The sequence below is a fragment of the Diospyros lotus genome, chromosome 10 (genome assembly GCF_014633365.1).
Source record: "Diospyros lotus cultivar Yz01 chromosome 10, ASM1463336v1, whole genome shotgun sequence".
NCBI classification, from domain to species: Eukaryota; Viridiplantae; Streptophyta; class Magnoliopsida; order Ericales; family Ebenaceae; genus Diospyros; species Diospyros lotus.
The window spans coordinates 15277253-15421431 of NC_068347.1; the positions used below are offsets into that span (position 1 = coordinate 15277253).

The 144179-nt window shown below is 38.0% G+C and overlaps 2 protein-coding genes across 8 annotated transcripts; one reads left to right on the plus strand and one right to left on the minus strand.

Moving 5' to 3' along the window:
* The first annotated feature begins 19515 nt into the window (after positions 1 to 19515).
* Positions 19516 to 86780, plus strand: LOC127811310 (transcriptional adapter ADA2-like). 7 transcript variants are annotated; one of them, XM_052351052.1, is made up of 13 exons: positions 19516 to 19859; positions 57988 to 58046; positions 60179 to 60357; positions 72331 to 72396; positions 72511 to 72636; positions 72735 to 72810; positions 73144 to 73204; positions 73287 to 73345; positions 73465 to 73560; positions 78701 to 78923; positions 79031 to 79241; positions 85617 to 85934; positions 86210 to 86780. In XM_052351052.1, the coding sequence occupies exons 1-13, from the start codon at positions 19807 to 19809 to the stop codon at positions 86402 to 86404; spliced, it is 1722 nt and encodes a 573-aa protein (XP_052207012.1). In that variant the 5' UTR covers positions 19516 to 19806; the 3' UTR covers positions 86405 to 86780. The 7 variants fall into 7 exon arrangements, with proteins under 7 accessions (XP_052207012.1, XP_052207008.1, XP_052207007.1 ...); XM_052351048.1 differs by lacking the exons at positions 85617 to 85934; positions 86210 to 86780 and adding an exon at positions 82576 to 83307 and having other exon boundaries at positions 73471 to 73560; XM_052351047.1 differs by lacking the exons at positions 85617 to 85934; positions 86210 to 86780 and adding an exon at positions 82576 to 83231.
* Positions 86781 to 89533: 2753 nt separating this feature from the next.
* Positions 89534 to 90148, minus strand: LOC127811133 (anther-specific protein LAT52-like). The gene is made up of 2 exons (XM_052350844.1): positions 89965 to 90148; positions 89534 to 89865 (listed from the first exon to the last, which is right to left on the minus strand). Exons 1-2 carry the CDS (start codon positions 90125 to 90127, stop codon positions 89534 to 89536), a joined length of 495 nt encoding a protein of 164 aa, XP_052206804.1. The 5' UTR covers positions 90128 to 90148.
* Between the last annotated feature and the right edge of the window lie 54031 nt (positions 90149 to 144179).

The following is a 144179-nucleotide window of genomic DNA, read 5'->3' on the forward strand; positions in this document are numbered from 1 at the left end:
AATCATCAGTCTTTTGTCATATCATGTCTCTCAACATTTTGGACATCATGAGTGTTATTGGAACCATTATAAAAGGAGGACTTGGTTGTGACTTGATTTATTTTATCACATTCCTCTCCAACTTTCGGAGTCTTTCTAGCTTGTACGCACCTAGTCATCTATTGTTCGTTTTGGTGTACACATAATCCCTTGGTTGGCATATACCTACTTGAACATTCATTTATTCTCAAGGTTCACCCGAGGCTTCACTTGATTAATTTACTCCAAAGCTTTGCCTGTGTTTTGCTAATCTTTTAGTCAAAAAGTCATTCACTCAATCATTATTTAGCCATGCCTTGCTTAACGAGATACTCTTTCAGTCATTGTTTATCCCTTGGCTCATCACAAGACCTTTTGGTCATCACGCGACGATCAGTTAATCACGTGGTAGTCTAGCTTTGCTTTAGGTCCAATTTCTATCATCCATATCCCTCTTTGACCAAGATACCTCATTGACACTAGGAGGCCTCATTGAAACCAAGAGAGCTTCACTTGGGACACTTGTCCAAGTCTTATTCTCATGTTTTTTCCTTATTGGATGGTACTTTGCTCCTAGTTATTTGAGATGACATCGCTCTATTGAAGGATTCTTGAATTTTATATCTTTAGAGGGTTTTCATTTTATATAACCCATTGCCCCTTTTGACTTCCCTTTGCCTTATTCATGTATTCATGTAGTAGTTACCTAGAACCCATTGTAATCTAGGTGTGTATCTAGTTTCCAAGGTGAGCTAGTGTGAAAACCTTGGTGATTTTGATTTAGTGGAACCCCAAAGGTGGTTAGACCTTGAGAGAGTAGATTAGGTGTGTGTGAAGACACCGAATCACTATAAATTGTGTTGTGCCTTATTGTATTTATTTTTATTATATCTTGTGGCTTACATTTATTATTAATCTCAAATATAATTTATTATATTTATCAAATATATATTTTTCAATAAAATCATTAATCAAGAATATTTATTAAAATTGAAAAAAAATTAATCACTCAATTCACCCCCCTTCTTGAGTGACCATACCCTAAGGGACTAACAGGTTTTATTTTTTAGTATGATTAATGTTCTCATATGTGTTGCACTTGTTTTAGCCATATGCTTTATTGATATATTTTCTATGCTTCACTTTAGGAATACATGAGTGCTTTGTGGAGACTCATGACGTATGTGGCAACATTACTCAAGTTTTAGAGTAATGTATTCTATAGATGTTGTCTAATGATTAAATGTTAAACATCAAGTCAGCATCATATCTTTTGTGTAAAAGATCATATACTCAAGGAAGGATGCTTGAGCTTTGTTTCATAGGATTAATATAATCTTATTCTTCATATCAAGGTTGTGTCAACAACCTTAATATATTTGTGATTAATCCTATTTTCATATGCTTGATATATTAATTAGTTGCTCTAAGGATATCTTATGTATCCATATTGCATGAGTGTCATGTGGACCCCGTGGTGTTTAGAGTAAGCTTAAGGTTGAAAAATATCTTAAGCACTCAAATTTTGTGGTAGCTTCTCTCAAGTCTAAGAGTAGTGTGCTTTCAATTGATACTTAAGTATCAATCATCTTAGCTCTTCAGAAAATGCGTATGTATGTTTAGACAGTGATTCTAAAGCTCTAATTCATAAAGCATAATTTCCTAAAGTTCTCAAAATCTTAGAAAGATCTCTTGAAGAACTTTTTATATTGAATGCATGTTGCTTGATAAGCAAATCGTTTAAGTGTTTATAGGATTGTTGTCTTCAAGCAGCTTTTTGTCGAGTCATTTCTCAGGTTGATAATCGAGCGATGGAGTAATTACTCGAATAAGAAAATAGATGCATTTAAGTGGTATTGTTTCAAAGTATCTAGACATAGTCAAAATGTTTTATGTGTTCTAAGCAATGCTTCCTAGTGCTGCTCGTGTCAAGGTTCAATGCATTTGAGTAATAATATTCTAAAGTTTCTATTTTTCTAGAATTACTCAAAGTATGCATTAGTAGTTTATCTGGGTTAGAGCTAGTAGAATAGAAATCATGTATGCCTTATGTAGTATATATGTGTTCTTGTGTTTATAAGAATGATTGAAACATCATGATGCTAGAGTTAGAGCATTTTGATGTTATATGATGTGTTTTGTCTTATGTGTGTTTTTGTCTTAATATATAGATGAGTTATCAGATACGATAAAACTGAGAACTCATTCGGATACCTCAAAACTCATTCGAATGACACAAGACTCATTCGAATGTCTGAAATCACATACGAAATAAGGCTTATGGCAACATGAACTATATCTTGCATCAAAACTTAACATTACTACACCATTCCGAAAGGAATCTTGGGAGAATAATCCCAATCAATATAGAATAACATCAAGATGGATCAATCAATCATTTCTGAAAGAAAACCTTGAAAGAATTATGCATTGTTTATCTTCACTCACTAGATACTGATATAACTATGAATATACACATGCATGTAAACTGATAAAGATCTGGGAACAAGAACGAAATGTCTCGTTAAATCTTAAAACGTATGCTAACATGATTTAAAGATCATATTTATAAGAATCGCTATAAAGAATTATGCATATCTTCTTCATGCACTCACTGTTCTACGCATATATATATTTATGTATCTACTGTCTGTTACATAAATCTGAGGACTCAATCAAAGAGACTTGAATGAATTGAAAACGAATGCTAAATGAACTCCCGCAAGAAAGGATTACGGGGAGAAGAACTTGCCTTATAAAACTCTGATCGAATCGCACAATTGCAATTAACTTCTCCTATGCAAGGCTCACTGTTGAAACTTCTTTAATCATCTGCTTCTTCACAGATCTTCCTTTCTACAGCGTGAGAGAAAACTAAGGCTTTATGGATAATATATATAGGGAGCCCTAGAAGCCATCTCAATCTCCTATTAAAACTTGGAGACGCTTCCTAATCAAACTCCCGCACGGAAACATTAATCTCCTAATATCACATGATATTAATAATTAATAATTCTAATAATAAGGAATTATTACTTGAATAAATATCCTTAAATTCCTCAATTACCTTCATGCTTTTGCATTTATTTCCTCTTAAATAAATGCCATCTAAATGCTAATTCTCACTCAAGAAATCCTTAGATTGCCACATTAAACTATTAATTGGAAAAATCTCTTAAATAAAATAAATAAGAAATTAAATAATGTCTAAATAAAATCTAGACCCTTTAATGGGTTGTTACAAAGGATCTCTAGCCATATCTCAACAACTCTAGTTCCTTCGACTCTATAACTCTCCTGACTCGCGGATTGAGCCTCTTCCGACCTAGTGGACTGAGTCCACCCCAAATGACTTCCTTATCTCATAGGTTCAGCGACTAGGGTAGAAAGGACAAGGGGCACCTTGGGTTCTTCTGGCTGCTCGCTGAGTTTCCTCACAATAAACAAATTTTAATTGTTATATCTCGACAACAATAATTTGGCATTATTTGTGAGAAAGGTTCAAAAAGTCAAAGACGAGGTCCCCTCAAAGCTCTTCAAAAGCTGTCCCACCTGTCGTTGGATTCATACAAGAAAGCTCTAGTAGCTAGAACCAGTTCCTTTGAGTCAACCTTAGCCTTTGTAGGTCAATGTCATGAGAGGTCTCCGGAACCACTTTTGATGGGGCTACATTCTCAAGCCTCCTAAACCAACCCTAGGGAGGAGAAGGTAGCATGCATACCTTCTTTGAAAGGCTCCCCAGCTTCTGAAGGAAGAAGACACCCCATAGCTTCTCCTAGAATGCTCCCTCTTCATGTTTCACAAACTAACCTAAGGGCTACTAGAGGATGCATAATGGAACATCAGGATCTACCAGAGTGGGAGACTGTAACACTCTGCTTTTCCAAGGCATTAGATAACGTAAGATTTCGGGGATATATATTTTTTTCCATCATAAACTTAACACATAAATCGTTCCCCGACAATCTCGTTACACCTTCTCAGTATATCAAACTTAATAATGAATAAACTAAGACAAATAACTCATCATAAATGCAGAAGCTAGATCGAAATCTCAAATGATACATAACCGTAATTCCTTTATTCATAATATTGAAACGGTATCATCGCTTAACATGACATCATCAAAACGTAATACATAGGTACACATCTATTAACCATAACAATGGAAACATGCTAAAGATCAACTATGTAAATAATAGCTACATCTCAATAACCTCTTTCCCTTTGACGCCACTGCTTTCACCTAGAACGTTTTAATATTCCAGGGACATAGTCCAAATTAGATACTAAAATATTTAAGTGAGAGTTAAAAAATATTTTCATGAATGTATACAAGACATGAAACAAACTGACACATCCCAACTAGCCCCTACCTAAGAGAATCCCACACAATGCTTAACCTCTACCATAGGAAGAAAACAATCTCTCTAGAGGCAACATAACCCCATTAACACATTAGCATAACACCATCCTAGCTTAAGAAGGGCAACATTAATGCATGAACCCGAGAATCACCCCATCATCATTATGTTCCCACTTAGAAGTATTCTGGACCACGTCAACACAAACCCTGGCCACAAGATGATCAACATTATCCCTGGAAATCCACGTCCACTTTGGAAATAATGCTACCGCTCAAAGGCCCTGAGGTGGTGTCCACTCGCAGCCCTGCCACTTAAGCCGATTTGGGATGGTGTACACTCTCAGCCCCGCCACTTGTCGACTCGCAAGGGTGGTGTCCACTCTCAGCCTCGTCATAAGTGGGCATTAATTCTTGGCACGCTTCCCTAGTGTTATTACTCAAGTACCACATCACAGGTTGACATCCCACATTGACAAACACAAAAACATGCCAATGCCATATACCATGATTCGATGCATCATTTAAAACAACATTTCATGTACATAATTTATAGCACAAAATTCAATGCACATGCATAAAACATTTAGGGATGAACCTCCCTCATAAAAATAACCATCACAGGTTAACCCATTCACATGCAACAAAACCCCTTTTGCATGTAATCAAATTAAGTTTAGGTAGAAACAAAATTAAGTTTTAGGATAGAACTACTCACCTTGAACAAAACTCAGAACACCTCGAATCTTGTGCCCTACCTTGATTCTCGTGCTAGGCTTCTAACTATTCCCAAACCCGAGTCTCAACGTACACTGGCCATCGTATATATTCAAGGAATTCAACATTCAATCTCTTATTTCTCTAATTCTTCTCCAACTTCTCCAAATGGTGTCTCCTATTTATAGGACTTGAAACTTAGCCACCAAGTAAGACATGTTATATTATACTATTCCTTAATCATTTCAAATCTTCCAAAATCTTCTCAAATCATTTCAAATCTTCTAAGATCTTTTGTAATCATTCTAAATCTTCTAAGATTTTCTATAATCATTCCAAATCTTCTAAGATCTTCTGCAATCATTCTAAATCTTCTAAGATCTTTTAGAATTATTCCAAATCTTTTAAGATCTTCTGCAATCATTCCAAATCTTCTATTCTACAATCACTCTAAATCTTCTAAGATTTTATATAATCATTCCAAATCTTCTAAGATCTTCTCCAATCATTCTAAATCTTTTAAGATCTTCTGCAATCATTCCCAAATCTTCTAAAATTTTCTGTAATCATTTCAAATCTTATCCTTAAAATCATCATGAGACTTCATCCTTATCTCTAAAGTCATCATGAGACTTTATCTTATCTCTAAAGTCATCATGAGGTTTCATCCTTATCTCTAAAGTCACCATGAGCCTTTTCCTAAATCTCCCACATGCCCCAAGGAAAAAGGTTTTAAGAATTATACTTTGGCCCAAACTTTTTGGGTAATTGTACTTAAACCCCTTACAACTTGGTCCCTGACCCATTTTTTAATTACACTTATGTCACTGGAGAAAGGATTTATTACACTAATACCCTAAAGTTTTAGGTAAATTACATTTTTACCTGAACTTAAATATTTACAATTTTTCCCCTGGCTCAGAAACTGAATTTTTATTTTTAGACTTTCATAATCCTTTGAAATGTCATATTTTCTCAAATATTTGAATCTAAAAGTTACATCCTTTATAATCATTCGATTTTTTAGGCTTGAAATTAGTTGTACCGAAAAATTGTCTATATTCTGATTGCTTTCAGTGTCATAAATGTTGTGTCAAGACACTCATCAATGACATACCTTTTTCCATAGATACTTACATTTCGGGGTACTCCCTTCCATTGATTCGGCAATTTATTTAACTAAATTCTCAAATTGATTTTCAGTTCCTTGAACTTACTTAACACTACGCAATATGGGGTATTACAAAGACAAAGCTCAAAGGTGGCCCCACGATGCCTGACGACCCTTCTTAGGGTTAGTTTTTCCCATCGCAAAGGCACTTAGCCATTGTTATCAAGCTTGGTACTTCATATCCATCCTCTCTCAAGAGTACCCTTATAGACCACATGTGGAAAGAGGGAAAAAGTGGTGGAAAAGGCTAAGAAGGCCCCCAACAGCCCTTAGATTGCTAGGAAAGGGGTTGCTTATTTTCAACCATTTTGCAAAAGCTTATACTCCTTATGGTCTCCCACAACCATTTTTCCTTCGTATCCTGAGTTGTGATAGAGATAGTGCATTAACGTCCAACAAGTCATTGCACTTCAACGAAGGAACGATATCTACCACGATGAGGCCCTAACCAACATTCTATCTGCCTTATCTAGTTGGTAGAGATCAAGTAGAAGACATCTGTCGAACCCAACTCCCTAAGTGAGCATATCTCCTCCTCCTACTCCTCATCCTCCTCATCATCATCATTATCATTAGCATGGTCAGTATCTGCATCACTACATTGGGTTCCCATGCCCTACAGACCAAGTTGCGAAAACATCTTGTATCGTGGACATAGGCATAACACCAAACCACCAATCAAAATCTTGCAGGCCAGGCTACCTAAATAATCACGTTTCATAGATGTAGGCACAATGCCAAATCACCAATCAAAATCCTTCTCTATAAACGTAGGTTGGCTTGCACCAAACACTAAACCATGTTACCAAAATCTCACACAGACATAGGCTGACTTTCTACTAAATCTCAACAAACAAAAAGCCAAATCTATAGACGTAAGGTAATCCGAACCTTGATAACAAAATCTCGGGACTTTGGCACCTCACGGAGATATCCTAACCATGATAACAATATGGAACTTGGGGCTTTCGTCCACCTTGCTAGTGCCCTGCGGGGATATAGGCCGGTTTGTATTGAACCACAACATCAAAACCTTACTATAGATGTAGGCTGAGGGAGTCGAACTGCATACTGAAATTTCACTCCACATCGAGATAAGCCTCCCTACAGATGTAGGTAACCCCAAATTGTGCCACCAAAAGCACAGACATAGGCTAGTTTTCGTCGAACCGTGTTGATAAAATCCCACCTGTAGATGTAGGTTTCATTCAAACCGCGTTACCTAAAAGGTGCCTCTAGCCACGGATATAGGGTTTTTCCAAACTGTGATAACAAAATCGCAGAGTAAATCTAGGGATATGAATTGCATCACCAAAAATTAGTCCCTCACAGATGTAGTCTTTGTTCAAACTACATCACCTAAAATCTCTCGGATTGCAGAAGTAGGCATTATATGCCGAACCTTTTAAACAAAATCATGGTTACAGAAATAGGTATCACACATTGAGCCACCTGAACAAAATCTTGATATTCTGGTTGTAGAGACATGCACCGCGTGCTGAATCGCCTTAATAAAATTTCTCTTAGAATTCTATAGTGGAAGTAGGCATCACATGCAAAATCACCAAAACAAAATATATGGCATTCTCCTTGAGGATGTAGATTGAATCGAACCACAAAAACAAAAGTCTCCTTACGGAATTCTGGTTGCGAAAGTAGGCATCACATGTTGAATCACTTAAACAAAAACCTTGGTACTCTGGTTGTGAAGGTAGGCATCACGTGCTAAACCACCTTAACAAAACTTCTCCTGGAACTCTTTTGCGAATGTAGGGCAACCTGAACCGCAAAAACAAAATCCCAAAGCTCTCGCGGCATTCACCTTAAAGGTTTTGGATATTTCATTATAGGTTTTGTCATCATCAAAAACAGGGAGAATGTTGTTTTGCTTATTTTGTTATGGTTTTGATGATGAAACAAAAATATTGATTTTATGTTGAAATTTGTTTGGTGCATCTAATTTTTCTTTTCAAGCACCAATTATGAAAATTAATTTCATCCTATGCAAAAAATCTTGTGTTCTATATTCTTGATCACATTAGGAAAATCAAAGTAAAATGTTTTACCAAAAATGGTTATGAACAGCTTGAAAATTTGAAGCTATGTTTTTAAATGTCAAACCAAGTTGTCGACCTTTTTTCATGAATTGTCAACTGTTGGGTCGTTTTGTCAAAACTATCGATCGATATAATGCATGCTCTTGGTTGTTCATCTTTGCTTTAGTACCTGTCGAACATTTTGATCTTCTTGTTGACTGTTTCTTTGTTTTTAATCTAACCAGTTGATTGTTTTTGTCATAGGTCTCTCTAACAACTAGTTTTGTAGACTCCAATGGCTGTATAATGGTTAGTTTCTTTTAATGGATTGGGATGCCTATAAATACAACCAAAGGGAGAGCTTAAGAAGGCTAATGGATGGGAATGAAGTGAAGTGATCTTACAATTTATTTTCATATTTCTCAATTGTATTTGTGCTTTCATACTTTTCTCTCAAAGGTTTTGATTATCATTTGTATTATTTTGAGAGATCTTGTAACTAAGAGATTCATCTCTTAGATTGTTTCCATTTGTATCATTCTTGTATTTTCTTATCTTGTTGTTAGAGGGCCTACTTATCTAAGTAAGAAGTTGTATTTTCCTAACTTGTTGCTAGAGGGCATATTTGTCTAATTATGACGTTTGTATTTCCTAACGGTTAATGCTAGAGGGCCTACCAATTTTGGTAGGAGGATTAGTGTATTTAGAAATTATTAGTGGGAAGGTAAGGTAGTGGATTGGACTTGGTTGAGTTGAATCACTATAAATCTTTGTATCCCTCTTGCATTTTATTTTGATTGCATTTCATTGTTTTCATACTTTGTTTCAAAACCTCCTAAAAGCTTTTTAATTTGTTAATCACCCAATTCATCCCCCCTCTTGAGTGTGTGGTGCCATTGCTATACAACATTTCAACAAAAGGTATGCCCATAAGGCATAATATATGCTTTTTGCTTTTCCTTTTATCATGACAACTAATCTTCCTCTTTGCAAAGCAACCACTTGTCTCCCCCAACTTAGGGCATAGGAATGGAACCGCGATATTTCTATTTGTTGTCGTTGTCATGATAGAGGACCGATAGCAGATGCGCCTTATGGTGAATCATTCCCTACTTCGAGGTAAAGCATTATTTAAACTAGATTCTTCCATCATCTTTTCTTAAACCTCTATGGTTTGACAGAGTTTGGATGAATCAGATAGTTAAGTGCTAGGTACTCCTAATCTTGCCGCTTATATTCTGAATAAATGCATACATCAACTACATACTAGGAAGCTGTGAGAAATAGTACATACCCAAGATGGAGGGTGAATTGGGTTTTCAAAGATTTTTCTAGATTTTAAAGAATCTTTGAATAAAACAATTTGGACTTTTTCCAAACTAATGATTAAAATATTTCCTTAACAAAAAATGATAAGAATAAAATAAATTAAACGCAAAAAGATTGATTCTTTAAGTTTTAGAAAGCTTTTGTTGAAGTATTAAAACTAATTTCTAACTTTGCAGAAAAATAACTTTTCCTGAAATTAAAATGAAAAGTGCATAAGTAAAAGAAAGTAAGAGACAATTCAGCACACAAAGAATTTTATAGTGGTTCAGCTCATCTAGCATACTTCACTGCCTTGAGTCCTCTCCAAGGATTTAATAAACTACTATAGCTTTTACAGATTCAGTTATAACCTCAGCTTTTCACAGGTGAAGCTATAAACTTTACTTTTCACAGGCTCAACAATAACCAAATACACAGCTTTTGCAAGGATTAGTTGAAATCTCTTTACACTATGCTTTTTACGGGCTTAAATGCTAACCCGATAAAAGGATAAGAGAGGTTTACAATTTAAACACTTTGAGAAGTTTTTACAAGATTTATAACAAATAACAAGATTAGCTTCTTACAAAGAAAAGAGAGATAGAAAAAATGTAAATAATATAAAGAATATAAGTATGCCTCCTCTCTTTTTCTAATTGAAGATGAAAGCATGAGGTATCACCTTAGCTCAAAATAGCATGAGGAAGTATTAGAACAACATCCTTGTTCTTTATCTTAAACTCTTTTTATAGTTATTGTCAAAATAATGATATCTGTAATCACTATCTTCTTTTTTTCATAAAATAATCATTAGAATATTAAAAAATCAAGATAATTGATTGAGGTAAAATTTAGAGCTATTTTGAAGTTTTAATGATAAATCTGTGCATTAAAAGCAGTTACAAGGGTTAGTTCAACAGCGAGTTTAGTGGCTCTATTTTTCAACTTTAACACAAAATTAATTGACTAACTTTGGTCCTTACTCGAGTAAAGATGCTCATTAGTCGACTATCAGAGATCATTATATCGACTAACTTTTGACTGCACTCGAGTAGACTCAGCAAATACTCAAGTAGATAGAGATGCATAACATACTCGATTATTTCTAGGGGTGAGCAATCGGTTATAACCGAACCGAACCGGCCAAAAATTGTGAACCAAACCGAACCGAACCAAAAGCAATAACCGAACTGAACTGACTGACTAATCTCAACAAACCGAACTAACCGAAACCGAATTAACCGAAATCTAAACCGTGCTACCCGAACCGAACCGAATACCCGAACTAAAACACAAAATAACCAAGAAAACAGCCTTGCTGTTGCTACCAGCGATTCCGATGATCAGAACCGATCATCGAATTCCCCTAACCACGATGACCCACATACCCAAAAATTAAAAGCATCTAATGGTTGGATTTTAGTAGATCTAAGTTTCAAAGTTTCAATGTAAAAGAGAAGCAGTCGGAAAACTTACCGAAAAATCATCGGCGTCGTCTTCGTCTTCATCTCCGGACTTCATCTTCTTCTTCGCCATTGGTGACGGCGACAGATGGTGGAGGGAGAGAGAAGAGATGAAGACGAAGAGCCTACGGCCAGTGCTGATCTATGAAACAACGAAGAGCCTTCGTCTTCACCATTGCAAGATCTGTGGGCGGCCAGTGCTGATCTACGAAGCATCAAAGAGGCAAGAGCCTTCGTCTTCGCCATCGCCAAATCTGTGAAGACTCGAACTCGAAGAGAGTCTTCGTCTTTGCCATTGCCAGAACTCGAAGACTCGAACTCGAAGAGAATCTTCATCTTCGCTAATTGCCATCGCCAGAACTCAAAGAGAAGAGAAGATGTGAGAGAGAGAAGAACGAAGAGAAGACCAAATGGGGTGTCGCGCCTACGTGCATGAGAGGGGGGGCGGTCAGTTTGATCCGCGGGGGGGGGGGGGGTTCAGTTCGCCTATTTTCTACATATAACCGAACCGCTTTTTATGAAAAATCGAACCGAACCGACCGAACTTTTCGGTTCGGTTCGGTTTAACCGAACTTTTGCTCACCCCTAATTATCTCTCAATATTAGTCAATTGACCATCAACTTAAACTCGATTGCTCATGAAAAATACTCGATTAAAACCTGATATCATTGTTCAAATACAATTTCTCAACTATGGAATCGACATACGTGACTAGTACAAGCATTTACTTGATTATGCTTAATTCTTAATCGATTAAAAAAGGTACAACGCTCGACTATGACCTTGATCACTTGATTGCTTTTGATATAGTCGAAACTTACAATAAATACTCGATTACTAAGATCATTTATTCGAGTGATATTCAAACATACTCAATTTATTCTATACCTTACTCAACTATCATTCGATTAACATATATAATGTTTTGAATATCATAAAAACAATATATGAGATATCATAAACATTAAGCTTGACTATAAAACTCAATTTTCTCATCAACATCTAAATAATATAAACCTTAAACTCAAACAAACACAAGTGTTATTTGTGAAAGTTAGTTAAAACTAACTGTATAAATATATTCACTTGGATATATAGAAAGGCTTAGAAGATAAATGAAATATTCTTAAGGCACATGACTTTGATAGCAAGTTGAGAACAATATATGTTACTCAACTAAAAGGTTTCTCTTTTCTAGATTCAAATGAAAATCATTCTATTAGGCTATTTACTACAGATGCATCGATATAACTTTATGAAATATACTCACATGAAATATTCATAAGTCAAATAACTCACCATTACTTAACTGAAATAAAACACATAAAACATTGCAAATATGTTAAGTATAAAATATGTTACTTAACAACAAAACACAACATATAACACAAAGATACTCTAACTTGAGCATCATGATGACTCATTTATATTTATCCAAACAAGAACACAAATAAGTTTAACAAAACATATATGACTTCTATCATATGAGCTCTTAGCCATCATACATAAACATTACTAATACATACTTTGAGTAATTCTTGAAAGATAGCTATTTCAGAATTCTATTACTCAAATGCATCGAACCTAAACATGAGTAACACTAGAGAGTATTGTTTGGAAAACATACAACATTTAAGTTATTTCAAGAATTGTTCTAACTATATCTAAATGCTTTAGATAATACCACTTAATTGCATCTACATTCTTACTTAATGACTAACCATTACTCGAATATCAGTCTGAGAAGATGGATTTTTAGCAGTTTAACCAAATACTGCTTGAAATCAACAATCCTATATTCAACTAATAAAATCTCAATTGTTCTTGCATTAAATTTTTAGAACATTGAGAACCTTAAGAATACGATATCAAATATCAAATAGATAACTTAAGCTTTAGCAAAGATGTCGGATAGTTATGCAACAATTAAAGCACATTGCTCTTTGAGTTTAGCAATGCTTCAACATATTTTGAATACTTAAGATATTTTTCAACCTTAAGTTTACTCAAGCATCATGAGGTCCACATGACACCCATGTAATATAGATACTTAAGATATTTAAGCATATTGACAAATAAGAAACAAAACAAACTTGATCACAAATAAATATATTAAGATTTTTAACACAATCTTAACATAAAGGATAAGGCAACTCAAATTCTGTATATCAAAAACTCAAGTACTATCACTTGAGTATATGATCATTTACTAAAAAAACTTGATGCTTAACCCCAAAACATTTGATATGAAATATAGAATACATTATTCTTATACTTTGAGCAATGTTGCCACATAGAACACTTATATTATGAGCACCACAAAATACTCATGCAATATCTTTAGGATGCCCACAAAGAGAACATAGTAAAAGATATATCAATAAAGTATATGGCTAAAACAAGTTTAACTCATACAAGAAGATTAATAGAGAAATCATACTAAAGGATAAAACCTATCAAGGTTCATTGACCTTAAATATTCTCAAGGCAACCTCAACATATATTCTATAAATATAGACTTACCATATTCTTAACCAATATTCTAAATAAGAATAAAATAATTTCTATATATACAAGAATGCCTTATGTCAACCTAGAAGGTCACCGAAGACTTAACCGAATACGTGCGTGAATGCTTGGAAGGCCCATCCATGAATACCTGTTGATAGGAGGCTCAAGGATCAATGTGGGGCGCATATGGGAGCAAGCTGACACGCTGGGTGTAGCATGGGCTGCGTGTGGGCAAGCTGGAGTGTGCATGGGAGCAATATGGTTGTGCTTGGGGCACGACATAGATGTGGCTGGCGTGCTGAGAGGCGTGTGCGGCCGCATATAGGCACGACATGCACGTGTGTGGGGCGCATTAGGCGCAATTGTGTGGGGTGTTGGGCTTTGCTTTCTCTTTCCTCCTTTCTTATATTATATATTTGATATTTTTGATATATTTGACTTTTTTTTCTTGACTTCAAAAATTTTTAATGAATATTAAAAATATTATTTTATTAAAATTTTTAAAAATAATATTTTTTATGAAAATTAAAAATTATCAAATTTTAAATATTATTTTACAATATTTCTAATTAATATTGACACCAAAAGTTTGGCACCAATATTTTATAACAAAATATCTTAATATTAAATAAAAGTCAAATTTCTTAAGTTTTTGTTGTTAAATAGGAAACTTAACTTTTTGGGTGAAATCAAAATAACAAAAGCAGAATAAATTTTTTTAAGGAAGGAGTTGATGGAGGGAAATTTTTAAAAAAAATTATAAATCGTTAAAATTTAAATTTTATTTTATTAATTTTCAAGATATCTAATTAATATTGGCACAAAAAAATTGACGTCAATATTTTATGACAAAATATTATAACAAAAGTCAAATTTCTTAGGTTTTATTTTTAAATAGGAAACTTAATATTTTGTGTCAAATCAAAACAACAAAGGTGAAATAAAATTTTTAAAAAAGGGAAAGGATGGAAGGAAATTTTTAAGGAAAATTAAATTATCCAAAAGCTAAATATTATTTTATTTTTTAATTTTTTAGTGTTTCTTTTATAATTTATTAATATGTTTGTCAAGATATCTAATTAATATTGGGGTTAAATATTTTATGACAAAATATTATAACAAAATATTTTTATCACTACATGTCTTTTGTTTTTTTTTTATTTTGAAAAAATATTTTTAATTTTTTTGTCACTAGATTATTATTTTTTATGCCTAATATGAAGTATTTTTATGAAAAAAAATTAAATTCAATAAAATTATTTTTGTCACAAAATACTGAATTTCTTGTGACATATATATATTTTTTATAATACTATGTTGTGATAAACTATTTTTGTTATAAAAATTATTACATATTGTGACTGAAATTTTATAATTACATCCTATATGATTAAATACTATGACCAAATTTTTTGTGACAAAATTATTTTGTCATATTATGTAAGTGGAATTGGTGCCAAAAATTTGGTGTCAACTTGATGTGACAAAATTTTGTAACAAAAATTATTTTGTCATTATAAATTAATACTTCACTATATTATGACAAAATATTATTTGTCACAACTTACTCACTTTTTGAATTTTGCATGAGAAAATTTTATTTTGTCACAAAAAGGATACTTTTCGTGACAAATTTTAATCTATCACAATTATTTTGTCACAATATACTAAAATTCTTGTAATAGAAAAGATCTATCACCCTCATCATCACTGATGAGGTGAATGTCCCATGTGGTTTATTATTTGTGCGACGGGAAAGTCCTTGGCCAAAACAATATGATTAATCAAGAAAGTGTTTCCTGAGGTATCCTCTAATCATGTTGATAAGATCGGACATAATTGCTGAGTTTGTGAATTTATTATTCCATGACTCTCGCTCGATCTGGACGTTAGGTGACAAAATGATTGTATTACACGATAATCATAAACTATAATTGGCTCACTTAAAGTTAGACTTCATTGCCTTCTATATTGTGTTGGATTGTTGCTAGGCGCTTTCCAGGACCTTTCAGATCGACACCAGAATATGGAGAGATTCTTGTGATGCGTTAAGGTGTTTCGATTGGTGCTAAACATATTTTGGTGCTATCTGTTTATTAGCGAGCAGTGAACCTAGAAAGTCCCACACCATATAACATGGCATCTGGTATCGATATTGTGCATTTGTTGTGTCTTAATTATCATCAATAGTTTTGGATATATCAATAAGAGTTAATGTTGGGATTCATTAAAAGGCAATGAATCAATTGTGATTTCTTCAAAAATAACACTGAGAGTCGATTGCCTCAACAAACAGGTAATCGACTAGCTTAGAGATGGGAGTTGACTCCCAGTGTCGCCTTAGCCAAGGTTAGTGCCTTACACATGGCACAAAATTAGAAGGAATGGTGGAGACAAATGGTGAAGTGAAATTGGAGGGGAGAAATTGATAGAAAAGGTTGTACGCTTAGCTTCTGCTTTTTTGTAATTTCTAGTTCTGCTACTAGAAATTTAAAAAGTGTAAAAGTTACGTGTGTGGAAAATTTTGAAAAGTCTGAGGAGACACACAGGTGCTGGCGAACCAACGTCATCATGCTAGTATGAGATGAGGACCGCAACGTGGTACCAGGTAGCTTTCTAAATGTGGACAGACTAGGGCCACCTTGACTTGAGGTGGAATCAGTCTCAGTGTAGAAACAATTTCTGCACCCACCTGACATTGGGTTACAAGTATGTGATTTATTGTAATTCATATGATAAAATATCATGTTATTTTAAATACCCAAACTATATATGGTGTGTATATTTATGGCTTCTATTGTGTATGTCTAATGTGCAAAATTTTTAAATTTACCTACACTACTATACAAGTATTCCAACATCCTTATCCCCCATTGATGCTTATAAATAGCCTCAAACTCTTCAGTTTTGGGGACACACAAGTCCAGATGAGTAATGCACGCCTAGGTCAAACAACAATCGTAAAGCAATACTCCTCTCATCAAATTTTCCCTGCATGGCATTTCTACATCTTATATTGCATGACCACTTCATCTAACTTAAGTACCTAAGGACCCACACGTAAGAAATCCCCATTTGCCTTTGTCTGCTTTTTGTTTTGCAGACCCACTTGTAAGATGAAAGCTCTCCCGCCATTTCTCAACAACTCTAATTCTCCAGCAAATCAAGCATCTTCCAAGCTAGTGGACGAGGTCTATGTAACATATCGTTATTTTAGAAAATAATAGTAATTAATTTATGTATTTGAGATCATTTATTTATGATTTATTGAAAATTTGTAACATTTTGGAATTTAATGGGGGACATTAAATTTTGAATAGGAAGTGATTGAAAGTTTTTGAAAATTTTGAGATTTAAGTATAAGGTTGGAATTTGGGAGTTTCTTTAATATAAAATTAATTGTTGCAAAAAATATAATTAAAGGGTCTTATAGCTTAGTGGTTATTTATATACAAAAAAGCTGATAGGTTAGGGTTTGATCCTCCATGGGAGCAAGGATGGATTTTGCCTTGAACAAGGCTCCCACTTAATGCATTATTATATTCTTTATCTACAAACACATCTCCTTAAAGGCTACCACCCAATGCATTATTTTATTCCTTTGTTACACATCTCCTTAATTCATGACATTGCTACTCTACTTTTGCAAGATTCCCACTTTAAATCAAGGGTAGAAAATTAAAGAAAGTTTATAAATTAAAAGTAAGGCCACGATTTTTAGGAGGAAGATATGGGACATATGACATTTTAATTATGGCTAAAATGTGTGTAAAATTTGCTATAAATGGTGAAGAACAAGTAGAGGAGAAATTAGCAAGGAGAAAACGAGTGTGAATTTAAGAAGAAATTAAAAGAAAGAAAGCAGTTAAAGTTAATGAGCAAAGTAAGTAAGATATGTATGGTATTAAATAAATTTGGGTTTAGTGGTACTTATTTAAATAGTTCTTTTTACTTATTGTGTTTAATTTTGTTAGAGAAATTTTGAGGCCCGACGTTGGTGATTCTAATGGCTTAGAGGAATTTGTCAAGAAAGGTCATAGACATTGTTGTGGTTAAGATTAATATGTTATTTGTGCAAATTGCATTGTCATGACTTGCATATGATGATAGATGAGTGCCTAGACATGAGACTATGGATTTTGAGGACGAAACAGAATTTGTGTTAGGGTCTATAGAAATTCATATGGAGCCACCAAGAGTCTTGGATGGATAAGGTGGACGGGTCTTAGATATTGTCATGAGTTACAATTTGTTATTTTTACTGGGTTTTAAGACTTACCTCTTATCACTAACCACATAGGTGGCTCAGACCTTAGTAAAGGAAAAATGGTGGTAGTGGACAGTTCTTCGGTGGACGTGGTTAACTAGTTGTAAAAAGATTTTTATTATACTACGAGTATTACAAGTATTTTATTTTCCTAGTTTTGTATTAAATATGTGCGTGACAAACGAGATTTTAAGATTGGAAACAAGACTTAGAGTAATTTTATGAAAATTAATTTTTATTGAAATTCCATTCCCAAGTCCTTGTAAAATGTGTAGCCCGATCGAGAATTGAGAGCTCTTTGCTACCTATTTTTCTTTTGGAACCCAAGTTCTCGATGGGTGAAAATGGCGAAACCTGGTTCTCACCTAAGACTTCCTAACTTGTTGGGGGTATAACTGACCTTCAAATTTAACCAATGGCCGAGATTGTAACCATGGATTATAGTGACACCCCGAATGTGGGACCGAGGGTGTCACAGTCTATCCTGGACAACTTTCTTTTCTCCCAAGTCCAACAACTAAGGTTGGAAAGCTAATGGGTGACTCAGATTCTTCCTACTACTCACTAAGATTTTTCATAACAAACAAATTTTAATTGTTGTATCTCGACAACAACAATCTTTAATGTGGTCGTTGAATAACATAAACAAAATTGCTTCTATCTTTAATATAGTCACAAAATATAAATGTGTTTCTAATATTTATTCCAATATTGTGAAACGATCCCAAAACATTTCTAAAATTACAAAAATGGCTAAGAAACGAATTTTAAAAGTTTCTTGGTGTTTCGAGGTATGAAATGTCTCGAAATGTCAAAATGACATCATTTTGGTGTTTTCGTGCATTAGAAAATCTGGCTACATGTTTGAAATTTAGGCCTGTAAAAGGATGACATGTGTCCTCTATTTCGAACTAGATTTAGATTTAAAGGACTAACTTGGATTTAACTCACATATCTTAATCCAAAAAGACCGAAGTTAGATTTTAATAGATTTCTCCCCCATTTAAATTAAAATTAAAATTTTCATTATCTATTAATGGTGAAACTTAGGAATCCCAAAGCAAATATAAAAAATTTCAACCATTCCGAGAATAATTTAGAATATCTTGCTTCATTTAGTTTATACAAAGAAATAACTTCTACAAGTAAGAACACCTAATAGCTAATCATTACTTTTTTCTAAATTACATTATTGATTTAAGTATTAGAGACTATATCAAGAGACCTAATCGATCCTCATAAGATGCAATATTCAAGGAATTAGGAATTAATCTTGTAGGTGTAAATCTTAAGGTTCAACTTTTGAAACAAGGCATGGTGACCAGTTATTCCCTACACTAGGAAATGTTAGGTTTGCACACAATATATTTAATTATTTAATTATATATACATATTATATTATATAAATACATAATATTTTTGGTATTATGAAATTTGTGAATTAAATGAATTCTTAAAATACTTTCCATACGTTTTATTTAAAAATAAAAATTAATTTTATTAATAATATTTAAATTAATTATCTTCAAATAAAAATAAAAATAATTTTACGACTGTACTAAAATTTATTTTTATTTAAAAAATAAAAAAATAAACAGGGCAAGTATACTTCCCTAGTTAGAAATAATTAAAAAATGAATATGCGGATAAATATTTCCAGTTTCTACTCCGTTAATTCATGGCGCCCTTCTCCTTCGTCGGTTACCGGAGACATGCGACCTTCGTGTAGCAACAGCTTCGGAATCTCATCCCTCCGATGCTTCAGTGCGACTGTCTCGTTCTTCTCTGAACAAAAACTCAGTAATTTTGACGAGCTTGTCCTGAAATTAGCGAGAAGAGGCTTAGACAGTTGCTGTTCTTGGTGCAAAGGAGCCCCTGCAGAGTTTTCTAAAACCCTAGCCCCTAAATTGAACCAAATTAGGGGTTTGCGTAAAACGTTCCGTACAATTCGATGGGTCGTTCTCGTGCAGTCCCTCAGCCCGCCGACGAAGATCCTACCCAAAGGTTTGGATTTCAAATCACTTTGTACTGGTAGTTTAGATATGGCTTCCAATTTGAGAAGTTATGACGATGTAAAAAGAAGTAGTTGCTTGAAAGTTGATTCCAAGGATTGATCCCTTTTTCTGCCGCTTTGGTTTCTCAATCTACACAAACAGAGCGACATTTTTCATGCATGTACTTCTTTCGAGCTCACGTGCTATTTTCTTGCGGTATTCTTTCTTGAGTTTATCTTTCTGCTATTTATTCATGGTTTATTTTTTTTTTTTAATATGGGAAACTCAAACTTCTTGTTAGCGTTTCGCACTCTGAGCTGCTGGTTCCTAATTCCTGTATCGTGGTTGACCATAACAATAACACATCAAGCCTGAATCTCATTAGGTGGGGCCAGTTGCATGAATTCTAGCTAGGTCTAATCATCTTTATTTAGAGCCATATGTTCCTTAAGGCCCTTTTCCATATGAAGATGATGTTGGAACTTTATCTCATATCTCTTACTAGAGGGTTGTGTCAAGAAGGGCATCTGACATAAAATTTTGCCGCATTTTTCTTTTCCATGGATTTGTATTGTCAATGTGACTTTTAAAGGTCAATTGATATTATGAATGCCATGCCACTGAACAGAATTTGGTTAGGATAAGGTGTAGTTGATGATGATGATAATGATGTTCTATAAGACCCTTATAGCTCACATGATGCTTAAGAGTTTCTCACCAAGTTTTTTTTAGTCTACCACTTTTACTAAAAACTTCTATTCCATGCACCCCCATCACAGCAGCCGTTACCAGTCTTCTTCCCATAAGACCAAATCCTATTAGTTGTGTCTTACTGACCAAGATATTTTTGACATGCTCGGTGGTGGTCTTGAGGGAGAACGAACTTCGCTCTTGAGAAGATTAAAACCCCTTTCATGAAGCTGGAACTGCAGATTTCATGGCATGAGGCAGTTTGGAAGAGCAGTTGTTATGTGAACGTGATTTTTTGGGTGGTGGAATCAAAGTAAGCATTGCTGATTTCTAAATAAGGATGGATGTTGAGGACTATTTGAATTGCGAAGTGAGCTCATATAATTACTTTGAGTGGAAAACTATGGCCAAAGACAGGAAGGTGCTTTTTGTAAAGTTGAAATTCAGAGGCATTGCCCTTCAATGGTGGAAGAGAGTTGTAGAGTAGTGCACTCACCAAGGGAAGATAAGAACTTAAACTTGTGAACATATGAAGGGTAAGGTGTGTCAGTAATTTTTGTCTATTGATTATACAATGGAGTTGTATGAGAGATTTCATTCCTTAGATCATGGAGGTGTACACAACTGAGTTCAACAATCTTTGAATACTTGTTGCATTAAATGAAGCCAATGAGGATATGACTTCATGAAATTTGGCCAGTGTGAGCTGATCCATAAGAGGTGAGATGGGAGTTGTGCGCTTGTTTAACCTTGAAGATGCTCGATAATATGCTTTGATGGCCGAAAAGAGAGTATGACATTATGGTGTGTCACTGCTAAACCTTGACAATGGCTACCCTCCTAACTTGGTGTGAATTAGGAAGTGCAAAATGAAGAAACAGAGAAAAATAGAGAAGAAAGAAAGAGAGAGAATTAGAGAGATGAGAGAATTTGAGGAAGAGTTTAGAATTCTTTTTTAGATAATCGATAACCTCCCTAAGAGAGCCTTGGTGAGTGTATACACTCTATCAAGGAATGCTGCCACAACAAATCATTCTCTTCCTTGCGGTTGTAACAAACTCTCTTGTCCTATTCTAGCCCTTACACGTGGGCAACCTCTAGGCTAACAAACTTACTAACAGAATTACAACAGTAAAGGAATAACAAGAATTACAATAGTAAAAGAAACATTAAAAGTTATAACAGTAAAAATCAAAATTTCTGTAATTGGTTAGCTAATTGTGACAATGCCCCCTCCCTTAACAATTTTTTTGTCCTCAAGAAATGCTAAGGAGGCTAGCAGCTCTCGGATGCTGCTGAAGTAAATGGGGCAAGTACTCCTAGGTGCTACTATCGGTTGGTCCATTTTGCCATTTTACTAACACTTGGATAAGAGGGACTCCCTAGTTGTAAACCGCCCTTCTGTCTAATATGGCCTCTGGCTCTTCCACCCTATTTTTTTCCTTAGGTAGTGAGGGCAGCGATGGGTTCACCTGTTCTGGGCCTACTAACCTCTTCAAGAGAGATACTTGGAACACCGGGTGAATGTGTGACTTCTCAGGAAGTTGCAAGCGGTACACCACCTTCCTAACCTTGGCCATTATGGGAAATGGTCCAAAGTATTTGGGGCTGAGTTTGGACACTGGCCCTTGGGTGATCGATTTCAAGTGGGGATACCTCAGCCTTAGATAGACCTTTTCCCCTACCTCAAACTCCCTGGCACTCCTCCTCCGATCATCATATTGCTTCATCCTATTCTGGGCGGATGCCAACTCCTGCTTAAGCTGTTGCAGGACCGTTCTTCTCTGCTGCAAATACTCCTTAGCAGAGGCTGCAGTAGTATGTTCTCCCATGGATGGCAAAAGGGGGGTCTTATACCCAAATAACGCCTCGAATGGGGACATCTTTAGGGAGGTGTGGTAGTTAGAGTTATACCACCATTGGGCCAAGGAAAGCCACCTATGCCAACCTTTGGGTTGCATGATACGAACACACCTCAGGTAGGTTTCTAGACTCTGATTTACCCTTTTGGTTTGCCCATCCAATTGAGGGTGATAGGCCGTAAACATATTAAGCTTGGTCCCCAATGCCTTCATTAGTTCCTGCCATAAGAGGCTTGTGAAGATCTTGTCATGGTCTAAAATTATAGACTTAGGAACTCCATGCAGTGCCACCACTCGATCAAGAAACACCCTAGCTTGGGTTGTATAAGGCTCTGGGTTGTATAAGGATGAGCCAACCCTATGAAATGGGCGAATTTGGTTAGTCTATCAACCACAACCAGTATGTTGTCATTCCCTTTTGATCTAGGCAACCCTTCAACAAAGTCCATAAACATACTAATCCAAACTTGGTCAGGTATTTGTAAGGGCTGTAAGAGGCCAGGATAGGCTATATTTTCATGTTTACACCTCTTGCAGGTATCACAAATCAGGACAAGCTCCTTCACTTCTGCCTTGAGCCTGGGCTAATGGAATGGTTGTTTCACCCTAAGGTAAGTATTCTGAATTCTAGTGTGTCCCCCCAAAGGGGACTCATGTAGGGATTGCAAAATCTTTTTCTTAAGGCCTTTACTGTCTCCAATAACAATTTTGCCATTATACCTCAACATCCCCTCCACTAAGGCATAACCCTCAACATTCTTAGGTTCCACAGCTAATCTCTCAAAGATTTTCTTCACATGTTCATCCTCTTCATAGCTGCCTATGACTTCTTGGCACCACTTCGGAATCACAGTGGTGATGGCTGCAACACTCCCTTCCTCATGGCACCTTGAGAGTGCATCCACTGCCACATTCTCCTTGCCCTTCCGATATTGTATCGAGTAGTCTAGCCCCATCAGCTTAGCCATTCCTTTCTTTTGCAGTTGAGTTTGTAACTTTTGCTATAACAAAAATTTCAAACTCTGATGATCCTTCTTAATTATAAATCTCCCTCCTTCTAAGTAGTATCGCCATTTTTCAACGGCTACCAATATGGCCAAGAACTCCTCATATATGCTCAGCCCCAGGTGCCTTCGGCTTAAGGCTTGGCTTAGGAACGCTAATGGCCTTCCCCTCTGCATCAGCACAGCCCCAATCCCTGTCTCACATGCATCCGTCTCCAAATCAAAGGGCTTGCCGAAATTTGGCAACCCTAAGACAAGCACTCGACTCATTGCTTCCTTCAATTTCTTAAAGGCTTCCTCTGCCTCTTACCCTTACCTGGAATTTCCCTTCCTTAGGAGATTTGATAGGGGTTTACTAATGACTCCATACCCCTTAACAAACCGATGATGGTATCTGGTCAGGCCTAAGAACCTTCTCAAAGCTCTCACAGTAGTGGGTTTGGGCCAAGCTAACATGGCTTCCACTTTCCTTGGATCAGTGCTTACTCTTGCCCCTAAAATCAAATGACCCAAGTACTCCACCTGATCTTGACTAAAGGCACATTTAGACCTTTTGATGAAAAGCTGGTTGGCTCTAAGGACCTCAAAAGTGGCTCTTAGGTGAGTCAAGTGTTGGTCCTAGTTAGGGCTATATACAAGGATGTTATCAAAGAATACAAGTATAAATTTTCTTAGATAGGGCTAAAAAATTTGGTTCATGAGGGACTGAAAGGTGGCAAGGGCATTGGTGAGCTCGAAGGGCATCACGAAGAATTCAAAGTGCCCATGGTGTGTTCTAAAAGCAGTTTTATGAACATCCTCAGGCTTCATCTTGATGATAGCCCGAACGGAGGTCAAGTTTTGAAAAGAACTTGGTAGTGTGTAATTCGTCCATTAGGTCTTCCATAAGGGGTATGGGAAACTTGTCCTTGATGGTCAAGGCGTTAAGTTGGCGGTAATCCACACAAAAACGCCATGATCCATATTTCTTTTTGACTAAGAGAACTGGTGAAGCAAAAGGGCTTTTGCTAGATCTTATGAAGGATTGGTTTAACATTTCCTTCACCATCTTTTCAATTTCTGATTTTTGGACTGGGGAATAATAGTAAGATCTAATGTTTATGGGTTCTGAATTAGATTTAAGGTTAGTAGAATGGTCTAAGGCTCGGGTAGGGGGTAAGGTGGTAGGTTTAGTAAAGAGGTCCTTAAACTCTACCAGCAGATAATCAATAAGGTGTTGAGAATGTACTTGATCAAGCTTTCCTTGCTGGGAGCTGACTATCAGGTATAGTTCTCCATACATCCCCTTTTCGGGTCCTTCCTCTACTGCCATAATTGAGAACAATTGAGTTAGCTGGCACCATTTGTTCTTGAACACCCGGTGTAATCTCTTCTCAGTAATCATCTCGTAGGTCCTGGTTTCCCTGCCCCTTGCGAGAGTCATCTTCCTTCCTCCTTTATCAAAAGACATTTCCATTCTATTAAAATCAAAGCTTATGGGACTCACCCCCTTCATCCAGTCAACCCCTAATACCACATTGCAACCCCTCAATTGTAGCAGCCTGAGGTCTCGTTCAAACGCCTCCCCTTGCATCTCCCAACAAAATCCATGGCATGCTGACTTACTTAGCACCCTACTCCTATTAGCCATTGTCACACTCAAGGGTTGAGTTCCCGTGAGTGGACACTTCAACCTCTTAGCAGTGCCTTCATCTAGGAAGCTATGAGTACTCCCACTATCAATTAAAATTAGTAAGCTACTATCCTTCGCCTTTCCCTCCACCTTGATTATCTTGTTGTTAACTAGCCCCTTTAGAGCATAAATTGAGATCTCACCATTATCTTCCTCTCCATCTTCTTCCTCGGTTTCCCCTTGAACCTCCTCTTCCTCTCCTTCTAGTAGCATAATTTGTCTTTTACATTGATGCCCGAGGTGGTACTTGTCACCACATCGAAAGCAAAGGCTAGCCAATTTCCTTTGCTCCCGTAATTGCTCCCCATATGGGATTGAGCTCGAGCCTAATATATTCTTTACTCCCTGATTCCCCTTCACCATATCCTTATTATAGTTCTTTCTCCCCAACAATGGGTGTCCGCATACTTACTCCTTTCTGTTGCTGCCTTTGTTTTTTCATTAATGCCTCAACCGTCATTTCTTGTAATCGGGCATTTTCAGAGGCTTGCTCCACTATCCTTGGCCTCATCATTTTCACCATTGGCCGTAACTCTTCACTTAGGTCACTCATGAAGTTTGACACAAAGTAAGCTTCGAAAAGGTAGGGATTGTGACAGATCATGAATGATCTTAACTCCCCAAACCTTTGCAAATAAGCCCTAACACTCCCTGTTTGTTTAAGCTTATTAAATTCCTCTATAGTATCCACCATACTCCTCTCCCCAAAACACTCACATAATTTTTCAGAAAACTCCTCCCACGTGTAGTCTTCCCTCACACTAAGGCACCCTTGAAACCAAGCATCAACTTCTTCATTGAAGTAAGTAGTGGCTAACGACACCCTCTGCCCCCTGGGTATGTTATGCCAATTGAATAACCCCTCACATTTCCTCAACCACCATGGGGGATTAGCTTCTTCAAATACCGGTATCTTCATCTGGGGCATGGGAATCCCCAGAGGATGGGCATGAGGCTGCTCGTTCCTTCCCCTACCCATAACTCCCCCCAATCCTTCCTCAAGATCTACCTTAATCTCTGAGGTTCCTTCCATCCTATTCATTCCATTTCTCGATAATATTAGTTCACCCCTTTCACGCAGAGGAAAGTCAGGAGCTGCTCTTACCATGTTTTGGCGAGCAAACATGATCATAAATTGCTGCATTTGCACCCCCATGTTTCTTGCAGCCTCGCCATGGACCCTTCTAGCCTCTGTTCCATTCCTTCCAACGAACTCTCCAGCTTGCGATCCATCGCCATGATCGCCTCATGGTTTCATACACCCCCAATCTCTAGTTGGTTAATCCTATTCTAGAATTTCGACGTAGTTGAGCTAACTTGCTGCAATTGTGTCTCGAAGTTCTTCATGCGGGTTCCTTTTGCCATTGCACCAACCTAGCAGCTGTCAAGCTTGGGATCTGTTGAAGGGCTTCCTTCCGTAATTCCGGGAGGAACGGTTTAGGCGGGAAGAATTTAGAAGGAGAATGGAGAGAGAGAGAAGGAGGGGGGGCGAGAGAAACGTGAATGAGAATGAGAGGGAAAGGAATATGTGGAATAATCCTCACATGCATTCCCCATCCTCAGCTTATCTTCATTTATAAGAGAGCTACACAGCTAGGCGCGGCAGTTAGGAACTGCCCATGCGCGCGCCCTTTGAATTACAGATATCAGCTATAGGGTTATTATAATACTGCCATTACCCTTCTAATTACAGTGTTACCCTTGGTCTATGACAATTCCCGCCCCTTAAAATATTTCTTGTCCCCAAGAAATTACAGTAGACTTGTAATTTGAGGAAAACGCTGCAACAGGTCAGGGAGATATTCCCATGAGGCGTTATCCGGGTGGAGATTGGACCATTGCACTAAAACTTGCGTCAGGGGAGCCTGATCCTGGTAAATCACGTGTCTGTCCAAAACTGCTACTGGCTCGGCGGCGGTCTCGCTGGCTTCCAATGGAGTGGGCAGTGTAGTGCTGGAACTATTAGCTGGGCCAATTGATCTTTTTAGTAGGGAGACGTGAAACACTGGATGGAGGCCCACTCCCTCAGGCAATTGGAGGCGATAGGCAACCGGTCCTACCTTTGCGACGATCTTAAAAGGCCCATAGAATTTAGGACTGAGCTTAGAGATTGGTCATTTGTGAAAAAGGTGTTGTTGGAACCGTTTCACCTTTAAGTATACCTCAGTTCCTTCCTCAAACTGTCTCTCTGTGCGATGCTTATCTGCCAATTGCTTCATCCGCTGACTGGCGAGGACCAATTCTTGCTTAATGGCTAGTAAGGCGTCTTGTCTGTCCTTTAGGTATTGATCGATTGATGTTTCCTGAGGGGAATAGTGCATTACAGCTGGGATGATGGGTGGCAGGTACCCAAACAGAGCTTCGAAAGGAGTTCTCTTGTGTACGGTATGGTAGTTGGTGTTATAACACCATTGGGCCAGAGCTACCCAACGACTCTAGCTTCTGGGTTTGGACACACACAAGCATCTAAGGTAAGTCTCGAGGCATTGGTTGACCCTTTTAGTCTGCCCGTTAGTTTCTGGATGGTAGGCCAAAGAAAGATGCAGCTCAGTGCCTAGTCCTTGGAATAGGGACTTCCAAAACTGGCTGGTAAATACTTTATCACGATCAGAAATTATTGCCTTAGGCAGCCCATGGACTTTGAATACTGAGTCCATTAGTTTGCGTGCTACTTCCGTGGCTGTGAACGGGTGGGCCAACGTGAGGAAGTAGCTGAATTTAGTTAGCTTGTCTACTACCACCAAAAGAGTGTCAGCACCTTCAGATTTTGGTAAGCCTTCGATAAAGTCCATTGAGATTATTTCCCAGGCTTGTGAAGGTATTTCCAAGGGTTGAAGGAGGCCGGGATAAGGAATTTGCTCATGTTTGCACCGTTGACAAGTGGTGCATGCTGTAACAAATCTAGTGACATCTTTTTTAAGGCCCTTCTAGTAAAAAAGTTGCCTTACCCGCCGGTAAGTGACGTTGAGCCCAGAATGTCCCCCTATGGGGGAGTCATGCAAGCTCTGAAGTATCTTCTTCTTCAACAATTCGTCTTCTCCAATCACCACTCTGTTCTGGAACCGCAATGGTCCCCCTTTTAATTGGTAGTTAGGATCATTAGTGGCCTGTGTGGAAAGCCTGATAAGTAGTTCTTGGATCCAGGGGGTCTGATCATAACTATGGGTAATGTCCTGCACCCAATCTGCTACCACCGCCGAGATGGCCTGACAAGCGGCTGGCTCCTCTCTTCGGGACAGAGCATCGGCTACTTTGTTTTCCTTCCCTTTTTGGTATAGGATGGTGAAGTCAAAGCCCAAGAGCTTGGTTATGCCCTTCCTCTATAACTGGTTGTGTACCCGTTGTTGAGCTAAGAATTTGAGGCTCTCGTGGTCTGTCTTAATGGTGAATCTTCTGCTCTCCAAGTAATATCTCCATTTCTCCACTGCCATTAGAACGGCCAACAACTCCTTGTCATATATACTTAAGCCCTGATGTCTAGGGGCCAATGTGTGACTTAAATAAGCCACTAGTCGCCCTCCCTGGCTTAGCATCGCCCCTAAACTTGTGTCACACGCATCCGTTTCTAAAATAAACTCCTTGGAGAAATCGGGTAGAGCTAGTGTTAGGGCTTGCGACATTGCCACTTTGAGGGATTCAAAGGCATCCTCTGCTTCCATTCCCCAACCAAAATTATTCTTCTTAAGCAGCGTGGTCAGGGGTTTGCTAATTATTCCATACCCTTTGATGAAACGCCTGTAATAACCTGTTAGGCCGAGGAAGCCTCTTAATTCCTTCAGGGTTCTTGGCCGGGGCCAGGCCTTCGTAGCTTCAATTTTGTTAGGATTAGTACTAACTCCTTGGCCAGATATAATATGGCCCAAGTATTCAACCTGCCTTTCTGCAAATGAGCATTTAGACATTTTTACATACAGCTGATGGAATCTAAGGACCTGAAATGCCAGCTTGAGGTGGGATAGATGTTGGTCTAGGGTAGTGCTGTATATGAGGATGTCATAAAAAAAAACCAACACGAATTTGCGTAAATAGGGAGCAAAAATGTGGTTCATCAATGCTTGGAAGGTTACGGGTGCATTGGTGAGGCCCAAAGGCATTACCAAGAATTCATAATGCCCTTGATGGGTTCTAAAGGCTGTCTTAGGACAATCGGCTAAGTTCATTCGGATTTGGTGGTATCTGGAAGTCAAGTCAAGCTTAGAAAAAATGGATGCGCCTGTTAATTCGTTTAGGAGGTCTTCAAAAATAGGTATAGGGAATTGGTTCTTGACGGTTAGTGAGTTGAGTTGCCTATAATCCACACAAAACCTCCAAGTGCCATCTTTCTTTTTTACTAGGAGGACTGGTGAGGCATATGGACTTTGGCTAGGTTGGATCAAATTTCTGGACAACATTTCTCTTATAAGTTTTTCTATTTTAGCCTTTTGTATTGGAGAATATCAATAGGCCTTTAGATTGACTGGTTCATTGTTGGGTTTAAGGTGAATGGAATGTTCAATGACTCGATGGGGTGGCAAGGTTTGGGGAGTGACAAACAGATCCTTAAATTCCATTAGCAATTTATGAATTGGTAGAGGGAAGTATACCTTACTGTCCTCTGTTGCCAAGGCTGATTCCCTTGGTGCAGAAAACTTCGGTTCTTCCACTGACCTTAACCCCACGTCCACTGCATAGATGGAATGCAGTTGTCCCACAGTGGTACTCCCTTGTTCCAACAATTTTTGAATTCATTTCCCTGAAATGACCCTACACTCCCCTGGTTCTTGACTCCCATGTAAGGTAACCTGCTGGCCCTCCAAGTTAAAGGTTACTTCCAGGGTGTTGAAATCGAATATTAAGGGACTCACTGTCTTCATCCAGTCTGCCCCTAATACAACATGGCACCCACCCAATTTGAGTATTCTCAGATCTGCCGAGAATTCTCTCCCACTCATTAGCCACTTGAAACCCCTGCATCTGAGTTGGCTGACCATCCTGGTCCCGTCAGCTATTAGTACTGACAGTGGGGGAGTCTCCTGGAGGTTGCACTGTAGGTTGTGGGCTGTAATCTCATCTAAGAAACTATGTGTGCTGCCACTGTCTATCAACACGACTATCTTCCTTTTCCGGGCCACCCCTGTCACCTTCACAACCTTGCCAGCTGCTTGACCCTGCAAGGCGTGCATTGAGATCTCCCCACCTTCTTTTTCATCAGGCATTCCCTCATTTCCGTCCGTATCCGTTTACTCCTCCTCAACTTCCTCCAGACCTTCCATGGTAAGTAAGAGTTTCTTACACTGGTGGCCTTGTCCATACTTTTCACCACAACGGAAACATAGGCCCAATTGTCTCTTTTGGTCCACCGTGAGATTTCTTGGTTGGATCACAGGGTGGGGAACCTTACTAGTAGGTCCTCCTCGCGGACTTTGGAAATTACCTCCCCTGTGATATCCCCCATAGGTATGATCCTCCCTGCTATTTTTAGACGACAATTTATGTCTCCTTGCAAACGTTTCCATCGAAAGCTCGTGCAGTCGAGCTTGTTCCGTTGCTTGTGCCACTGTGGTGGGGTATAACATCTTAACCGTCGGTCTAATTAACTCATCCAGCCCGCTGATAAAACTCGAAACAAAGTACTCCTCATCCAGGTAAGGCTGTGACAATGATAACAAGGACCTTAATTCTTCAAATCTGGTTTGGTACTCCTCCACTGTTCCATTTTGTTTTAATTTGTTAAATTCCTCAATTACATCCGATCTGGTCTTCTCTCCAAACCTTCTGCACAATTGGTTAACAAACTCTGGCCAACTTAAATCCAATCTACCATGACTCCAATTTTGGAACCAAGCATCCGCCACATCGTCTAAGTAGGAGGCAGCCATACATACCTTATCACCTTCCGCGATTCGATGTTGATAAAACATGCGTTCACATCTGCAGATCCACCACCTTGGCCTGTCCCGATCGAAGGTCGGAATCTCCATCCTCAGCGCCGATTGAGTGGAATTAATACTCCCATAATTCCTCTGATGTGCTCCCTCCCCTACTTACGTTGGCTCTTGAGGACGCAGCCTATTCACCGGTGCAGTCAATATTGGTGCCGATGTTGATCGTGGGGGAAAATCTGTTGGCAAACTGACATTCGGTTGCCGAGCAAACATGCTTAGAGCTGCCGTCAGCTGCTGGCTGAGACTCGAGAATTCTTCTCGTAGTCCGGTCACGGCCCTATCTAACGCAACTGTGTAATCTGATCTACTTCGGTGGATTTCTTCCTGTGTATTCCGGATTCCTAACTCCAGCGTTTCCAATCTATCGTCCACCTGTTCCTGGTGTTGTCGCAATCCCAACTCGTTCGCGTCCAATCTGACCTCCATCTGCTTCGCTTGCGTTCCGTCGGCCATCCTATTTGCTAGGTCGCGGGCTTTGATACCAATTTGTCAAGCTCGGGATCTTTTGAAGGGCTTCCTTCCGTAATTCCAGGAGGAACGGTTTAGGCGGGAAGAATTTAGAAGGAGAATGGAGAGAGAGAGAAGGAGGGGGGGGGGGGGGGGAGAGAAACGTGAATGAGAATGAGAGGGAAAGGAATCTATGGAATAATCCTCACATGCATTCCCCATCCTCAGCTTATCTTCATTTATAAGAGAGCTACACAGCTAGGCGCGGCAGTTAGGAACTGCCTATGCGCGCGCCCTTTGAATTACAGATATCAGCTATAGGGTTATTACAATACTGCCATTACCCTTCTAATTACAATGTTACCCTTGGTCTATGACAGCAGCTTCGGCCAAGAACCGATGCTCTGATACCGAAATGTCATTGCTAAACCGTGACAATGGCTACCCTCCTAACTCGGTGTGAATTAGGAAGTGCAAAATGAAGAAACAGAGGAAAATAGAGAAGAAAGAAAGAGAGAGAGAAAGAGAGAGAGTTAGAGGGATGAGAATTTGAGGAAGAGTTTAGAATTCTTTCTTAGATAATCGATAACCTCCCCAAGAGAGCCTTGGTGAGTATATACACTATCAAGGAATGTTGCCAAAGCAGATCATTATCTCCCTTGTGGTTGTAACAAACTCTTTGGTCCTATTCTAGCACTTACACGTGGGCAACCTCTAGGCTAACAAACTTACTAACAGAATTACAGCAGTAAAGGAATAACAAGAATTACAATAGTAAAAGAAACATTAAAAGTTACAACAATAAAAATCAAAATTTTTATAACTGGTTAGCTAATCGTGACATGGTGCTGGAAGACCAATATATCAAAAAGGTTGAAGGTTTTGGGCAGCTCATTATAATCACAAATAAGGCCGTGCAAACTGATCAAATAGGCCTAAAAAAAGACATGGAGTTGTTGTAGATAACAAGTCAACTCTTAAGAATGCTTCCATGTTGAGAGGAGCAGAAATAGCAAAGATTATAGGAGATATTGGGCACAACACAAAATATTTCAGGTTCCAGTTCTTTTTAGCCCAGCAACAATAGATAAGGCCGTTGTTTCACTTGTGGTGAGAGGGGAGACAACTCTTATGCATAATGTCAAGTCGCTAGTGAACTTGATGGAGTGAAGGAGACCAAAAGGGGCTTGCAGAACAATTTTATTTTAATTATGAGGAAGAGGAATATCTTGAAATTTATCCAATGCAAGGGGAGTCCTTAATTGTACAATGGGTGGTGGTGGCATCTTGTATAGAAGAAAGCATTGGTATTACCTAGTTAAAGGAGAGTCATTGATGTTATTGCAATTTCTTGCAATAAGTTTTGAGGTTTCTCCCAAATAAGGAGTCGTCGGTGGTACAATGGGTTATGATTGCTTGAAATATTGAAGAATAATGGAGGCATAATATCTTAAGAACTCATATTTTCTACTTTGGGAAAGTTTTTGATATTGTGGTTGTGGGGAAGTTGTGAAAACTGTCACGACCCCATCGGTAAATCGTAAATGTACCGGTAGAACCAATTGTATTAACCGTTAGTGGTTAACTAGCTTGGGGGGTTAAGTGGTTAGGGGGTTAGGCTAACTGTACAACAGCTTGCTCCTTGATGTTGCGTTAGTTAGTGTTGCTGTTATACTGTTAGAAGTACTGTTATAGGCTCTATAAGAGACTTGCTACTGTGAGAAGGGAGATCATCGAATAACAGAAGTTTACCCTTTTGTCGCTCGTCTACCTCTCTCTCTCTCTCGTCTCTCTCTTTCCCATTCTATTATGTTCTAATGACCAAATTCCATATCTGTCCAAGCCCAATTCTTGGGGCTTGACAAGTGGTATCAGAGCCGGATGAATTGGCTATGGGGTTATTGGCAGGGATCATCACAGTGGGGAAGGCGTCGGAAGTGGCTTGAGGCAGCTGTTTCGGTGCGATTAGGGAATGGCAGCAAACCACGGGGTATAGCGTGATTGTGGACCAAGGTGATTTAGTGTTGTAAATTCCGAAAAGCATTGGACGGTGATTGGTGTGTGATTATTCTAGGCGATTAAAGTGAGGCAGTTGTCACTTGTGAATTTTGGCACTTCCTGTTCGTCGCTTGAAGGAGAAGCAGAGAACAGGGCCGGTTGAGCGGGAATTCCAGCGATTGCACTGGGATCTCAGCAAGAAGGAAGGTGTGAAGGGGCGTAGGTTCAAGATTCAATCTTGATTGAAGCTGGGAATGGTTATTGAACCTCTGTTTTTGGGTTGTTGCATGGTGAGATTCAACATATAGGAGGGCGAAGGAGATTATTGATGACTGTCGATCCTTGTAAGAAGATCAGAAAATGATTCTTGAAAGAAGTAAGATGGTGGAAGGCATAAGAATGAAACAACTGGAGTCAAGGATGGAAGCATTTGAAACTGGGATGATACGGACTTAAGAGGCCTTGAACCGCAACAGGGAGGACATGTCGGCCCTAAGGGAGAGCGTGTGGGGGTATCTCGCTGCATCTCAAGAAGGTATGCAGAGGATTGAAGAAGCACCGGGAGATGATGGATCAATTGGGGCAAAGAATAGACGACATGTTGAAGAAGCACCGGGAGATGATGGATCAATTTGGGCGGAGAATAGACAGCATGTTCAACATGTTGTGGACAATCTTGCCTCAAATCCATTTGCCAGCAGATTTCCCACCAAGAACCATTTCCGATCCAATCTTGCCGAGTGACGAAATTCTCCCTTGAGTGTTTGGATTAGAATCTCCGCCAAGATTTGTTCACGATCCAATTCTGCCCAGCGATGGTAATTCCCTTAGAATTTCTGGAGTGTAGTAGGCTAAGGAGGGTCTAAATTTCGTCCCAGCTGTTTCGGTAAAGGGCAATTCTCACACCTCTACTTACACTTCGATACTAAGATTAGAAATATTGGTTTCCGATGGAGTAAAACCGAGGTGGTGGATTCATAGATGTGAGAGATTTTTTTCAGTTTTACAATGTAGCAGAAGGGCAGAAAATCAATTTGGCATCAGCCTATCTTAATGACACGGCTGATTCATGGTATCAAGGCTGGTTTCACACAAGGGAAGTTGAGGTTAGTTGGGCTGAGTTTGCTGAAGACTCGTGCGAACGTTTTGAGGAAAATTCTATGATAGATGTGATTGAAGAATTTAATAAGTTGAGACAAGATAGATCAATGGTTGACTATCAAAAGCGATTTGAGGAGTTAAGATCTTTGATGTGGAGTTCATAGCTAGCACTAACAGAGCATTAAGGAGGAGCTGAGGCCGATGGTCAAGATGATGCAGCCGATGACGGTGAAACAGGTTGCTTAGACAACAAAGTTACAGGAGATTGCATTAGAAGCAATTTTCAGTAAGAACACGATCATGATCGCAACAGTAACTCAGCCTATGTTCTATCAACCTTTGGAGGGAAACCAAGTAAGTGTGAATTCTAAAGTTTACCCAAGCCATAATGCAGCTAAATCAATTGCTATAGAGCAGAGAAGGAAGTTAGGATTTGTCACAACCCAAGGGGAATTATAGGGGCAATACTGTAATTGGTTACAATTATTTGTTAGGAGATGTGTTGAAGTGCACATGGGTGCTGATTCTAGAATACGCTTTCAGATTAGTTGTTAGTTGATGCCTATAAAAGGCTACTTGTAGGAGGATGGATGTTATGTTGATGAATGAATTGAATTTAGCTTTCTCTCTTAATTCTCCTATCTCTCCCTTGGTTCTTCCTCTTTTCTCCCTCAATTCTCTGTTTCAGTTCTGTCTTTCCCTCCCTTTCTACTTTCTCTTTCCCGTATTCTTACAAATTCCTTCTTAAACCCTAGCCAAACCCTAGGGTTGTGACATTTGGTATCAGAGTGAGGCTTATCTCGGAAATTGATTGAAGTTGATTTCAAGAAGCTACAACAGAGGCGATAGTCTCTTGCGAATTGAAAGCTGCAATAGATCCAGTAGATCCTTGGATCCAATTAATTCTTGAGGCTACTGAATTGTGTATTAGGTGAAGTCTGACGGTGATTGGGTGAGAAAGAGGAGTTGGTAGGGAGGCGATTGTTGAATCCGCAGTAATTGCGAGCAGAGTTGATCTCGGCCATCCAGGTGAACTTAAGGAGCGACATTGGAGCCGGTGATCCTTCGATCATTGGATGGTGTTGGATAGTGATTGGGTGAGAAACGAAGACACCAATTCCGGCGGGAAAGAAAGTTGTGATTGAAGCAGCAGTTCGTCGACGGTCGTTTGCGAGAAGTGGTAGGGTGAAACACATTCGGAGTTCATTGGAGGGTGAAGAGTGAAATGGAGGCTCTGTTGAAGTTGGCGACGTGGGCGAGGAAAGGAGTTATGACCAACATTGAATGGTGATTAGTTGTTGGTATTAGGATTCAGTGAAACTGAGAGTAGGCGGCTCGAAGATGGAAGCCGATGAAGAGTCGGTGAATCTCGATTGATAATCGAGGTTCGGAATTGAAGGCAACGTGGGGTGAACCAGATGGAATCTCGATTGGATGCTATTGAAATTGGGATACACCAGAACCAAGAATAGGTGGATGACCGCTTGGAGACCTTGGAGATGGGGATCTAACAAGCTTAAAAAGAGATTAGCCGGAGCTGATCAGAGACTGCGGCCAATTTGGATCAGGGCGATGAACGAAATCAGGGAAGAATTTGCGGGATTGAGCCAGCAGTTGAATGTTGCCTTGAGCATGTTAGCTCGGCAACCCCACGCTAGCCTTCCAATGGATTTTCCTCCCAGAGCTTCAACAACACCAATTCTAAAGACGTCAAGGGATGGACAGAGGGCCAATGATCAGCGGAGAGGTTGGAGGCAGAGGAGGGAAATGTGGTTAGAGGAGTTGGAGGAAACCCTTCCACATCCCCAGCACCACAGATGGATATTCCAACGTTTGAAAGAGATAGGCCTAGATGGTGGATTAGGAGGTGCGAGTGGGTGTTCTATTAATACTGGGTGGCAGAAAGAGAGAAGGTTAATATTGCTGTAGCTTATTTAGATGATGTAACTGATGATTAGTTCCAGAATTGGTGTAGAGGGAGGGTGGAATGGAGTTGGCTAGAGTTCGTAAGTGACTTGTGTAACCAGTTTGGAGAAAGGACCAAAACAGATGTTATCAAAGAATTCAATAAATTGAAGCTGAAGGGAAACAAAGAGAAGAATTCTTATGGTAATAGTGGGGTAATGACTAAGGGAAACAATCGGTCATGGCAGAGGAGTGGTCTAACAGTGAGAAGTTTGCCTGCCCTAACTCCAGCTAAGGCCCTAAATATGGACCAGAAGAGGCAATTGGGGCTCTGTTTTCTGCAAAAAGTTTATGAACTTCCTGCAATGGATGAGAAAATTCAGGAAGTAAAAGTGTTGGAGATCCGGGTAAAAAGGATTAAGAAAAGGAGGAGGAATAATTGAATGAAAATCAGAAAGCGAGCAAGTCGCTACTCAATTTGACGCCGAGAAAGGAGGAAAAGCTGATAAGTTCTATCTAAGAGATTAAGATTAATCTTGTTTGTATTCTAGATTATCTGTAAATTATTTCTAATATATCTTGTATCATATATCTCTTAGAATTAAGAGTAGAAGTCAGTGTGTCGTGTATATATATAGATTATTCTCTCAATACAAAACTTAGTCTTGATTGATCTCTCTCTCTTTTGTACCTAAGATTGTTAAACTTAGGTTTTATCTATTTTGTTCATGGTATCAGAGCTCGGTTCCTATTAACCTAGAAACGACATCATGACTTCTTCCAATCTAGAGGAAGCAGTCCATACCACTGTAGAATCCTCTTATATCCCAACCCCTCAAGCAGCCATTCCAGCTGCAACAATTTCTGCTGTTCCATTGGGATGCGATAGTCATTCATTGCAAATCACACAGCACAGATTGAATGGCAGAAACTTTTGCGAGTGGTTTCAATCTGTTATGCTGGTAATCAAAGACAAAGGTAAATTTGGTTATTTATCTAGAGCAGTTTCTTCACCAGCAAAGGATACAACTGAGTATCATAGATGGGAGGCGGAAAATTCGATAATCATGGCTTGGCTTATAAACTCTATGGAACCTAAAATTAGACGCACGTATTTGTTCTACAAGACTGCTAAAGAGAAATGGGATGCTGCCCAAGAAATCTATTATGATCTTGAAAACACAGCCCAGTGTTTTGAGATTGGATCAACAATAAGAACTACCAAACAAGGTATGCTTGGGGTAACTGAATATTACAATACATTGGTGGAATTATGGAAGGAGATGGATCTGTTTTATGATCCAAATTGGGAATGTGCTGCTGATAACCTGAAGTACAACAAGATGCTAGAAAAGGAACGAATTTTTGATTTCTTCCAAGGTCTTAATGCAAACCTAGATGAGGTTCGAGGCAGGCTACTAGGCACTAAACCACTTCCATCTCTAAGGGTTAGAAGGGAGGAAACCAGGAAGCGGGTAATGCTCCAGCCATCAGGAGAACCGATGGCAAGTCCTGCATTGATCTTAACTAAGCGAGAAGATAATTCTAGGGAAAAACAGTGGTGTGAATATCAGCCTGGTTGAGATCAATGCAGGACTTGCCATCCTTATACACCATCCAAACCTTTCTATTTGATTCATAGTGACATATGGGGACCAACAAGAGTTTCAAGCTTGTCTAGTGCCCGATGGTTCGTCACTTTTATTGACGACCACACGAGGGTTTGCTGGGTATATTTAATGAAGGATAAATCTGAGGTGTGTGCTGTGTTTTAGAGCTTCCACAAGCTGATTCTTAATGTGTTTCAGTCCTCTATTTGTATCCTTACGACTGACAATGACCGAGAATATTTCTCTCTCATTCACCCAATACCTCATTTCTCATGGAATTTTTCATCAAAACACTTGTCCTTATACTCCCCAACAAAATGGGGTGGCAAAAAGAAAAAACTGCCACCTATTGGAGGTAGCTTGGGCTTTGGTGTTCACTAAATCTCTTCCAAATAGGTATTGGGAGAGGCTATTCTAACAGCCTCTTATTTGATTAATTGATTGTTATCTAAAGTGCTCAAGCTTCAAACTCCATTACAAAGCCTATTGAGCATCTTTCCTCCAGCTCGATTCCTAATCTCTCTTCCTCCAAGGGTATTCAGTTGCATTGTATACGTTCATCATATTAGACCTAACCATCATGAACTCGAACCAAAAGCTATTAAATGCATCTTCCTTGGGTATTCTCCAACTCAAAAGGGATACAACTGCTACTATCTCCCAACACAAAAGTTCTTTATCTCATGTGATGTCACCTTTGTTGAGCATGAATCCTATTACCTAGGTTCTTCTATTCAAGGAGAAACCACAAGAGAAGAAAGCCATTGGGACCCCATTGTTTCTTTACCTATATCCCTCTCTTCTCCAATTACTGATTTAACACAATCAAATGTAGCTAAATGCTCCCAATTAGCTACAGCTAAATAGTTAGTATCAGCAAATTCAGAACCTACATCCCAATTTGACTACCCCCAACAAATGGATTGTGTGGAACCAAATTCAAAGAAGGAAGCACCTTCTAGTAACCCTTTAAAGGTCTATTCTAGAAGGAAAAAAGGCCCTACTCATCTCAGCCAATTACTAGAACTTAAGGACGGTCTAGAAAATGAGCCAGATACTAAAGCTGACAGTGACTTGCTGCTAGACATTCCTATTACTATTCGGAAAGGGGTGAGATCTTGTGTTAAGTATCCAATCTCTAACTACTTAACTTACTCCAAATTGTCACCCCAATTCAGGGCATTCACTACAACAGTTGATGAAGTGGTAGTCCCACGAAGTATTAATGAAGCCTTGAGAGATCCTAAATGGATGGAAGCAATAATGGAAGAAATGAAGGCCCTAGTCGGTAACAAGACATGGGAAATGGTTGAAACCCCAAAGGATAAGAAGATTGTTGGATGCAAATGGGTATTCTCGGTCAAATACAAGTCAGATGGCAGCATAAACAGGTATAAAGTAAGGCTGGTGGCATAGGGTTTCTCTCAAACTTATGGAATAGACTATGAGGAGACATTTGCTCCCGTGGCTAAGCTGAGTTCCATAAGGGTATTGCTATCACTGGCTATTAATCTTGATGGGAACTGTTTTAGTTAGACATAAAAAATGCCTCCCTAAATGGAGAGCTAGAAGAAGAGATCTACATGAAGGCTCCACCCGGATTTGAGGAAGAAAATATGGGCAAAGGTTGCAAATTATACAGATCACTCTATGGGTTAAAATAATCCCCAAGAGCATGGTTTAAGGAATTCAGCTCTACTCTAATCAACTTTTGGTACAAGCAAGGGGAAGCCGACCATACATTATCTACCATACATGGAGAAAATGGAAAGAAGGCTATTCTGATTGTGTATGTAGATGACATCATAATTACTAGAGATGACATCCAAGAAATTTCTGCTCCTAAACACAGGTTGAGGGAAGAATTTGAAGTCAAAGATCTAGGGGCAATGAAGTACTTTCTCGGCATGGAAGTAGCACGGAGCAAACAAGGCATTCTGATTTCTCAAAGAAAATATACCCTTGACCTTCTCAAGGATACAGGTATGTTGGGAAGTAAACCTACTCCTACATCGCTTGAAAGAAACTGGAAGTGTTCAATAATAGATTAGGATCCTCTTGCTAATAAGGAAAGATATCAAAAGCTAGTTGGAAGACTAATATACCTATCCCTTGGCCGCCGCGATTTTGGCCTAATCGGTCACAACGACCGCCTAGCCCCATGAACCGCCTCAGCTGCTTGCTCTCTTTGTTGCGGCGCTTAAGTTGATTTAGGGTTTTTTCCGCCTTACCCATTCTCTCTCTCGTCCCATCATCGTTGCTTGCTCTCTCTATTGTTGTCGCCGTCGACCGTCTCTCGTCACTTTCTCTTTCTGTCTCAGCCTCTCTCGTCGCACGCTTTCGTCGCCTCTTGTGGACAGTGAACTCGCCATCGCCGCTTACTCCCTCTAGTTGCAGCCGCCATCGACTTTGCCATCGCCGCTTGCAGAAGATTTGCTCTCTCTCTGAGTCTCAACCTCTGCTCTTTCTAGTTGTTGTCTCTCGCCCTTTGGTTTATATATGCACAATATTATATATATAATATAATAATTCTATTAATATATAGGTATATCATATATATATATATATGATGTGTTTATAAATTTATATATATATAATTTGTTTATATATATATGAATATATATGTATGTATGTGTATTTGGGATAATATAAATGTTATTTAAATAATTTTTTTATGCATCGCCTAGGCCCCAGCCTAGCGCTCGACTAGCACCTAGCGCGTTTTAGAACATTGCATATGCAATAAGTATTGTGATCCAATTTATGCACTCACCTACTCAACAACATATGAATGCAGTGTATCATATCTTGAGATATCTAAAGAGGACACCGGGAAAGGGTTTGTTATTCTAAAAGAATGAGAATAGGGGAACTGAAGGATTTGCTGATGCTGATTGGGCAAGATCTATAGTGGACAGTAGATCAACCTCAGGTTTTTGCACTAAACTTTGGGGAAATCTAGTCACATGGAGGAGCAAAAAACAATTAGTAGTGGTAAGGAGTAGTGTTAAGGCTGAATTTAGAGCAATTGCACAAGGTATTTGTGAATTGATTTGGCTAACCAAATTGATGGAAAACTTACAAATGCCTCTAACCCTACCAATAAAATTATATAGTGACGGGAAGTCTGCTATCAGTATTATGGGTAACATGATCGAATGAAGCATGTTAGGATTGATTGAAGTTTTATTCAACGAGAGATTGAGCAAGGAGGAAAAAAACTAACCTATTTACCTATAGCCAGCTAAGAAGTAGATATATTCACAAAAGTCATGTCAAGACCCAGTTTTGAAATATTAATTGGCAAGCTAGGAATGAGGGATATCTATTCCTTAGTTTAAGGGGGGGGGGGGGGGTGTTGGAGATCTGGGTAAAAAGGATTAAGAAAAGGAGGAATAATTGAATGAAAATCAGAAAGCGAGCAAATCGCTACTCAATCTGAAGCCGAGAAAGGAGGAAAAGCTGATAAGTTCTATCTAAGAGATTAAGATTAATCTTGTTTGTATTCTAGATTATTTGTAATTTTTTTCTAATATATCTTGTATCATATATCTCTTAAAATTAGGAGTAGAAGTCGGAGTGTCGTGTATATATATAGATTATTCTCTCAATACAAAACTTAAGAGTCTTGATTGATCTCTCTCTCTTTTGTACCTAAGGCCGTTGAACTTAGATTTTATCTATTTTGTTCAAAATGATACTCTAATTGTTGAGATCTCTAAGGTAGATGAGGAAGTAAAAGATGCTAATAACTTGAGAAAGGATATGATCACAATAACTCTAGATTTTGAAGACTTCAAGTCTATTTCTCTTGGAAAAAAAGGTATTCCTCCAATACCTGATGACAGTACACAGCTAATTTTTGAGGATCTACAGAATAGTGCCAGTGAGGAAGAGGAAAAAGAAGTTAAGAAATGTCAAAGTGTGGCAAAAGATTTTGTTGTTCTTTTAGGCACCACCAAGGAAATCACAACAGATAATTGTGTTGGATATTTCTTAGCCACTAAACATGTAGAGGAGTTGGTGCTGATTTTAACAGAGGAAAATAAAGGAGGTACTTCAAGAGAGTTCGAAATACCTACTAAACAAAGAGATGTTGGTTCCTCTTTCATTCATCAGATAAAGCCAAGAAGGAGAAAGAAAAAGAGGCCAAAGCAAGTAGGAGAAAAGAACAAGAAAAGGCAAAGAAGAAATTAGATTGTGAAGGCTAAAATTGGATGAAGAACAGGGTCAGCAGCTGTAAGTTTCTTGGGGACAAAAAACTTTTCAAGGAGGGGGAATTGTCACGACCCAAGGGGAATTATAGGGGCAATACTGTAATTTGTTACAATTGTTTGTTAGGAGATTCTATTAATTCTGTTGAAGTGCACATGGGCGCTGATTCTAGAATATGCTTTCAGATTAGTTAGTTGATGCCTATAAAAGGTTACTTGTAGGAGAATGGATGTTATGTTGATAAATGAATTGAATTCAGCTCTCTCTCTTAATTCTCCTATCTCTCCCTCAGTTCTTCCTCTCTTCTCCCTCAATTCTCTCTGTTTCAGTTCTGTCTTTCCCTCCCTTTATACTTTCTCTTTCCCATATTCTTACCAAATTCCTTCTCAAACCCTAGCTAAACCCTATGACAAGATTATGTAACAAGTGTGGAGACAAATTCAGCCCTAGCCACTGATGCCAAAAGTAATTACTGCACATGGAAGGAATAGAGGATGAAATTGAAGAAGAAGCATTGACGGGAATTAGGTGGCGAAGAAGGCATAGCTGTTCTAAATTCTTTGGGTCAAGAATTGTTTGAAGGGAAGGGGATTGTCACGATCCAAGGGTAAATTAGTAAATGTACTGGTAGAACCAATTGTATTAACCATTAGTGGTTAACTAGCTTGGGAAGGTTAAGTGGTTAGGGGTTAGGCTAACTGTACAATAGCCTACTCCTTCTTGTTACGTTAGTTAGTGTTGCTGTTAATACTGTTAGAAGTACTGACGCAGCGTGTAGCGCGAGTGTGAAGAAAACACACCAAAATAAACCCTTGAAAGAACAAACTTCAATGGCCGAAGCTTGACTTTCAAGAAGACGCAAAAACAAGACTGTTTTGCTAAGAAAACCCAAATAGGTTGCTGAAATTTGATTGATTAAAATTTGATTACAAACTCTAGATTCTAGGCATATTTATAGTATTTGGCTAATCCAAATCCATCTAATATTTGGAAAACAAAATCCAACTAAAATCCTAATAGAAATAAATCATAAATAAAAGTTAATTGGAATCTTAAAAAATAAAACTCTAATCAAACATGAAGTAGAATCCTAAATCAAGTATAAACATGAAATAGAATCCTAAATCAAGTAGAAATATAAAGTAGAATCCTAAATCAAGTAGAATTCTAAAACTTAAGAAGTATTAAAATAACATTATAGCACTACTATTTTGGTGATATTGTTCCAGTTTGGCTGGGTCGGCCTTGGGCTGAGTCTTGATTGGTGACCGCATCATTCACCTTCATTTGAGAAAAAATTCGACCTCGAATTTTGATCTTGTTTGAACAAATCCATATCCGGTAAGTACGAAGAGAGATTAGCCACATTGAATGTTTGGAAATACCCATCTAATTAGGCAAATCCACAACATAAGCATTATTATTTATCTTCTTTGTAATCTTGTAAGGATCATACTTCTTTGGCTTGAGCTTGTTTTGTTGTCCTGCTGGAATCCGCTCATTCTTCAAGAATATCATGACTTTATCTTCAATCTCAAATACCTTGTGTTTTCTATGCTTGTCAGTTGTCGCCTTGTACTTCTTATTTGTGCAACTTTTGTTTGACATCTTCTTGAACTGCTTGAACTTTTCCGCTAAGGGAACATGAGTAAAGACATTCCTCATTTTCTTAGCCATATCTGTGTTGGCATGGGTCTAGTCATTGCCATGTTTGTTGACCTCTGCCTCCACTGTATTATTAATAGACTTACTGTATATCAAAATACACCACAACGAATTTACCAATGAAAGGGCGTAATACTTGGTTCATTAATCTCATGAAAATGCTTGGTGCATTGGTTAGTCCAAAGGACATGACTAACCACTCAAACAACCCATCTCTCGTCTTAAAAACTGTCTTCCACTCATCTCCAGGTCGAATTCTGATTTGATGATAACCACTTCTAAGATCAATTTTGGTAAAAATCACAGCCCCATCATGTTGATCAAGCATGTCGTTGAGCCTAGGAATTGGAAATTTGTACCCAATAGTAATTTTGTTGATGGCTCTACTGTCAACACACATCCTCCAACTCCTATCTTTCTTTGGTATCAATAATGCTGGCACTGCACATGGACTCATGTTAGTCTGAATGTGCCCTTTTCTCAACAATTCCTCTACCTGTTCACGCAAAATCTCATTCTCCCTAGGACTCATCCTGTAGTGTGGCAGGTTAGGCAAGCTAGCACCAGGAACCAAGTCAATGTGGTGTTGAATATCTCTCATAGGAGGTAGCTCATTAGGCAACTCCTTAGGAACCACATCATGAAATTCCTCCAACAATCCCTGCACCTCCACTGGAATTTGATTCACCTTCAGTGGCTCACTCACATTCTCTCCCTTGATAACCAATAAGTGAACCTCTCGAGTATCCTTACACTCCCTCACAAACTCAGTGTGTTTATGTGTAATGGTAAGAAAATTTCGCCCCTCCACTTTAGAAGCTTTGGTTTGATTCTTTTCCACTATGGGTAACAAAGTATAACGCACACCTTCTTTCTCAAGCTGATATGTGTTCTTCCTACCTGAGTGCTTAGCATCCACATCAAATTGCCAAGGCCTCCCAAATAAAATATGGCAAGTATCCATATCAACAATATCACAATAGACTTCGTCGGGGTATTTACCAATAGAGAAAGGAACCCTACAACGTTCATCCACATGTATGCCACCAACTTCTTTGATCCATCCAATCATGTAAGGGCTTGGATGTTTTTCAGGAGTTAACTGCATCTTGGCCACCACGTCTCTTCCTATGATGTTCTCCTGACTTCCACTATCAATAATTAACTCAAAGATTTTTCCTTTCACCGTACACCTCGTGCGAAAAAGCTTATGCCTTTAAGTAGTATCTTCATTCTTTTGAGATAGCATTAACTTCCTCACTACACAGGTATATTCCCCATGTCCATAATCTTCTTCGTCATCCTCCCCATCAAGCCCGCAATATACTTCTTCTTCAGCAACATCTTCCTCTTCCTTTTCTACAATGTTAACTGTTTTCCTCCTTGGACAATCACTAGATCGATGCCCAACCTCATTACACTTGAAACATTTTAAAAGAATAGGCTTTGCATAAGGATTAGGGGATTTTGGAAGATTAGAAGTAGTGCCTCGAAGGTTTCCCCCCGTTGTAACCTTATTAGGGTTGACTGTATGGGGTCGATTGGAGGGTTGAGCTCCTTGAACTGACTTGCCTTTATCAAAAGCTGCTTGTTTATTTTTATTCCCACTATACCGACGATAGTTGTCATTACGAGATCTCTCACTCAACATTAACTCACCCTTTAAAGCTAAGTTCCTTACTTCTTGCACACTCAGAACCATCTGAACCCCAATTTTATCACTGATGCGGTCACCAATCAAGACTCGGCCCAAGGCCAACCCAACCAAACCGAAACAATATCACCAAAATGGTAGTGCTATAATGTTATTTTAATACTTCTTAAGTTTTAGAATTCTAAATCAAGTAGAAATATAAAGTAGAATCCTAAATCAAGTAGAATTCTAAAACTCAAGAATTATTAAAATAACATTATAGCACTACTATTTTCGTGATATTGTTCTGGTTTGGTTGGGTCGGCCTTGGGCCGAGTCTTGATTGGTGACCGCATCAAGTATTGTTATAGGCTCTATAAGAGACTTGCTGCTGTGAGAAGGGAGATCATCGAATAGCAAAAGTTTACCCTCTTGTCTCTCGTCTACGTCTCTCTCTCTCTCTCTCACATTCTCTCTTTCCCATTCTATTATGTTCTAACGACCAAATTCCATATCTTTCCAAGCCCAATTCTTGGGGCTTGACAAGAACATTGTGTCAAATGATGTTATTGAGAAGCTTGATTTGCAAGTTGAGAGGCATCCCCAACCGCATAAAATTGTGTATAAGGATAATGAGGTGTTGGACGCTATATGTTGTTTTGTTAAATTTACCTTTAGTAAGATTGTTGAAAGTGAGGCTATGTGTGAATAGTGCCAAAGGATGTGTGCCACATATTACTTGGAAGGCCCTAGTTGTATGATAATGGCATGATCCATCACACTAGCCCTGATTGCACTTCTTGGAGGGGCAGTAAGAAGTATATCTTGCAACCCCTTTGTGAAGAGGTAAAAAATTTCTCTACGGACAGCAAGATCAACATTATTAGAAGTGGTGAAAAGGTTGAGAATGAAAGCACTATATGCATTAGCTTGCAGGCTAGCTGAAGATGAGACGGAGAAGTCCCGAGATTTGCTAAATATTCACTTGAAATCAAGCAATTATTGGGAGGATTTGAAGAGTTAGTTGGTGAAACACAAGGCTTGCCCCCCATGAGAAGAATTTGACATGTTATTGGTTTCATACTAGGGGATTATTAACCAATTTGTCAGCTTATAGATTACAATGCATTAGATACAAAGACAAGTTGGGGAATTACTCACCAGGGGCTGGGTGTGTGAGAGCAAAAGCTCATGTGCTGTTCCAGCTTTGCTAGCACCTATTAAAGATTGCCCTTGGAGGTTATGTGTGGACTGTGGCGCCATTAACAAGATTACAATTAAATACTGATTTCCTATACTGCGATTAGAAGATATGATTGATGAACTAGCTAGGGCTGGTAGCGTTATTTAAAATTGATTTGAGGAGTGGCTACCACTAGAATAGAATGTGTAGGGATCACTTTTATGCAAGCCATGACTGAGATACTTAAACCCTTCTTGAGTTATTTGTAAGTATTTTTGACAGTATATTGGTATTTAGTAGATCATATGAAGAGTATTTAACATATTTATGTTAAGAGAAAGTTGTTTTTCTTGGCTATACTTTTTTAACTAATGGCTTGCAAGATCTAGAGAAGGTAAAAGCCATTACGGATTGGCTCATAATTACCGGGGTTCCCTCCTACCCCTTGGAACCACGATGCAGTTCTCATGTTTCAAATTGTGGTTCTTTTGCATCCTACAATCACTAGGAATGCAATCTGGATCCTCATTCTCCCAAGTAGTGCATTAGTTTAGTTAAAACAATTGAAAACTAGGGAAGAAATTTGAAGTCAGAATAGTTTTCAAAGGAAATCAAAGAAGAAACTTGCCTACCTCACTTTCTTGTACATTTTATTGCCTTATGAGTTATGAATTATATTCAAACTTAACTTTGTTTGCATAATTCTTCATTCCATAAATTGTACAAGACCATAGAGAAGAATTCAAAAACAAAACAACTTACTATAAAAGTGAAGTATCAATCTACCTAATTTCAACTAGAGTAGAACTATAAAACATACCATGAGCCGAAATAACAAGCCAATTAATCCTACCCTCTCTATATCACAAAATTAGGATCTAACATACTTTGTACCTGTTCTTTTACCACAGCCTAAAATGTACTGTGTTCCTAGTAATTATGGATTGGCTTGTATCACAATCAATAGGAGAAATCCATATTGTTCATGGGGTAGCCTCATCTATCAGAGGTTTATTAAGAACTTTAGCTCTATTATGAGCCACGTAGCTGACTTTGAGGAAGAGCAGCCTTGAATGGTCTAAATCTACCTAAAAGGCTTTTGAAGAAATCAAAAAGTTGACTATCATGCTAGTTCTCATGGTACTATACTTTGATGAGTTATATGTTAAGTGTGGCGTGCCTCATGTGGGGATTAGGGCTGTCCTTCGCCAAGAAGGGAGGCCAGTGGAATTTTTCAGTGAAAAGTTATTTGATTCCAAGCACCGTTATTCCACCTACAACTTGGAATTTTATGCTTTGGTAAGGGTTGTTTGCGATTGCATTATTTAGCCTACAAGAAATTTGTTGTCTATTCAGACCACGAAGAATTGAGGTATTTGAACCCTCAAAAGAAATTGAAATAATGGACGTGCTAGGTGGAGTTCTTTTCTGAGTGAGTTCAAATTTTCACTAAAGTGCAAATCTGGTCAATCTAATAATGTTGCAATTGAATTATCAATATAAATAAAAACTAAATAAAGTTGCAAATGCTATATGTAGGTCTTTGCTCTTGACCGTATTGAGAATAAAAATTAAGGTCTGAAGAGCTGAAAAGCCAATATGAAATTGATCCATGTTTCTGCCTGATATTTGCAGAACTAAGTGTCAACAAGGCCACAAAAATTGCCCTACGGGTTGTATGCTAGCTGTATATTCATGGAAAAGGAACTGTGCATTCCAAAAGTGTCTTTGTGTGAACAAATAGTACTGGAGTGCATTGTAACGGGTTTGGTGGACATATTGGCAAAGACAAAAACCACGGCAATGGTTGCAGATTGTTATTTCTGGCTGAAGATGGATAAGGATGTAGACAAAATTGTGAGGAGAGGCCATGCTTGCTAACTTAGCAACGAGAATTTGCAAAATATAGGTTTGTGTACAGCTTTTCCCCAACCAAAAGCTCCTAAGGTATTTGAGCATGGATTTTTGTTACGGGACTTCCAAGGACTGCTAAGGGAGATGACTCTTTTTCTGGTGGTGGATTGATTTTCTAAAATGACTTACTTTTTTCCTTGTTCATAGACTTTGAATGCCACTCATATTGTTGATTTGTTTTTCATGGAAGTGGTGAGGCTTCATGGAGTTCCTAGCTTGATTGTTAGTGGTAGGGATGTTAAATTGAGATACACTTTGCGAGGACATTGTGGAGAAAGTTTGGAACTCTGTTGAAGTATGCTAGCACATGCCATCCACAAACTGATGGCTAGACAGAGTTGATAAATCAACGTTTGGGGAATATGTTGAGGTGCCTTGTTAGAAGTCATGCTAAAAATGGGAATTTGCTATACCACAAACTTAATTTTCCTACAACAATTAAGTGAACAGGAAAATAATGAAGACTCCTTTTGAATAGTCTATGGCATTAGACCACGACATATCCTTGACTTGGTGCCTTCACCTCAAGAAGGAAAAGGTGAGTGATGAACATATTCAACATGTTTGTGAGGAGGTGAGGGTGCCTTAAAAGCCAACAACATTCTTATGGTGGTGTAGTAAACTTACATCGCGCTCCAAGGAGTTTGAAAAGGGTGATATGTACTTGTACATTTGAGGCGAGAAAGGTTTTCCTAAGATACTTACCACAAATTGAAGTCCAAGAAGTTTGGACCATGCAACATTCTTAAGAAATTAGCTTAAATCCCTATATCATTGAGTTGCTAGTAGAATTATAGACAAGTCTTGTTCTGAATTGTCGATATATATCCATTTCAAGGTTTTGACAAAGATACAATAGTGATGGTTGAGCAACTAGAACTAGAGATGGGCATAGATTGATCAATCACAGTTTTTGGGGATAATACAAACAACTTAAACAGATAAATAATACATTCAAGCAAAAAACAATGAATAATTAAACTTATCCAATCAAAAATCTAAATTCTACAATTTAAACAATGCAAGTTCCATAAGGTGTTTATATAAATAAATAAAATTACAAGAAGAAAAACAACAATTCCATAAGGTGTATATATAATGAATGGTAATTTCATAAATAATCAAACCTCTATGGATATTTTAATAACTAATAGTTACGGTTATGGTTATGGTATGGTTAGGGTTATAGTTATGAATAAAATTTGCATAACCGTAAACTATAACCGTAGTTGCCAAGACCAAGGTTTGATAGGGGTCGTGGTACGGGTAAGGGAGGGGGTACGTAACTTAGTATGGTATGCAATATGTGGGGGGTGGACTTAGTCACTTCACTATTTGGGGTTGTGGTATGTTTTAAATATTTAGTCGTGCTGATATTAAATTTATATTAACCAAACTTTATATCTTGTTTTCTTAATAAAAATTGATACTTTTATTGATGTTTTAAACAATGTTTTAGAAACCCAACATTTTTTTAAATAAATAACTACATAATAATTAAGATTATACTTCAAAAAATAAAAAATAAAATTCATTACATAATTCTAATGGAAACTTGATTAATACTTTATTATTTAATGTGCCCAAATGAATTTTAAATTTTCGAATTACAACTGATTATAAACCTTACTCTTCCCAATGCAGGCAACTATGCATTTGGAAATTGGAATTGGAATTGATATCATGTACTCTCTCCTCTTTTAATGTTCTCTAGGATGTAGAACCATTTAAGGGAATGGTTAATGCCAATTAACAAAATATTATATCCAATACTAAACATCTCAACTATTTCATTCTATGTAATTTGTTGCTCACCAGCAACAAACAAAACAAAGAAGAAAGAGAGTGGCGGCAACACTGACGACCCACACCAGCCCAAACTCCAAAGGGAGACCAAAAGAGGGTTGGCCATTGGAAGGTCACTTGTCACAAGAGAGCCTATCGATGACGAGAAGTTGTCGAAAGAGTGAGCCACACGTGTCATAGGCCGAGGATTCTAGTCGCGTGATGGCTTCAATTGACCTTTGACGATTGCTCTTCAACTTGCCTCCCTCAAATCTATCAGATGGTGGTCAGTTAGAACTATAGAAAAGTAAAAAATATGGGAGAAATCGAAAGAAACTTGCAATGGTTGCATTAGTGAAGTGTAGCAATAGAAGAACAACAAGGTTGAGCTTTCTTTCCTCTATTTGATTTCTCATTTTCCTATTCTTTGAAAATTTGGATTTGTGACGATAAGCGACTTGGCTCGTTTTCAACCTGCAATTTGGACGTTTGATCTAATTCACAGTTCTAGGGGTGGTACTATGACCCTAGTATCTATGATTTGAATCGCCGTTTTTTTCCAATTTTGTAATTATAACCATTTCTGTACCAATTCCTCTTGGTTTGTAATCATGTCTGTTGGATGTGTCTGGAATTTTAACTGCACCCATCTCTAGCTTGAACAATTGCTAAGAGCACGACCAGATATCCTTGAGTAAGCTTTGGATGTTATGGAAGCTATCTCTAGAAATGGAAATCAATATCTGTGATTCCTGGTGAAATGGTTGGGTAAACTAGCAAGTGAAAGCAGTTTGATTGTAGGGGAAGAGCTTGAAAGGATTAATCCAAAGATGCATGCTGAGGTGATAAATGTTTTCTTATCAAAATCGAGTACCTCAGCATCCAAGGAGATTGACAAAGAGCATATTCTCGATTTAATAATGTTTTTATTTTCTTATTTGTTTTGATGGAAGGATTTAAAAGGTGAAAAAACAAACTGTTTTCAACTAAAAAGTGTATGGCAGAAGAGATTGGACTGTAGAAGGAGAGGCAAACCAAACATGGATTGAAATGGGTATTGATACTAGAAATATGACAAACAAGGTTCTAGGAGAGTGGAAGGGAAAAGTTCCAAATCAAAAAGAGTTACTACTGGACTGAAAAAGTAAAAGAGAAAATTATAACTAAGAGAGCTTTCTACAACAACAACAACAACAACATATCCAGCCTTTATCCCACTATGTGGGGTCGGCTACATGAATTCTAGACTTCCATGTATTTCTGTCTTTTGTCATATCTTCATTTAGATCCATACACTTCATATCAAACTTTAATATCTCTCTCAAAGTCTTCTTGGGTCTGCCTCTACCTCTTTTTTTGACTAATTGTTTCATTTCATCAACTCTCCTCACAGAGGTGTCTCTTGGTCTCCTTCTCACATGACCAAACCATCTTAGTCTAGTCTCTCTCATCTTCTCCTCGTTTGGCACAACTCCTACCTTATTATGAATAACTTCATTTCTAATTTTATCTTTTCTTGTATGGCCGCACATCCATCTTAACATCCTCATCTCCGCTACACTCGTTTTTTGCTCAGGCTGGTATTTGACTGCCCAACATTCTGAGCCATATAGCAAGATTGGTCTTATAGCTGTCCTATAGAATTTTCCTTTCAGTTTTAATGGGATTTTACCATCACATAACACCCCCGATGCATTTTTCCATTTTAGCCAACCTGCCTTAATTCTATATGCGACATCCTCGTGAATTTCTCCATCTTTTTGAATCATTGATCCCAAATATCGAAAATGGTCTTTTCTTTGTAAGATTTGGTCTTCCAATTTTATTATAACATCATCCACTATTGCATTCTTACTAAATTTACATTCCATATATTCTGTTTTCTTTCTACTTAATTTAAATTCCTTAGATTCTAAATTGTTTCTCCACAACTCAAGCTTAGTGTTCACTCCTTCTTTTGTTTCATCCACCAACACTATGTCGTCTGCAAATAGCATACACTATGGCACCTCTGTCTGAATATCTTTAGTGAGTTCATCCATTACTAGAGCAAATAAGTATGGACTTAGTGTAGAACCTTGATGTAGTCCTATTGTAGTTGTAAACGGTTCAGTATCTCCTCCGCATTTTCTGACCCTTGTCTCTGCACCGTGATACATGTCTTTAAGGGCTTGTATATAGGCTATTCTGACTCATTTCTTCTCTAAAACCCTCCATAATACTTCTCTAGGGACCCTATCATAGGCCTTTTCTAGATCTATAAACACCATATGTAGGTTCTTCTGATAATCCTGGTACCTTTCCATTAGGCGCCTTAGTACGTATATAGCTTCCATTATTGATCTATCAGGCATGAAACCAAACTGGTTTTCCGAGACCTTTGTTTCTTTTCTGAGCCTCTGCTCTATTACTCTCTCCCAAAGTTTCATGGTATGGCTCATTAATTTAATTCCTCTGTAATTTTCACAGTTTTGAACATCTCATTTGTTCTTGTATATAGGAACCAAAGTACTCTTCCTCTACTTATCTGGCATCTTTTTTGATTTAAGGATCGCGTTAAATAATTGCGTTAGCCAGGAGATGCCCTTTTCTCTCATGCATTTCAATGCTTCTATTGGTATATTATCTGGTCCCACCGCCTTATGATTTTTCATCTTTTTTAATGCTTGCCTTATTTCATTTGAACTTATGCGTCGATAAAATGTATAGCTCACGTTCCCTTCAGAGTTACTAAGATGTTCCAACCTAACTCTTGTGTCGCCACCATCATTGAATAATTTTGTGAAATACTCCTTCCATCTTTCCTTAATTGCTCCTTCATTCACCAATACATTTTGATTTTCATCTTTTATGCATTTCATTTGATTTAAATCCCGTGTTTTTCTTTCTCTTGCTTTAGCTAATTTATATATATCCCTTTCTCCATCTTTTGTATCAAGTCGTTTATATAGATTCTCATATGCTTTTGACCTTGCTTCACTAACAGCTCTTCTTGCTGCCTTTTTTGCTTCTTTATAATTTTTTTGATTTTCTTCATTGTTGCATTGATATACAGCCTTATAGTAAGTTTTCTTATTTTTAATTTTCAATTGTACCTCTTCATTCCACCACCAAGACTCCTTAAGGTTAGGGGCTCTACCATTTGTCTCTTCAAGGACTACCTTTGCCGTGCTTCTCAGGGCGTTAGCCATTTCTTTCCACATTTGGTTTGTCTGTCCTTCTCCATTCCATTCCCTTTTACCCCTTAATTTTTCTTTGAAGATTAGTTGTTTCTCCTCTTTTAAATCCCACCACCTGATTCTTTGATTTTATTTTATGTGATTTTTTCTCTTCCAATTTCTTACTTAGACATCAAATACTAGAAGTCTATGTTGAGTAGTCAAACACTCTCCCTGTATCACCTTACAATCCCTACAACATAACCGATCCTCTTGTCTCATGCGGAAGTAATCTATTTGGGTGCTTGATGTGATATTTTTATATGTGATTAAGTGTTCATCCCGTTTTTTGAACCTAGTATTGGTTATGATGAGCTCATATGCCATAGCAAAATCTAGAATAGACTTACCCTTATTATTAATTTCCCCAAATCTATACCCTTCATGTATCTCCCTTTAGCCGTTTTCGTCTCTACCCACGTGCCCATTTAAGTCACCTCCTATAAGCACTCTTTCTCCTCTTGGTATCATTTGTATGAGTCCCTCTAGGTCCTCCTAGAATTTTGCTTTTATCTCATCACCTAACCCCGCTTGTGGTGTATATGTACTAAAGATATTCATAGTCATTCTTCCTTGACTAACCTTCACCATAATAATCTTATTCCCTATTCTCTTTACATCCACTACCTCATCTGCTAAGCTTTTATCCATAATAATCCCCACTCCATTTTTCGCTCGATCATTTCCTGTGTACCATATTTTATATCCAATTTTTGATAAAATTTTTGTTTTTTTCCCTACCCATCTCGTCTCTTGAAGGCACATAATATTAATTTTTCTCCTAACCATCAAATCTACCACTTCCATAGCTTTGCCTGTTAATGTTCCTATGTTCCATGACCCAATCCTTAATTTATGATTTTGTTTTTGGCCTTAACTTTGAATTTGATTTTGTTTTTGATTTTGAATTTGGTTTTGGTTTTGATTTTGATTTTGATTTTGGACTAGCTTCTTTACCCACATCCGTCCAAGCAAATGCGGGGACCCTTGCTCATTTGTCACTACATCCGGGCGTCGATGCAGCGGCTCTAGCTCACTTGATACTACACGCGGGCAGTGTAGTGTGTCGCTATGAAGGGTTACGCCCACGCCCAAACGATTTTTCATAATTTGTCTAGAGTTCGTGTTTTGGATCTGACTAAGTTTTATATTGGCTGTCGGCTACCTAGCACAACCCTCCTCCTTTATCCGGGCTTGGGGCCGGCAGTGGATAGAACAAAAGATGGAGAAAAGGGTATAGTTTGGCTAAAACAGAAGCAAAAATGACAGTTAGTGAAGTAAAGCCAAAAGTTAATGAAAATTTATACCATGATTTGATACAAAAGATGGAGAAATAAATACATACATACATGCATACATACATACATATATATATATATATATATAAACTAGCTAGAATAAGAGAGATAAACTAGTAACATGACCCTAGTGAAATTCATAAACAATGAAAACCAAAAGGTATCGGTAAATGAGGGGGCAAGGAAAGATGGAAAGAGTATTTGTCAAAGTTATTCTATGATGGTGGAGAAACAAGTTTTATATTGGCACATCTTAGTAACTTTAAAAAAGACAAAAATGCATGTTCTACAAATGTATATGTTCAAATTAAATAATACAAGTATTGAAAAAGATGAAGAATAGTAAAGCTTTTGAGCCATATAATATATTGATAGAAGCATGGAAATTTGTATGGGAGAAGAGGGCTTTTTTTGGTTAACAAAATTATTTAACATTTTCCTTAAATAAAAAATGATGCTAAACAAGTGGAGGAAGAGCACTATAATGTCTATTTTACGATGATAAAGGAGATGCTCAAAGTTATGGAAAGTATAGAGGCAAGCTAATGAGCCACATTATGAAACTTTGGGAAAGAGTGATCGACCAAAGATTAAAAAGAAGAACCTAGGTATTTGAAAACTAATTTAGCTTATGTCTGGTAGGTCAACAATGGAAGCTATATATTTGTTGAGGTGCCTAATGGAAAGGTGTAATAATACAAAATGATTTATGTATGATGTTTATAGATTTAGAAAAAGCTTATGCAAAGTTTCTAGATAAGTCATATGGAGGGTTTTAGAGAAGAAAGGATTCTAACTTGCTTATATATAGATTATTAAAGATATGTATCATGGAGTAGAAACACGTGTTAGAACATGTGACTACCAGACACAAGGATTTGCTATTACAATTGGATTACATCAAAGATTTGCTTTAAGCCTTTACCTATTTGTCGTTGTAGTGGATGAACTCACTAAACATATTGTGCCTTAGTGTATGCTATTTGCAAGTGACAGTTCTAGTTGATGAGACAAAAGATTGCATGAATGTTAAGCTTGAGATATGGAGGACCACTTTAGAATCCAGAGGGCTTAAGTTAAGCAAATTGAAGATTGAATATATGGAATGTAAGCTTAGTAAAAATATATGTTTGGATGATGCTATGGTAAAATTGAGAGATCAAATACCAAGAAATATCAATTTGGATATCTTGGATCAATCGTCTAAAAAGATGGCGAGAGTAATAAGGATGTTACCCATTGAATTAAGCATCTAGCATTTTATGCGATAGTAATATTCCGTTAAAGCTAAAACGAAAATTTATAAGGTAGCTACAAGACTTTGTTGTATAACATAGAATGTTGGACAATAATGTGCCAACATATGCAAAATATAAGTATAATGAAGATGAGGATGTTAAGATGGATCAATCATACAAAAAAAGATAAAATCAGAAATGAGATTATTCGTGATAAGATCAGAGTGGCTCCTATAAGAAAACAAATATGTGAGACATGATTAAGTTAGTTTGGTCATGTGAGAAGAAGATCAATAGAGGGTCTTGTGAGGAGAGTAGATGGAATGGAACAAGTACCTTGCAAAAGAAGTAGAGGAAGGTCAAAAGAACTTGGTCAATTAGGTATGATGTGAGTTATAAAGGCCTTACCTTACAGAAGATAAGACCATAGATTGAAATAAATGGCGAGCTAATATTTATGTAGCCAACCCCATATAGGAACAAAGGTTTGTTATGTTGTTTTTCTTGTATGTTTGGCACATGTTTAGCATTTGTGTTATTAGGTTTTAGTTAATATTTTTATTATTAGCTTAATAAGTAGCCATGTGATTAGCATGCGCTTTTACTGTAGCTGGACTTAAAAAGACTAGAGGTTGGAATGAATGAATTTAAGATTTGGAATTCATTTATAAATGAATTCTTATGTTTGGAATGATACAACTTAAAATATGAAATTCAATTGAATTTCACAAATGTATGTTTGGAATGAATCCAGAATTTAAGTTTCATTTGCTCTTTTTGCCTAAAATACCCTTGGTATAATTACCTTGTTAAAGTAAAAAAAATAAAAATAAATAAACATAGTCAAATATGGAGATTTATTTCACATCAAAATTGGTAGTCTTACACAGTAAAATATCTAATATCCTCTTATATTGATTTTAACAATCACAATTATTAAAATCAATGCAAGAATTAATTAGATATTTCACGGTCAAGATTATTATTATTCATTCCACCAAAGTATTGCTAAAATCCAAACTATCACATCATATATCACATTGTATAGGAATCCCTTTGCAATTCTTCCTGCTGCACTGCAATGGAGGTTTGTGATTCTTGCTGCAACGGAGGTTGCTGCAGCACTGCAGATGGAGGCAGCTCTTTCAACTACACGAAAAAACTCTAGTTTGGTGTTTTAAGGTGTAACATGATGGAAATATGAGAAAATGTGAAGGATATTTTGGTCTTAAAATAAGTCGTGTTTTAAGTAATAGAATTCATTTACAAATTCTCCTAAATTTGGTGGAATTTGCTTTGGCTTTGATCAATTCCATGGAATTCAATTCCACAAATTTTTTAATTCCAAACACACAAATTTGGAACTAGAAATGAATTCCACAAATTTTTGTTGGAGTCGTTCATTCCAAACACGTTGTAGAAGGATTTGTTTATGATCAGTGGGTAAGATTTATTATTGCCGTAAACCTAGTATAAATGGTCATCTTTTGAGATACTTTGTAAGCAGCCGCTATTCAAATTCAACTTTTCAGTTTTTCTTGAACCCTGGTTTTCCGATCATCATTCCAGCTTGATTTTATACTGTTATAGCCCAAATTCTATACTTATTTTGCTGATTCTTCTGTCCCACTGCATCAGCATGCCAATGTAATTACACTTGTGCCTGTTACTTTACTGGTCATTATGCTTTTTTATTTTATTTTTATTTATTTCTTGTTACCTTTTGCTAGTGATTCCATCTGAAATTTACCTTTTTTCCCTCCCTATAATCTGTAGCCGATCCAAGAGAAAAAGGACTGCTTCAAATGTGGAGAATTTAGAATCTGCTACTACAGGTATGGTGATTCAATGTATTTTTATGAAATTACATCCAGTGCGTAGTCGGTTGCTTGCTTCTATTTCCGCCTTTTTCCCTTTTTGTGATAAATAGTTATTATCAGGTTTCTATACTTCGTTTTTCTTTCTTGTTTCTCGGTTTGGTTGAGGACAGCAAAGAGGGCTGGGACTTATGCAAGTCAGGAAGGCAAAAAGCTTTGACTGCCATTGAAAGATCCACTTCAAATCATTTGGCAATTATATTAACATATATCAAATATGCAAATTGTAAAACAATGTAGTCTGTTCTTATGTTGGAAGAAATAGATAATAAAGATTTATGTCAGAATGAAGTATTATTCAATTCGATAGGAGTTGGCTAAGTATGAAAATTTGAAGTGTATTTGACTTCACTTCTTCAAAACTGAAAATTCCATAAACTTGAACACTATTTTTTCATATAGTTTCTGTTTTTGTGTGATAAGGCTTTTTTCTAACCCATGAAAATATTTTTTTTCTTTCTAAAATTAAGAGAATATGCAATTAATTCTTTGGAAACAATTTCCTGAATTTGTTCACGGAACGCATTCTATTGAGTATTAAAGCTCCAGAACTAGAAAATAGTTTTGAACCATAGCCAAACAAGCCCCAAATCTTCCTTCAAAGGATTAAGAAGTGGGTATTCTTTCAAGAAACCAAGTTAGGGAAAATGGAACCCTCCAACCTCCACAACACCCCCCCCCCCCCTTCCCCCGCGAGGAAAAAAAAAAAAAAGGAACTAGTATAAAAATTCTGATTTGTTCCCCTAATAAAAACAGAATAGGTAACAAAGTTTTTTGATTCTTCATATTCTCGTCCTCAACTGGAAAATCTCAAAAATTGTGAGTGACTGCACTCTCAGTTGAACCCTATGTTAAATCACAGATTTTTATGCTAGAAAAATTAGGAATACATTGCCATCTTATCATAAAAAAGTTCACAGAAAACAAATTGTTGGCCTCTAGATCTGAACCCAACTACCATTCACATGTTTGATAGTCAGGATCCCCCCTTTTAACCTTTTATTCAGATCAAATATCAGTATCATGTCACTGTCTAGCAATTAGTTTGAGTTTTATTTTTGAAACCAATGCAACTCCATGTGATGCAGGATTTAATTCAATCATTTAACTGCACCTTATCTTATATAAAATATGAGAAACTGGTCAGCCTGAGCTTGCTTTGTTCCCTAGTGAATGAGCATGACATCTAGCTTTCCTTTCAAATTATGTTCCAGACTCTAAGCTCATCTGTGAATGTCTTCATACTTAATGCAATATGCTTTTTATTTTTAGTTTTCCCCCTCTTGGCACTTATCACTAATGCCAGATGGGTCCCCTCATTTTCTAAGTTTGCAGCATGTGAAACTGCCGACCTGGCTTAACCTTCAATTAGCAAAAGACCTTTCCCTTTGACCTTTCAACATTCTTGGCAGTGTTTGGACTATCTGCAATATCCCAATGGGCCTTACCTCATTGACCTTTTTGTAGTTGTGAGAACTGTGGGGGCCAGTTCTGAATTTTGTTTTTGCTTTTAGGCAGGTGTTGAAGAATTAATGCATTTAATCTTGTGATGCATTAATCATGTATGGTCTGTACTAAATAGCAAGTAGAAATTGGAAGGCTGGGAATTTTATTTAATATTGAACAAGAATTTTAATTTCTATAATTGCATTTGTTAATGAAACTTTACATGTACTGGATTCCTTTGTGGAATATGGATCAATTCCTGGATCTATGTTGTAAGGGGAACTGCTGGAAAAATTGGCATGGTTAGCATCTCCTGATATACTCAATATGTTCTCTATATAATAGCAAGATATTTTTGTTGTGGAAGAAGAACTAATTGGGAGGCTGCTCGTTTGGTTGTTTCTGGGAACAGATTTTTTAATTCTTCTGATTCTAATCATTGTGTTTCCAAAGAAGTTTGTCATTCTTCTATATCAATATCCAAATGAAGTGTTCCCTTTTGCAATATCCATGTATGAATGGTACAGAGTAACAATTATACGATACACTATTAACGAAAGAGTTGCTTAAAAACCTTAATGCTTTTTTCTTTTCTTGATTTGTAGCAACTTGTCTGTAGAGAATTCATTTTTCTATTGTGTCAGGTCAAGGAACAAATGAAGGCAAGAAGGCTTTGTACCATTGTAATTATTGCAATAAAGATATCTCAGGAAAGATCCGCATTAAGTGTGTACTGTGTCCTGATTTTGATCTTTGCCTGGAGTGCTTTTCTGTTGGAGCTGAGGTGACTCCACACAAAAGCAATCATCCGTATAGGGTTATGGTTAGTGACCATATTTCCTGCTACTTTCTCTTTTCTACAAGTTATTTAGTGTGTATCATAGTCTTTAGTTTCTGGTATTAGTAACCTAAAAGCATTGTCAATGCATTCTCTCTCTCTCTAATTGATTCTTAGTATAATGTGTACTAGGAGTAACTGAAGCATTAAAAATTATATTGTCCTTCCAATTTTGAAGTAGTGAGATCATATATCATTATTCATGACTTAATTTTCTCTGTGTGCTAGGAGCATCTTTTACTCATTTCAACTCTTGTTGCATGTTTTGCTACAATGGATGACTAACTTTTACATTTAGATCCTTTTAACTTGCTCTTTATTCAATGAAGGATGTTGAGATTGATTAGTGACAAGACTGGAGGACATATATAAATAGATGGCAGCAATGATGATAAGTTAGACGTTGGAACAATTGAAAATGACAAGGTACTTCCGAGACAAAAGATCAAATGTGAGAAAAAGGAAAACTTACACCTAGTAGAGTTGTATTGGTTTGGTTGTGTTGAAGAAAATAACAGTAGATAGTATTTGTGTTTAGTGTTGTTGTTTATTCAGTTTAATGATGTATCTATGTTGTTAAGTTTGTTAGTAAGGCTCTGCTTCTCTATTTTAATAGTTGAGTATAAATATGAGCTATCTTATGTTTTGTTATTCATTCAATGAGAAACTTTATCGAGGCATTCTTTCTATCATTCTCTTCTTCTTTCTATCATTCTCTTCTTCTATTGTTTTCTAATCTTTGATTCTCACATGGTATCAAAGCTTGCTATGGCTTTCAATCCGAATGGTAGTGCTTCATCTTTCTCTCGATCTTCTGCATCTTCTCTTTCTGATTCGTAACTCGATTTCTCCTCAGTTGCTAAAGCACTTAATTACAACCTGATCAAGTTAGGAACGAGTAATTACTTGTTCTGGAAGGCGCAAGTTCTTGCCACAGTTAGGGCATATGACTTGTCGCAATTCCTCAATAAACATTTGCCTCCTCTTAAGTATCTACCACATCCTGAATTAAATTTGAATTCTGAGTCGAATTCAAATGTAGAAGGATCAGATACATCGATTCTTAATCCAGATTACATGAACTGGATCAGATCGGATCAGTTTCTCCTAGGATGGTTGTTTTCAACAATTGAGCAAGAAGTACTCGCTCAGGTAATTCACAGCAAGTCTTCATCAGAGGTATGGCTTTCACTTGAGAATTTGTATTCTGTTGGAGAGTCCTAAGTGAAATAGGAGTGTTATAAAGAGATAAAGAAGACTGCTAAAGTGCTGGCATAAAGTTTGAAGATTGAATCTCCTAGAAATCAGGAGAAATAATAGGAGTAGATTTGATTGTTATCTTTTATTGTTTATTGCTTAAGTTCTGTTATAGTTTATATTATTGCTGTATATTATCTTCTAAATATTAGGATTAGATAGCTTAGAACTTGTATAAATAGATGTCTATTCATTGAATCAATTAACAAGTTTGAGTTCTACAAACTTAGTTGAAGTTCTCGGGTGTTATACCCTTAGAACAAAATCTGTTCATGGTATCAGAGCTTGGCTCTATCTAGCCTCACGATCCAAGACAGATGGATCCGCAAGGCCGTGGGAATACAACTCCAATTCCAGCGGAGTCATTTGATAGTTCGGCTCTTCAACAATCCTCAATTCCACTGACTGTGGTGTCTTACAACACCCTGTCATTGGACAGCAATACCTTGCAAATCACCCAACATAGGTTAAACGGGAGAAACTTTAGAGAATAGTTTCAATCTGTAACCTTGGTGATAAAAGGCAAGGGAAAATATGGCTACCTAACTGGGGCAATTCCAACACCACCAGAAGATTCAGGAGATTATCAAAGATGGGAGGTAGAAAATTCAATCTTGATGGCTTGGATCATCAACTCTATGGAGCCAAAGATAGGTCGACCCTATCTTTTCTATAAAACGGTGAAGGAAATTTGGGAGGCTGTTCAAGAAATTTATTCCGATCTTGAAAATACAGCCTAATGTTTCGAGGTTAGAGCTGCAATTTGGACTACCAAGCAAGGCAGCCTCGGCGTGACAGAATACTATAACAACCTAATGGAGTTATGGCAAGAGATGGATTTGTTTTATGATCCTAACTGGAAGTGTGCAGAAGACAGCCAAAAGCATAGCAAGATGCTAGAAAAGGAGAGAATTTTTGATTCCTCCAAGGGCCCAATCCAGATTTGGATGAGGTAAGAGGCAGACTTCTAGGCATTAAACAATTACCATCTCTTCCAGAAGTGTTTGCAGAGGTAAGACGGGAGGAGAGCAGAAAAAGAGTAATGCTGCCATCTACAATGGAACATAACTCAGGATCAGCCCTTACTACTACAAAGAGGGAAGATAATTCTAATGAGAAACAATGGTGTGAGCACTGTAATCGACCCTATCACACCAAAAGTACCTGCTGGAAGTTGCATGGAAAACCCCCAAACTGGAAACCTAGGCCTAAGAAGGAGAAAGAGAGATCAGCCTATGCAACAAGTGCTCCTACTAGTGAAAACAGAACAGGTATGAGTCTAACTCATGATCAGCTTGAGTTTCTACAGAAGCTGTTACAAAACTCTCATATTACAAGGGAATTGGAGGATGTTGCACCAGGTCACTCAGCATCTATGGCACAAAAAGGTAATCAGCCTTTGTCTTTGACCACTAGAAAGATAAATAAGGATTGTTGGGTGGTAGATACCGGGGCATCCGATCATATGACTGGATCTACTGCCACACTTGATATTTTTCAGATTGAAGAAAAGGGGCTAAATATTTTGATGGCTGATGGAACACAATCATTGGTAAAAGGAAAGGGAAGTGTTTATGTGGCTGATTTATTGCTCAAATCAGTGTTATATGTGCCAAACTTAGAATATAGTCTGTTATCAGTGAGCAAATTAACAAAAGACTTGGATTGCATTGTGACATTTTTTCCTTCATATTATGTTTTTCAGGACCGACTCTCGGGGAAGACGATTGATAGTGCTGAGGAGAGGGATGGACTTTATTTGCTTTCCAATAACAAGAATTCTCCTAGTCAAGTTTCACATAGGTTTTCTCTTACAGCTAGCTTAGATTCTGAAATTTTATTATGGCATAGTCGTCTTGGTCATCCTAATTTTCCATATTTGAAACACTTGTACCCCAATTTATTTATCAATGAAGAAAAGTTGGTACTCAAGTGTGATCATTGCATTCTTGCCAAACAAACTCATAGTACTTATCAACCAAACCCATATACTCCATCAAAACCATTCCATTTGATTCATAGTGATATATGGGGCCCAGCTAGAATTCCAAACTTAAATGGTGCAAGATGGTTCATAACATTTATTGATGACCATACAAGGTTATGCTGGGTATACCTAATGAAAGAAAAATCCGAGGCATGTGCTATTTTTCAGATTTTCCATAAACTCATTTTGAATGTTTTTCAGTCCTCTATTTGCATTCTTAGGACTGACAATGGCCGAGAATTCTTTTCTTATCCATTCAGCCAATATCTAACTACCAATGGGATTTTTCACCAAAGTACTTGTCCTTGCACCCCTCAACAAAATGAAATAGCTGAAAGAAAAAATCGACGCCTACTTGAAGTGGCTAGATCCCTTATGTTCACAAGTTCCGTTCCAAATAGATATTGGGGGGAGGTAGTCTTAACAGCCGCTTATCTCATCAATAGGCTGCCTTCCAAAGTCCTAAAATACCAAACCCCCTTGCACAACCTTACATCTATTTTTCCTCACGTTCGGATTCTAAACAATCTTCCTCCCAAAGTATTTGGATGTGTAGTATATGTCTACCAAACCACTCTAAATCGTTATAAACTTGAACCAAGAGCCTTAAAGTGTATATTCATTGGGTATCCTCTTACTCAAAAGGGTTATAAGTGCTTTTGTCCAACATCACAAAAAGTTATTGTCTCACGTGATGTAACCTTTGTGGAGAATGAGTTATACTCCTCAAATACCAAACCTCAAATGAAGGACAACCATTGGGATCCTACTATTCCTATGCCCATTTTATTTCCAGTCCTTCAACCCATTCCTAATAATGATTCAAATCCAACAACTGCTGCTGATTGTCCTCAGCCAGCCTCGCTTGAGCCTCATTGTTCGAGCCTTCCTCCCTCTCATGAATCTCTAAACCCAGCTGGACCTATGGAAACTGATATAGCAGAAGACTTGAACATGGAAAAACCAATAAAAGTCTATTCAAGGCGAGGTAAATGTTCAGCTCCTCAACTCAGCCAATTGTTAGAATCGAGGGAAGGTCCAGCAACTGAGGGAGAAAAGAATGCTACTAACAGTGAGTTAGATCTTCCTATTGCTTTAAGAAAGGGCATCAGATCATGTGTGAAACATCCAATCTCCAATTACTTCACATATTCCAGGTTATCTCCTAAATTCAAGACCTTCATTACTACTTTGGATGGAGTGAGTATACCTCTAAACATCCAAGAAGCCCTAGCTGATTCTAAATGGAAGGAGGCAGTGATGGAAGAAATAAGGGCACTCAAAGGCAATCACACATGGGAAGTGGTTGATAGTCCAAAAAATAAGAAGATCATTGGCTGCAAATGAGTGTTTACAGTTAAATACAACTCATATGGAAGTGTGGACAGATATAAGGTTAGGCTTGTTGCCCAAGGTTACTCTCAAACCTATAGAATAGATTATGAAGAAACCTTTGCTCCAGTTGCTAAATTAAACTCCATTAGAGTATTATTGTCTATTGCTGTGAATTTAGATTGGGAGCTATTTCAATTTGATATCAAGAATGCATTTCTAAATGGAGAATTAGAAGAAGAAGTGTATATGAAAATTCCACCCGGGTTTGAGAAAAAAGAGAGGATTGGCAAGGTATGTAAGCTTCATAAATCTCTTTATGGTTTAAAGCAATCTCCTAGAGCATGGTTTAAGAAATTCAGCTCTACTTTGACTCAATTCGGTTACACACAAGGGAAGGCTGACCACACTTTATTTATTAAACATACCAATGGAAAAAGATGCATTTTGATTGTGTATGTAGATGATATAATTGTTACAGGGGATGATGTTCAAGAAATTGCAGCCCTAAAACAGAAGCTAAAGGCAGAATTTGTGCTAAAAGACTTGGGAACAATGAAGTATTTTTTGGGGATGGAAATTGCAAGGAGTAAAGAAGGTATGATAATATCTCAAAGAAAATATACTCTTGATCTTCTAAGAGATACAAGAATGATTGGATGCAAACCAAGATACACTCCTCTAGAAAGAAATTGGAAATATGTGAAAAGAGATAATGATCCTCAGGTGGATAAGGAAAGGTATCAAAGACTAATTGGAAGACTAATCTATTTGTCTTTAACTCGTCCAGACATAGCTTATTCTGTGAGCATCATAAGTCAATTTATGCATGCTCCAACACAACAACATATGGCAACTGTATACCACATTTTGAGGTACTTGAAAGGAACACTAGGTAAGGGATTATTGTTTCAAAGAGTAATGAAAGGGGGGCTAAAGGATATTCTGATGCAGATTAGGCAGGGTCAGTGATAGACAGCCGATCTACATCAGGTTTTTGCACAAAATTGTGGGGCAACCTAGTCACATGGAGAAGCAAAAAATAATCTGTAGTAAAATAATCTGTAGTGGCAAGAAGCAGTGCTGAGGCAGAATTCAGGGCCATTGCCCAAGGAATTTGTGAGCTAATTTGGTTAGTAAGATTAATGGAGGATCTACAACTACCTCTAACAAAGCCAACAAAGCTTTACAGTGATAGTAAATCAGCTATATGTATTGTTAACAATTCAGTACAACATGATAGAATGAAACATGTTAGGATTGAGCGAAGTTTCATACAACGGAAAATTGAAGAAGGAGACATCAAATTGACATATATTCCTATAGTAGAACAGGAAGCGGATGTGGTCACCAAATCTATGACAAGATCAAGTTTTGAGACTCTCATTAACAAGCTAGGAATGAGAGATATCTATTCCTTAGCTTGAGGGGGGTGTTGGAGAGTCCTAAGTGAAATAGGAGTGTTACAAAGAGATAAAGAAGACTGCTAAAGTGCTGGCAGAAAGTTTGAAGATTGAATCTCCTAGAAATCAGGAGAAATAATAAGAGTAGATTTGATTGTTATCTTTTATTGTTTATTGCTTAAGTTCTGTTATAATTTATATTATTGCTGTATATTATCTCCTAAATATTAGGATTAGATAGCTTTGAACTTGTATAAATAGATGTCTGTTCATTGAATCAATTAACAAGTTTGAGTTCTACAAACTTAGTTGAAGTTCTCGGGTGTTATACTCTTTAGAACAAAATCTGTTCATATTCTCGACAAGCAGTGGCTAAATCCTTTCAGTTGGAACAACAACTGAGGTTCAGTAAAGAAAGATTCTCTGTCTGTTAGCGACTACATTTTAAAAATTAAAACAATTGGACATGCTTTTGCTACTATTGGTGAACCTGTAGGCGATAAAGATCTACTGTTAGCTATATTAAATGGATTGGATCATGAGTATGAAGCTGTTGTCAGCTTGATTACTTACCAAATGGATGAAATTAATATTGAGAAGGTGCAATATCTCTTGCTTATGCATGAGCAACGACTAGTTACCAAAAATCAGTCTATTCTCTCATCTGTTAATTCTGATATGGCTAGTTCAATGAATGTTAATGTTGCTTCATATGGATCAAGATCTGGTGATAGATTTGCTAACAGTAGAGACAGTTTTGATTCTCGAGGGGGTGGTCATGTGAATAGAGGGAGTCGTGGTCGTCGTGGCTAGTTTGGTGGTCAATGTATATACTGTTAGCTTTGTGGCAAACCTGGTCATTTGGTTGACAGGTGTTATCATCGTTTTGATAGGAGTTTTCAGAGAGTTTCTCCTCAGAATCAAAATGCTACCAGACCTAATAGTCAATTTTAGCCTAACAATCAATTTCAGGCAGATTATCAAGCCTTTTTAACTGGTCCTAATCTAGTGAGACTTACATGGCTGAGATAGGTTCTATGTCACCTTATGGGCAGACCTTTGAAACTCAGTCCTTGCCTTCTTTTTCTCGTGGAGAAGCTCCATAGTTTGTTGACTCTGGAGCGACCGACCATATTACTACCAACCTCAACAACCTATCTCTTCATTCTCCATATCACGACAGTGACAAAGTAGTTGTTGGTGATGGTAAGAAATTGCCTATGTCTCATATTAGTTACAGCAATCTCTATACTCATACTACACCTATTTCAATTCCGGATTTGCCAAATGTCTTACATATTCCACATATGAACAAAAGTCTTCTTAGTGTTTCTCAATTAACCAAAAACAATAATGTCGTTGCTGAGTTTAATTCTACTTCATGTGTAATTAAAGACAAGGACTCAGGGCTAGTGCTACTTCAAGGAATACTTAAGGATGGTTTATATCAATTGACATAAGCTTTTGGTACTGCTGAGTTCAAGCTTGCTATTTCATCAAAGCCTTTCAAGTCTTTGAGTGTTGTTGTTATGAATTCTTCTTCTTCACACAAATGTAAACAACATAATCATTTTGTTCCTGATCTATTGTCTAGTAGTGTTGATGTAGCACAAACTACTTCAAATAATATTGTACAGCAGTGGCATGCCAGGTTAGGGCACCCTGCTTCTCATGTACTAAAACATGTTTTGAATAAAATTCGAGTTTCTTGTTCAAACTCCGATTTTGCATTTTGTGAGTCATGTAAACTTGGTAAGCTACATCAATTACCTTTTTCTCATTGTCCAATAACAACAACACATCCTTTAGAATTGGTTTATGCTGATGTATGGGGTCTAGCACCCATTGTTTCCATTGAGGGGTTTCGATACTACCTTATTCTTGTTGATGCTTATTCTCGATACTCTTGGTTGTACCCTTTGAAACTAAAGTCTGATATTCTCTCAACTTTCGCTGCCTTTCATAAATTAGCTGAGTTGCAATATAACTTCAAACTTAAAAGTCTACAGACTGACAATGGTGGGGAATTTAAAGCCTTGTTGTCTTATCTTCACTCATGTGGGATACAACCTAGATTTACATGTCCTTACACACACCAACAGAATGGTGTTGCTGAAAGAAAACATAGACAGGTTGCCGAAATGGGGCTTACTCTTCTATCACATGCAAATATGCCTCTTAAATTTTGGGTAGAAGCTTTTCAAGTAGCTATTTATACCATCAACTTGTTACCTTCAGCTCATTTGAAGCTTAAATCTCCATTTGAATTGCTACTTTGTAAAGCACCTAACTATTTGCACCTTCAACCTTTTGGATGTTCATGTTTTCCCTACCTAAGACCTTACAATTGACATAAATTTGACTTGCACTCAGCTAAGTGTATCTTTACTAGATACAGTTCGGTTCATGCAGGATACAAATGTTTACATCCTTTGGGTAAGATTTATATTTCTAGACATGTTCAGTTTAATCCTACCAAATTTCCTTATCAACTTTTGTTTGTTTCCTCAAAAGCTAGTCCTGTTCAGTCTTCTTCTTTGTGTCCTTTTACTGCTATTTTTCATTCACTTCCTTCTTTCCGTTCTAAGGTTCCTCAAGTAGCACAACCTTCAATGCCTTCTCCTCATGTAACTCAGCCTTCATTACCCTCCTTGTCCTTTGATAATTCTGTATCTCCAAACCAGCAACCATGTACCACTACTTATCCAAATTCTTCTCGACCTAAATCTGTACTTGCACCCTTTGTCCATCCTATGATCACCCGGTCTAAATCTAAACAGTTTCTTTCATCTCCTCTTGCTCTAATAAGTAACCTAGAATCTAGCTCAGTCAATGAAGCTCTCTTTGATCCTCATTGGACTCAGGCTATAGAGGAAGAGTTTTCTGCTCTTCAACGCAACAACACCTGGGAACTGGTTCCTTTATCTCAAGATATGAATTTAATTGGCTATAAATGGGTGTTTTAGACTAAATACAAGACTGATGGGTCTATTTTTAAACACAAGGCATGATTGGTTGCTAAAGGGTTTGTTCAAACACCTGTAATAGATTACATGGAAATATTCAGTCCAGTAGTTAAGGCTCCGATTATCAGAGTTTTGTTTTCTTTGGCAATTCATTTCGGCTGGGATATTCAGCAAGTGGACATTAATAATGCATTTTTGAATGGGGAGCTTGTGGAGGATGTTTATATGTCTCAACCAGCTAGTTTTGTTGATTCTAGATTTTCTTCTTATGTTTGTAAGCTGAAGAAATCTCTGTATGGACTGAAATAAGCTCCACGAGCTTGGTATACTAAATTGAAATCAGCATTGCAAGGTTAGGGGTTCTCAAGAGCTATTTCTGATGCGTTTCTTTTCATTAAACGCACTGATATAGTGGTGCTCTTTCTTTTGGTGTATGTTGATGATATACTTGTCACAGGTTCTAACCCTATTGCTTTAAAAGCATGTATTCAGGATTTAGATGATCATTTTGCTCTCAAAACCTTAGGTTCAATCAGCTATTTTCTAGGTTTTGAAGCATACAGAAATGCTGATGGTATGTATCTTACACGGTCAAAATATATCTTAGATCTCCTGAAGAAGGCTTCTATGCAAGATTGTAAGCCTTGTGGTACACCTCTGACTTCTAGGTTTTCATTTACTGATAAGGGAGAACTGTTTTTAGATCCTACTCTATATTGGACTCTAATTGGTTCTCTTTAATATTTGACTCATACTAGGCCTGATATTTCATTTGTGGTGAATAAGCTGAGTCAGTTCTTATCCTTCCCTAAAATGGAGCAATGGTTGGCTTGTAAGCGTCTACTTCGATATCTTAAGGGCACAATTAGTTTGGGGTTGGTATTTAGACCTATGACAGATTGCCTTTCTTTAACTATATTCACCGATGCTAACCATGCTGAATGTAAGATTACACGAAGGTCAACTAGTGGTGTTTGTGTGTTTCTTGGTTCCAACTTGATAGCCTAGAGTTCTAGGAAACAGTCGGTGGTGGCTCGGTCTGTTGGTGAAGCAGAATATCAAGCCATGGCTCAAGGAGTTACTGAAATTTTGTGGTTACAATCTCTGTTTTCTAAGTTGGGATCTACATCATATTCCTATTTTGTGGTGTGATGTGACAATATGGCAACCAAAAGCATAGCAGAAAATCCTGTTTTTCATTCCCGCACTAAACACATAGAAATAGATGTGCATTTTGTTCGAGAAAAGGTTGAAAAAAGTGTAGTTGAGATCAGATATGTGCCTACTTTACATCAGGTGGCTGACATTTTTACCAAGTGTTTGCCTCGTGATCGTTCGCATTTTCTACGTAACAAGATTGGTCTGTAGCTCTCCCCTATATAGTCACAGTTTGCTAGAGACTATATATCATAAAGAAGCACAGGAATTCCACGTCTGAAGGGAGGTCTAAACTAAGGGGAAATGTTGAAGAAAATAACAACAAATAGTATTTGTGTTTAGTGCTGTTGTTTATTCATTTTAATGATGTATCTATGTTGTTAAGTTTGTTAGTAAGGCTCGGCTTCTCTGTTTTAATAGCTAAGTATAAATATCAGCTATCTTATGTTTTGTTATTCATTCAATGACAAACTTGATCGAGGCATTCTTTCTATCATTCTCTTCTTCTGTTGTTTTCTAATCTTTGATTCTCATAGGTTGGTGGTGTTACATGGTTTTGTTGATAATAATAAAGACATGTGTTATGGTTTTCGCAAAAGCACATGGTGACTTTGGATGCATTTAAGTTCTGCTTATTGTGCAGCACAAAGAACTTTCATTTTCAAACCTGTGGCATCGCACTTACTTTAGGGTTTGGCACATGTTTAGAGTTGCTGTAGACCTTGAGATCTTTGACAACTCTCATAGTGTGGAACTGAGGTCTTGCAGATCATCGCAAAGGTTGAGGCATGGGGGAGTCTTTTAACGGTGCTTATGCTAAGGATGCTAGAAAGCTTCCATGAGATGGAAGCAATAAGAGTGCATGCACAAGGCAGCAGACTGAAGATCGATCTCATTGCTGTTAAATATGATTCAGTTGCAATTCATTGCATTACAGAAAAGTGGAATTTCCTTTTATGCATTTGGATAAAGGAATTTTAAATGTCATTTGAAATACTTGCATTTTAAATTCTGTCATTTGAAATGACACTTATATGGGTGTCATTTCAAATCTTTCTATTTCTCAAGTTCAAATCCAGGGTGGATTTAGACCCAAATCCAAATGCTTCCAACAATTACATAAACAAACAATGAATTTGGAATTTGAAATTCCAAATGAAACTGACAGGGTCAATGACCCCATACAAACACAATTAAAGTGTTGTCATATTTTGTGCTCTTAAGGATCTTAGAAGACTTTTTCTGTTAATCGTATGTTTCTTTTTGTTAATGGTAATATCTAACTGTGTGTAAAGTCTGGTTGTCACAATCAAATTTGATAATAATATGTTTGCTATAGCCGATATGCTTGGTTTCATTTTAATGAGGACAGGTAGCCTGGGATTGCAAGTTCTCTTACTATTATTGTTGTTATTATTTTGTTTATAAGGTTTGTTAGCCACCAATTCCACAGGACTATATATATTTTCCTGCTAAGTAACGGGTCTATATATTTACATATAAAACTGCAATAGTTAGCACGCTGGTGGGTGTTTTTACTTGTTTTTCTTCACTATTTTTCTGTTTTATCTGAAACATTATTTGTGGATTATTTTTTTCCTTTTTGGTTTAAAATGTGTTCTTAGATTTTCTAAGCATTGTTTGAATAATATTTTTTCAACAGTTCTTCCTGTCTTGTTATTTTGGAACTACCATTTCCTTTTTTTGTTTTTTTTTGGCCCAGGGGGGGTGGGTGTAGGGGAAGGTGGGGGGGGGGTGTTAAAAATTACTGTTTCCGTTAGCCTTTCTAATTTCTGTTATGTTGTTTATCAAAAATAATTTCCTTGATATACTTCAAGTTTTTTGTTTGCTACAGGATAATTTATCATTCCCCCTAATATGCCCAGACTGGAATGCAGATGAGGAGATATTACTTCTAGAGGTATCATTCCCTCTAATAATTTCCTTTTTTATCTTCATATTATTTCATTTAATAATTGGGTGACGGATGTGCTTATGCCTTATCGTAGATGTTATTACAAGTTCTTTTCTCCAGGGTATTGAAATGTATGGATTGGGGAACTGGGCCGAAGTTGCAGAGCATGTTGGAACAAAAAGCAAAGCGCAATGTACTGACCACTATAATGCTATATACATGAACTCACCATGCTTTCCTCTCCCGGTATACAATAATTACGTTTTTTCTTTTTGAAGGGCACATATATGTATATTCTAACTATACTATCATAATTATATATATCTCATGCAATATCATTCTAGGACATGTCTCATGTTATGGGAAAAAACAGAGAGGAACTCCTTGCTATGGCTAAGGAACAAGGTGAAGCTAAGAAAGGTTAGATTTTTAATGATTTAATTCTGTTGTAGCTCTGTTTCGGAGTTAGTAGTGTATAAATTTGACACTTTTTTGCCAATCCAGTGGGCTATCATTTCTTTAATGGTTGTCAAGCTTCTTTTGTAACCTCATAAATTTGTTGTCCTTCTGTTTGCACGATCTGCTGTAAAATAAGAGAGCATTAGATCATTAATGATAAACCAATTATCCCTCTACAAAAGAATGTCAGCATTAGTTCATTACTGACTGACCACTGGCTATCCTTTTCAAGTCCCTGTGGTGCCATTCAATATGTTTTAGCCACATGAAAATTGATAATCATATGTGTCTCAGGAATTGCTTCACCTGTGGAACTTACTCCGAAAGAAGAACCTCAACCATCTGCAAGAGTCAAGTATGTCTGACTTGTCAGTCTGTAGCATTTTCCTAGCAGCTCTTTCGTTCTCTATGCTTAACTATTTTTACTGCTTGAACAGGGTTGAAGATCAAAGGAAGGATGGTCCAACTGGTAGATCTTCTTCTACCATAACTTCAGGTACTGAAGACAACAATCTGGGGCCATATTGATGGTCAGGCTTGTTGTTTAATATAGGGATATGAAGTTACAGCATTCATAATGTATGCTTTGTGAGGTTCCTTATAAATCAGATATAGGTGTAGGTGCTGGTGGTAGCAATGGTGTCAAATCTGCTAGTGCAGTTAAGAGGGCAACTCAAATTAAGGATGGCCATGATGGAATAAAAATGGAAGGTAGGATTTCTTATTCTATTTCGTGTCGTGCATATTCTGTTGTACTCTGTTGTACTCTGTTGTTTCAGTCATTTGTTTGGACACAGTTATTTGGGCTGACATTCAACTAGACATAATATAACTTGTTTTTGTTGTGGGATTATTGTCTTAGAAACTTGATGATAACAGGCCTCAGGTTTACCTTATGGCATACTATGGTATTTTTCTTTCTTTTTTTTTTTTTTTTAAATTTGTGGGACTTATTATCCTAGAAACTAGATGATAATGGGTTTTAGCTTCTCCTTCTTTTATGCATGCATATGATTGTTTTTTGTTGTGGGACTTATTGTCCTAGAAAATAGTAGAAGGTAGGGGAGAGTTTGTCATGAGTAAAATCCCATATAGAGGCTATGCACTTAAAAATAAAGCCTCAAGCATGGTTCTAAGAATATCAGCCCTTAAACCATTGAGCATGAACTCAGACTCATGTGAGACCATATTTATATCTTACTAACATAAAAGTTGGAATCTTACCCGCTTAAAATTTTTAGATCCGTTCGTATTTTACTGTCTTCAGTGGACCTACCTGCAAGCTGGGAGACACAATGCAGTTCACGTGATTATTTAGTTTGGTTTTGCTATTTATTACTCTTATTTTAGTTTCTTTCATTCTCTTGCCTCAGCTAATCAAGCAAGAATATCTTATTATCTCACTCTCTCAGTTTACATGGTAACACCTTTTTTTTTTTTTTTTCCTGCAAAGTAAAATAGCAATGCATGGACTACTTTTGGAATGACAGTCTAGCGCCACATCTTCAGGCCTAAACCTGTTAGGCAGTGCACTGTGCATCCCTTGTCTTGTCAAAGGAATGTGTCCATGTTTCCTCACAAACATGACGATCAGTTTTTCGTTCTTCTTTTCCCATGGGTTTGTGTAAGAGGGCAAGCCTTGGTAGCAATGCTATGGTTGCTTCTTTGTAACTGGGAAGTCGTTTGAGTTGTGGAAACAACCTTTTTGCACATAAAGTGTAACACTCCACCTTCTCGAGCATGTTATAACTTAAGAAATTTGGGATATATTTTTTTTTTCTTAAAAACAATCTCAACATCACATTAATACCCAAACTTTCCCATTTACCTACTTAGCATGAGAACCGTCATACATCATAAATGCTAGGCTAGGTATTCACCAATAGCGGAAGCATGAATCGAACCTAAGCATACATCAAATCGTATTAATATTACATGATCGTTTCAAACATAATCCATAATACAAGACTATTCATCAACAGAACATAAGTTTTTCAACATGACTTAAAACATAACATAAACTTTTCAACATGACTTGAAATATAACATAACCATGACATATTTGGTTCTTCACGAAGAAGAAAAATGCAGAGAAACATCTTTATTAAAACCATGACAGCTTGAATCGTTACATCTCGTCCATTTTCGTGCATTCGCTACAAACCCCATCTGAAACGTTTGAATGTTCTAGGGGCATAACACACGTTAGATGATGAATCATTTAAGTAAGGGTACATCATTCATATCTCATGCATGTATGCAATGCAACATAACATCATTCCTTTCGTTTGAGTCGACCGCACCCGACTGCTACTCTCCATTTTAACAGCCTCTTTATCAGGCCGAGGTGTATGGGTGTACCCTTGGCAGAGTAGCAACGCCAATCCCTAATCCCAAACCCTTATGTGTAGCATGATCAATAATATTATCGTGAACATATGCATAATTCGTCATCAATACATGTAAATGCACTCTACATGATGCATAACATAGCATGTCAATATGATAGAATTATTTGCATAAAACTAATTTTGGGTTGAACCACTTATTTTTTGCACGATGTTCAAAATACCTCAAAAAATGCGTACTGATTCGATTTGCGTGCCCAACCTCGATTATCGTGCACAATCTCGATTTTTTGCTCAAATCACTTCACCTCAAGCCTCAAAGTACCCTATTCATCATATTTATTTAAATGAACATCAAGGCCCATTTTTTCATAATTTCTTTGCATTTTTCTTTATATTTTTTTTTCTATTTTTCTCTTTGAAAAATCTAAAATAAATACCTACTCAAATATTTCTCCGAATATTTTTACACCAAAATTCATAACATACTATTCCAGATAATCTGGAATTTTTCCAGATTTTTCTGGCTTTTCTCCTATTTTTCTCAAAAATTGAAAAATTAAATATTTCTCAAATCATTTCCCAAACTTTTCTCTACAATAATACCCAAAATAGTGTTCTGGGTTTTTTGGAATTTTCTGAGAATTTTTCAGAATCTTCTCATATTTTTTCCTTTTTTTCTTCTTTTTTTCCTATTTTTCTTTTTTTTTTACCTTCTCCGGTCATCTTCTCTAGTGATGGCGACCTGCAACTTGCTTTAATGCTTGATCCAACTTCACCTCCTAGAAGATCTCCTCAATCCGATCACAATGGTGCCCTTGGGTATTCGAAAAAACAACCGGAAGTGCCTTAAATCGACTAATTACAATCCGGTTCCGGCGACACCTGTTTTTCCGGCGAACTATTAAATCACGCTCAAATGAACACGAAATCTCACTAAAATTTCTAAAAATGATCCTAAAAATATGAGAAACAAACTCCCTTTATCCTTCTCCCTCAATTTTTCCTCAAACCTGCGGATTCAAGACTCGCCTGATTTTCCGACGAACTCTTAAAACCCACTTAAATGAACACGAAATCTCACCAAAATTTTCAGAAATGATCCTAAAAGTATGAGGAACAAAAACCCCTTATCCTTCTCCCTCAAATTTTCCTCAAACCCACGAATTTGGGAGATAAATTTTTGAAGAATTTCGGTTATCCCATAACTTCTTATTTATAGGAAATCCCGAGCTCTCAAATGCTCATGACTACTCAATCCCACGCCTCAAAAGCTTCTACCTTCCCCAGATCAAGCCAAAACATCATCACTCAACCCCTCAAATTATTCACCAAAATCTGGCAAAAAAAATGAAAAAAATCGGCCACATTTGTGGCTAATGTCGGCCTAGGCCCAACCCTGAGCATCCCTTATCACCTTCCTCAGCCTCCCATGGCCGAAAGGTGGCTGGTTGGCCATGGCAATCACCTCACTGTTCAAGTTGCAAAAATTGCACTTTAGCCCCTCTACAAATTTTCAATTTCACTTTGGTTCTTTCTTTGAAGTCCCTAAGCTTCCCAATAGTTCCATTACAACCCTCAAGCTCTATACCTTTCATTTCATCCCTGAAGATTCGGAAATAACGTCTTTTCAACCTCCCTCGAGCAAAATTAAGAAATTACACTTAAACCCGAATCTATGTTTTGACCGTAGACCTTTTCGTTTCAATCCGAAACCACTGAAGGGCTGTTTTACATACTAAATATGAACCTCTTTTGGGTTTTATTGAATTCCTGGAAGTCCCTTATGATAATTTGGTTTTTCAGCCTACGTCGTAGCTATACCGAAAACTGTCTCTAATTTGGTTTCTTTCAGTGTCAAAAATCTTGCTTTGAAACACTTGGCATAGATATGCCTTTATTTTTGGATACTTACATCCCGGATATTTCCCTCCATTGATTTGGCTGACCAAAATTGACAATCTCTCTTAGATCCTTGAATACGACTATTCTAACATCACGGAGTAACGAAACATGATACATTTTATTCATTACAAATATGGGACCTTACAAAAAGGGTAAGACTGCATAAAACAATCTCCTGACCTTTGAAAGGTGGGGAGCCTCATACTAGGCACACCCTTTTTCTTATTGCAAGATAGGAATGAGTATAAGGTATATGAAATCCCGCCTTCAAGGTGAAGGGGGTGCGCAATAGGAATGGGAAAAATGCATATGAAGCCATATGTGCAAATAGAGGAGTGTGTGCGTGTGTGAGATAGGAATGGGAAAAGGTATGTGATACCACACATGACTTTTGGTGTGTGTGGTTGTGACAAGAATGGGGAAAAAGCAGTATGAAACCACTTGTACAAAATGAGGTGTACTTTAGTAATGGCTGACAATAATTGTTAGTTTATTTTTTAAAGCAAAGAGCACATGATTGTTTTATTCTTTTCTACATAATGCAATCTGATAAGATGACAACAATTCTTGGATTTCTACATAAAACGTTCGTTTAGTTATGGCACTAAAACAGGGAAAGTGTATGTGTTGATGACAATGTTTGAATGACTCTTAATTATAGTGTCATCCTTACATCCAGTTGATACTCTTTAAGTGTTTATCATCCCTACATTTAGTTGAAACACTAAAACAGTGCAACTGTATGTGGGCAATTTCAATGGTGGGTGTGTGTTTTTTGGGGGTGGGGAGGTTGGGGGTTTTCTTTTGGGGGGGGAGTGCTGGGGGGTGGTTGGTGAGTGGGGAGAGAGAATATGTGAATGGACAAGTGAACCTAAAACCAAATACTAACATCATCATCGGAAAATCTAATCATGAAATAGGATTATACAGATTGTAAGTATTGCAATTGGGATTCTGTTCAATTTATAGTACAAAATTGTCAAAATAGATGAAACAGGCATATATTATGAGCATATAAACAGAATTTCAGCCAGATTTCTAATAGCATGTCATTTTTAGTGTTGTAGAATAACTAGGGGTGGATAAATGCGTAGGATATGGAATCTGATGGAAGAGATACTACAGAATATCCAATAATAAAGACCACCGATCTAAATCATAAATTCAAGCATGAACTGGGGAAAATCAGCCTGAACTCATGGGGCTTATCTAAACCTGCATAAGATCAAGAAGAACAAAAAAAAAAAAAAATCAAATAGAAAACAAGAAATTCATTGGAAGCCAACCCACTAAGACAAATGTAAAGCCGTTCTTGTTGAGAAGTGCCAAAAGTACACAGGGAAAGATAACTGAAATAGAGGGAGGGGAGCCAGTGCCAATTTTCCTAATAGGACCGATACTAGACTATTTGACCTCCCAAACACTGGCAGGAGGGACTGGGCTTCCCTGGTCCAATCCTGGCCTCATTATCTAGGAAATTAGACGTACCTTGGGTTTATTCTCTATGTTGGCCTCTTGAAGTGGAAACTGCATCTGTTTATTCTTTTTGTTGCAGGACTAAATGCCTAGTTTATTTCCTTGTGAATTACTGTCAATAGACTCTCATGCAGACAGGAGCATTGGTGAGAAAAAACCTAGGACATCTGGGGATGAGGCACCTTCCATGACTGAGCTAAGTGGTTACAACTCCAAGAGGCAAGAGTTTGAAATTGAATATGATAATGACGCTGAACAGCTGCTGGCAGACATGGAATTCAAAGAAACAGACGCTGAGGCTGAACATGAATTGAAATTAAGAGTGTTGCGTATATACTTGAAAAGGTATGCTAACATGTCTTCTCTTTTGTTTCTGTTCAAGAGATCTCTGGTTAAATGTTTACCATGCAGTCAGATGAGATGTGAGATATTTACCTGGAACTTTTTCACAGGCTTGATGAAAGGAAACGCAGGAAAGATTTTATACTGGAAAGGAATTTACTTTTCCCTGATCCTTTTGAGATGAGCCTCTCCCAGGAAGAGAAGGAAATATGCCAGCGTTACAGGGTGTTCATGCGATTTCATTCAAAAGAAGAGCACGAGGAACTGCTTAGGAGTGTCATTGAGGAACACCGGATTTTGAGAAGGATACAAGACCTTCAGGTTTGACACATTCCTGACCATTGAATTTAGAATACATCAATGGAGATTGTAAGGGAGGCAAAATTGTCATGCATACTTTATTTTTGTCTTCAAATTACTTTTACCAATAGGATTATAGATTTATTTTCATATGCTTTTCTTTCTGAAATTCCAATTCTAGGATAATAAAATTTCAAGTAAAAGAAAAAGGTCAAGGTTCTTAAATTTTATCTTCCTTTATGATATCCATGACTTTTATTTGTCTATTCTATGCATTTAGGTTTGAACCAGGTTCCCAATCTAAAGAAACCCACCAAATAACTAGGCTATAGGGACTAGTTGTAAAGATGCTACCTTGTAGGTCATAGTGCTAATTTGTATCCATGCTTGCAGATATCACAAGGTCAAAGCTGAGCATATAAAACTTGTATGTGTTATGGCCATGACACTCCTCCCAAAAAATCACAATATTGTTATTTTCCATTGATAGCCATACAATTTAACCTTCTGACAACATCTATGTGTGCCCCATAGCAGTCGATCCTGTACCAAGCAGCGTATTATTTTTTCCTGGTTTGGTATGTGTCAGTACTGGTATATTTTGGTTTAGTTTTTTGGATTTATTGCTGTGTTTACTATATTTTTTAAAAAATATATACGTTTATTTATAAATTTAATACTAATACAAAAATGCTATCAAATATATGCATATAGATAAACTGACTACAAATTCATATTTATTGTGCGTACATATTTATAATAAGGTTGGAGTAATTGGAATTGAAGATAAAATACATAAGACACGATTAAGATAGTTTGATCATATGACAAGAAAACCAATAAATGTTCCTGTGAGGGGGAATGGATGAAATGGAACAAGTATTTAGCAAAAGTGGTTGAGGATGACTAAGAAAATTTCTATGGGAACAACTAGGTTGATATGAGTAATAAGGGCTTTACAAAAGATAAAATCATAGATTAAAATCACTTGTAAGCTAAAATTTATGTAGCAACCCCATAGTGGGATAAAAACTTGATATGTTGTTTTAATGATATTGTTGGGAATAAAAATAATAGTATAAAAATAAAGTTAACCCTCTATCAAATAATATAAACTTTTAGATGGGGTAGTAGTTAACAATCCAACATACTATCAATGCGGGCAGGCAAAGATTTTAAGTTCAAATCTCACTGCTAATCTAATATTTCATTTGTTGCGTGTGTCCGAATTAATTATGCAATAAAGTCTGGCCACATGTGAAGAAGCGTGTTGATAATAAAAATAATAATATAAAATAAAATTAACTCTCCATCTAACATTTTAAATTTTTAGATGAGATGGTGGTTAACAATTCCACAGATATGATCTATGGGCTATTTTTTAAAATATGTTTTTTCAGTGCCCTTTTTTATCAAACCACAAGCTTTTACTTGGTACCAGTCATATGATGTTTCTTTATGCCCATTCTTTTTTTTCCAAGCAGATGTCTTGATAGAATTTTTAAATTGTTAAATAAGATAAGGGGCATTAGTGTAATTAACTTTAAAAACTTGTTTGTATATATATACTCTTGTATTGTACACTTTGAGAAATATATAAATTATTTTATTCCCATAACATGATATCAGAGCCACAAACCCTAGCCCAAATGTCGCCACCAATCGCACGACTGTCTCTCAGATCATGTGGCCAAATCTCGTGCACCCAGATCGTGCTGCCCAGATCCGTCGTCACCCAGATTGCACGGTCGCCGCCCAGATCTATTGTCGCCCAGCTTGCACGGCCCAAATCGCGCCCAGATCTCGCGACCTTTTCTTCTTCCGGTCGGCCACCCTCAGCTCTCGCAGCGGTTTCTCTAATCTTTGGTCGTCGTCACCTCGCCGATCCAAATCCGACCATCCTCTTCCCGGCCGACCCTAGATCTGACCATCGGTCTTCAGATCAAGCTGCTCCCGCTTAGATCTAGCCACTGTTGTTCCAGATCTGTTCTTCCATCTCTTCGATCGTGCAACCCAACCTGCTCCAGATCTGTTGTTCTTTCTGCATCATGTCTTCATCATCAGCACACTCTTCATCCACAAGCCGCTCCACCATGTCCACACTTATAACCATTCCCTATTTTTTAGGCACACCAGTTATTACCACGGAGAAGTTGAGTGGACAAAATTATTCTGCTTGGTCATCTGCAATTGAAATTTAGTTTCTTGGACATGGTCTTGAGGATCATTTATCAAAGACTATTTCAATTGTTCCTGAAGAAGATCAACCTCTTTAGCGGAAGGTGGATGCACAGTTACTGAGTTTACTGTGGCAGACTATTGAGCCGACCTTGATGCCGATATTTCGACCTCTTCGGGAGTGTAGTGCCCTATGGACTCAGGCTCGTGAGTTGTATACGAGTGACATCACTCGTATTTATGATGTGATTGGTGCTTTATTCAATCTACGACAGGCTGATTTGGATATGACCACGTATTTGGGTAAGCTCCAAACTTCTATTACCGATTTTAATGAATTTATGCCATTTGATACAGATATCAAGAAACATCAACAACAACGTGATCACATGTTTATTGTCCTCTGTCTTCGTGGAATTTGACCGGAGCTCGAATCTGTTAAGATAGATTCTCGGCAATGCATCTCTCCCACCTTTGACAGAGGTATTTGCCAGGCTACTTAGAGCCTCTTCTATTACTGCTGATCGTGGTGTGTCCGTACCTGGAGATCACTTCTCCCTTGTTACGACCCCGACTGATCATGGTCGTGGTCGTCAGGTTGGTGGTCGTCCTCGGCCCCAGTGCTCCTATTGTAATCGTCTTGGTCACACTAGAGAGACCTGCTATCGCCTACATGGTCATCCACCTCAGGCAACCAGTACTGCTAACATGGTTGTTGGTATTTCGGAGGGTCAGGCATCTATCACACCCAATGATTCCTCACCAATGACTATCTCCGAGGGGGAGTACACTTAGTTCCTTCAGCTTCGGGCAACACAACAGGCTACTTCACTTGTCACGTCCCTTGCTGACACCGATAACCCACCCTATTGCCTGCTTTACTAAGTTCTCATCTTCTCTTAGCCCATGGATCTTCGACTCCAATGCCACTAATCACATGTTTGGTAATCGTTCTCTCTTATCTCATATTCAAACTTTGCAGTCTCTACTTTCTGTTACATTGGCTGATGGCTCTCAAGCCTCAGTCATGGGTATTGGCACATCACCTCTCCCTACTTTACCATTGTCATCTGTTTTCCACTTACCACAATGTTCCTTTAATTTGCTCTCTGTTAGTCAATTTACTCGTAATCTTAATTGCTCTATAACTTTTTTGTCTGATTCTGTTCTTATGCAGGATCAGAGGACCGGACGAACGATTGTCACGGGACTTGAGTCTCATGGCCTCTACTATCTATCTTCCCCTGCTTCCTTAGTGGCGTGCACGACGACTACTTCCCCACTACAAGTCCATTGTCGGCTAGGGCACCCATCTCTTCCCAATCTCAAGAAGATGGTTCCCAATCTCTCTCGTATTTCTTCCTTAGAGTGTGAGTCTTGTCAACTTGGGAAACATAGTTGTAGTTCTTTCCCAAGTACAGTCAATAAATGTGTTAGTTCTCCCTTTTTAGTAGTCCATTCAGATGTATGGGATCCCAGTCGTGTCAGTTCAAAAGACAGTTTTCGGTATTTTGTAACATTTATTGATTTTGTAACATTTATTGATGATTTCTCTCGCACTATATGGCTACATTTAATGAAAATGCGTTCAGAATTATTTTCAGTATTCATTACATTTTGTGCTGAAATTAGAACTCAATTTAATTTGCCTATCCGTGTTCTTTGTAGTGATAATGCTCTTGAATATTTGTCTCTCCCATTTAAATCTTATATGGCATCTCATGGGATTCTTCACCAAACTTCGTGTCCTGGAACCCCACAACAAAATGGGGTAGCTAAACGCAAGAATCGTCATTAAATTGAGACAGCCCGCACGCTCCTTCTTCATATGTATGTTCTGATTCAATTTTGGGGTGATGTTGTCTTAATTGCATGTTACTTAATTAACCGAATGTCATCTTTTGTCCTTAATGACCAAATTCCTCATTTTGTTCCTTTTTCTCGAGTTGACTTATATTCTCTTCCCCCTCGTGTCTTTGGGAGTACTTGCTTTGTTCACCATCTTGCCCCAGGTCGTGATAAGCTATCCGCTCGATCCATGTGTCTTTCTAGGTTATTCTCGCCTTCAGAAGGGGTATCGTTGCTACTCTTCTCAATTAACTCGATATTTTGTTTCAGCGGATGTTACTTTCTTTGAGTCATCTCCTTATTTTCCTTCTTCGTCTGAGGTCTCTAAGTCCATGTCTGATGGCTTACCTTTGCCTGTTCGTTTTCTTGACCTTTCATCATCTCCATCTCCACCGCCCTTTACCTCTCGCCTTGATTGCCCCAATCTTTAGGTCTATCAACGGCATCCACAACCTGTGACTCAACCAGCACTGCCTGTCGTCGCTAGTCCGAGGGAGCCGTCTCCTGAATCATCCTCTGCGCCGATTAGTTCTGCCTCCTCTAGTCCGTCGCCTTCAGCTTCTGATCTTGACTTTCCTATTGCTCTTCGTAAAGGTACTCATCATTGTAGCACTTTCCATCCCATTTCACATTTTTTAGCTATGATTCTTTGTCCCATGGATATTCTGTTTTTGTTTCGTCTTTATCTTCTGTTTCTCTACCTAAATCTGTTCCCGAAGCTCTTTCCCATCTAGGGTGGCGGGCTGCTATGGTTGAAGAAATGTTTGCTTTACATTCCACCGGGACTTGGGACTTGGTATTTCATCCCAAGGGTAAGTCTACTGTTGGTTGTCGTTGGGTTTACGCTGTTAAAGTTGGCCCAGACAGCCGGATTAATCGTCTTAAGGCTTGGCTTGTTGCCAAAGGCTACACTCAGGTTTTTGGTCTTGATTATGGCAATACATTTTCTCCTGTTGCTAAGATTTCCTCTGTTCGTCTTTTCTTATCCCTTGTTGCTATGTTTCACTAGCCTCTTCATCAATTGGACATCAAAAATGCCTTCCTTCATGGCGATTTACAGGAAGAGGTGTATATAGAGCAACCTCCTGGCTTTGTTGCTCAGGGGGAGTCTGAGCTGGTGTGTCACCTTTGAAAATCTTTATACAGTTTAAAACAGTCTCCTCGAGCTTGGTTTAGTCGATTCAATTTAGCTGTTCTTAAGTTTGGGTTAACTCAGAGTGAATCTGATCATTCTATGTTTTATCGCTCTCAGTCTGGCCACCACATTCTTCTAGTGGTATATATTGATGATATAATATTTACAGGGGATGATGATGTTGGTATCATTGAATTGAAGGCACATCTTCACCAACAATTTCAGACTAAGGATCTGGGTTCTTTGAAATATTTTTTGGACATTGAGGTAGCTCGGTCAAAACAAGGCATCTATATTTCTCAAAGGAAGTATGCCTTAGATATGCTAAAGAAGACAAGATTGCTTGAATGTAAGCCCACAGATACCTCTATGGATCCAAATATCAGGTTGTTACTGAGACAGGGGAGCCTCTTTCTGATCCTGGGCGTCACCGTCGACTAGTTGGGAAACCTAATTACCTCACAGTCACTCGTCCTAATATTTTATTTGTTATGAGTGTGGTAAGTCAATTCTTGGATTCACCTTATGACAGCCACTGGGATGAAGTGATACGTATTTTTTGATATATTAAGGTTACCCCTGGTCGGGGTGTATTGTATCAAAATCATGGGCACAGTCAAATTGTGGGATATACGGATGCTGATTGGACAGGATCACTTAGTGACAGGCAATCCACATCTGGATACTGTGTATTTGTGGGTGAAAACTTAGTCTCTTGAAAAAGTAAGAAGCAAACTGTTATCGCCAAATCCAGTGCAGAAGCTGAATATAGGGTAATGGCCGTAACAACATGTGAGCTAGTGTGGTTGAAACAATTAATTGAGGAGTTAGGAGTTATCCAAGTTAAGTCTATGCAATTGGTTTGTGACAACCAAGTTACAATGCATATTGTTTCTAATCCTGTGTTTCACGAGAGAACCAAGCATATTGAAATTGACTGTCATTTTGTTAGAGAAAAGGTACTCTCTGGGGATATAGTTAGAACATATGTGGGTTCCAACGATCAATTGGTCAATTTACTCACTAAGTTACTTAGAGGTTTTCGTGTGAATTATTTTTGTACCAAGCTGGGCATGCTTAATATATATGCTACAGCTTGAGGGGGAGTGTTAAATAAGATAAGGGGTATTAGTGTAATTAACTTTAAATATTTGTATGTATATATATACTCTTGTATTGTACACTTTGAGAAATATATAGATTATTTTATTGCCATAACATAAATAATTGTGCAGGATGCTCGAGCTGCTGGCTGCCGCACATCTGCTCAGGCTGAAAGGTATATTGAGCAAAAGGGGAAAAGTGAAGCTGGTGAAAGTGCTTGTAGGTTGAAGGACGGTGCTCAAGCGGGCCCTGGTGGTAAATTTCTGCAAAGGGCAAACCATCTTAAAAGTGAGCCTGATAGCAGCCCTTGTGGAAATGAACGGGGATCCTCAGTAGCAGAATCTGTTGGCAACGACTCTCATTCAACAAATGGAGGACAAGCTATTTTGAGCTCCTTAGATAATTGGGATGTCATCGGATTTCCAGGGGCTGACCTACTTTCTGAAACTGTAAGAATCCTAAGCTCCAATACCTCTTATTGGTAAAAGGATCTTTATTTTTAAATTTCAGTAAGTTATTTCTTGGTTCACTTGGATAACTATCTCCCAGAAACCAACCAATCATGCCATGATTCATAGGTTCCTCTACAGCTTTTAGTTTCAAAGTCATAACTAGGCAAATTTTTATATCTATATTTGCTGTGGATAGGATTAGAATCCTGAAATGTCATCCTTTTGGCTTGATTTGATTCTAGATCATGAACTTGGATATTTGCATAATGCAGGAGAAGCGGCTGTGTGGTGAGATGAAGATCCTACCTTCACATTACCTGAGCATTATGCAAACCATTTCTTTGGGGATGTTAAATGGAAAAATTACCAAGAAATCTGACGCTCAGAGTCTTTTCAAAGGCGTTGATCCAAGCAAGTTAGACAGAGTTTATGACACTCTTGTGAAGAAGGGTGTCAGTCAGCCATGATTGTGCATGCCACCTGTGTTTTGTTGAAGTTCATGGGCTTCGGGTTTCTGAAGTTCGAGCCAATTTGGTCATGGATCCATCAGTGTACGTCATGTGATCTGTTTGTCAAGTGCAAGATCCTTCTGCAAGCAAGGCTTTGGCAATGTTTCTTACTGGTGGGTGGCCTGGCCTCCTGCTGGCAGAAGAAGAGGGTTCTGAAACAGTCAGTGAGGCATCTATCTTGCGGGTAATTCAGACTCGTTGTTTAATACTGTTTGGTTATCTGCTAGCCGTAGGATAGAATTTGGAACAGAAACTCAAAATTACTTTCTTTTTCTGTTTTATACCTGAAAACTGATCCAATAGTTAAATGGAAAAGTTTACATAGGTTGAATCAGCAGAGTTACTTCTTCTTTGTTGTTGTAAAATTGCAAAGATAAGTCTTCATTTATACCAGCGTCCTTCATTACCAATTCAAACACCATCACGGGTTTGAATTGCAAAAACAATCTCTTTGTAAAGTAAGGCAAGGCTATAAATAAAAACCAAGTATGTGATGAAACTAAGGTTAGAAGTCACTCCATTGCAATTGACAAGAAATATCTTAAAATTTTTGGGGGTGAATTTGTCCCCTACTTTGTTTATTTACTGAATAGATTACCTAACAAAAGTGTGCGTCATGTCATTGTTTAAAGGCTTGAAATGGTTTCGATCTAAGCTTCGAGCACATCAAAGTGTTTGGTTTGATTTTATATGCACATGTACGAGGAGAGAAGCTTTGACCTTGGAGTGTTTGGCTTAGATTTTATGTGCTCGTATAAAAGGAGAGACGCTAGCCAACAGGAGTTAGGCTGGAACAGGCTTATCAGAGGTTTTAAGTTTGAATCCCGAGCCCTACTACATAGTATTTGAGTGGCAATTTTGTTATGTTTTGGTGGAGTTTAAGAACAAATTAGCTGATGACATTGCCAGTGATGACTTGTTGGGGGTTATCCACAGTGATTTAGATGACATTTACATGCAGTGCAAGTAACAAAGTGTGAAGTTCTTTAACTCTCCCTCCTTATAAGTGTGCAGGTTCTTATTTCCTTTCTAAAATCTTAACCTCATTGAGAATTTGTCACAAGATTCTCACCAAATTTGTGGGTCGAAATGATGAAAAGTCTACTTTTGCCCTTTGCGAGTGTTAATACAAGAGCAAAATGGACGTTTTTTTTTACCATTTCAACTCTCTTGAGACAGACTTCATCATTCTTCTTCTATACTTGGAGATGACTGTTCCTATGATATCAAGTGAGTTCAAAGAGAATGTTGCACCATGTGGGGAATATTTTGGAGTATGGTTTGTTAAAAAGCATGAGAGGCTGTTAATTAGCACTTTTAGGAGGCTATGATGACAATTTTTCTTACTAGTTCTAAATAAAATTCAACTTTGAAAGTAAAATACTATTTTTAATTTTATGCCCTCTTATCAGGGGAGGAAAAAATTATTACAAATTTTGCCTTTAGTATTGTTATTATAACCTATTTCTGTAGGTATGGGTGTTGCAGTTGATGTTGTATCACTATTTTTGTGAAGATATCATATAAATAACAAAGTTATTGGTAGTAGATTTAGTGCTACTTTTTTTTCATGAAAATTGACAATTCTGAGGCATTGATTGATAAAATCTCTAAGTTGGGTTTTAAAATAATAAAATTAGATAAAGTTTGGATTTTTTTTTTTTATTATTTGGATTAAATGACCTGGCTAGTTATTTTGAGAAATTTATGCCCTTGGCATACAAAATAATACATCCACAAATTTATAATTTGAGTACAAAAAGTTATGACATTTTAATTATAGTAATTATTTATTGATCCATAAAATATAGGCATTAAAAAAAATATTAACAAGGTGATCGATACTACACTATACAGGTGTCCGAGAATTTAGATATATATATATATATATATATTTATGCTATACCGATCATTATTATATATTTGATGGATGACATGTGATAATTATGAGGTAAAGTTCTGTTTAATGAAATTAAATATGACATGAGGAGTACAGTACATGTTATTGTGACAAGGCATCCAACAAATTAAAATTAATCTTTTAAAATAGCCTTACTCTAATTTCAATAAATTTACAAACAAAGCACTTTTATGTAAAAATATTAATTATAAAATAATGAAGTAATTAAATAATATCATCCAAAACATTTGACATTTCGAATTTAACTAAAATATAATTTTTTTTAAAAATTGTTTCATTGAATATAGTAATAATTTTGAAGGAGATATACTGTTTAATGCAAATTTAAGTGCTGCCATTCCACCAATATTTGACATTTTCATTCAGATGGGCCGAATTCCCTACCATTTATAGTGCCACCAATATTGATATATTTCTCTAAATTGGGTTTTAGGATGATTGCGTGTTTTCGATGTCAGTAAATGAGATAAATCGTAGATGTGAAGTTTTGTCTCACTGCGTAGGACGAGGATCGAATTCACGACTCACCGGTGTGAAGCCGGCATATCGCTTGTCCAACCGCTTGAGCTATGTCTTGGGATTTCTTGATAATTAGGATACGTAATTCAAAGTCAATTTTTTTTTTATGAAAATTAATGTTGTCATAATAATAATGTTACTATATATTGCTAGCTACAAATACAACATATATATATATATATATGATATGATATGATATGTGGGTAGCTTCTTCATTCAATGGACTGACTGAACATTGCAAGATCATCTATCATGATGATGATGATATCCCATATATAATTCCAAAATCCAAATAAAAAATAAAACTAGAAAACAAAAGAAGCAGGAAATTAAGTGGGTATTTAGGAGCACAATAATACTGATAGAATGACAACTGAATACATATATATATATATATAGGTTTGATTTATTGGGAAAGAGACAGAGAAGAACAGAACAGAACAGAACAGAAAGAAAGAAAGAAAGAAATAATAATGAATTATGAAGTACTAGAGGAAAGCACAGTACGTACTCCCAAAAGCCTTTTCTTAGCAGTCCATGCAATGCAATGCATGCAGTGCTTCCCAATAATTAATAATATTCTCTTCGACTTCGCTACAAATTCATCATCGACTCCCAGACGCACGCGCAGCACGCTCTTTATTTAATTAATGAGAGAAGGGGACGAAGCCCAATTCGTCGAATACCTCCGCGCAGTTGGGAAGAGCTGTCTTCTTCCTGAATCCGATGGGATTGCAGAAGCGGGAATCAGATCGAATCCCACTGTTCTTTGCCAAGCTCACGATGGCGCTGCTTATCTCCGAGTTGTGTTCGTTGCACTCTGGGTTGGGGCTCGAGATCACGTTCACTTCGCACATCTCATCGTCATGGTCGCCCTCCACAGCCAGCTTGTAGTGCCCGTCCTTGTTGGTTCTCCCGGTCACGCTCAGGGTCTCCGTCTTGTTCTCTAGGTGTCGGCATTTCAGCTCCACCTCCGCACCTGCAATTCCAACAATTAACACGTACGTAATCAAACGAATATATATACATATACATATGAAGATGATGATGATGATGATGCCCATATGCACGTACGTACCAGCCAGGTATTCGCTGAGTCGAGTGGGGAACAAGACGCGGCAAGTATCGCAGTAGACCTTGCCTTGGACGTGGAAGGCGCCCTTGTCGTCGTGGCAATGGGCAGGGCCGGCGAGGGCCAAGAGGCAAAGCACAGACACGAGAGCAAGAGCGGCCTTTGCCATTCTATTGAGTTTAAGGTTTGGAGTGGCTTTTGTTAATTAGGGGTAGCAGTGGAAGTAGTAATGGAGAGGGAAGAGGGAAGGAGTGGGTTTATAAGGAGAGGGAGAGGGGAGGGCTGTTGAGAGGGTTGCGGGGAGAGGACACACTTGTTGGGATGGTAGTGGAAGGGGGAGGAGGCCAGACCTTTACTTGTTCAACACCTTTCCTAATTAATTTCTTGCTAGTAATATTAATAAATTGTAAGACGCCATAAATAAATTCTATAATTGTGTGTGTGTTAGAGATTTGGTCAAACCTTGATTTTTGTGTTTTTTTTTTTTTAGCATAAAAAAGAAGTGAGAATGCTTTTAATTTTTAATATAATTAAATAACTTTGTTATAGTCTTATCAATATTTGCATGTGAGAAGGAAATCTAGCTCATTATATGTAATAATTTAATTTCTACTAAGTTTGTATAAATGCACAAAATATGTAACATAGATGTTAAAATAATTTTTAAATAAAAATCTAGCCATTTTAAATGAAAAAACTAGAACCTTAAAAATAATGAGAAATACATGATTTTTACCTTGATGTCTAGTGGCTAACGACTATAACTTGAATCCATATATCATCTTATGGTTAAAATAGAAATTTTAAAATAGAATTTCTTGACACGAGAGAATTTAAGGAGTCCTGTCTGAGTAATGTTGTTATCGTCATGGCTTATCTCACTTGATCAATAGTCATCTTTCTTCTTGTCGACGTTCAATTTCAACCGACTGTCATTCTTTTTGGGTCGCGGTGAGTAAATCCAAAATGCCAAGAAGAAAAAAGGAACCAAAATTTCTAACGTAAGTCCACACCGAAATTTTTACGTGGTTCGGCCAGAACGATACCTACTCCACGACCACCCTCTGATTATTCCTTCAGAATGGCGGTATCTGATTATTCTTTTTGTCCCCGCCCCTCATGATATCTATCATTCTTATTTATACTGAGGCGCTTTTACAATTTAGATAACATAAAGAAATACAATGAGTGTATAATTGGGGACAAACAGCCCTTATCGTCTACACAAAACCGGGAATGGGATCCTTATTACGATGGGCATAGGCTGTTGCAGGTAAAGTGAATAGTCCCTACCTCTGACTTCTCAGCAACTTTACCACTTATGCGAGCTGATGGTTTTAGACCAGCGACCTGGGTGGTACAGCGAACTGAGGGTTTTATAACGAGCCTGTTAGTCGATCGTCGAGACCTCGCTAGTGGTTTTATCAGGAGCTCGTAAGGTGCTTGCTTTATGGGCTTCGGGTTTCGGTGGTGTATGGATTTCATTTGACGAGGTCGCTGGGATCTTTCGAGCTCTGGGTGATTGGGTCGGCCCATTGGACTGAGCCTGGCCCATAAAAGGGGTGATGCTGGAATAGTGTATAACATAAGCCCCCCAGCTCGCGGTGCGATTTTCACACTGGGGGCTAACGCGTGCCAGCTGTTAACCCTCCGGCTCCTGCCCAATTGCTTTAAATTTCGTCATTCCACACAGCACGTCTTATCGACAACACATTTAATGCGCACTTCCCCCCATTTCTGTGCATGATTACGCCCGTGGGACCCACAAGCTGTCGTGCGGCAGCTGGATGTGGAGCATGTGATAAGTCGCTCGTTGATCTGATGGCTGGGATCGATTGTTCCATTAGTATAAATAGTAGGAGGTGACCCCATTTCCCTCTTTCACGCTATTTTGAAACCTCTTTAAGCTTTTTGCCTTCTTCTCTCGAGCTTTCCATCGCTGCCATTCTCTCAGACGCCGACCGTTTCAGCCCGGTGCTTGATACGAGTCTCCGTACAGACGACAGGCTTCAGTGTTTGGTAAGTTTGCTGTGACTTTCTTCTCTTTTTTTTTTTCTTTTTTTTTTTTCTTGTGAGGCCATCCGTCGTCGATTTGTCGGTGGTTTTTCTGGTTTTGCCAACTTCGTCGGTGTTGTTCTCGTTTTCCGGGGAGACGACACGATCTGGTTGGTCTGGCATCTACCGCGCCTTCGAGCGCAATGACCTTAGGATTAGTTTCTTATGAGATACCGAGCTCGCGGTTGTAGCCCATCCGCCTTAGGCGGCACCCTGTTGCAGAGCGCTCGACCTGGAAGATTAGGGGATATTTTTAGGGTTTTTCTAGTTTCTTGAGGTCTGGTTCGTGATTTGCGACCTGACTGTTCTCTTTTTTTCCTTTGTAGATATCTAACCAATATCGCGGAGATTCAAGTCAAAAGCGTCGCAACTATACCGTAGGAGAAAACGACACTTCGAACTCTGAAGATTGTCTTATCATGGAAGGTCAGGATTTTGAGGGTGCGATCTCGCGATCTGATGAGGTCATTGACGTGACTTCTTCTGAAGCCGACCTGGAGGTTCAAGATCAGGTCGCTGAGGGAAGTTCGGGACGCGAGGTCTTTAAAAGACTTCCATCTAAGGCCAAGCATCATGAGGTGGCGTCTTGCATTCGGGAGTTTCGCCTCTCTAGGAACTACCTCGTATACGTCCCTGCCCCGAGCTCCCACGCGGCTTACCCACCATCAAATTTTGTAACCGTTAGCCCCCAGCATCTTGAGTCTGGCCTTAGGTTCCTCGTAGCTCCATATTTTATTGCCCTCTTGAACGATGTTAAACTCGCCCCCTTTCAATTGACACCGAACTCGTACACCCAACTAACCTCGCTAACCATTCTGTTTCTCGGGAACGGTCTTCCATCGCCATCGCCGAAATTAGTTAGATTTCTTTTTTCCCTTAAGAATGCTAAGGACGGGCTGTATTACTTGGCAGCCCGCCCTTCGTATTATAAAACCATCCTTCCCCAAGGTAGGGCAAAGGGGAAATCCAAAGTGGGCGACTACAAGTCCAGTTGGTTCTTCGTTTCTTATCCTTCGCTTTCGTTGCTCGACAATTTCAGTTTCGTACTCACTCCAGGTAAGGGCGCGCTTAGTTTGACTTAGATCACTTTACTTCGTCTAATGTTTCTGATGTTTATTTTTGTCATGCAGACCTCGGAGGCAGGAAACCACTGCTATCGACGGAAGACATCAAGGTTCTGGACAAGCTCATTGCTGCCGGCTTAGATTCGGAGAGCCTCGAGATAACCGACGAGCTGCTTAAGAATCACCAGCTCGCCCCTTCCCTCGATACCGAGGTCATAAAAGGAGACTGTGTTGGGGTCCTTGGTGCAAAAGTCCTCCCGTCCGCCTTTTAGAGCCAAGCCGGAGGTATGGTGGATCTTGAGCTCGTTCATCCGAAGAGGCCCAGGGCCAGACCAGGGGTCAGTTCCTCCGCGACCTCGAGCTCTAGTTCGCAGGGGGCAAGGTCGGAGCAGTCGCGGCCACCGCCGCAGCCTCGACAGCAACAACGCTCGCAACAAACCCAGCCTCAATAGCAAGGCCATGGGCAGCCAAAGCAACGCCTCCTCCTTCCGTCGGCGCAACAGCAGTGCCCCTCGCAACAATTGGGGCACCGAGCCTCCACCTCTCAGGATCGCAACCCGAGCAGAGGTTGCGGAAAGGAGGCCGCGAGGGAAGTTCAAAGGGTCCCAGCTGCGGGTTCGAAAAGGAGATCCGACCAGCCTTTGCAGCAAGAGGACGACAGGCGAAAAAAGGCTAAGGTTCCTGAAGGGGAGCCGGCCTTGGAGGACTTACCGGGCGGGATCTTCGTCGGCCCCCTCTTGGATTCCATACCCACCCTCCTAGACGCAACCGCGAAGCCTTTGGACGACTCAAGGGTAAAGTGGGCCGCCCTCTACGATTATATTGCTCGTCATAGCTTGGTGGTAAGTTACGTTTTTCGTATCTCAATTTCTTGGCCGCCATCTTTCTTGAGCTAACCTCCTTTCTTTTTCTTTCTTTTTTGTTTAGCTTTCTCTCGCTTCCATGAAGCTCAAACAACAGCACCTGGACTTCGACGCACAATTAGATGCGGTGAATACAAATTTCCAGGTCGACCTCGGGAAGCTTGAGGAAGAGAAGAAAGCCTTAGAGGCCGAGCTCTTCTCCGTCCGGAAGGAGGCTGAAGACTCGGAGCCGCGTCTGAAGGAGGCAGCGCGGAAAAATAAAGACCTTGACGAGGAGCTCCGTCGGTCGAAAAGCAAGTGGGAGTCTACGAACTCAAAGCTCGCTGGCAAGTTAAATAAAGCCAATGAGCATTTGCGGGAAGTTCAAGACAAGCTGAAAACGGTCGAAGCGGAGCAGAAGCAAGCTGACGAGAGAGCAATCCGGTGTGAGGAGATCGTAAAAAAGACCATTGATGATATTAGGGCGGAGGTGGGGGCTCAGATAGACTTAGCGCGCAAAGAGGACAAGTCCGACACCTGTTCGACGTTCCTGTACACTCTCTAGCTGAATCACCCCAAGATGGATTTTTCCTTCTTTGGTGCGTAGGCCATCGAAGAAGTGAAGAGATACGCGGCTGAAGCCGCCGAGGCCGTCACTCCGCTCGATTCATCGGAGGTCGTGGCGCCGGCTGCTGAGATCGAGCAATCTAGAGCTGCCGATCCTCAGCCGGCCCAATCTGCTGATATCCCCCCGTTTGCTGAGGCCCAGCCTGTGGAAGTGACCGCACCCCCTAGCTAGGACTCCCTTATGTATTTATTTTTTTTTTTGTAATACGAGCTAAATTTAATGAAAAGGAACATTTGTTGTACTTGTGCATCTCGCCCTAAATTTCTTTATGAACTCAGGCCAATCATACTTAAGTTCTAATGAAGTCCTGGCATTATAACCAATCTTCATGATATAACTTGAAAACAACTTCAGTAAATTTTTTGCATACCTTTAGCTTGAAAGATTGACCCAGAAGAAACCTTCAAGAATATAATTTGAGAATGAATCGTCCGAACATAGGTCTAGATAGATTCAGAGTTTTCCCAGCTCGTAGACTAATATGCTCGAACTAGCTCGTCGATGATAGTTGCAATAATCAACGCGAACACTTATGTTTAAGCAATTTTCAGGCAACCCCCATCCAGCATGTCTTGACAAAATAACGAGAACCTTGCCAAGGTGTATGTAAAGGCAGATTGCCTTGCGATCTCGGCTAACATATAGTGGCTGAGCAGCTTGTGATAGATGATCAGGACGCGTGTCTGGTAGGTCGCGAATAGTCTTATTTAGGCAAAATAAGACGGACCTCAGCTAACACGGTTGAATATACAAAATTTGCTAGGATAAGAGATTGTGTCATGACCTCGACTGGCATATTGAGGCTTTTGACAAGTTTTAACAAATTGGGAGTGAACACTCAGGTAGGTCGCAGACTATGGCTTTAAGCCAAGATAAAAGGACCCGAGTTAGTGAAAACTCAACTTGTACCGCCGAGTTATATGTTCAGGCGGGTCACAGGGCGACCCTAGCTAACATATCATGGCTTGCTATTTCGTTGACTTGTATGGCCGAGATATGTGTCCAAGTAGGTCGCATTACAGCCTCGGCTAACACACAGTGGCTTCTACAAGTTTTAATTGAACCGAGAGGGAACACTTAGGTAGGTTGCAGACCATGGCTTAAGCCAGGGTAAAAGGACCTCGGCTAGTAAACCCAAGGTCGGAGATACTTGTGGAAGTGGTTGCTCAGTAGGTTCCAAACCATGACATTAAGTCAAGATGAATGGTTCTCAGCTCGCAGACCACGACCTGGGGGAGGGACCAAGGTGAATGCTCAGTTAAGCCGTGAACCGTAACATAGTGACTAGGTTACTTAGGCCCCAGCTCGCAAACCATGGCTTCTCAACCCCTCATTTCGGGGGTATTCAATCGAATACCAATAAGAATAAAGTGCAATGAAAGTTCATAAATTCTAACTAGAATCATGAAGGTTATTCATAATAAAAAGACGAAGCATAGGCAAGAACAATTACATTTATTTGAAGTAAGGACGAAGGTGTTCCGCGTTCCAAGCTCGTGGGAGAAGAAAACCGTCCATGTTTTCCAGATGATATCCTCCATTACTCAGATTTTCCTTGATGATAAATGGACCTTCCCAGTTAGGGCCTAGGGTGCCATCGCTTGTCGCCCGTGCTCCTGGGAGTACCAGATGTAGTATCGGGTCTCCGACGTTGTAACGTTGGATTCAGACCTTCCTGTTGTAGTATCGTGCCACCCTTTGTTGATAGATGACGACCCTTACGCGAGCTATATCTCTCGATTCCTCGAGCAAGTCCAGATTAGCCTCTAGCAGCTCGTCATTGCGATCTGAGCTGAAGGTGGCCCTTCGGTGGCTGGCCACTTCATTCTCAGCGGGGATCATAGCCTCCGACCCATACGCCATTGAGAATGGGGTTTCTCCAGTGCTGCTTCGAGCTGTTGTTGGATAGGCCCATAGCACTATTTGCAATTCATCCACCCAAGCCCCCTTTCTAGCTTCAAGCTTTGTTTTCAGGGTCTGCTTGATTATTTTGTTGAGAGCTTCAACCTGCCCATTGGCCTGGGGGTGATCAACGACGATGAAACTTTTTCGAATCCCTATTGACTCACAAAATTGGATGAATTGCTCGCTGGTGAATTGGGTTCCGTTGTCCGTTATTATTTGTTGCGGCACTCCGAACCAGCAAATTATGTTATCCCATGTAAACGCTTGTGCCTTCGCACTGGTGATCTATGCGAGCTCTTTGGCCTCTGTCCATTTGGTGAAGTAGTCAACTGCCACTATGGCGTGCTTGCACCCTCCACGAGCCATTGAGAGTGGCCCGATTAAATCCATGCCCCAAATGGCAAAGGGCTACTCATCTGCTGCAGGTAAGCTGGCGGAGCTCGCGGAATATTAGCGAACCTTTGGCACTTTTCGCATCTCTTGACTGTCTCCACTGCATCTTGCTTTATGGTGGGCCAATAAAACCCTTGTCGGAGGGCCTTTTGTGCCAACGAAAGTGCTCCTGCATGATTACCACAATGACCTGCATGAATTTCTTCTAGCACAGTCTGGTAGTCGGTGCCGTCGATGCACCTCAGGAGCGGGGTTGAGAACCCCCTTCTGTACAGTCTATCATCATAGATGCAATATCGGGCTGCTTAAGCTCGGAGACGATGTGCTTCCAACTTGTCTACCGACAGTTTCCCGTCTTGTGGATACTCCAAGATAGGAGTCATCCACGAGTTTTGGGACACGGTGATCACCATCGTTTCCACTCGTTGTTCTGTACTTGGGGTAGCTAAAAAGTCCACGGGTATGTCTCCTAAGAATTCTGCATCTCGAGCGGTTGCTAGGCGAGCTAACGTGTCCGCATGGGAGTTTTAGGAGCGGGAGATTTGGTGTATTTCATATTTTTCAAAAATGGCTAGGAGCTCGCATACCTTTTGTAAGTATGCAAGCATTTTTGTATCTCTGGCTTGATATTCTCCCCGTACTTGGTTGACAACCAGCTGGGAGTCACTAAAGATCTCCAAGGATTCAACTCATATTTCCTTTGCCAGGCGGAGTCCTACTAATAAGGCTTCATACTCAGATTCATTATTGGTGGCAGAAAAATTGAATCTCAGGGTGTAGAGGATTTTGTGACCTTCGGGGCTTATTAGCATAACCCCGGCTCCCGCTTCTTGTTCACTCGATGACCCATCAACGTATAGTTCCTAGGACAGTCCTTTTAAGTTCTCTGTTTCCTCGTCAATTGGCCTAGTGAACTCGGCAATAAGGTCTGCCAACGCTTGACCCTTTATCGTCGTCCTTGGTTTGTACTTTATGTCGAACTGAGCAAGCTCGATAGACCATTTTAGTAAGCGACCCGAGATATCTGGCTTTTGTAAGATTTGCTTCAGCGGGTATTTGGTCATGACTTCGATCTCATGAACTTGAAAATAAGGTTGCAGCTTTCTTGATGCCATTATTAGACAGTAAGCCAATTTTTCGATTGGTGCGTACCTTGTTTCTGTGTCAATCAAGCTTTTGAAGACGTAATAAATGGGGTGCTGCACCTCTTCTTCCCCCCGAATGAGGGTCGCACTGAGAGCCTGTTGGGATACTCCCAAGTACAAGGTCAACTTCTCTCCTTTCTTAGGTTTGGGGAGTAGTGGGGCCCGTCCCATGTACTCCTTCAGTTGCTGGAATGCGAACTCGCATTCTTTTGTCCATCTGAAGTTTTTCTCCTTTTTTAGAAGCTCGAAGAATGGGGCACACTTATCAGTCATTTTTGAAATGAAACGGCTCAAAGCCGCGACCTGCCCATTGAAGCTTTGTACCTCATTCTTCCTTACAGGCGATCTCATGTTGAGCAAAGCCTTTATTTTGTCCGGGTTGGCTTCAATGCCTTTGTTGTTTACCATGAACCCAAGAAATTTTTCGAAGGCTACTCCAAAGGCACACTTGAGCGGGTTGAGCTTCATCTGATAGCTCCTGAGGACTCCAAACATTTCTCCCAGATCGAAAACGTGGTCCGTTACTTGCTCAGATTTTATCAGCACGTCGTCAACGTATACTTCCATGGTTCTTCCGATCAGTGTCTCGAACATCGTATTGACCAGCCTTTGGTAGGTCGCGCCAGCATTCTTCAATCCAAAAGGCATGACCTTGTAATAATAAAGCCCCCAGTCGGTAATGAACGAGGTGTGCTCTTGGTCAGTGGGGTTCATAGGGATCTGGTTGTAGCTTGAATAGGTATCCATGAAACTAAGGAGCCGGTGACCAGGTGTTGCATCCACGAGCTGATTAATTCTGGGGAGAGGAAAGCTGTCCTTAGGACAGGCCTTGTTCAGGTCGGTGAAGTAGATGCAGGTCCTCCACTTCCCATTTTTCTTTTTTACCAGGACCGGATTGGCCACCCAGATCGGATAGTGGGCCTCCTTGATGAAATTGTTTTCCAAGAGTTTGTCCACTTCTTCTTTAAGAGCGGCATAACGCTCCGGAGTCATTGGTCTCCTCTTCTGGCGCACTGGCCTGTAGCTCGGATCTACGTTGAGCCTGTGCGACATGACTTCTGGGGCGATTCCCACCATATCCTCGTGGTTCCATGTGAATACATTAAGGTTAGCTTTAAGGAAATTTGTAAGTTGGGTTTTTACCTCGGGGGCTAGATTCTTTCCTAGCTTCAGGTGCCTTTCTTCGTCCGCCTCGCTGATTGAGATATCTTCGAGCTCTTCCATGGGGCCGATGGGTTTGTCGCAGTAAACCTCGCGGGGATCCAGGTCGTAATTAGCCTCCCTTTGGTTGGTCGGTCGCAGGCCATCTTTTGCGATAATATTCATTTTCTTTCCTTTTGCTCCCATTTTCAGGGCATATTCATAACAACATCTTGCGAGGTGTTGTTCCCCCCATACACATCCTACTCCATTAGGGATCGGGAATTTCACTGTAAGCGTCCTGGTCGAAGTGACTAGATCCAGGTCGTTCATTGCCGGCCTTCCGAGTACGACGTTGTATGCTAAGGGGCAGTCAATGATGAGGAACTCCGCCAAAGTAGTGGCCTGGCGATTTGCATCCCTGATGGTGAAGGGAAGGCTGATCCGACCGACAGGGATCACTGCGTCCCCCGTGAATCCATAGAGCGGCTCTAGGGACGAGCTCAACTGTTCTGACCCCAAACCCATCTGATCGAAGCACGCTCTGTACATTACATTTACCGAGCTACCCGTGTCCACCATTATCCTTCGCACTTCGGAGTTTCCGATCTGGGCTCGTATAACGAGTGCATCGTTATGCTGCCAATGAATGTCTTCGGCCTCTTCTTTTAAGAAAACCATGTTCTCCGGAGCTGGGCCACCCTTAGATCGCTTCGCGGGAACCAACTGTTCGTCCAACCTCGCCAGCAAGACATGGTTAGCTTCACGTACGTACTTGTCACAGGATTTGTGGGAAGATCCCGCGAGGTGAGGTCCACCACGAATCGTGTAGATAGTTCGCACAGCCGATAAACGCTCATCATCGGAAGGGGGCGGCTGCTGTGCCGGTGGCTGGCTTGGTTGATTGGTCGGTCGTACCACATAGTCTTTCAAGCGACCTCTTCTTATCAGATCTTCAATGGCGTCCTTTAGGGCCCAACATTCGGAGGTGTTGTGACCCGCCTCGTTGTGGTATGCGCAAAATTTCTCTTTATTTCGGAATTTGTTGGGAGTTGTCAACGGGTTGGGCTTCTCGAACTCCTCTTTGTTTCTTTCCATGGCAAAAATCCTTTCTTAGGGGTCGGACAGGACACAATAGCTGTCAAAGCGCTGCGACCTACTTGGTTGCTCATCTCCCTCCGCCTTCTGAGCTCGCTTGAACACTTCATTGTTTGAGCGTTCCCCCCGAGCTTCCCTTCTGGCATCTCCGTTATGCCTTCTCTTATTCTGGTTGGAGCCCCCAGCTTCTTCTCTCGACTTGACGAGTTTCTTTGACCCGAAGAAGTCTTCCCATCGGATCTCCTTGGAAGCTCGTTCATAGAATTCCCCCAGGTCTTTAATCGGGGTCCTGTAGATGCTCTCATAGAGCTTTCCGTCTTTTCGGAGGCCGGCGGAGATCGCCATCAGGATACTTTTATCGAAGGGATCCTCGACGTTGCTCACCTCACGTCTAAACCTAGCGATGTAATCCCTTGGCGGCTCGTTTGCTTTCTGGAATACCATGGCGAGGTGACAAGGCGGTGCGAGCTGCCTCCTCAAAGCCCTGTATTGGTTGAGGAACCTCTACTGGCACTCATCCCAGCTATTGATGCTGCATGGCGGGAGACTCCTGAACCAAGCTCGAGGAATGTCACCCAAGATCGTCGGGAAGAAGCGACATTTAATAGCGAGCTAGTTGTCTGCAAATCCATTTGCACGTTGTACACATCTAGGTAATCGTAGGGGTCGTTGTCCCCATTGTATTGCGGCATGCTTGGGACTTTAAATCTCTGGGGGAGGAGTTCGAGCTTAATCTCTCTAGTGAACAGTGTTCTGTCTCCACAGTCGTTATTCTGGCTGCAGACTCCTTGCCGTTCTTCCATCTGTCGTACCATTTGATATAGCTCCTCCACGGTTGAGTCTGGGCCTGCTGATTGCTGTGCCTGCGATCGCCTACTTCTTTCTCGAACCGGGGAGTGGTGATTCGGGAATGGGTAGTTATCCCCGATATCCTCTTCTGTGGGCGAGGGTCTCTCTTCTCGTGGTTGACGAACCTTACAAGGCGAAGCTAGTGGATCGTGGGCAGCTCGCGCCTGTGCTTGGGCCAGAATTCTATCCGCGTCAGCGAGTTGCATTACTATATTCTTTAATGCTTCCTGACGCTGCGACCAGTCCCGGATCGTCCCTATTCCAGCGATTTGAACAGTAGGTTGGACAGAGAATCGCGATGGTATGCCGGTAGCGTCTCCGGTTGGCGGTGGTAAAGGGATATCTGTTGTTGAGGCAACGGGTCCTCCATTTGGTGGAAAGTCTCGCGGTCGATCGTGGTGATTTTCAGGTGGGTCGATCGCCTCCTCGGAACTTCAAGTATTCCTTTCTCTGGCCATGGTTATTGATCAGAGTAGCCCATTCCTCTAGCGCCAAAATGTCGACGTTCAATTTCAGCCGACCGTCATTCGTTTTGGGCCACGGTGAGTACATCTAAAATGCCAAGAAAAGAAAGGAACCAAAATTTCTAACGTGAGTCCACATTGGAATTTTTACGTAGTTTGGCCAGAACGATATCTACTTCACGACCGCCCTCTGATTATTCCTTCAGAATGACGGTATCTGATTATTCTCTCTGTCCCCGCCCCTCGTGATATCTATCATTCTTATTTATACTGAGGGGCTTTTACAATTTAGATAACATAAAGAAATACAATGAGTGTATAATAGGGGATAAACAGCCCTTATCATCTACAAAAAATCAGGAGTGGGATCCTCATTACGTGGGGCATGGGTTGTTGCAGATAAAGTGAATAGTCCCTACCTCTGACTTCTCAGCAACTTTACCACTTATGCGAGCTGATGGTTTTAGGCCAGCGACCTGGGTGGTACAACGAACTGAGAGTTTTATAGCGAGCCCGTTAGTCGATCGTCAAGAGTTCGCAGGGTTTTATCAGGAGCTTGTAAGGTGCTTGCTTTACGGGTTTCGGGGTTCGGTGGTATATGGATTTCATTTGACGAGGTCGCTAGGATCTTTCAAGCTCTGGGTGATTGGGCCGGCCCATTGGACTGAACCTGGCCCATAAAAGGAGTGATGCTGGAATAGCGTATAACACTTCTCTTCAGGAGTACTACGCAATCGTCATTCCTTTTATTATTCCATTTCCCTTACTGCTTTCACTCCATTCCTTTTACTATTATAATTTTCCACTACGAAAATCCCAACCCTCATCACCAGCCCCCAACTTCCAAGTGCCTTCCTCTTTTTGGGGAGCATAACCTTGCTGCCTTCTTATGGCAAGCCTATATTCTACCCCTTAAAGCTCCTGTTGTCTTATCCCTTTGAACTCCTCCTCCTAAAGTCCCTGTTCTTATCCCTTGCTCATCTACGACCCCTAGTGTATATTTCGTACAAAATTTTGAGTTTTTTTTAATGGGACTTATTCACCAGGTCGAATATGAAAGCGTGGAATACAAATCTGAAGGTTACCTTCTTTGTCACTACTCATCATGGCCAAGATGGACTTCCTTTTGATCTAGATCTCTTGTTTTTTGGTGGCACAATAGTGGATGAAGAAGTTCATTTCTCTCTTGTCCTGGCTGCATTATGTTGTTTCTTAGTTTTAGTGTCAACTTGAGTTGTGTACTGCTATTCTTTTTTTTTTTGTTTTTTGGGGGGGGGGGGGGGGGGGGGGGGGGTTGCTAATTAAGATAAAACCTTATGGGTTGCAACCTACAAACAAAGGCAAAGCTAGCTAGACATACACAAAGGCTAATTAAAACCAGAAAAGACAAATTAAGCTTGCAGCTGCACTAGCCTCAAAGGAGCAAAGATTTTCACAGCAAAGAAAAGGAGCAGGCATAACCTGGGTGGGAGCATATATATATATATATGCTAATGACAAGCCCGGCCCCCAGAGTACCAATTAAGCCATCATATGGCAAATTAATGGCCTAAAGAAATTAGTTTTTTACCTCTCAAAGGAGGGTGGGGAGAGGACTTAACAAGGCCACAACTGGCACGTAGGCAGGAGCCAGGCTTCCCAAAACTGGAAGACCCAATCAACTTACAACAAGAGCTAGGAAACACAAACAACTATTGTCCGTAATCTGAAGCCGGCCTTGCTTTCTTTCTTTCTATCTTCCAACGCGACAAAGAGGGGGAAAAGTCTTTAGGTATCTTCTCCCTGATACTAGGTCTAGATTGGAGATTGAAACCTATTTAGAAAAGAAACCACATTGCGCAAGTACGTACGTACGTACGTACGTACCACTTCTTAGATCGAGTTGTAGATGCATGGAGAGTTCCATCTAGCTACTGTTATTTTTTTTTTTATAAACTATATATATATATATATATGATTATTATAGTTAGGTTGTCTTTTCTTTTGTTGTATTAATTTCCATGTTGTAACACGCTTTTGGGCCCGGGTGGGTTTTTCTCCATTTGCCTTAGCTGCCTACCCATGTGTGGGTCAAGCCCTTTCCGTGTCACCTACTCACACTCCTTTAAGAGACAAAAGCTAATTTATTTATTTAGGCCCCTTCCATATATAAGGGTCCCACTTTAACTTCTTTATGCGTGCTTTTGGGTTATTCTTGGGTGATAGGTAGTTAGCTAGTTGGTTTCAGAGCTTAATTGGCTTTGTTGGTTGAAATTATTCCTGATTACACAAAGATATATATATATATATATGTACTTAGATTAAAAATAATGACATTTTCATTTTCCAGTAAAACATTCAATCCAAGTGTGACATAAAATTTTAGATTAATTTATTGACATTTATCACTTAAGCAAATTGTGACCATCTTTTTTTTTTTTGGATGAATTAGGTGTTTAAGTTTCGCTAGAATAATCTTGGGGAAAACACCTTGCGTTCTTAGTTTAGATAACTTCGGATGCAGTCACAATCTATATACACTCGGAGTGGATTTTCAGGAAACGACTACCCTCCCTGTGGACCCCACCTTTATGCCGTGCGGACGAGACCCCTAGAGAAGTGATAGGGTGCACCATGACTCTGCCTCTACGTGGGTGACTTGCCTTTCAAGTTTACTACTGCCTTCCAGCAATAATTCTGTCTTCCAAAATGTCACAAGAATTCGAACCTCCAATACTCCTGTTATCCTCCTTATACTTTACCGTTGTGGCATATTCATGGGGGCAACTGTGACAACCTTTTTAGTACTATATATATAGATAAGATAAATATAGATTGTTTGGAATCTATTTAATTAAAATAATTTTAAATTTTATTTTTCAATTTTTTATAAAATGATTATGCTTAAATCTAGATATTATTCATGGTTTATTTTCATTTTTTATTAAAAAAGTCTAGTGGCAGCTGCCCCCAACTCAAGATTTAAAAATATTCATATGGTGACATTTTTATTCTTAAATTTTAAGAATAATGTTGTGTGATAATTACCAATTTATTCAAAATTTTTATTTTTCAATTTATGTCTTGAGAATAATTACCTACTAATTGAAAGGTTTCTTTTAAGTTTTATTTTTAGATAATATTTTAAAATAATTATCAATTTATTGATTTTTTTTAATTCTACAATTTGTTACATATATAATAATGATGTTTAAATACTCAATATTCAATATTCAATTCTAAATTGGTGGACCTAATACATCACTGCTCACTTCTAATTCAAAGCAATTATATGAGTATTTAATAAATATATATACAAACATTAATTATGTGACACATCTTAACACAAATAGATTTAAATAAATATTAAATATTTAGATAGGATTGATGGGAATTTGAATGAGTATTTAACATATGCATTTTGAAATCGCAGACAATATATGCTAGCCTTTTTAGTATTTTATACATGGGATTGCATGGATGTGAGGAGGTGCATAGGTGAGCACTATGAGTGAACTGTGTAGACGGACTTTTCGGGTGAGTGACACAAAAGGAGAGAGAGAGATTATGTGGTTGGAATTGCATGGGGTCGAGAGGGCGAGGAGTATTTATAGAGGTCGATTGTGACTGAGACACGTGATTGACACCTGACACATGAATGTGGGGAGTGCATGACTCTCCCGTTGCATCCGGTGGTCCCAGGGTTAGGCATGCATGGGGGGACTTAGGTTAGAAACTCTCATTTTCCCAGGAGAAAAGAGATAACCTTAAGAGGTTGGCCTTATCGTTGTGAGGCGATGAGTGGTGAGATCTTGGGGATTTTCGAGTGACCCGAGAGATCATCAGATACTTGACTAGATGCTTATACAGATGCTCGGGAGGGTCATTCAATGGTGCCTTTGAAGGAGGAGCTCGCGAATGGTGCATGGCATGGCGAGGCATATGGCACAACGTGAGGAGACACGCACGCGAATGCGTTGCCGAAGGGTGTGTGGCGAACGTGTGGGGTGCGCATGGGCTCACGTGGGTGCATGGCATGGCGAGGGCGTGCGGGAAACCCGATGGGCCTTCGAGCCCTATAGGGTCTTTAGGGAAGAAGAATCCACGCACGGATCTTTAGGGTAGAGGCATCCACGTACGGGCATTTGGATGGCTGGCACGCAAAATAGTCTTCTGCTCACCCGAATGACTAGCATTTAGAAGACTCTTTCGCGCACCTGGAAGAGATCTTCGCGCTAGCGGCCTAGGGTCCTTGTGTCCCCCCCCCCCCCCCCCCAAAAAAAAAAAAAAAGGTCATTTGTAATGCCCTGACTTTTTTCTTATAATTTAATTATCAGAATATTTGATCTAAAAAGTCTAATTTAATTATTAACAGGTATTGGGAGTTAGTGATGGGTTTCTTGGAAAACCAATAATTTTTGCCAAAAAAACTGGATATGTAGATTTCTTGTTTAATTCACGTTCAATAATTTATGTAAATTATTTAGATAATAGGGGGATAATAAATTTTGAGTTAGTCTAAGCATAGTTGAAAATTCAAATGATGTAAATTGAGAGTGACGAGTTGCCTGGAAACCGATATTTTTTGCCAGAAAAATCAAGTATGTAGATTTCTTGTTTAATTCATTTTCAATAATTTATATAAATCATTTAATTAGGTAATAGGGGGGATAATAAATTTTGAGTTAGTCTAAGCATAATTGAAAATTCAAATGAAGTAAATAGAGAGCTTGATGGAAAAGTCCAAGTCAAGAGAGGACATGAGAAGCGTAGAAAAGTCAAGCATATGAGGGAGAAGTTTGAAAAGTCAAAATAGGCAAAAGAGGATTGAAGAAGTGGAGAAGGCAAATGAAGATGGCTTCCGAAGCAAGCATGAATTAAGTTGGTGAGAGCAAAAGTCAAGACAAGACTAAGGGTTAAGGGAAGACCATCTATCTAGAAGCATGGAAAAGGGTGAAGGGAAATTAGTAGAAAAAATAAAAAAAAATTGAGAAGAATAAAATATTTGGCAAAGGAATCTCTTGTGTCTGTGTCATGTAAACATGGCCAAAATTGAACCGGATCGGCGGTTCGAACCGGAACCGGACCGGCCGGAACCGGACCCGGAACCGACCGAACCGAAACCGGAACCGGAACCGGACTGAACTGGCGAAATTCGGTCCGGTTCCGGTTCAAGGTTCCGGGGAACCGGAACCGTCGGTTCCGGTTCCGCGGTTTCGGTTCCGCGGAACCGGAACAACCCCTCCCGTGCCCCCCCTCCCCCCCAACGGTCCAAACCCCCCCGTGCCCCCCCTCCCCCCCCCCAACGGTCCAAAATTGGACCGTTGGCTACCAATTTTATTATTTTTTTTTTTAATTTTATAATTCCTATCTATATATACCCCTCCCTCCCCCACTCATTTTTCACACTTTCTCTCTCTCTCTCTCTCTCTCTCAAGTCTCAACCTATTATTCTCTCAATTTTGTCTCTCATTTAATATTTCAATTTCAATTTCTTCAATCTTCTCATTTTGTTATTTATCAATTTATTCAATTATATTGTTAATTATTTATTACTTGTTACTATATTATTTTATCATTATTATATTTTTTTATTATCATACTTTTTTCAAAAAAATGGCAAGTGAAGGTAGAAATTTTGAAAATGTTGAGTTTGAAGCTCAAAATTTTCAAACACAAGAGAGTGAAACTCAACAAAAGGGAGGTGGAAAAATTTCTACTTCTGATATTTTTAATATTCATTTCAAGAAAACACCAAAAGGAGATGGTAAATTTGATGTATCTTGTAATTATTGTAATCAGGTATACAAATTCAAGCAAGGAGGTGGATATGGTACTTTCGCCCGACATTTGCAAACAAAGCACCCGCTCAAGGTTGGATTGAGCCGCGATCAAACACAAATATCCGGGTTTGCTACCTCTTCAACTCTCCTCAATTATTTCATTATAATGAAGCTAATTGTAGATCTGGTTTAGCTGAAATGGTAGCAATTGATCATTTATCTTTTAGTTTTGGTGAAAAATTAGGTTTTACTCGATTTTGTCAAAACTTTGTTAATCCTAGTTTTAAATCAATTCCTAGAAATACTTTGAAAAGGAATTTGTTAAAATTGTTTAAAAACTCAAAAATTGAATTGATAACATATTTTCAAAACAATAATATTAATGTTTCTATTTGTAGTGATATTTGGAGTGATCATTGGCAAACTCATTCATATATGGGTATTACTTGTCATTGGGTTGATGAAAATTATGTTTTACAAAAAAGAATTCTTGCGTATCGATGTTTTGATGAAAGTCATAATGCTGAAAATATTTGTAGATTAATTCAACAAATTTTACAAGAATATAGATTAGTTAATAGAATTTTTTCAATTTCTTTTGATAATGCATCGGCTAATACTGCTTCTATTAATGAATTGAAAAGAATTTGCCAACCAAATTTTGGTGGAAGATTTTTTCATGTTAGATGTGCATGCCATGTTTTAAATTTATGTGTTCAAGATGGCATTAAGTCACTTAATTCTTATTTAGATCCAATTAGAAATGTTATTTCTTATATTTGGGTACACCCTCGAACTGCAAAAGCATGGGCACATTTTTGCACCTCCAATGGTCAAACCCCAAAACGTTTTTCAAAAGATGTCCCTACTCATTGGAACTCAACTTTTAAATTACTTAATCAATCTTTTGAATATAAAGATTTATTGTGTTCTTTTGCAGCAAATTATATTCCACAATATCCTATTTTTCCAACTATGTGGAATGTTTGTAGTTCAATTTTGAATATTTTACGAATTTTTAATGATGCTACTCATACACTTAGTAGTGTTTATAAACCAACTTCACATCAATTTTTAATAGAAGCAATGAATGTGGCCGGTGTATTAATGGAAGGAATTAATGTTGAAGAAATTTGTCATGCTGTTTTAGAAATGAGAGAAAAATGGTTACGTTATTATCAATTTATTCCTGAAATTTCTCTTGTTACTATGGTATTTGATCCTAGGTGTAAATTTGATGGTTTAATTGAGTGTTTGTCTAACTATTATTCGTTGTTAGGATTAGAAAATAATGAAGAAATTGATGTGAATATTATAATTTCTAAGGTTAGAACTTTATGCAATCAATTATATGAAGCATATGTTATTGCTCCTAGTAGTGAAGAATCATTTCCATCCATAGCTTCGCATTCCTCTTCCTCCCAACCAATGAAATGGGGTCATAAATTTTTAGATCAAAGGAGGAAAAAACCTAGATCGAGCTCACATTCGGAGCTCGAAACTTATCTAACCACAGTTTTTGAGTTTGGTGATGATACAGGTTTAAATTTTGAAATTTTGGAGTGGTGGAAAAGGCACAAGGAGACATTTCCAACTCTTGCAATTATTGCAAGTCAACTTCTTGCAGTTCCAGCTTCAATTGTAGCCGTTGAACAAACATTCAGTAGTGGAGGCAACATTTTGGACGAAAGAAGATCAAGATTGGCTCCAGAATCATTGGAAGCTCAAGTTTGCCTCGATGATTGGGAAAGAGCTAACATGCGACGTCAAGAAGAACTTATCCATTCATCATCATCTGACGAATGGGTTAATGATGGTTCAACAACGGCGACTTCCGACTCCAATGAAGATGCGTAGGATCCAACTCATCCAAGTCCATATTTTATTTTTTTTCACATTTGTAAAAATTAATTACTTGTATTACATTTTTGTTGTAATTATTTTTTAATGAAATTAAGTCTAATTCTATTTTTTATTTTTTATTTTTCACATTTGTAAAAATTAATTACTTGTATTACATACTTGTTTAGTTGTTTTAATTATTTTTAATGAAATTATTACTTATATTTCTTCAATTTTTTGTAGTGTTTTTTTATTAAAAATATGGTTGAGAATATTTATATTTACAATTACATTTAACAATTAAAAATCGAAACCAAACCGAACCGAACAACGGAACAAGGACCAAAATTGAATACAACAATATTTAAAAAAAATTAAAAAAATTCGGTTTGAACCGGAACCGGAACCGTTGACCGAACCGACTCAAACCGTTGACCGAACCGGTCCAAACCGTTGACCGAACCGGCACGAACCGGAACCGGAACCGAACCGTCCCAAACCGCCCTTGGGCGGTTCGGTTCAGGTTCAAAGATTTCTTGAACCGGAACCGGCGGTTCATGAACCAGAACCGGCGGTTCATGAACCGTGGCCATGTCTAGTGTCATGTCGTGTCGTGTGTGCGTCCCTTTTCTTTTTCAAATTCAATTTTACTCTTTCAATTTTTAAATTTAAATCAAACTCTCTTTCTCTCGGGTGCGCGCACAAGCTCTTAAATTCATCAATCAAACATTAAAGATTAAAGAGAGAAGAAGTAAATAAGACAAGTTTCTCCATTTTTAATTAAGCATTAATTGAATTTGGGGTTTTGAAAAGAGAAATTAAGTGCATCTAGCTATAGTGTTATTGAATATGGAGACTTATAATATGTGTTGGCATGCATGCATGCATGGGTTTTAGAAAGAAATTCAATCTTATTGTATATGGAGACTTATGTCTTTTATCTATATTCAACTCATCCATCACGTCATCATTTCATGCAAGATTTCCCAAAAGAGAAGATCAATCTAAAATCTTTTGGATTAATTGTACGTAGAAAAATAATTAAGATTAGGATATATTCATTATTATTATTATTATTATTATTATTATTATTATTATTAAATCTAAAGTATATATGGTGGTTAAAGTGAAGATGCATTTTATTTATGCAATCACTAAAAGAAAGAGATTTATATATCCAATGGTTAATTGTTGATCATCATTTTTTATTTATTGTACGGCTGAGAACATTGGGTGGGTGGGTGGGTGGGTGATTAATTAATTAAGCTTTAGTATATGTAAAATATGACTAGTATATATAGTTGAGATGATCAAAATATATATATATTGTTATAAATGGATGTGTGATCGCATGCATATTATATATAATAAGAAAGATCGATCGATATAGAAATTATATAGTAGGAAATAAGGTTGGTTAGAGTAGTGGTGTATATATATTAAAGAAAGAAAATTAATAAGACGTAAGAGTCACAAGATTCTTTCTTTAGATCACCTACGAAGAAAATATTGATAAATACACCCAACTATATAATTAAGATAAAATGAGAAAAAAAAAAAAAGTTGTACCAAAAAAATAATTAAGATAAATTGCTTATAATTGATCTAACCAATAAGCTTCCTTATTATCATTGTTATTGTTGTTGTTGTTGGATGCATGTACCTACCCCCGCGTACGTACGTACGTTCTGCAATTAAAAAGTTCTAAACTTGCTTTCGAGAAGAGTCGTCGTAGTCGTCTAATTAGACTTATCCTTTTGTATTTTGTGCACTTAGTATAACATGCTATTGAACTTTTGATTTTCATGTTTATTTCAAAATATATCCTTAAAATAAAATTTAAAAAATATAGAGTTAATTGAATAATACACTCAGTTAGTCGAGTAACATGATTTTACTCAAATAATAAGTTATTTTAGTCGAGTAAATATTTTCAAAAATTTCAGCATAAACTAACATTCACAAGTTACTCGAGTAATGAGAATTAATTAACTGAGTAAAATATACTTGGAATTCAAGATTTAAAATCTTAATCGACTAATCACTTTACTTAATCAAGCAATCAATTTTTGTGACAACTGTGATTCAAAATTCAAATTTAACTCTTATTGAAACACAACTACAATTAAATATTTATCTTTTTCATATCTCTTTTTTTTATTTAAAATGTAGAATTATATAAATCATTTTTTATATGCATCTGTAGATAAGTAATATGTCTATAAATAAGTTCTTAATACCTTGAAATTATTGTAGTACTATCATCAATGATATTTTATTTTTTATACCCATGGTTTTCTCCAATTTGGGTTTTCACATGAAACATTAGTGTTCAATTGTGTGCTTGATAGTTTGATTCGTGGTTTGTTTTTAATCCTAAATTCATACAAATTGATATCAGAGCCGTTGGATCAAACCATCAATATCTTTCAATCTCAATCATTCGATTTGCAACCCTTCATCTCTTTCATCATTGAGGGTTTCTAGTAGCTGCCACCATCAACCCTTGTTCACTGTCGCCGTGAACCGTCGTCACTTATTCAACGTCATCAACTATCGGCTGCCCCTCGTAGTCACCTTTGATTGCATCAATTGTAGTTTCGACCATTGTGGTCACATGTTTGTCTTATTCGATTGCAATTGTTCAATTGCAACCAATGATCCATCTTTACCGTTGACTATTCATTCTTTTCAATTGCCTTTTCAACTTCACTGATCGTCTTCTTCAAACATCGTGTTCGCTTATTCTTTCTCGCAAGTGAACGGAATCGTAACAAGTAATATAATGATGAATAGAGTATCGTTCCCACAAGAATTAGCTTTTGATCCCTACTTTAACCACTATTAACTTTAAATAGCCACACACAATTAAAATAATACTCACTGCAAGTTTTATATTGACTAAAACTAACTCACTAAATGGAAAACACAAAATAATTCTTTAGGTTTTTGAATGTAGAAATCTAATGCACTAGGGTTCATGAATCCACCGTAGTTTTTTAATTGGTTTAATCTTTCAGTAATCGGGTTTTATAATTCTTGCTTTTAGCTGAAAATCGATGATCCTAAGTTAATCAAAAGCCTCTATCAATGGTCAATTGAATCTATGCTTACATATGAGATTAATTATCTCTAATTAATCTGCAAATATACAAGTATGCATTTATCAACAATGATCATCTAAATAAGATTTCACAAGGCATAACAGTATCTGATAAGGGTCAATATTTCCTATATCCTAATGAATTATATTCCTATTTTGGCTTTATATTTATGCTTAAAGTAAATAATTATTCGTATTACATATTATTTCAGGATGAAACAAGGAAGTTGTCTTCTACAATTAATTAGGGGCATAATCGAAGACATTGGATTACCCATTTTAAAATTGCTCAAATTCAAAGGCCAATTATGGAGACTAAATGATGTTTCAAGTGCATTTAGCCCAACTATCAAATGGAATCCAACCAAAGGCCCAAGATCAACCAAAGGCCCAAGACCAATCAAAGGCCCAACAAAGCCCAATTTGTAGAAGACTTTTCTTTGTTTTGTAATTTTTTTAAGTGATTTACCACCTAAAGTCTTTTGTATTCTTATGAGAAGTCCACCACATAAAGTCTTTTGTATTTTTTGTCTTTTATCTAATTTTCTTCCATTAGTTAGGTGAATGTTTTGTTGAATAATTGTGTGGCTTGTATTGCATCTTGTGAGCTATAAATAGCTCACTTTGGTGCATTTGTGGGAAGTGGTTATTACTTGAATCAAAGTTTAGTTTTGTTCTTAAAGTTTCCCTTAGAAAATTGATCTTATTCTCTCTCTTGTTTTCTCTTGTAATCTTACTTCCTTTCTTTCTTCTTTTAAATTCTTATGTCATTTATTGTTACTTTATTATCCACCGCCTAAATGGCCGGTTAATTTCTGCCTTTAAATTTCTGCAATTTTAATTCTTGTCTTTCAATTATCCACCGCCTAAATGGCCGGTTAGTTTCTGCTATTTCAATTTTTATCATTTCAATTCTGTTATTTAAATTACGTCATTTAAATTCTTGTTAATTAACTTTTAAATGGAAATGAGTAGCTAAACCTAATCTTGGGTTAAGGTAAGGACAGTGTCCAACGCCAATGATTCCCAAAGAAAGCTGCGCTTAAAATGAGTATCATTAATTTAAATTTCAGTATGAGTGAGTTTTAATTATTGAAAAATCACTAGGTTTGGATTGGAGCGTAAGCCTAACTTAGAGCTTTCATGTCACGCATGAGAGTTACTAGAACTGGAAACGCTATCATACCCAAACCCGGATGATTAGTTTAGTTGTTTTGTATATTAATTATAATTAGATTTATGGTAGTTGCTTAAATTAGAATCCCGCATATCATGTATGGGGATTGCTTAAACTAGAACTATCATCATCTCTAATTGCATTTAGTAACAAACCCTCATATCTAAAATTAAATTAATGTTACGAACCTTGTTTGCTAAAATTTGGGAATCAATGGGTTGGTGCTGAAATTGTCTTAATTCAAGTGCTATCCAATTTAATATCCTCACATTAAGCATTTATTTTAACTTCTACCTTGCTTTATTTTCTAATATTTGTTATAAAAAAAAATTCATAAAACAACATTTTGTTACCAATTCATCTAAATGCGTGTGCGTGTGTGTGACATTCTTTTACTTTTGCCATAAATAAATCTCTCAGTGGACGACCTGAACTCATCCAGAAAATATAAATCTAAATTTGGACTACAACTGCACTCGTACACTGACGAGTATAAACCTCTCACCTAAATAAAAAAAATATATATAAAATTTTTATTGTGTTTTGTTTTGTGTTTTAATTGTAGGGTGAGAGTGCAGCCAAATTTTGGCGCCGTTGCCAGGGAGATTGAGGCAAAAACAAAAAGAAAAAAAATAAGAATAAGCATCTCCTGATAAATTCGGTAACTCTGTTTCTTCTTTTTTTTCTTTTTTATTTATTTTTGTTTGTATATGGTGTATGATACTTAGGTCAAGTAGAACTATAGAATATCAATCACTCATATCTCAACACAACGAGAACATGCCACTTGCACACAACATGTCTGCACGTGGTAGTGACCACGGTGACCCTGATCCCATTGATCAGGAGATGATTAGATCCCTTAGGGAGTATCTTCATCCTCCTAGGCAGACAACCCCTTCATGCATTATTCTTCCCATCAACCATCATAGGTTTAACTTCAAACCTGGCACAATCCAATTGTTACCAACTTTTCATGGCATGGATTCTGAAAATTCATATACTCATATGAAAGAATTTGAGGAAATATGTAGCACTTGCATGGACCATACAACAAATGAGGATGTCATAAGATTAAAACTCTTTCCATTCTCACTGAAAGATAAGGCAAAAATTTGGTTAGGCACTCTCCCACCTAGATCTATAGGAACTTGGAGAGAAATGCAAGCAACTTTCTTAAAAAAATACTTCCCTGCCAACAGAACTGCTACTCTTCAAAGACAAATCATGAACTTTGCCTGTAAACCAAATGAAAATTTTGCTCAAGCGTGGGAAAGGTTTAAAGACCTTCTTCACACTTGTCATCACCATGCTTTTGAGCAATGGAGAGTGGTCAGTTTCTTTTATGATTCACTCACTCCCCAATTGAAAATGCTAGTCTCTACAATGTGCAATGGAGAATTCTATGAGAAGACTCCAGAAGAAGCTCTTCACTTCTTTGACACAGTGGCAGAGAATACAAGAAACTGGGAAGTTGGTCCAACATCTGTTCTTGATTCAAGAGAAAATCCACAACCTAGAGGGAAATACTAACTGAGTGAGAGTGACGATTTAAATGCAAGACTAACTGCTTTAACAAATAAAGTTGAAAACATGGAACCCAAAAATGTGCAATCCGTTAATCAAGTGGAAGTAAAGTGTGCTGTGTGTGATGCAACAGACCATTCAACTTTAGAATGTCCTACCCTACCTGCTTTCAAGGAGGTATTGTATGGGTAGACTAATAACAATCATTCACACAACTTTGAGGGGAGACAAAATCAAAATCAGAGTGGAGCCTATTATGGGAATAATCAGAACTACAATTCATACCATCCCAATAATAGAAATCACCCCAAATTTTCTTGGAGAAATGATTCTGGAAATCATTCTCAAACTCCTTTCCCTCCACAACAACACTCCTTCCAACAAAATCAAGGTTCGACATCCAATACTTACCAACCTCCTCATAGGAGATCTTTGGAAGATACCTTGCACCAGTTCTTCCAAAGTCAAACAGTCATCAACAATCAGGTTGCTCAACTTGTCAAAAATCAAGACCAAACAAATAGATCTGTAGAAGACATTAGGAGCCAGTTGACCAAACTAACACAAACATTGAGTGTGAGAGAACCCGGAAGGTTTCCATCCTAAACCAATCCTAACCCAATTAGACAAACCAGCCAGGTAGAAACCTCAAATAGTGAAACCAACACTCATGAACAAGTGCAAGTAGTGACTACCCTAAGAAGTGGAAGAGTAATTGAAAAACCAACTGACCCTAGGATAAACCAACCTGTCACTGAAGAAGAAGAACCAAAAGATCATGAATCCACCGTGGAGAAAAATGAAAAAAATGAAAAAAAATGAGAAAAATGAAAAACAAAAAGAAAATGGGAAAGAAATTCAATACAGGCCTAAACCACCTTTTCCACAAAGGTTGAATCATCTGAAAAAAGAGAAACAAAATGCAGATATATATGAAGTGTTTAAACAAGTGAGAATTAACATCTCGTTGTTGGATGCAATCAAACAAACACCTTCATATGCAAAATTCTTGAAAGATCTGTGTACTGTCAAAAGAAGAACAAATGTGCATGAAAAAGCTTTCCTGACTGAACAAGTCAGTGCCATTCTCCAATTCAAAACTCCTCCCAAATACAAAGACCCAGGCTGTCCAACCATTTCTTGCATAATTGGAAGCCAGAGGGTGGACCAAGCATTCTTAGATCTAGGAGCAAGTGTCAACTTGCTTCCTTATAGTGTATATTAGCAACTGGGCTTAGGAGAACTCAAGCCAACAAGAGTTACCCTACAGCTTGCTGATAGGTCAATCAAAGTCCCTAGGGGGATAGTGGAGGATGTATTAGTACAGGTGGACAAATTTTACTTCCCTGTTGATTTTATAGTCTTGGACACACAACCCCATCAAGGCCCTCAACCCCCTGTTCCAGTCATTCTTGGTAGACCATTCCTAGCAACTTCAAATGCCATAATTAATTGTAGGAATGGAATACTTAAGTTATCATTTGGAAACATGACTGTAGAGATGAATATCTTTAGAGTTTCCAAACAACACATAGCTGAGAATGAGGTGGAGGAAGTAGATTTGGTTCAAACATTAGCTGAGGACTATTTTGCAAAAGAATTTTTGAACAAATCTATGGAAGAAGATCAAGAAGAGAGAGAGTTAAAAGAATTGGAGAACGCTAGGGAGCAAGAAGCAATGCCTGTGGCTCAATGGATTCCCAAATCAGAACTATTGGGTTCTCTGAACAATGAGGAGTCACAATCTGATAATACCTCACCCACACCTGAAATGAAACCTTTGCCAAGTGAGTTAAAATATGCATTTCTAGGTGATGAGAACACACTCGCCATAGTCATCTCTTCAAGTTTGACATCCCAACAGGAAATTCAACTGATAAACATTTTGAGAGCTCATAAAAAAGCCTTAGGATGGACCATCTCAGACTTGCATGGAATTAGTCCTTTGACTTGCACTCATAGGATATTTCTAGAGGAGGATGCTAAACCTGACAGGCAAATGCAGAGGAGACTCAATCCTAACATGAAAGAGGTGGTTAGGAAAGAAGTGCTAAAGTTGCTGGATGCGGGTATTATATACCCCATCTCGGATTCAAAGTGGATCAGCCCCACTCAAGTGGTCCCAAAAAGGTCTGGAGTAACAGTGGTGAGAAATGAAAAGAATGAATTGATCCCTACTCGCATCCAAACCGGATGGAGAGTGTGCATCGATTACAGAAAACTCAATGCAATGACTAGAAAAGACCATTTTCCATTGCCATTCTTGGACCAAGTCCTTGAAAGAATAGCTGGGCAAGCATTCTATTGTTTCATTGATGGTTATTCAGGATATAACCAGATTGACATTGCCCTAGAGGACCAAGAAAAGACCACTTTCACATGTCCATTTGGGACATTTGCCTATAGATGTATGCCTTTTGGACTATGCAATGCCCCTGCCACCTTCCAAAGGTGTATGATGAGTATTTTTAGTGAGATGACAGAACACATTGTGGACGTTTTTATGGATGATTTCTCTGTCTATGGAGCTAGTTTTGAGGCATGTTTAGAGAATTTAGAGAGAGTTCTAGCTCATTGTGAAGAAACCCACCTTGTGCTTAACTGGGAAAAATGTCATTTCATAGTCAAACAAGGTATAGTCCTAGGGCATATTGTCTCTACTAAAGGAATGGAGGTGGACAAAGCCAAAGTAGAAGCCATCCAAAAATTACCAATCCCTAAGAGTGTTAAGGACATCAAGTCTTTCCTGGGGCATGCTGGGTTCTATAGGAGATTCATAGCATCTTTTAGCAGCATAGCCCGGCCTCTGTGTAATTTGCTCTCCCAGAATGTCCCATTTGAGTGGACATCATCTTGTCAAACCTCTTTTGAGAGGTTAAGAAATGCTCTCATCTTAGCCCCCATCATTTAACCACCAGATTGGTCATTGCCCTTTGAACTCATGTGTGATGCAAGTGATTATGCTGTAGGAGCAGTCCTAGGGCAAAGAAAAGATAAAAAAACCTTATGTCATCTACTATGCCAGTAAAACCCTCAATGAAGCCCAAAAAAATTACACAACAACTGAGAAGGAACTATTGGCAGTAGTTTTTGCATTAGAAAAGTTCAGATCATATCTGGTGGGGTCATTGGTCATTGTTTTCACTAACCATGCAGCTTTGAAATACTTGCTCACCAAACAAGATGCCAAATCGCATCTTATTAGGTGGATTTTGTTACTCCAAGAATTCAATATTGAAATCAGAGACAAGAAGGGAGTCGAGAATGTGGTGGCTGACCATTTGTCAAGAATTCCGAGTCAAAATCTCACACAATTTGATGAATCAATCCATGACAATTTTCCTGATGAGCAATTAGTTGAAGTGAATGTTATTCATGCATCATCTGTTGTCCCTTGGTATGCCGACATTGCAAACTACCTGGCAACTGGTCTGATCCCAGACCATTGGAGTAAGCTAGATAGGCATAAATTCTTCAGAAAAGTCAGAACTTTCTTTTGGGATGAGCCTTACCTCTTCAAGTATTGCCCTGACCAAATCGTCCGCAGATGCATACCCGATCATGAACAACAAAGTGTCACGAATTTCTGTCATACTCTTGCATGTGGAGGCCATTTCTCTATCAAGAAAACAGTTGCAAAAATTTTTCAAAGTGGATTTTATTGGCCGACACTGTTCAAGGATGTGTACAAGTTCTGTTCAAGTTGCGATCGATGTCAAAGGTTAGAAAGTCTGTCGAGGAGAAACATGATGCCATTACATCCGATCCAAGTGTTAGAAGTTTTTGACTGTTGGGGTATGGATTTTATGGGCCCATTTTTCAATTCATTTGGTCATGAATACATCTTACTTGCTGTCGACTATGTGTCCAAATGGGTCGAAGCAATCCCTGCTAGAACAAATGACCATAGGACTGTGGTGAAATTTTTGAAAGAAAACATATTCAATCGATTTGGGATGCCACGAGCAATCATCAGTGATGGGAGTTCCCATTTTTGTAATAAAGTTGTGGCAGGATTAATGAAGAAATATGGTGTACTGCATAAGATTGCAACACCATACCATCCCCAAACCAATGGTCAAGCCGAGTTAGCTAATAGGGAGATTAAGCGCATATTGGAAAAGACTGTTACTGCTAATCGTAAGGATTGGTCCTTACGACTAGTAGACGCTCTTTGGGCGTACATGACAGCTTACAAAACAATTTTAGGAATGTCTCCCTATAGGCTAGTATACGGTAAATCTTGTCATCTGCCAGTGGAAATTGAGCATAAAGCATATTGGGCAATTCAAAAGATCAACAAGAGTCTAACTGAAGCAGGCCTCTCTAGGAAGCTCCAATTGAATGAACTCGCGGAAATTCGGAATGAGGCATTTGAGAATGCACGATTGGCCAAGGTTCGCATGAAAGAGTTACATGATCGGCACATCATTCGAAAAAGCTTTTAGGTAGGGCAACAGGTACTCTTGTATGATTCTCGATTGCATCTATTCCCAGGAAAATTGAAGTCTCGATGGGTTGGCCCCTTTGTAATCAAGTCCATCTCAGGATATGGGACATTTGAGATAGAAAATCCGGAGTCAGGACAACTTCTTACAGTCAATGGTCATAGGTTGAAACCATACCAAGGTAGTATTGAAAAGAATGAAGGAGTTGTGGATTTGGATGACGCACCATCATCTGATGAGTAATGGCAGTTTCATGTCGTCTGGGAATCCGACGTTAAAAGACCACCTTTCCATTTAGGTTAAATGGATGTTTCTAGATTTAAAAAAAAAAAAAAAAAAAGTATATAAAAAAAATTGTTTCTTTTCTGCATTACTTAAATAATGTTCCTCTGTGTGCAGTCCAAATAAAACTTTTGCATACGAGTTCATGTATTGAAGACCGCCAGGTATGCCTATCTTCTATCATTTTTATTGCCGATTGAGGACAATGCACAATTTAAGTTGAGGGGTAAGGTGTACTTAAGAATTAATTTATTGGTATTTGAAATTGATCCATTGTGCAAATAATTTTGGTTGACTTGATAATATTGTCTTGTGTGGTATATATGATTTTATCGGGCCCCTAAAAAAATTAATAAAATTAAAAATATAAAAAAAATAATAAAAATATATATATAAAAAAAATTAATTGAGAGAGACAGAATTGACGCTGGTGGTAGCCATTCTTCTCGGGCAGTGCAATCACACTGCCCTACAAAGAAAGAGGCACACTGCCAAATGTTGAAAAATGAGACGCTAAACGACACCAAGTCTGACAGTGCAATTATGGCATGCCTCGAGCCAAGTGTCGAATAGTGATGTCTATTGCTCTATAAGAGACTCCAAATCTGTATGAGGCAAGTCACCCTTCTTGAGCTCAATCTTCTCTCCTTTGTGTTATTCGCCGATCAGGTACTCTCATCCCTTTTGTAAAGTTTATAGTTCTTTACTTTCTTCTTATTAGAGTTTTCTTTAAAAAAAAAAAAAAATGGATCTTCAGCTTTCAAAAATTCGCAAGTATTATCCATCTCTCCCGCAGAATGATTTGAAAAAAATTGATACTGTTAGATGTGAAAGACTTAGGATTTTGATGCGTAATAATATTTCTGAAGATATTCGTTGGCTGATCGAAGCAAAAGTTCGATTAGCTGGCGAAACTTCACCTAGTTTTAAGCATTTCCTGGGTTTAGGGAAGAGTAGTTTTGCAAAGAAACGAAGAGTTAAAAGAGTGAATGGTTGTCACAAGTGTGCTCGTTGGACTTGTAACACTCGATACAAATCTGTGGGGTTTACGTCCGTAAATCGAGAAGATAAAATTAGTTTCATAAAGGATGGACTGAGTAAGGAGTCATTGGATGATATTCGATTGACTCTTGAGACGCATCCATGTGGAATAGTACAAAGAGAACTTCTTGCTTTATGGAACCAGTTCATAAGTGACCGCCAACACTATAGTCTTGGGAATCTGACTAAAAACGACACTGTTTGCCAATCTATAAGAAAATTGGATGGGAAGCTTATCCTCGCTTCATAGAAAGTGTTTAAGCCATTTCTGGACGTAAAATCAGAGGAAGATGTGAGCCACAATCACAACTACTTGTACATACGCATGATTTTTGTTTGCATTTATTTCTTGTTGAATTGTTGTATAGCTACTTTTGATTGCCAAACCTCTTTCCAGGGCATACAAAAGAAACAAACATGGAAGGCCAGTTAGTTCGTCAAATCAAAACCATATGTGTACTTTGTGGCTCTCAACTTGGGAGTGATATTTGTTACGCACTTGCAGCAAGCGAACTAGGCCAAAAATTAGGAGAGAAAAAGATTAATTTGGTATATGGAGGGTGATAGGGTTTAATTGTATACATATTTTTATCTTAAACTTGTGCTATTTTCTTACATAAATGTGTGTTTATGTGGATTTTATATTATTTTAATCTCTTTTTGTAGGAACTCGGCAAAGGAAACTAATTTGAAGATTTGGGCGTAAAAAGAAAAAAATATATATTATAAAGTTAATTTTAAAATTAATAAATAAATATTTTAAATAATTAATATTATAATTAAAGTAACAATAAATAATATAAAATATTTTATATTATATATTAAATTATAATATTTATATATATATTATATTATATTTTATATTATTTATATATATAATAATACAATAAGATAACTATTATATATAATATATATATTAATAAATGGCGTGAATGCCATGTGCATATTTGCATATATATATATTATTAAATAGTCGAATGGCAGTGGCGTGTGAAGGGAGACTAGGGCTCCATGCGCTATATACATATATTAATATAATATATAAAGAGGAAGATTGAATGAACAAGGAAGAGGGCTTCTGGATGCGGCGCAGTCAAGGGATTTTGGAGATTAAATCAGAAGGAGGGCTCCTGCGGCGCACATCAAAATGAAGATGGAAGCCACGCACACACACGCCGACCCAGATCTGTTTTAGATCTGGGCAGGAAGTTTCTTCTCTGTTTCTTCAATTTTCTGTTTTTATTTTTATATTAATAATGTCTAGTTAATTTATTTTAACTAGGGTTTGGATGGATTTTAATTCTGAAATTATGTGAGTATTTGTTTGGTTCGATTCAAAACTCGATTATTATTTGTGTGAGGAATTTATATTGTTGCGTTTAATGCTTTAAAAGATTAGCCACCTTTTAATGATTTAATGATTTATGCATGACTGACTAAAGGATTGTTATAAATTAGATCCATAGGCAATATAAATCACATGTTGGACTATGAGATCGAAAGATGATTAGCTCATGTGTGGGAATCGAGGAAGCTTAGTGAGTCAAATCCCTTTCTGAGATTAGAGGTTTCCAAAGAACTTAATACTTATTTATTTTGTTGATATCTGCTCAGAAATCTGACAGTGAAATTGAATTAATAAAGGATTAATATGACTTGAGAAAGCTTATTAATTAATTGAGGGAAATCCACCATCACATGTAAATAATTATAAAATACTGTAAGGGTATTTTTGGTTTTGAATCGGGTTTAATAGATAATTACATAACCTAGATTAAAAGAAATCTAAACCCTAGTGCATTTATTAATTAATCTTTCTCCCAAAGAATTCAGTTTTTTATTTATTTTTATTTTTATTCATCCGATTAATTAATTAGTTCAACTTAGGTTAAGTTAAAATTGTTTTGGTATTGTGATCTAGTCCTCGTGGGATCGACATCCTTTCATCACTATTTGCATATTTGACTAGGGTACACTTGCCCGAATTAATTGTGCATAAAATCACACATCAGAGGGGGAAGTCGTGGGTTGAATGGTTATGTTTCACAAGCTGCATTTTTTGGAAAATCATATGTGGTAGGTGTAATGCCAATCCCTTTGGCTGAACCACGTATTTCTGGGATTACACGCGGTCAACTTGTAGAAACGACTTCTATGTCTGAGTGCATGGCTTGTAAGATTTATCAGTCAGACGCTTTCATCGCTTTACCAGGAGGTTTTGGTACACTTGAAGAAATCTTCTGTATAATCTCTTGGGCCAAGAGCAATCTGCATACCAAACCCATTGGACTTTTAAATGTTAACCATTTTTTCGATGGGTTGCTCTCTTTTATTGATCAGGCTGTGAACCAACAATTCATTTCTCCTTTAGCAAGAAAGATTCTTATTTCTGCATCCACCATTGAGGAGCTGCTAGAGAAATTACATACTTATGTTCCACAGCACGATCCTTATGAGCCTCGGATAGATTGGTCTAAGGCAATCAAAAAGAAGCGGCAAAAAGGTTCGATTAATTTAGAATTATCTCTGTAAGGCAAGTCTATGATAAGATGGCTGAGTAAGGAGTACTTTTTGTACTCTTGAGACGCATCTCCTATGACTTGTACAAAATTTCTTTTCTTGTGTTCTTAAAAAAATATATATATAAAAAAAAAAAACTGTAGAATGTTGTTAGGCGAGTCTATGATAAGATGACTGAGTAAGGAGTACTTTGTACTCTTGAGACGCATTTTGTTTATCTTATAACTTGCATGAAATTTTTATTTTTGTGTGAAAATATAAAAATGTATATATATGGTATGCTCATTTGTTTGTTTGAGTTTTAGCAGTTCACAGTAAATCTATGGACTTATGGAGTTACAAGTATTCCTAACAACCCTATTTTATTACTGCAATTCAAGTTGGGGGGAGTAAGGTATATTTATGAATTATCTGGTCTATGTTTAACTGTGAATTTGCAATTGCATGCTTGTAGTTTTGTGTGAATTAAAAAAAAGAAAAAAAGAAAGAATGTGTGTGCTTTAAATAATGTTATCCCTAAAGCTTTGGAATTATACACTGATAGCCAGTTGAATTTGCAATATGAATCATGAATGCATTAATTTCTTATTTGAAAACGTATATGTATGGAATTAGAATAGATGATTTGCATGCATCGGGTGTTCAATAATTAGAAATTGGTTTATCGGTCATAAAGTCAAAGGCAATGGTAATTAGCTGATTAGCATACTGTAAGATCTCTCAATAGAAGTAGAGACTATTCCCGAGTGAGTGTTTGAGCCTAATAATCGTTATTTCTGAGTGAAATAACACTTACTCTAAATATGCTTTATTGTTTATCTCATTTTTTCAATAGTTTCAAAACATCAATTTGCTTTGAATGTCTAGTATGATAGCGGATGAATTTGGCTGGTTTCAAACTCTGAATTAGTTAACTAAGTAACATTGTTTTGTAGAAGTATGAAAGGGGGATCAATTTCTTTCAATTTGGGCCTATTACCCTTTTTCTTTCTTTATATTAACTTCCCTTACTAGCCCATTTGAGCTGTTCTTAGCACAATTTCTTTCCCTACCTTCATCTAAACCTTTAACCATATGAAGTTTGTCCAACCTAGTGTGTTTCTAGGAATTAGTCTATCTTGGTATTCTCATATATAAAAAAAAAAAAAAAAGAGAAAAAAAAAAGGGAAGTTCTCTTAGTTATTCAGTATAAGTGTTTCAAAACAAATGCTGAAGAAAACATTATATCCAGTTTGAGATGAGTAAAAAAAAAAAGATCCTGATACATCATTTGCACACTTTACCCATTTTCTTTGACAACCCGTATTAACCTCATAGCCCATTACAACCCAGTTTGGTCCATCTTGATGCTATAAATCATGTGATCTCAATCTTCGAGTTCGGAGCAAGGAATTATGTTTAAATTCAGAAGTTATTTATCTAGGGCATTATTCCAGTCATGAAGCTATGTCAATTTCCCCATTCTTTCATGAAAATATGTTCCTTGTATTTGGGATGACACCGAGTTTTGAACTTGTTCTACATTTACTTTTATAACGGTGCACCCCCTTGTGTGTACACCTGAGGAATCGTTTTATTGGAGGGAAAATCCACAGTAAGGCTTAAAGTCAAAACTTCGAGGGAATAATGTGTATTGGTCATCCTGATTGCCAATCCTAAGATTATATGACCTTTAACCATAAATCTAATTTTGAATGTTCGACTTATTTTGAATGTTCTACTCTACGCATTTTGGTTTCGAATTTGAAATTTTTATATTCATGCAAGTATTGCGATTAGATCATGGCTGGTGTATAATTCGATTGCTAAGGGACTAGCAATATTCAAGTTGGGGGGTGTGATAAGGGTCAATATTTCCTATATCCTAATGAATTATATCCCTATTTTGGTTTTATATTTATGCTTAAAGTAAATAATTATTCGTATTACATATTATTTTAGGATGAAACAAGGAAGTTGTCTTCTACAATTAATTAGGAGCATAATCGAAGACATTTGATTACCCATTTTAAATTGCTCAAATTCAAAGGCCAATTATAGAGGCTAAAGGATGTTTCAAGTGCACTTGGCCCAACTATCAAATGGAATCCAACCAAAGGCCCAAGATCAACCAAAGGTCCAAGACTAATCAAAGGCCCAACAAAGCCCAATTTGTAGAAGATTTTTCTTTGTTTTGTAATTTTTTTAAGTGATTTACCACCTAAAGTCTTTTGTATTCTTATGAGAAGTCCACCACACAAAGTCTTTTGTATTTTTTGTCTTTTACCTAATTTTCTTCCATTAGTTAGGTGAATGTTTTGTTGAATAATTGTGTGGCTTATATTGCATCTTGTGAGCTATAAATAACTCACTTTGGTGCATTTGTGGGAAGTGGTTATTACTTGAATCAAAATTTAGTTTTGTTCTTAAAGTTTTCCTTAGAGAATTGCTCTTATTCTCTCTCTTATTTTCTCCTGTAATCTTATTTCCTTTCTTTCTTCTTTTAAATTCTTATGTCATTTATTGTTACTTTATTATCCACCGCCTAAATGGCCGGTTAATTTCTGCCTTTAAATTTCTGCAATTTTAATTCTTGTCTTTCAATTATCCATCGCCTAAATGGCCGGTTAGTTTCTGCTATTTCAATTTTTATCATTTAAATTCTGTTATTTAAATTACGCCATTTAAATTCTTGTTAATTAACTTTTAAATGAAAATGAGTAGCTAAACCTAATCTTGGGTTAAGGCAAGGACAGTGTCCAACGCCAATGATTCCCAAAGAAAGTTGAACTTAAAATGAGTATCATTAATTTAAATTTCAGTATGAGTGAGTTTTAATTATTGAAAAATCACTAGGTTTGGATTGGAGCGTAAGCCTAACTTAGAGCTTTCATGTCACGCATGAGAGTTACTAGAACTGGAAACGCTATCATACCCAAACCCGGATGATTAGTTTAGTTGTTTTGTATATTAATTATAATTAGATTTATGGTAGTTGCTTAAATTAGAATCCCGCATATCATGTATGGGGATTGCTTAAACTAGAACTATCATCATCTCTAATTGCATTTAGTAACAAACCCTCATATCTAAAATTAAATTAATGTTACTAACCTTGTTTGCTAAAATTTGGGAATCAATGGGTTGGTGCTAAAATTGTCTTAATTCAAGTGCTATCCAATTTAATATCCTCACATTAAGCATTTATTTTAACTTCTACCTTGCTTTATTTTCCAATATTTGTTATAAAAAAAAAATTCATAAAACAACATCTTGTTACCAATTCATCTAAATGCGTGTGCGTGTGTGTGACATTCTTTTGCTTTTGCCATAAATAAATCTCTCAGTGGACGACCTGGACTCATCCAGAAAATATAAATCTAAATTTGAACTACAACTGCACTCGTACACTGACGAGTATAAACCTCTCACCTAAATAAAAAATATATATATAAAATTTTTATTGTGTTTTGTTTTGTATTTTAATTGCAGGGTGAGAGTGCAGCCAGTATCTCCACCTATTATTGAACCTTATGTCATTTATTACCAAGTGCTAATCCATATTGAATCTCTCGAAAGCAATATAAATCACAAATACGTTCTAATGGCGGCCAAGCATCAAAACAGAATTAGTGCATAACAAACGATCAACCCAAAAGACAAGAATATAATAAAACCCAAATACTTTTATATTAAACCATCATTGAACTAGATTTCATCAATCACCCTAGCCACAAAGTACTTAGCCTAACAAAGTTTCAACCAATGAAAGAATAATAAAAACAAAGGTCATGATGTTGGAGAGAAGAAAGAACGGAAAAATACAACCAAACCGAAGATCTTCAAGAAAATCTCCCTCTTCTTCCTAGACTTGCCGTCTTCTCCTCCTCCAAAAGCTCCTTAATCTCTCAAGAATCCTTCTTTTTGTAATGTTTTTTAGGTCTTAAAAGTCGTGCCCCTTGAGAGAGCCCATCTCCACTTGATTTGAAAGGAAACGGGCTCAAAACGGCCTTTTTACGAAGCTTAGAGCCTTACCGCGGCCTTACCACGGAATGCTTTCTACGATAAGGTTGTGAGCCACAGAATGAAAATCTTGTCACAGGCTTACCACATAATACTTTTCGCAATAAAGTCGTGAGCCACAGAATAAAAATCTTGTCACGGGCTTACCACAGAATGCTTTACGCGGTAAGGTCGTGAGCCACAGAATACTTCTTCAACCACGGCTTTCTGCGATAAGGCCGTAAGCCATAGAAAACAATTCTTACCACGACCCTACCACGCAAAACTTTGCGTGACAGCACCGTGAGCCGTTTCTCTTTGATTTCCAACACTTCACCAATGACGTCATTCTTTCGGCGCTTTGCGACATCATCATTCTCGACCCCGAATGGACCTTTGACCTTGCCTTTACTACCATTTTAGCTCCAAAAATGCGACATCATCATCACTTTGTGCTCCAATTGTCTTCAACACATGCTCCACATCTACATAACCATATATTTAACCAAATCAAGTAGAAATCATGCTCATTGAACGTATAAATGCTAAGTTTATAGACCAAAATAAGTGTATAAAATACACTTATCACATCGATCGATTGACTGCCATTTTTCGAATCCTCTCCAGTCATCTAAGATAGTTGTTTCATCGTCTTCAATCACCTTCTACCATCATCATCTTTTTCCTCTTTGCCTTCTACCATCATCACTGACTGTCGACCTCTGACCTTTTTCGCCATCATAGCTAACATTGGCCTTCTAAACGTTCATTGCCGTTGTTGACAATGGCCCCTTAAACCTTCACCATTGCGGTCAATTGTTCTTGCCAGATCCACCCCATTCAGACAAATCTGATCTGCCAATTTTTTCTGGCTTGTATCCAACAGATCCAACCATCCAAATCTATCTAGCCCAAATCTGACAAATCAATATCTCTCTCAACCAAATTTGTTTCGCAGATTTGCTATCCTGGTTTATTTTCTATTGGGTCTTTATTTATCAATTGTAACATCCTAATAATTCAGGAGCAGATAATAATCTTTAATTTATGTATTTGAAGTTAACTCTGACCTATTGAGATTTTGTGAATTTGAAAATTTCAGTGGAAAATATTAAATGTATTATATTTTTGAATGGGAATTAGATCACCGTTAAGAGTTTATAGTTAATAAAGGAAAATATTAATATAATAGTTGATGTGTTATATAGGATATATTAAAATAATAATAATAATAAAATAAGAAAGTGATGACAATTTGGAATAGGGTGGCTGTGCATAATTGTGTGCATATGTATACATGATACATTATATATTATAATGGTAACATATTAAATATTATATTAATAACAAAGAAGGAAAGGGAAATGGGAGCTGGACAAGTGTAGCCGTGCATAGGTATATTTATATATGAAATATATATGTTAAGTAATTATAAAGTTATATTAACCTGATGGTACAAGTGTAATATAGATATTATAATATATATTTTATGCAACGGAGAGAGAAGAAGTTGGAATTTTTCCAGCAGTACTTGGGCATCAAAGTGATGTCGTTTCAAGTGTCAAATGGAAAGCCAATTGGCTTCTAGCCGGCGAGCACGTGTCACCCATTGAAGGCTTGAAAAGCCTAGCCGCCAAGCTTCATCTTTCCTTCAATTTCTAATATAAAAGGGTGTGCAGTCGATGGAAATAAACGGAAAATCGTGGAGAAAAAGAAGCAGCACGCAGAGGCCATTTTGAGAAGAAATTCAAGATTAAACTTGGTTTAATCTAAGCTTAATTACCTTGGTGAGTGAAGGAATCAGTATTAATAATTCTATATGGTTAGAATTTAATTTTGGATACGATTTTGTTAATTTTGGGAGATTATATTATTTTTCAACGTGTATTAATTTAGTGGCGTGCAAGCATAAAAATGATGAAATCTGCTAAATAGAAGCAAGCTCTTTACTTCCTCTGTGAGCTCCTTCCATTTTATGAATTCCACACATTTCCTTAATTCGATTCGGTTTAGCGTATTAATTATAAAAATCGAGAATTTTATTATAGCATGAATTAATTTAAATTAAATATGAGACTGGTTAGGGTTTTATTCAATGTACCACGTTGATGCTCACTATGCCATTGCATTTTTATGTGCGTTGCATGGTTACAGACAGTTCACAGGTCTCGAACGAGAGGACCGTTCCAAGGAAGCCTGTGGCTCGGCTATTCTATAGCTTGGGTGTCAGGAGGACCGACGCGAGCATTCGGGTGAAGGGAGCATCGACCCACGACTACGCGTATAGGTTTGTTGGAGGTATATGTTGTCTTTCAAGACAGCGACATGTTGGTATGGGACTTGGGTGCCGTGTGTCTTGTGTGGACCCCAATGACTGATAAACGCTTTTATTCACGCTTTTATACTATGTTGGGCGTCTCATGGCTTGTGTATACTTGGGGGTTGGTGTTCTGGGGAGAGTTTACTAGATATGTACAGCCTACAGCCTTCCTTTCTTTATACTTGCTGAGTCTCTCGATTCACTTTGTTACCATCATTCTAGGTTGAGAAGAATGGTGTTCAGGGAGGATTGTTATGGTGATTAGTATTCTTTTATTTGGATTCTGTGTATACAGGGCAATCCCAACCGAAAAGATCTTTGAGGTGAGTTGTGATCAAGAGCTCTGATTATGTTTATGTGGTATTTGACTGATTGATACTTTATTGAGTATGGAAATACCCCTAGGATGTATATTTATATTTAATTTGCTTCCTCTGTTGTATAATAAGGGTGTAAATTTTTAGCCCCTGCGATTGAGTTATTATCTAGTTGTAAATAAAGATCTAAGAAATTCTGGATTGTCACAGTTGGTATCAGAGCACGATTGGGATGAGTCGCCCTTGTACACGTAGAAGGGTAGAGAGATGTCTAGGTTGCGTTAGCACCTGAGTATGAGCCTGGATAAGAGATTCCATTTTTAAGGTGTGACTAGGAAAGGAGTAAGGTAAAGTCTCCCTAGACAGATGTGTACATCGTATGATGTGGGTTCGCATTGAGATACCTCGGTATGGAGCCATGTTCTCTTGGCTTAGTGTTAGGTTGAGGGGTAAGGAATTTGGTACTTGACCTGATACTTGATCTTACATGCAGGTCACAAAGTATCTTACCATTTGGTATGGATCCAGGTGGACCGAGTTCTGAGCTGCCAAACCCATATCAGGGGGCACTGGACTCAGTCTGGAACCGATGGGAGGGCGAGCTACTCCCCACCCTATGTGGTAAGCAGCGTGATGAGGAACATGTGGTGAGTTTCTTATGGCGCATGGACTAAGTGTTCCTATTGACCACACACAAGCACCTACGAGGGTACTCCTAAAAGCAAGTGATTTTCGTGAGAAAGTATATGAATGAGAGGTAGAGGCAACTCACTCAGATTCTGATGGAGGATGGGACTCTTCAGGTTCACTACGACTAATTTGCCAGTGCTATAGAGCGACAGGCAAAGATTTGGAACCCGGCTGATTCTGGAAGACAACGGGTATCATTTGGGGGATGTTCAGTAGAGGTCGTGGTGCAGAGTCTTGCTCGCCTAAGAGATGAATCCACAAGACCCAGCTTTAGTGTTGTGAGTAGCGAGGGATTAGCGAGTCTGGCAAACAAGCCACGTCTCGAGCCAAAGGGGACGCGATGAGCACCACCTAGCGGAAGCATGCCTGTGTTAGTAAAAAGAGAAGATAGAAAGTTGACTGTAAATAGGGTTTGCATATGTATTATCTTTTGGCTGTTTGGTGTGGATGTAAATGGATGTTATATAGGGTCTGTGTAACATAAAGAATAGGAGTTTTGTGTAAACTCTCTTGATGTACATGTGGTTATCCTGGAATATGTATGTGCATTATTGAGGTATGAGCCCAAGATGTAACATTTGTGTTATGCTATGATTGTATTAAAGGTAACGAAAATGACCTATGCGTACGAGTTGGGTGAGTAAGAGTATGTAATGGTGTCGAATCAAGTTTTGTCTAGATATGGCACATGTTCGTAGGGGTGAGCATAAAATCGATTTAACCAATTAAACCGAACCGAACCGATCGGTTCAATCGGTTCGGTTCGGTTATTCATGGTGGGCGGTTCAGGTTCGGTTAATTTTTTGCAAAAATTTTGGATAATCGGTTCGATTCGGTTATTTGGGCAAAAATACCCACAAAACTGAACCAACCCGCGCCCAACAAAACCGACCCATGCTGCTACCACCGACTCTGTCCATTCCTTTCTTCTTCCTTATTGGCACTTGCGCATCAGTGAGTCGCGGTGTGATTCACACCCGATAGCCCGCCCGAGCCGAGAGATCGCCTCACAAACCCCCCACCCGTCGTCAATCTTCACATCACCATCGCAGTCGGAGCCGAACGCCTTCGTCGTCGGTTTCTCCCCCACCCGACCAAACACCCAGCCCCCCTCACTCGTCGTCGAAGCCTCAACCCACAACCCTAGCCCTAGGTCTTTGGTGGCTAACCCTTACCTCGCCATCGTCGTCAGACCCAAACGCCTTCAAGCCCTTCACGCTTCACCGTCAGCTTCTTCCCCACCCAAGTCCAACACCCAGCCCTTCACGTTTCACTGTCGTCATGTGATTTGGAGACCAATACCGACCGATAGAGAAAGAGAGAGCGAGAGCCTCCAGCAGACAAATCGATCGATTTTGTGTCAGTCGGCGCGTCGCCATGGGTGACTCCTTATTCTTGGATAATTGATCCACACCAACGACCACCGACCATCGACAGAGGTTACTCAAGTTAGTATCGATAATTAGGTTAGGGGTTTGTAAGATTTTTTAATTTTTTTAAACTTTCAGTTGGGTTTGGGTTTTGTATTCTCTCGTACTGTTCTCACTTGCCATATATTCTGTCTTATGGTTTTGAAATACTATCTTATGCGTTGTATTTCTTCTGTTCTTCTGTATTGTAAATGGGTTTGCATTTTTTTGTTCTTTTTCACTGTAATTGGATTTGTATTCCTTCATTTGCACAAACGTTGTTCCTTTGTTTTTGTAAATCAATTTGTTTCTATATCAATTTCAAGTTTTGCACAATCGGTTTTCGATTCTCAGTTCGGTTAATTTAGTTTAAATTTCAGTTAGTTTGGTTTCAGTTAGTTAGGATTAGTATGTTGGTTCGGTTCGGTTAATATTTTTTAGTCAGTTCGGTTCGGTTATAACCGAATGCACACCCCTACATGTTCGTGAGGCCTGCCTGGAATGAGCTAGGGCATGGGATACTTACCTGAGGAAATTGTGTGTGTGGAGCTATGGCTCATGATGCTCGTTCGGTGTGGTTCCAAGCATAGCAGGACGTTGGTTTCTATGGTGGTAGGATAAAATTGCAGATATAAAAGAAATTACAAATGTGTGGTAGGTATTAATGCTTATGATGATAAGGGTAAAGTGTGATCGAATGTAAACATTTTATGGAAATGGTTAGAGTGTATGTCTATGTGCGAGTGGACGGGACGCATGATGTTATTGTGACTTGTCAGGTCACTCTTATTGGTAGGTGCGTATGTATGCTTATGGGTAACTATGAAGGAAATAGGCGAGGCAGTAACGAGGCACAACAGGCATTCGACCGTGGGTAAGGGAGCCGTTGGCTGGTGGCCAACGGTTACCAGTTCTCTTCCTATCTATCGGTCTCTTTGTTGGGAGCTCGTTATCTGCTATGTGTAGCAATGAAAAATTATGTGTTAGATGTGTGTGGATGTGTTCCTGAGGACTCGGGTAAATGGAATATGAGGGAGTAGAGTGGTTGACAGTTTACGAGTTACTACGTTGTCAGAAAGAATGGACGAGAGGAAGAGTCAGTGGAATTGAATAGTCTAGAGTGAATTATTCTCACATGGAATGATCAACTGGCTGGGGAGGTCAAAAGTCTCAAGTGGAATTGGAAATTTGTGTATGTAGTCCAGCTTGCTTGCTGTAATTCGTGAAATTGCCCAGCTTGTTGTTATTCATATATGTACCAAGTGGTAATTTACATTCGGGGATAAAATCAGAGAAATTAGCTATACAACTGAATACTAAAATGTGATACCGAATTAATGGTATTAGAATTAGAAGAGGGTGAAGTAAGGAATGAAATACGTTAGCACAGTTACAGGCTATGAAAATATGTAGACGTTGAAATCTATTGTTGTGAATGATGATCAAATGAATTGGAAGTATTGGGCCTGAAAGGCTTGACTGTGGTTTAAGGCTAATTGTCCTGTGATGCTTGGACAATTACTTAGATATGGAATAGGCACTGTATAGGCAATGAGGCCGAACTGTGTTACTAATAACTTACAGTCGTTAAAGATTTGGGATATCAACGTAACTCTGAGTGGGGAGTTATCGCCTCAGTGATACGTGTAGTTAGGTTTTGGGGAAGTGAGTAAGTAAGTGATCAGGACCTACTAGATGCAGTCTAATCGGTCCACTCGAGACAATTATTAATGGTTATGTTGATAATGGAAACTCAGAAGTGTTAGGCTCGAGCGAGTGTAGAATATGTGTCGAGACATAAGGGAATACTCAAGTGCATTTCTAGGCAGAGTTACTGTGACACCCCGACCCCACTACCGGGTGCCACTATAACCCACATTACAATCCCAACCTGCTAGGAAAGACAGTTATGCCCCTGCCAATAAAAAGCTATAAAATAATATGGGCACCTTGAGTGGGGTCCAAGTTTCGCCGCCTTCGACCGGTTGAGAACTGAAGAGTAAATTGCGTAGGCAGTGAAAACTCACCCGAGTCCCGTACCTGATTAGGCCCTTGGAGTATAAATTCAATTTCAAATAAACAAATACCAACAAGCTTAATAAATTATTTCAACCACCAAACATATTTAAACATATCTCAGATTTGGGCCGTAGCTGACCGGCACAAGTTCCCTACACCTACTGGGTTTACTCATAGTGGGAACCTTAACTTGATTCTAGTTTACATCTGATTAAACCATAACCGTGACTCGTGATTAACACACAGTAAAATATTACATGTTTAACATAGGGGTTAACCCATACCCCCACTATCAACAGTCACTGCCAACTAGCGGCTCATCTAACAACACCGCCTTTCCCCTCTCGGATCCCGAGCCACCTACTGGGTTAGTGGGAAAAATATAGGGGTGAGTCCTAGGGACTCAATAAGGGTAATATGAGTTGCAGTAAATTAAAATGCATGACAATTATAGAATGATGTGAAGTGCATCATGCATGCAGGCCTCTCCACCTCACCCTAATTCGGATTTTGGTGGCCCCACTAATCTCATTTAAGACCCCATCTTGAGACTCACGCGGCCTAAATCTATAGCCCCATGCCTAGACACTTCTCCCACAGTCTAATACAAGCCATAATAAAATAAATTTACACGCAAATCATAATAAACCTTACCACGCGTTAATCACTTGCTTTGCGTCGGTTTCACGTCCCAATTCCTAATCAATTTATAAGATAAAAATAATTTAATTAAATGCGCAGTTAATTTTAATTATCACTGTTACATTGCTAAATAATATAACTAAACATGTCATTAATTTATAATTGGCACTATTAAATAAATTTAAAATTATTTTTATACCTAGCATATATTTACGGGCAGAGTTTCGCCGTGCTAAAAATTACAATGCATTAACAACGGTGAAACATCGTTATTTATAGGCGCCAGAAGGAGGAGAAATCGGCCGAAGAGGTGAAGTTTTGAGCTGCAAGGAGCCACCAGGCGTTACCACGTGGCAACAAGGGAAGAGGAAATGGTGGTCGGGTAAGGGGACACTGTTGCACCACGTGGCGCGGCCTGGGTGCATCGCTGGCGCGCTTAGGCGCCAGCATGAGCGCCGTTTTGGGGCGCTTTAGCTGATTAAAAATCAGCCTCCCCCCCAGCGCACGCGTAGCCTTCTGGTGGTTCGAACCTGGGACCGTGGCCCCTACATGCGCGCCCGTGCCCGCCGCCTCCTTCATTCATATAACACCTACCATTTTACTTAATGTGATCCTAGCCCATTTCTAGAATTCATGCTACAGCCCCCAGCTTTCCAGAATTTGCATAACACACACACACACACGCAACCTTATTTCCCCTGTTTCACTTACTCCCTAAAATTCCAAAATCCATTAATTTAATTTATTTCATTCTTCCCCATTATTTCCATAAATATCCTCATAGCCACAATTATTTAATAATCATAATTAATTCATCTTAACCCCACGATTAACCGATAATCACACAAATCATCATAAATTCACTAATTAATTATTTTTCAAAGTCTAGGGTGTTATAGTCTCCCCTCGTTATGAAATTTTGTCCTCGAAATTTTGTACATTTTATTCTATCATACATAGATCCTCAACATTAACTGTGATTATCAAACAGGTAAGGATATTTCTCACGCATTTCTTCTTCCATTTCCCAAGTCACCTCTCGCTTCGAGTGTTGGCTCCACTGCATTTTTACCATAGGTAGAGTTCTACGTCTTTATTGGCAATCCTGACATTCCAACACTTGTACAATTTGCACCTCGAATGTCATGTTGGGTTGAAGTTCAACATCCTTAGCGTGCACTTCCATGTCCGGATTATATATATATGCTTCCGTAACTGGGAAACATGAAATACATCATGCAATCCGGTTAATGCCTCTGACAACTCCAGATGATAGGCAAGTGGTCCAACTCGACCTTTAATTCGATACGGTCCCAAGTACTGAGGTCCCAATTTTCCTCTTCATTGATGTCTAAATGCTGGGCGTATGGGGGTAGCTTGAAGGTACACCAGATCTCCTTCCGCAAACTCCAAAGGTCGGGTCCGGTGATTTGCGTACTTTTTCTATTGGTCCTAAGCAACTTTCATGTTCTTAGGGACTATCTCTATCTATTGTGTTGCTTTCTCCACAAGATCTGTCCGGGCAAACTGTTTCTCACCTACCTCAAGCCAACACACTGGTGATCGACACCGTCGTCCATACAACGCTTCATATGGGGCCATTCCTATACTTGCTTAATAGCTGTTATTATAAGCAAACTATGCCAAACTTAGATATTCATCCCAATTGCCTCCAAAATCTTGCACACAAGCCTGAAACATGTCTTCCAGAATCTGATTAACCCGTTCAGTTTGACCATCTGTCTGAGGGTGATAGGTTCTGCTAAAATTCAGTTGGGTCTCAAGTTTCTCTTGCACAGCTTTCCAAAAGTTCGACATGAATCGACTATCCCAGTTCGATACAATGCTCACAGGAACTCCATGCAAACAAACAATTTCCTGGATATAGAGTTGGGCAAGTTGCTCAGCACCCATAGTGCTCCTTATAGGTAAGAAATGTGTTGACTTTGTTAGTCGATCCACAACAACCCATATAGCATCAGCCTTTCTCAGGGTCCGGGGTAAACCTATGATGAAATCGGTTGTTACATGCTCTCATTTCCATTCCGGGATCTCCAAGGGTTGCAAACTCCTCGATGGTTTTTGATATTCGGCTTTTATCTGTTGACAAGTGTCACATGCTCTTACGAACTTTGCCACATCTCTTTTCATTCCCGGCCACCAGTACATTTCCCGAAGATCACAATACATCTTGGTAGCTCCGGGGTGTACTGTATAGGGTGTTCGATATGCGTCATTCAGAATTTCCCTTTGTAGCCTCCCCAAGGCCGGCACATACACTCGCCCATTCATTCGGAGTATTCCACTATGGTATTCAAATTCTGGTTGCTTGGGTAGCCCATTCTCATCTATCCATTGTTCCAAATTCCCCTCCTGAGCCGTAGCCAGTTTAATCTTATCCCACATATCAACTTGTAATCGCATATGTGCCATAATTGCTGTATTGCCTTGTGGTTTTGCCTTGAGGGTTAAATTTGTGAACTCTTTAGTTAAGGTATGTAAACGGATAGCCAAGCATACCCCTGACGCAACGCCTTTTCGACTCAGTGCATCTACTACCACATTTGCTCGTCCCGGGCGATACTAGATGGTACAGTCATAATCTTTTAGGAGCTCCATCCATCGACGTTGTCGGAGATTCAAATCTCGTTGAGTGAAGATATACTTTAAGCTCTGATGGTCCACATATATAACGAACCTTTCTCCATACAAGTAATGTCGCCACAATTTTAAGGCATGTACCACGGCTGCCAATTCCATATCATGTACCGGGTAATTCTTCCCATGGTGGCGCAGTTGTTTAGATCCATATGCAATCACCTTACCATGCTGCATCAACACGCACCCCAGCCCTATTCCCGAGGCATCGATTGGCTGCACTCTCACTCTGCAATTAAAATACAATAAAAAAATACAGTAAAACTTTTATATATTTTTTTTTATTTTGGTGAGAGGTTTATACTCATCAGTGTCCGAGTGCAGTTGTAGTCCAAATTTAAATTTATATTTTTTGGATGAGTCCAGATCATCCATAGAGAGATTTATTTGTGGCAAAAGAAAAAGAATGTCACACACACACACGCATTTGGACGAATTGGCAACAAAATTTTTTTTATGGGTTTTTAGACAACAGATACTAGGAAATAAAGTAAGACAGAAGTTGAAATAAATACTAAATGTAAAAATATGAAATTGGATAGCACTTGAGTTAAGACAATTTCAGCACCAACCCATTGATTTCCAAATTTTAGCATAAAAGATTAGCAACATTAATTTAATTTCAGATATGAGGGTTTGTTATTAAATGCAATTAGAGATGATGATAATTTTAGTTTAAACAATCCCCATACATGATATGCGGGATTCTAATTTAAGCAACTACCATAAATCCAATTGCAATTAATACACAAAACAAATTGGGAATTGTTAGACTCTAAGAGTCAGAAAGGGAACGAGGTATGTCTCCCTTACTGATTGGAATGAACCGATGAGAATTTTGATGATGAAATTTTGTTAAGGGGGAGAGACTATAACATCCTGGTAATTCGAGAGTAGATAATAATTTTTAATTTATGTATTTGAAGTTAACTGTGACCTACTGAGATTTTGTGAATTTGAGAAATTCAGTGGAAAATATTAAATGTATTATATTTTGAATGGGAATTAGATCACCGTTAAGAGTTTATAGTTAATAAAGGAAAATATTAATATAATAGTTGATGTGTTATATAGGATAAATTAGAAAAAATAAATAATAATAAAATAAGGAAGTGATGACAATTTGGAATGGGGTGGCTGTGCGTAATTGTGTGCATATGTATACATGATACATTATAATGGTAACATATTAAATATTATATTAATAACAAAGAAGGAAAGGGAAATGGGAGTTGGAGGAGTGTAGGCATGCATATATTTATATATGAAACATATATGTTGAGTAATTATAAAGTTATATTAATCTGATGGTACATGTGTAATATAGGTATTATAATATATATTTTATGGAATGGAGAGAGAAGAAGCTAGAATTTTTCTCGCAACACTTGGGCATCAAAGTGACGTCGTTTCAAGCGTCAAATGAAAAGTTAATTGGCTTCCAGCCGGCGGCCACGCGTCACCCATTGAAGGCTTGAAAAGCCTAGCCGCCAAGCTTCATCTTTCCTTCAATTTCTAATATAAAAGGGTGTGCAGTCGATGGAAACAAAAGGAAAATCGTGGAGAAGAAGAAGCAGTGCGCAAAGGCCATTTTGAGAAGAAATTCAAGATTAAACTTGGTTTAATCTAAGCTTATTTACTCAGGTGAGTGAAGGAATTAGTATTAATAATTCTATACGATTAGAATTTAATTTTGGGTACGATTTTGTTAATTTTGGGAGATTATATTATTTTCCAGCATATATTAATTTGGTGGCATGCAAGCGTAAAAACTTTGAAATCTACTAAATAGAGGCAAGCTCTTTACTTCCTCTGTGAGCTTCTTTCATTTTATGAATTCCACGTCTTTCCTTAATTCAATTCGGTTTCGCGTATTAATTATACAAATCGAGGATTTTATTAGCATGAATTAATTTAAATTAATATGAGACTTGTTGGGGTTTTATTTGTTGTGTGCCTACGGGGTATTTTGTATCGCCCCTATTCCTTTCAGAATGATGCTAAACTAAACTTGAGAACTAGGTTCTTAGAGGTGTGGGTTTATTTATGGATTTCTAGGGTATGGATCGGCTAGGGCTATCGAGCAATGGGGCAGGGGTCGGCTATTTGGTGATGTTGGAGTAGACTATTATACGGCCCTAAAGTGGACCGTCGGGCGAACACTCTTAGTCACTGACCGTTGACCGGTGCCAGACACTACTGACTAGTTTTTCCAGTATGTGATTTACTACATGATTCGATATGTTGTATTACCATTCATAGTTTGATATGTGAATGGGTACGGGATGCATGTTAGGGTATTCATTTATTGAGTATGCTTGGACACGACCATTCTAGCATGGTTAGATTGCATCTAGTAGGGGCATATGCATCTAGTGTGATTTACTATGTGGGTGGAGCATGGCCTAATGCCTGGATGTATGGACACTGGTGTATCACGTTGATGCTCACTACACCATTGCATTTTTATATGCATTACATGGTTACCGACAGTTCACAAGTCTCGGACGAGAGAACCATTTCGAGGGAGCCTACGGCTCGGCTATTCTACAGCTCGGGTGTCGGGAAGACCGTCGTGACCATTCAGGTGACGGGAGCACCGACCCGGGACAACGCGCACAGGTTTGTTGAAGGTATATGTTGCCTTTCAGGGTAGCGGCAGGTCGATATGGGACTTAGGTGCCGTGTGTCTTGTGTGGACCCCAAGGACTGATACGTGTTTTTATTTACGCTTTTATACTGTGTTGGGCGTCTCATGGTTTGTGTGTGCTTGGGGGTTGGTGTTATGGAAAGAGTTTACTAGATATGTACAGCCTATAGCCTTCTTTTCTTTATGCTTGCTGAGTCTCTCGACTCACTTTGTTACCATCATTCCAGGTTGAGAAGAATGGTGTTCGGGGAGGATTACTATGGTGATTAGTATCCTTTTCTTTGGATTCTTTGTGTACAGGGCAATCCCAACCGAAATGATCTTTGAGATGAGTTATGATCAGGGGTTATGATTATGTTTATGTGGTATTTGATTGATTGATACTTTATTATGGAAATGCCCCTGGGATGTATATTTATATTTAATTTGCTTCATCTGTTGTATAATAATGGGGCAAATTTTCAACCCCTGCGATTGAGTTATTATCTAGTTGTAAATAAAGATTTAAGAAATTTTGGGTCATCACATCAATCGTTTGAGACTATTTTGAGTTATTTGATCTTGGCAGTGGCAACCTTGAAATATGATATTCCACTGTTGAACTGGAATATTAGACTTTCATTATGTTAGGTAAAGATGCGAACAATTTTGGCATAGATGGATTTAGATGATACATTGTTAGGATTTGATAAAATGCTACAATCATGTAGTACTAAAAAAAAATGTAAGGTTTGTAAAACTTTAACTCAAATACATCTGCATTTATCAAATCAAATTTTGCAAGATGTTTTGAAAGAAAAATTATTGCAGCTCTAATTGAAATTGAAACAGCTGTGTATAGCTAAAAACTTGACCAGTAAGTTATATCTAAAATGAATGTTATATTCTTATCGAATAGCAGAAGGTACGTCTATTGAAAGCTATTTAACAGTTTTTAAAAAAATATTTTTAATTTAGAAAGCATGGAGGTCAAGTATGATGAAGAATATTTGGGTTTAATTTCGTTATGTTCTTTGCCAGTCTCATATTCAACTTTTAGAGACATTATATTTTATAGTTGTGACACTTTCACCTTAGAAAAAGTTTATGATACTTCGTTCTAGAAAGAGAAAATTGATAAGCAGTTATTGGGAAATTTAGAAACTCGGGGAAATGTCTTTTGATTAGAGAGAGAATGTATGATAGAAATTCTAGTGATAATGGAAAAGGTAGATCCAAGTTTAGAAATAAAGACAACATTTGTAACTATTGTGGCACGAACCCTCGGAGAAGCGAATAGACTTGAGAAGCCTTGGGAGATGAGGATCTTTTGGTAAAGATAAAATTTAGTTTCTTTGTGTGACTTTATTGATAAAGTGACTCACAAGTTTCACCATAAGGTAAGAATTTCACAAATCATAATATGTTTTTTATTTAATTAAAATTTCATGGAGATATAAGAAATTATTAAATGGAAATAGACTCGTTATAACCTAGAGATATGATAACAAATGCATTAAGAAATTTGGTTATAGCATACTCAATTCACCAATTCATTCGCATAAAATCCATAAGTTGCAGTGCATGGTTCGATTCATACATATGCCTTGGTTATCAAAATCCATTGATTTCTCTTGTTTGAGTCGCCATTTGAATCAATTTTATTTTGTTATTTTAATTAGTTAGTTTAATCAAATTCTTAAAATTTAATAAGTTTAACTTAAGATAGGTAATTTTATAATTCTAATAATTAAATAGCTTAGTTCTCGAGGGATTGATACTTGAACTAATGTCCATATATTACTTGGTACGAACTAGTATACCTGCTAAGTTTTGAGCGATCAAGTTTTTGGCGTTGTTGCTAATAACAAGCAGGAATACAATTAGTTTTCGATAATGGCATCAAAAACTTGATCACTTAAAACCTAATAAATATACTAGTTCATATCAAGTAATATAATGGACACGAGATCAAGTATCGATCTCTTGAGAACTAACCTATTTAATTTCTGGAATTATAAAATTACCTATCTTAAGTTACACTTATTTAAATCTTAAAATTTTGATTAAAATAATTAATTAAAATAACAAAATAAAACTGATTCAAACAACAACTTAAACAAGAGAAATCAATGATTTTTGATAATTAAGACGCATGTATGAACCTAATTATGCAATACAACCTATGAATTTTATTCAAAGGAATTGGTGAATTGAGTATGCCACAATAAAATCTCTTAATGCATTCGTTAGCCTATCTCTAAATTATAACGAGACTATTCTCATTTAATAATTTTCTATATCTCTATAAAAATTTAATTAAATAAAAATACATTATAATTTGTGAAATTCCTAACTTATGGTGAGACTTGTGGATTACTTTATTATTAAAAACTGCACAAATAAATCAAATTCTATCTCTAGTTAATTTTACTTTGTGGTGTATGGTACATATGATGCATTCCCCACCTTAGGGGCGAAACCAAAAATCTGATTTAGTGGGGGCGAACTTAAATATAAAAAATATAATTTTAAAAATAAGATAATAATGATAATATTAAAATGTAAAAACTTTTTACAATTGTTTCTTACGAGTTTTCATACTAGAAATTACAATTATTCAAGAAAGTTACTTTAATTATTTAAATCTTTAGATTCGTCATGACTACGAAAGGCTAGTTCTTACCATAGAAGAAGTCGAATACAATCAATTGATGTATTTAGACGAATTTGATAATCACACGGTGTTTATTCTAACCATCTAAAGAAAACTATCTTAATATTTTGCTCTTGATTCATTAAGATTTCACTATTGTTTCAAGCTTAATTAATTGTGTGCATTATTGGCATCTCTAATATAAACTTAAAGTTTATCTTTTTTTCTTTTATAATTACTGAACCGTTCTTTCACAAAAGAATTAGCACCTCCTTATTCCCCATTATTTGTTTTAAAAAGATAATAGTATAAGCAAAATGCGACATCTTTACTTATACTATATTCCAATCAATCACCAAATTCATTGAATCAAGCTGGAATGAATTGTCTTGATTTCGAGACTGACACATATCTCTTTGCAAGTTGGGTCTTCTAATTTGATTTCAAATATTAACATTATAATCTATTATTGTAGTTCTTAGCTTGGGATCCATAGGAAGTTGTACAACATCAATTTACTCAATACTTACCAAACTTATTCATTTTCTTTAATATAAATTTTCTTCATACTTACCTTTTTTACTTCACAATTTTCTTCAATACTTACTTTATTTGCATCATCATTATAAAAAAATAAAATTATAAGCAAATTATAAAAAATATTGTGATAGTTACTACTGTCCATTATATAATTATTTTTTTTAATACTTACTTTTTTATTTTTAATAATAAAGTATAATATAACTTTCTTTATTTCTAATAATAAATCATTATAAAAAATAAAATTTTAAAATAAAAGTCTAGCCCAGTGGGGGGGGGGCAGTTGCCCCCATTGGGCCTCAAGTGGCTCCGTCCTTGTCCCAACCTATCTTCTCTCATTTTGTTAAGCACCTAATCATGTTAACGGTGACTAAATATTCATAAATATTAAAAGTAATAGCACACAATTTAACATAACCAATTCATTCAATCACATAAAACCATAATAAAAATTGCACCATCATAGTTTTGACTATAAGATGACTTTAGTTCAATAAAATTAGTTTATGGCAAAATTAGTTGAAACCCAAATCAAGAGTGACAGCATAACAAAAATTAAATTAGATTAAAAGAGAATTCTCCCCTGCTTCGGATCTGTTTCAGATCTGAACCTAGATCTACTCCAAATCTAGTCTGTGCTTCAACTCCGTGGGTCTCGCCTGCCTTGCGCCGTCAACGTGCCGTACGTGGCCTCCACTGCCTTGCGCCGCACAGATTCTCTCTCTCTCTCTCTCTCCCCCCTCACTGTCGATTTGTTTATCTTCTTCCCCCGCCCCTGTTCTCTCTTCCTCTTACTTTCCGCGGCACCAAGAATCTCCCCTGCTTACTACAGCTTCCGCCGCACAATCCTCTACCCTTGTTCTGCCCACTGCTTCCTTTTATAATATTTCATCTTAGCCCTACTTCTTCAATTTTCCAATTTCTTGTCCAGCTTCTCTCCTAGTGGTATCTTCAATTCTCCTGCTTTATCTGTTAGTGTAGGTGGTCTAGACCCAATCAGATTGGGCATATTGTACACTGACAATTTTAATCATGTTTATTATTTGAATAAGGAGTTATTCAAATTCACAAGAAG

Bases quoted from the DNA above. Each gene is read 5' to 3' on its own strand.
- LOC127811310 (XM_052351047.1), top strand. From the start codon at position 19,807: ATGGGTCGTTCTCGTGCAGTCCCTCAGCCCGCCGACGAAGATCCTACC. The intron at 72,397-72,510 runs GTATCATTCCCT...TCTTTTCTCCAG, and splicing joins AGGAGATATTACTTCTAGAG to GGTATTGAAATGTATGGATT. The intron at 73,205-73,286 runs GTATGTCTGACT...CTGCTTGAACAG, and splicing joins CAACCATCTGCAAGAGTCAA to GGTTGAAGATCAAAGGAAGG.
- LOC127811133 (XM_052350844.1), bottom strand. From the start codon at position 90,127: ATGGCAAAGGCCGCTCTTGCTCTCGTGTCTGTGCTTTGCCTCTTGGCC. The intron at 89,866-89,964 runs GTACGTACGTGC...TTGGAATTGCAG, and splicing joins ACTCAGCGAATACCTGGCTG to GTGCGGAGGTGGAGCTGAAA.